Source organism: Ranitomeya variabilis, chromosome 8 (genome assembly GCF_051348905.1).
Source record: "Ranitomeya variabilis isolate aRanVar5 chromosome 8, aRanVar5.hap1, whole genome shotgun sequence".
NCBI classification, from domain to species: Eukaryota; Metazoa; Chordata; class Amphibia; order Anura; family Dendrobatidae; genus Ranitomeya; species Ranitomeya variabilis.
This window is the reverse complement of record NC_135239.1, coordinates 146,827,963-146,972,141: the sequence shown is the minus strand read 5'-3', so window position 1 is coordinate 146,972,141 and position 144,179 is coordinate 146,827,963. Positions and strand designations below refer to the sequence as shown.

Here is a 144,179-nt window from a genome sequence, read left to right as displayed (position 1 = left end):
TCCTCTGTGATCCCCTGCTGTAATGTCAGTATTGTCTTTTGCTTTCTCCCCTGCCCAGGAGATGTGGTATGCTCCGTACATGGTTAGGCACAATTTTTAAAATAATCTTTCGTTCGTGGGAAAACCAGCTTCCTCTGCCTGTAGACACGTCGCGCATCTGCCACCGGGATCAGCCGAATGAACACTGCGCCTGCGTGGAATTCGTGCAAGCACAGTAAATCAGACTGCGGCGGTCAGTGAATCACTCGTATGATCCTGGCCGCAGTGTGTTCTTAATGGTGTTCCGCTGGTGGTACAGCGCAAGAGGCTGCGTACGGCGTATACAGTGTGTGTGGTGTGTACGGCGTATTCAGTGTACGTGTGTGGTGCGGCGGTGTTCCACAGGTGGTACCTCGCAAGAGGCTGGTACCACCAGCTATTTCCCATTTAAACACCCATCACCTGGGTGTCCCAATATGGAGGTCGGTGATCTTCCGCCGCTTGGAATTCTGTGATCCGGACACATCTGGAAGGAGCAGGATGTGAAGACATTACAAGGTAAGTACTCAATTGGCTGGTCGTTGAGGAATATACTGGGACACTCCGGGTTAAAAAGTCCATTCGATTTATTAGTACACAGCATAAACCTCTCTTTAGGAACTTGGTAACACACAGCAACCTGTGCACCGTCCGGCAGCCATTCGGCTTCATAGAACCCAGGGTCCTCGCTGAGCCCCAGTATGCCTGTTACGGATTAGTGTCCGTTAACTGTCAGTCAGTGAAGTCCGCACAGGTGCCTAGATACTTCTTACTCTCTGAGGCATCCTTCCAACACGTCTCACTCTGGCTCACACTAGCCAGCACTGCCACCCCTGCACAAACACACAGCCTCCATCTTGGGTCTCTAGACACACACCCTTTGGGTGGGGTATGTAGGTGTCTGGGCAAACCCATCTCTCCAAGTCTCCTAGAAGCCTTCCCAATGTATAGTAAAAACCGCCCATTAACCGCTGGACCAGTCGCCATACCACAATATACATTGAGAAAGGATGTTTTACGTGAAACGTTGCCATGCCACAGGGCATTAAAGTTATCTTTTTTACATCTTTTTGTGCCGTTTCCCTTTTTGTTTACTGTCCGAAAGGCCATTGGAATGCTGGTCAGGGAAGCGTGCACGCTTTAAGGTATTTTTTCTGGTGCTGTTCCTCTATATATATATATACACTCACTGGCCACTTTATTAGGTACACCTGTCCAACTTCTTGTTAACACTTAATTTCTAATCAGCCAATCACATGGCGGCAACTCAGTGCATTTAGGCATGTAGACATGGTCAAGACAATCTCCTGCAGTTCAAACCGAGCATCAGTATGGGGAAGAAAGGTGATTTGAGTGCCTTTGAACGTGGCATGGTTGTTGGTGCCAGAAGGGCTGGTCTGAGTATTTCAGAAACTGCTGATCTACTGGGATTTTCACGCACAACCATCTCTAGGGTTTACAGAGAATGGTCCGAAAAAGAAAAAAAATCCAGTGAGCGGCAGTTCTGTGGGCGGAAATGCCTTGTTGATGCCAGAGGTCAGAGGAGAATGGGCAGACTGGTTCGAGCTGATAGAAAGGCAACAGTGACTCAAATCGCCACCTGTTACAACCAAGGTAGGCCTAAGAGCATCTCTGAACGCACAGTGCGTCAAACTTTGAGGCAGATGGGCTACAGCAGCAGAAGACCACACCGGGTACCACTCCTTTCAGCTAAGAACAGGAAACTGAGGCTACAATTTGTACAAGCTCATCGAAATTGGACAGTAGAAGATTGGAAAAATGTTGCTTGGTCTGATGAGTCTCGATTTCTGCTGCGACATTTGGATGGTAGGGTCAGAATTTGGCGTAAACAACATGAAAGCATGGATCCATCCTGCCTTGTATGGAGCATCTTTGGGATGTGCAGCCGACAAATCTGCGGCAACTGTGTGATGCCATCATGTCAATATGGACCAAAATCTCTGAGGAATGCTTCCAGCACCTTGTTGAATCTATGCCACGAAGAATTGAGGCAGTTCTGAAGGCAAAAGGGGGTCCAACCCGTTACTAGCATGGTGTACCTAATAAAGTGGCCGGTGAGTGTATATATATATATATATATATATATATATATATATATATATATATGTATGTATATGTATGTATGTATGTATGTATATATATATATATATATATATATATATATATACACATACATACATACATATATATATATATATATATATATATATAGACACACACACACACGACTTTTCCTTACTTTGAGCACTTGACTTTAATATCACTATTTCTGGCCATTGGTTATGACACATGTCCTACATTTATTATCAGGTTTCCCTTCCCAGCCCCATTTCTGATTTTTCTTCTCATGACCTTAGATCCAGGAGGGGTGAAGACTATTGGCTATGATGTCTACTATGCATTGCAAAGGATAGAATTAAAGGTGATCGTGCCCATCTAATTCTTTTATACACAGAGAAATAAGCTGCATAAAGTACATCATACAGAAGTAATTAGCAGTGTTGCTGTGAAAGCAGCACTAGGGTGAGACAATAGATTTACTGCATGCACAATTTCTCATGCTGGTCCCTCTCCCCACTCCATAGAAGTCTATTGACAGCAGCTGCAGTCTGAACTCTCCTGTGATCTGATGTCTTTACTTCTCATGATTTTGCAAGTAAATTATTTGAGAGTTCAATGCAGGAGGAAGAAGATGAGAAGTCTGATTGGTAAATAAATAAGCATTTTTCTTTAATATGATATGTTATAGGGTTTCTTATAATCACTTTCACAAGAGATTTTTTTATTTTTGAAAAGAAATGTAAAAACAAAAACTAGTAAACTACAATAGTAATATATTGCAATTTATGATGCCTGACAATGTTATACTGTATTCAATATATACTGCTAGGTTCATGCTACTGTCCTGAGAGCACGTGCAAATATTGTTTGTTTATCATTCTCGGCAACATACAAAGACGATTAGAAGTGATGCTTAGTTTAAACAGGTTTTTTTTCAATATATCCATCATAAGATGTCACAGCTATTTGTCTAAATTTTTTTTTACCTATGATGACTTTATAAAATTCTTCTAACACAAAAAACAATAACAATAAAAACAATATTAACACAAAAGTATACCACACGTAATACATGTGATCATGCAGGGAAAAGACTATGATCAATATAATAATTAGAGATGCGGAAATCTGCAGATAGTCGAATTCAGTAAATCTCTCAATTCAGGGCTGGCGTTTGGCCTTTAGAATTTTGGCTTCTCCAGGAAGTAGTGCTATGTGAGCATGGAGTCCACTACCGGTTTCTGTGCCCCAGTGGGGCTTGCGTACACCTGTGAAGCTAACAGGGTTCGCGTTTAGTGCCATTATCACTCTGCGGCTGTGTGCCTATAAACACAGCTCTGCTGCAGAGTTTCGTTCCCGTCGCTGTGTGCGATTGACACAGCCACGTGTTCCCAACGGAGTGACGTTTAACTCAGTGCGAGTCAGTTACGATCGCTGCTTGTTTCGTTATTGTTCTATTAGCTGCAGTATACCATCTCTGCACGGTGGACCCCGGGTGGCGAACGCACTTTATTATCATATTTTATCTAGTGTGTTCCGCCTACCCTAACAACATGTCTCCGAAGTTCCAAGCAAATTAGGAACATCTTTACACTTATATCACATCTGTGACATTATCCCATAATGCAAGTTTTTAATAAACTACCAAAAATTCATAAAAATCTAAATGCTACACCACGTTGATGGTGGTTGATGGCATCATCAACTGACTCGATCTTATCCCACCTAGCGATAGTTTTAGAGAAGGAAAGCACAACCTATTTGGTTCTGAGGGCCACACTGTCAGATTGAACCAACAATATGGGACAGCAGTAGTATTACTAAAGTATTCCTCCTGAGATATTTACTGCATATTAAAAATATGTGCCATAAATATGTAATAGCTGTTGGGCCCATTTATAAAGCTCCCACCTATCAGGCAAATAGAGGCACCCTTCTCTTGAGTGTGCAGTCCATAAAAGAAAACGCCATGCATTCAGCTCTCTACATTTTAAACTATTTAAAAACAGAACATTGAAATTAGAAAAGAAAAAAAACACCACTAGAACTTAGTATATTTTCTTATTTGAATTTTGCAAGATTTGACAATTTTTTTTAAATAAAATTTGATTTGCTGTCAAAGTTACTGCAATGCATCCAATTGCCATGAAAATACATATCTGACGCTCAGAAGTCTCCCAATTCCGTGTCCAACCCTTTTCAAGCTCTTAAATGAGTAACTGCCTGTGTAATTTCAAAGTGACCTTAATGCCTCTATGGCTATGGGTAACTGGTGGTAATCAACCTCCCATTTATTAACATATTGCACTTTTGAACTTTATATGATTTTTCAAAATAAAAATACACTCCCAAAAAGGACCCTATTTTGAGTGCAACCCCTTAACAACATATGACGTACTATGTATGTCATATACTGTTTCCCTATCTTTTATGCAGGTTCTTTCGTGACAGATGATGGCTGAATTATTTGTAGTTACACCATTCCAGCGAAGGGGTTCGCTGTGCTAACGGCTCATCGGCATTCCCGTAACGCAATCGTGGGACTCAAATGCTGAAGACCCCTGTGCCTGTCATGATGGTACTCCTGTGAAAGTCAGCCCACAACTGGTGTTCATAGGAGACTGTGATTTTTACGATATACAGCAACGCTGCGGTATTGCTGTATATCGCATAAGCGATCAGGTGATCGCAGGTTCAAGTCCTCCAAGGTGACTAACAAATATAGTGAACATTGAAATACATATATTAAAAAATACAGTGGGTGAAATAAGTATTTGATCCTTTGTTGATTTTGCAAGTTTGCCCACTGGCAAAGACATGAACAGTCTATAATTTTAAGGGTAGGTTAATTTGAACATTGAGAGATAGACTATCAAAAATAAAATCCAGAAAATCACATTGTATAAATGATATAAATGTATACAATACAAAACTGGGGGCTAAAAAATAATTTTTGTGGAAAAAAAAGAATTTCAGAGCTCTCACAACACATCTAGATAAGATCCTTAGGGGGTCTACTTTCCAAAATGGTGTCACTTGTGGGGGGTTTCAATGTATAGGCACATCAGTGGCTCTCCAAACGCAACATGATGTCCCATCTCAATTCCTGTTAATTTTGCAGTGAAAAGTCAAACGGCGCTCCTTCCCTTCCGAGCTCTCCCATGCGCCCAAACAGTGGTTTACCCCAACACATGGGGTATCAGTGTACTCAAGACAAATTGTACAACAACTTTTGGGGTCCAATTTCTTCTCTTACCCTTGGGAAAATAAAAAATTGGGGGTGAAAAGATAATTTTTGTGAAAAAATATGATTTTTTTATTTTTACGGTTCTGCATTATAAACTTCTGTGAAGCACTTGGTGGGTCAAAGTGCTCACCACACCTCTAGATAAGTTCCTTAGGGGGTCTACTTTCCAAAATGGTGTCACTTGTGGGGGGTTTCAATGTTTAGGCACATCAGTGGCTCTCCAAACGCAACATGGCGTCCCATCTCAATTCCTGCCAATTTTGCATTGAAAAGTCAAACGGCGCTCCTTCCCTTCCGAGCTCTGTCATGCACCCAAACAGTGGTTTACCCCCACATACGGGGTATCAGCGTACTCAGTACAAATTGCACAACAACGTTTGGGGTACAATTTCTTCTGGTACCCTTGGGAAAACAAAAAATTGGGGGCGAAAAGTTCACTTTTGTGAAAAAATATGATTTTTTATTTTTACGGTTCTGCATTATAAACGTCTGTGAAGCACTTGGTGGGTCAAAGTGCTCACCACACCTCTAGATAAGTTCCTTAGGGGGTCTACTTTCCAAAATGGTGTCACTTGTGGGGGGTTTCAATGTATAGGCACATCAGTGGCTCTCCAAACACAACATGATGTCCCATCTCAATTCCTGTTAATTTTGCAGTGAAAAGTCAAACGGCGCTCCTTCCCTTCCGAGCTCTCCCATGCGCCCAAACAGTGGTTTACCCCCACACATGGGGTATCAGTGTACTCAAGACAAATTGTACAACAACATTTGGGGTCCAATTTCTTCTCTTACCCTTGGGAAAATAAAAAATTGGGGGTGAAAACTTAATTTTTGTGAAAAAATATGATTTTTTATTTTTACGGTTCTGCATTATAAACTTCTGTGAAGCACGTGGTGGGTCAAAGTGCTCACCACACCTCTAGATAAGTTCCTTAGGGGGTCTACTTTCCAAAATGGTGTCACTTGTGGGGGGTTTCAATGTTTAGGCACATCAGTGGCTCTCCAAACGCAACATGGCGTCCCATCTCAATTCCAGTCAATTTTGCATTGAAAAGTCAAATGGCGCTCCTTCGCTTCCGAGCTCTGTCATGCGCCCAAACAGTGGTTTACCCCCAAATATGGGGTATCGGCGTAGTCAGGACAAATTGTACAACATCTTTTGGGGTCCATTTTCTCCTGTTACCCTTGGTAAAATAAAACAAATTGGAGCTGAAGTAAATTTTGTGTGAAAAAAGTTACCGTAAATGTTCATTTTTATTTAAACATTCCATAAATTCCTGTGAAACACCTGAAGGGTTAATAAACTTCTTGAATGTGGTTTTGAGTACCTTGAGGGGTGCAGTTTTTAGAATGGTGTCACACTTGGGTATTTTCTATCATATAGACCCCTCAAAATGACTTCAAATGAGATGTGGTCCCTAAAAAAAATGGTGTTGTAAAAATGAGAAATTGCTGGTTAACTTTTAACCCTTATAACTCCCTAACAAAAAAAAATTATGTTCCTAAATTGTGCTGATGTAAAGTAGACATGTGGGAAATGTTACTTAAGTATTTTGTGTGACAGATCACTGTGATTTAATTGCATAAAAATTCAAATTTGGAAAATTGCGAAATTTTCAAATGTTTCGCCAAATTTCCATTTTTTTCACAAATAAACGCAGGTAATATCAAAGAAATTTTACCACTATCATGAAGTACAATATGTAACGAGAAAACAATGTCAGAATCACCAGGATCTATTGAAGCGTTCCAGAGTTATAACCTCATAAAGGGACAGTGGTCAGAATTGTAAAAATTGGCCTGGTCATTAACGTGCAAACCACCCTTGGGGGTGAAGGGGTTAAGATTGTTTATTAATTTCTGGGTATCTGGTTTATTTTGTTTATTCTCTTGCAGATTGTTATATGAATAGCCTCTTCATGGACAGAGGTGTTATTGGTATCTCTGGTGGCATTAAGTTATCCAGTAATAGGGTGCAATAGGGACCACTAGGGCTAGCCGTTTGTGAGTGGAGGTGCCACATTGCGTCCAAGCTAAGGTGCCAAGCAGGGTATCCATAGGGCAAGATAGACCTTTTCCACGTGAAATTTATACCCTAAGGTGTATTATATTTGTAATTTCTTTTTTTATTAATCTAATAATATTGTAAACAAATTAAATAAATGATATAATTTAGTGACGTAATTTTTGATAAGCTTATGAAGAGTTTTGAGTACAGATTTTCCTCAAAGAATTACACTTCAGAAAACCTTCAGAGAAAAAAAACACATATGCATTTTTAGTGTTGCATGTGACTGTATCAATAAAGTTTTGTCCAAGCCAAAAACTAGGAAGTATAAAAAAACAAAGCAGCTTTATTTAAAAAATAACATGGTACTAAATTTACCTAATAGGTGAAGATATGCTGCCAAAAAATCTGCAACAGCAAATACTCATAGTGAGAACGCAGCCTAAAGGTACCTTCACACTAAACGATATCGCTAGCGATCCGTGACGTTGCAGCGTCCTGGCTAGCGATATCGTTTAGTTTGACACGCAGCAGCGATCAGGATCCTGCTGTGATATCGCTGGTCGTTGAACAAAGTTCAGAACTTTATTTGGTCGTCAGACCGGCGTGTATCGTTGTGTTTGACACCAAAAGCAACGATACCAGCGATGTTTTACACTGGTAACCAGGGTAAACATCGGGTTACTAAGCGCAGGGCCGCGCTTAGTAACCCGATGTTTACCCTGGTTACCAGTGTAAAATGTAAAAAAAACAAACAGTACATACTCACCTTCGCATCCCCCGGCGTCCGCTTCCCACACTGACTGAGCGCCGTAAAGTGAAAGTGAAAGTACAGCACAGCGGTGACGTCACCGCTCTGCTGTTAGGGCCGGCGCTCAGTCAGTGCAGGAAGCGGACGCCGGGGGACGCGAATGTAAGTATGTAGTGTTTGTTTTTTTTACATTTTACGCTGGTAACCAGGGTAAACATCAGGTTACTAAGCGCGGCCCTGCGCTTAGCAACCCGATGTTTACCCTGGTTACCCGGGGACCTCGGCATCATTGGTCGCTGGAGAGCGGTCTGTGTGACAGCTCTCCAGCGATCAAACAGCGACGCTGCAGCGATCAGCATCGTTGTCGCTATCGCTGCAGCGTCGCTTAATGTGAAGGTACCTTTAGGATACAGGATATAGCAACTGATTTTCTGTTTATTTGCATTTAGACTTATTCAGACACAAGCTGACTTTCTAAACTCATTCCCTTCAAAGTAAAAGTCACTGAAAATAGCACAAAAAGATGCTAGATAGTAAAAAATAAATTTTACTTAAATATCAACATGACTATGAACAGATTAAAAAATAATACAACTTAAATTGTAACAATTCTACGGTTCATATTTTATCATATTTTCGCGCTCATTATTAATTATATTTTAGGAAACATGTTTTTGCAGATTCTTTAAAAATAGCCTTACATTAAAATAAAATGTGCTTGGTCTTTGTACAAAGACAATGAAAAAATTATATTGAACTAATTATGCATATAACCTTTTAGCATTTTAAGTAACAGAGATTGAGTTATAAAAGGAAGATCTTGAAGATACAGTATAAAAAATGTGGTGATGTCACTGACTTTAAAATAAACAAGTATAAATCATTGACTATGCTTTTACAAGGCAATCTTAGACACAACCAGACTCTTTCCATATCGTTCATTTAAAATCTAATTAGGAGACTAGTAGACAAATATACAGGTATTACAGTATATCTGAGTACATGGGAGAAATATCTGTTGACAATCAGTTGAGACATTTGAATATTTTGCCAGATGGATGTTTTCAGAGAATGTAGCAAACTTTCTTGGTATGTTCAGTCCGCATTCAATCTGGCCCTGATTCAGAAAATAAAGGTTAACGATCGCATAGGTGACATCTGCAAAATCCAATTTCAGAAAAATATATCTACCCTGTGTATCTACAGCTCTGGCAAAAATTAAGAGACCACCACATCAAAACCCTGTCATGGGCAGCCCCATCTCCAGACCTGAACCCCATGGAAAACCTCTGGAATATAATCAAGAGGATGATGGGTAGTCACAAGCCATCAAACAAAGAAGAACTTCTTAAATGTTTGCACCAGAAGCAGTGTGAAAGACTGGTGGAAAGCATGCCAAGACGCATGACAGATGATTAAAAATCACGGTTATTCCACAATTGAAAAAAAAAATACAAAATGTATTGCTTGGAAATTTGGAGACATGTCAGAAGTTTATAAGTTTATAGACTAAAAGAACAATTTACGTTTTACTCAAAAATATACCTATAGAGAGAAAAATCAGGCAAACTGAACATTTTGAAGTGTTTTTTTAATTTTTGCCAGAGCTGTATGTCAGTGTATAAGATAGTAGGGAAAAAAGAAGAGTGGAAGGCAATAGATGCCTATCTGGCTTTGACAGAGTGGTTGGGACTATGGGTAATATTTATTTTCAAAAAATCAGAACTGTAACAGATTTAAACTGGGTCTTCTGGATAAACAGTACCAGGGATAATTCCTTATGAAAATTACGGGAGATTTGGCTTCTTTATTTTCGGGAACATAAACAAAACTTTCCATTTTGTACATACTAGCAGTGAAATGATTATTTAGGGGATAGTGCTTCTTACAGTTTGGCAGTAATCAGCAAAATGCGCCCTTTATTATGGAAGTAGGATGAGAAGGATTATGTTGAGTCTGCATGTTATTTGTTATACTGTAAGCAGCTTGTATGGTCTAAATGTGCTGCCATGGCCTGCAGCATCTCCAGACTTGTCCCTCATCAAGCCCATCTGGGCTTCAATAAAATGGTGCTGGAAACAGCGCATGTGCAGACTGATCTTTTGGCGGTCTCCATGAAATTACGTCTTTGGTAGTGCATGCACAGATTGAGATCTCGCCTCATCTTTGCTAAGACAGAGCTGGCAAAGAATTAAAATAAGAAAGACAGCAGAGGCAGTGGAGGGGTCATGCCAGAGTCAAAGACCCTACCCACGGTCCTGCTCCACAGGCCCGCCCCGATGCACGGAAATCAAAACTAAATTGATTTTATAAAAACCAGGCTACGGATTTCTTCGCTGAAAGTATGTGTTAAATCACTATACCAGTGCCATTATAGTTTAATATGTATAACTCTGATGACCGGTTCGCTTTAAGTAAGAGAAACAAAATAACATTGGCTTAAATTTGATACTCTATACTGGCTAACAGAAAGAAAAATATGGTCAATGCAAGGTTTCAAGGTAACTTAGGTATCTTGATCAGGCATGAGCATGTAGAGAGCAAACGTTAGAGCAATATAAATAGAAAAATCTGCTGGAATTGCAATTAATTATACTTTTGATTAATCATATAAAATGTCTTTTGCACACGATAAGGTCAGTCTTGGCTATGACTGACCTACTGAACTTAAATGTCAGGGCATCCTCCATGTTTAAATGGATCTGCTAATGCAGATTATAGTAGGACAGAAAGTTAATGTTGAGCACTAATTATTCAAACTCCTGTTTAATATTACCCAAACATTTATCAGAGTAGTGACAATGTGGATTACTAAGTTTTGAATCTGTATTCCCACATTAATAATGAAACTGGGTAGAAATATGAGACAAATTGTTAAGAAAAACTCCATATTTAGTACTTTTTAAGCAACATGAGGAAATAATGTAAAAAAAAAAATCTGTCTTTGAATTAATATGAATTGCTGTTAAGTATATCTGTCAAATACCTAATATAAACTATAGATGACATCATCAAAAATAAATCTGATAACTCCAATTTATTTAACAGTTATACAAGGGCAAGAGTTCTAACAGTGCTGAATATCGCGTCAATGCTTAACAATTTGTCTGGGTTTTCTACCAAGTTCTAATATGGCAGATCCATTTAAACACATGGCATCAACTTGAATTGTAATTTACTGGGTCAGTCATTCACCTGACTCACCTTCTAATGTTAACATGATTTATTAAAAGTTATATTTTGTTTCAATTCTAACATTAATTTCAGATCACATATCTCCTCTTCTAATTCCTTCCCATATAGTATATATTTTTCCTAGTCTGACCTTAGTGGTATATCCCGGTTCGGAAACTGACAAAATTAGCGGGTCAAAACATAAAACTCATTACTATGAGCTATAATAACAATAATAATAATAATAATAAAATCTGCTCAGGTCCTCCTCCTCTGTAACATACTGCCTGTAGGTTGGACTGCAAGTTCACTAGAACTACTATAAGAGAAGGTATAGGATGTTCAAAGATCTGGCTTTAGGCCCCTATGTTACTTTAGTTTCTACTGATGGCCTATGTTCACTTTTTTGTTTCAAACTCATTAATTTACCTTTTTCTTTTGATTTAAGGAAAAACAGATGTCAGTTTTATGCCATTCCAGTTTCTAATCCATGTTTCTACTGCAGTGTCATACAATTTAGATATTTGAACATATTCTATGTAAATTGATAATCCTGTTTCTTTCATATTAATACAATTCTGTGGCGCCCATGCAGAGCAGAACCCACAAAACATTTTTTTGCAAAATCATTTATCTAAATACTAGACAATTAAAAAATAAAAACACGAAAAAAGATATAGCCTTACCCAACACCAGGTCAGACAATTAAAAAACAAAAACACGAAAAAAGATATAGCCTTACCCAACACCAGGTCAGATTACCAATGCACTAGCAGGATGCAGGAGACCCCTATGATAAAGTCAGGGGCAGCACGGGTGCAAAATACTGATGGACCAACCACTCACAAACCTATCAACTCATGAAGCAGGTGGTTGCCTATTATTAACCCCTTAATAACCAGTCCACATTTTTGAAATCTAACCATTGTCATTTTATGTAGCAATAACTCTGGAATGCTTCAACATATCCCATTCATTTTGAGGCTGTTTGTTTCATGACAAATTTATGCTTTATGATAATGATAATTTCAGGTTGATATGTTTTATGTTTATTCATAAAAATATCAGACATTTGACAGAAATTTCAACAACCAGGCAACCCCCACATGTACTTATGCTGGCTAACAGATGTAAATCATTCAGCTGCGGCAAGAAAAACAATCTCCGAGCACTAAAAAATACTCAGAGGACCCCCGAGCATGCTCGAGAAATCTCGAGTAACGAGTATATTCGCTCATCACTAATAATTATCTCTTTAATCCAGATAGTCATACCACACAAAAACATTAATAAATAACATTTCCCTCATGTCTGCTTTACATCAGCACCATTTGTAAAATGTTGTTTTATTTTACTTAGTATTTTAAAAGGTTTAAAAATGTAGCTGTAATTTTAATTTTTTTCAAGGAAATTTACAAAACGTATTTTTTTAGGGACCGATCCAGTTTTGAAATGTCTTTGAGGGAGCTACAGCACATATTGGAAACCCCAACAGTGTTACCATTTTAAAAACAGCACCCCTCAACGTATTCCAAATTGCTTTCAGGTAGTGTATTAACCCTTCAGATGATGTTCAGTAGTCAATGCAAAGTGACATGACAGGAATGAAAAAATATGTTTTTACCCCCTGAATGTTTTTAACTTCTGAACGAGCTGCTATAGCTGGAAGACTTTAAGGTCATTATTTGGCCATGAATTGCCATCACAAACATCAGGACCACTCGATCAAGATTTCAGGTTGCCGATGGGGTTAACCAGGGAGCCCTCACACTCTGTTAATCATCTAGATTCTGTAGTCTCTATTTACAGCAGTATTTAAGAGGTTAAATGGCCATAGTCGGTGCCAACACTGATCATTGCTGATGCAGCAAGTTGTCAGCTATAGTGTACAGCCAACAGCTGCTGGATTATGACCTGTTGGATGCTCTTTTCTTATATCGCAGGTCAGTTTTAAGTCGTATTGGTGGTCATTATTAAAAATGGATACAGATGAGACTTGTATAGGGCACCAGTTACACAGGTATGTGTGATGCACAGTGTCTGGCTTACAGCCTATTACTGACATCCATACTATTAGATCAGGCAGGCTGGCCAGCACTATATAAGTACACCCTCCAAGGATAAACACTCCAATTCACCCAACCAACAATAAAGGGCCTGCCTGCATTCTGTATAAAAGTGGAGAAATGTGCAATAAGGCTACGTTCACATTTGCGGCCAGCGCCGCAGCGTCGGGCGCCGCATGCGTCATGCGCCCCTATATTTAACATGGGGGCGCATGGACATGCGGCGCACTTGCGTTTTGCGCCGCATGCGTCGCTGCGGCGCCCGCGTCGGGGCGCAGAGGACGCAGCAAGTTGCATTTTTGCTGCGTCCAAATTCAATGAAAAAAACGACGCATGCGGCGCAAAACGCAGCGTTGTGCATGCGTTTTGCTGCGTTTTTGTTTGCGTTGTGCGCTGCGGCGCCGACGCTGCGGCGCACAACGCAAATGTGAACGTAGCCTAAGTAACACTTCTGTGACAAAGTAAGGACACCCCATATAAATGTTTAGTTTTTTCAACATAAAAGAAATTGTAAAAAACATTAACATCACTGACTCCCAGGTCTCTGCTGAGAACAATGTTGTCAATGTATTACGCAACGTTTATGGACTGACAATGAAACATACAAAAACGAAGATAAAATGGATTTTTCAGGATAAAATGATAGAAAGCTTTCTTTCCTGTATTATGACTTACATATAATGCAAAATTAAAAAGAAAAAAAAAAAGATCCCAACCTCCTCCACTCTTTTAATAGCTGGGTCATCTGCCACCCTATTTCCCTGTCGCCTATAGCTACAGTAGATAATATACTAGAGGGGGAAATAAAACTAAACCCACCGGTAGGCACTGGTAAATTAAATTTTACTACCTTTTCTGAGCATGTGTAGTGTGACATAGTCAGACACATCCTGTTTAATTTATGAAGGATGGATACTGAAACTACCAAAGCCTATGTGGACAATGCAAGAACTGCCAAAAATTAGAAGTAAGAGGGACTCCGATGCACCCTGTATTAGACAAAGGGGTGTATTTTAAATAAAAAAATTCTGTTAAAATTGTTAGGTAGTGGGACTCCTAGACTCAATGCCTATGCAAGGGATGACAAAAAGTAGAAAGGACTGCAATACACCCTGTAAGACAAAAATTTTTAATGAGTGCAACATAATGACCCTCTAAAAATTTGGAGAAAGTGACGCATAATGACCTTGTAAAAAATTGGAGTGATGCATAATGACGTAGTTGCTGATTCTGCTTGCGAATGTGCAAAGGCAAGTGTAGGGCGTGAGGCATCCCCTCCTGTGTCCTGGACAGGAGATTGGCAAGCATTTAGCACAGGGGAAGAGGTAGTAGTGTCACCCGCAGACACTGATTGTGGACCTAGGCGTTCCACCCATCTAGTTGGGTGCTTCGATGACATGTGCCTGAGCATGCTGGTGGTGGTCAAACTCGTATTGGTCAGGCACCTGCTGATCTTGGTACGGCACAGTTTGCAAATGACCATTCATTATCCGCATCACATAGTAACATAGTAACATAGTTACATAGTTATTAAGGTTGAAGGAAGACTTTAAGTCCATCTAGTTCAACCCATAGCCTAACCTAACATGCCCTAACATGTTGATCCAGAGGAAGGCAAAAAAAAACCATGTGGCAAAGAGTAAGCTCCACATTGGGAGAAAAAAATTCCTTCCCAACTCCACATACAGGACTAGTTCCCTGCATCAACGCCCTATCAAGGAATCTAATATATAACATGTAACATTATACTTTTCCAGAAAGGTATCCAGTCCCCTCTTAAATTTAAGTAATAAATCACTCATTACAACATCATACGGCAGAGTTCCATAGTCTCACTGCTCTTACAGTAAAGAACCTGCGTCTGTTATTATGCTTAAACCTTCTTTCTTCCAGACGTAGAGGATGCCCCCTTGTCCCTGTCTCAGGTCTATGATTAAAAAGATCATCAGAAAGGTCTTTGTACTGTCCTCTCATATACTTATACATTAAAATAAGATCACCCCTTAGTCTTCGTTTTTCCAAACTAAATAGCCCCAAGTGTAATAACCTGTCTTGGTATTGCAGACCCCCCAGTCCTCTAATAACCTTGGTTGCTCTTCTCTGCACCCCCTCTAGTTCAGCTATGTCTTTCTTATACACCGGAGACCAGAACTGTACACAGTACTCTAAGTGTGGTCGAACTAGTGACTTGTATAGAGTTAAAATTATGTTCTCCTCATGAGCATCTATGCCTCTTTTAATGCATCCCATTATTTTATTTGCCTTTGTAGCAGCTGCCTGACACTGGCCACTAAATGTGAGTTTGTCGTCCACCCATACACCCAGGTCTTTTTCATTGACGGTTTTGCCCAGAGTTTTAGAATTAAGCACATAGTTATACATCTTATTACTTCTACCCAGGTGCATGACCTTACATTTATCCCCATTAAAGCTCATTTGCCATTTGTCAGCCCAAGCTTCTTAGTTTACATAAATCATCCTGTAATATAAAATTGTCCACCTCTGTATTGATTACCCTGCAGTTTAGTGTCAGCTACAAATATTGAAATTCTGCTCTGTATGCCCCCTACAAGGTCATTAATAAATATGTTAAAAAGAAGAGGGCCCAATACTGACCCCTGTGGTACCCCACTGCTAACCGCGACCCAGTCCGAGTGTGCTCCATTAATAACCACCCTTTGTTTCCTATCCCTGAGCCAGCTCTTAAACCAGTTACACATATTTTCCCCTATCCCCATTATTCTCATTTTATGTATTAACCTTTTGTGTGGCACCGTATCAAAAGCTTTTTAAAAGTCCATATACACTACGTCCACTGCGTTTCCTTGGTCCAGGAACGGTCCCTAGTAAACCCATGTTGATATTGGGTCATGAGGATATTCCTCTTCAGATACTACAACATAGCATCCCTTAGAATGCCCTCCAGTATTTTACCCACAGTAGAGGTTAAGCTTACTGGCATATAATTTCTGAGTTCAGCTTTTGTCCCCTTTTTGAATATTGGCACCACATTTGCTATACGCCAGTCCTGTGGTACAGACCCTGTTACTATGGAGTCTTTAACCACTTCACCCCGGAGCTTTTTCCGTTTTTTCGTTTTCGCTTTTCGCTCCCCTCCTTCCCAGAGCCATAACTTTTTTATTTTTCTGTCAATATGGCCATGTGAGGGCTTATTTTTTGCGGGATGAGATGTACTTTAGAATGACATCATTGGTTTTACCATGCCGTGTAACAGAAAACGGGAAAAAAAATCCAAGTGTGATGAAATTGCAAAAAAAGTGCAATATCACACTTGTTTTTTGTTTGACTTTTTGCTAGGTTCATCAAATGGTAAAACTGACCTGCCATTGTGATTCTCCAGGTCATTACGAGTTCATAGACACCTAACATGTCTAGGTTATTTTTTATCTAAGTGGTGAGAAAAAAATTCCAAAGTTTGCTTAAAAAATAAATAAATAAATTGCTCGATTTTCCGATACCCGTAGCGTCTTCAATTTTCGTGTTCTGGGGTCAGGTGAGGGCTTATGAGGGCTTATGCGCCAAGCTGGCGTTTTTAATGATACCATTTTGGTGCAGATACGTTCTTTTGATCGCCCATTATTGCATTTTAATGCAATGTTGCGGCGACCAAAAAAACGTAATTTTGGTGTTTTGATTTTTTTCTCGCTATGCCATTTAGCGATCAGGTTAATCCTTTGTTTTTATTGATAGATCGGGCGATTCTGAACGTGGCCATACCAAACATGTGTATGTTTGATTTTTTTATTGTTTTATTTTGATTGGGCGAAAGGGGGGTAATTTGAACTTTTATATTTTTTTTATATTTTTAAACACTTTTTTTTTTTTTTTTGGCATGCTTCAATAGCCTCCATAGGAGGCTAGAAGCATGCACTACGCGATCGGCTCTGCTACATAGAGGTGAAGTACAGATCACCTCTATGTAGCAGAAATGCAGGTGTACTTTGAACGCCGACCACAGGGTGGCGCTCAAAGCAATTGGCCATCAACAACCATAGAGGTCTCAAGGAGACCTCTGGTTGTTATGGCAATGCACCGATGACCCCCGATCATGTGACGGGGGTCAGCGGTGCGAGCGCTTCCGGCCGCGCGGCCGGGAGCACTAGGTAAATGCCGCTGTCAGCGTCTGAAGGCAGCATTTAACTAGTTAATGAGTGGATTGCGATTCTGCTCGCGCTCATTGCGCGCACATGTCAGCTATAGAAAACAGCTGACATGTCGTGGCTTTGAGGTGGGCTCACCGCCGGAGCCCACCTCAAAGCGGGGGATCTGCCAGCTGACATACTATTCCATCAGCTGGCAGAAAGGGGTTAAAGATTAAAAATAATGGTCTATCAATGACTGTACTTAATTCCTGCAGTACTCGGGGGTGTATCCCTTCCGGGCCTGGAGATTTGTAAATTTTTGTGATTTTTAGCTGTACTTCCTGCTGGGTTAAGCAGGTGACATTTAATGGGGAATTTTTGTTATCACAGATCATATTGTCTGCCATGGGATTTTCTTGTGTAAATACTGATGAAAAAAAGTAATTTAGCTTATTGGCTTTTTCCTCATCCTCATCCACCATTTCACCCAGACTAATTTTAAGGGGGCCAACACTATCATTTTTTAGTTTCTTACTATTTACGTGCCTGGACTGGGGAACACCTAACCCATGGCCTGGGAACTTGCCACGTGTGGGTGTACTAGGGAACAGTTGTCCGCCTTCTCCCTCTGGCCACTCTACTGCCTCTTCTTGCCTGTGGTGAGTGGTGTCCCGCGCCCCCTGCAAAGTGCAACAAGAAGCTAGATCTTAGAGATGAGAGGGTTTTTTGTGCTCTCGCAGCAGGCAGTTTCACCTGGCCCACGGCCTCTGCATCCACCATCAGCAGAACCACATGCCTTGCATATTTTAAATTAAGGTATATATGCCTTCAAGCTTTCTGGTATTATTAGGGAAAAGAAAATATGCAGCTCTGAAAAGGACTTTTTAGGTTGTTTTTAGGTTGCTTCAGCAGTATACCTATAGAAGAACTGTAAGGCATTAAACCCTTCCTATAAGCCTGTAATGCATCTAATCCAAAACTATCCCTTCTCCACCAACTATACCTACACTGAATGCAGGTAACAGCAATTCTACTAAAGAAAGGACAGTATGTAGCACTGAAAAGGACTTTTGTTTTAATAATGCAGCAGCGGTATACAAGTACTGCAATAACAATATTAAACACTGCCTATATACCTGCTCTAAAATGAGCTCTTCCCCCTTCAATAATAACTGTCATTGATCTGCTTCCAGAGGAGAGTATGCCAAGCATTGCTTCACCGGGTGTTATAGAAAAGACAAGATGACACGATGCGGACGGCAAATAACTGTATTGCCAGTAGCCAACATGGCTACTGTATTACTGTGTATGGCAGACAATTCTCACATGTTTATTGACTGTCTAACGGCCGCAAAACATATGGGGCAGGGACTCGTGCATGGTGCACAGATACTCCATATTGCACATGACTAAAATATACACATAGTCATACACATCTGGGAATTCTTTTATTCATCTCCGATTCCCCTTAGGGAGATGAAACATGCAAATAACAAATATAAGATAAGGTGATGTAGTCATTTTCATGCTGCTTTATTTAGTTTCCTTGAGCTATGGTGTGCATAACATTATCTCTGATTTTCCTTGGGAGTTGTGTACCTTATATCACCTTATCTTATATTTGTTCTTTGCATTTTTCATCTCCCTAAGGGGAATCAGAGATGAATAAAAGAACTCCCAGATGTGTGTGACTTTTCATGTATCCCGCATCTCTGTGTACATTTTAGTCATGTGCACTATGCACTTTATTCAGCACTAACATATTATCTACTTCACTGACTTGTTTATTTTACAGTACAGGTTGTGAAAAAACTCTTTTCAGGATGTGATATACTTTGCATTGTCATTTCCTGCGCAGGCGTACTGATCTGCCCTGTTGAGAGCAGAGTAAAGTACTGCAGTGTGCAGGCACCAGAAAAGGTCAGAGAGGCCCGGCACCTGTGTACTGCAGTACTTTACTCAGGGCAGATAAGTACTCCTGCGCAGGAGTGTGATGCTGGGGAGCGATGAAGAAGCAGGAGGGCGGCATCACAAGAAGATGGGAGACACCGGACCCGAACTTGCGACACCTATGGACCGGAGCACCCCCTGGGTGAGTATAATAAAACTTATTTTTCTTATCTTTCATGATGGACTGGGGGTTTATCTACAGCATTATAGAGTACTATAGATAAGCCCTGAAAGGCGGTGGCTGTATCTTTTATCTGCCAAAACTACTGACAGGTTCCCTTTAAAGTCCTCTTTTTGTGGATTTGCTGTTTAGTGATAGGACTAGCAAGCGTGAGGACTAGTGATGAGCGAATATACTCAGTACTCGAGATTTCCCAAGCACGCTCAGGTGTCCTCCGGGTATTTGTAAGTACTCGGAGATTTAGTTTTCAGCGCCGCAGCTGAATGATTTACATCAGTTAGCCAGATTGATTACATGTGGGGATTCCCTAGCAACCAGGCAACCCCCACATGTACTTATGCTGGCTAGCAGATGTAAATCTTTCAGCTGCGGCACAGAAAACTAAATCTCCGAGTACTTACAAATACTCGGAGGACACCCAAGCGTGCTCGGGAAATCTTGTTACCGAGTATACTACTCGCTGATCACTAGTGAGGACCCTTGACGTGGGTTACGAGCTTGCATAGCTTGGCCAAAATATCAATACCTCACATTTTTATATGTTTTCTGCACTTTATTTTTTAGGGTGCAGCTGGGCCCATTTGGTCTTGTAAACTGTGGTGTCTGTTCACATGGGATGCATTTGGATAGCGCTGGGCAGGCCGCCTGATTGAATAGTATGGGTGTCACTAATAGACTGCTAACCTGAATGCTGTGCATTACCTGTATGTGAACAGCACCACATACAAACCTCTATTGTGCATTGATATACTAAACAACCACCCCCTCCATGGACTGGTAGGCTGAGAGTGGTTTTCTCATCTGTATTTTTGCACCTGTGTTGCCGCCATCTTAACTACATGGGTCCACTGCATCCTGATGCATTTGTTTGGAGGCCTGGGCAGGTAAATATCACTGCCTTTTTTCTGCTGTTTTTTGTTCACACTTATGCAACCACATTATTTTAGTTTTATTTTTTTATTACTCCTCAAAATATTTTCAGTTTGTTTCTCAATGGATTTGTACAGATTACAGGTGACATTAAAAGGTGATAAAGTTGTAAAATAATTCTTCTTGCTATCATTTTTTACAAAACAAAACCTGGTGTGTATTCTTTTTGTATTTAGTTTAAGCTGACGACTAAAAAAATATATTTTTTAATTTCTTTCAATACTTCTTGTGATACACAATGCAAAAAATACCAACTTTAAGTCTAAATTTGAACAAATAAAGGCAGCATTATTTCATTTATGTACAAGTGAATTGTAAAGAGGTTCAAGGCTCGATGATGAAAATTTGTAAAAAAATGGTGGTATGAAGCAAATTTATGGATGAAGGATTATTACATGGGGAATTTGTGAACCTATAAAGAAAGTAAAATAAATGGAAATATATCACAGAGTGATGGCTGCAAAAAAGAATATCATAGAGATGAGCGAATCAGGAAAATTCAAAGTGATATGTTTTTAAACCCCCCAGAAATTAGATTCTAAGAATTTAGAATAGCTTCTCTGTCAATTTAATGTCCCATATTATGCTCTGGGGTCATTAAAAAAATAAATAAAAATATTTATATTCACCTTAATGCTCATCAGTCTGGTTCCTCCACTTCTAACCATCACACATACGGTCCCCGCCACATCTTCAGATCGCCACAAGGGTTCTGAGCATGCAGGCTGAAGGTAAATGCACACATCATGACATAGTGACCTTTCATGCACTTGCGCAGAATTCTCCTGGGCTCTCACCATAGCCAGAAGTCCTAGGAGGCTTAGGGTGAGAGGCCCTGGGATTTCATTGTGAACTGTGGCTATATGAAGATGCATTAAAGACCGGAAAGGTGAGACAGAGGGGCTGGACAGGTGAATATAAGGATTTTTTTATACATTTTAATGGCATTTTATGGTTCAGAAAAATAATGACCATCAGCTGCTATGTTGCTGAATCCATGCAGAAGCAGATTTTTGTAAAATTCGAGTAGAACTCAATTCCACTCAAATTTATTTGCTCATCTCTAATTATGAATAATAAATAAAAGAGATGCTTTAAAAAATCAAATAGGATAAAGTCTAAAGGTTAAAAAAAAAACAAAACTTAGGAACAAATATAAAATCCATTTATTACAATAAATTAGTTGATTGTATACTATATTTATTTAAAAGAGATACATTTTAAATACTGTTTGGAATTTAGGTCCATGTATTCTCGAGTTAGTGAAGAAAAATGAAGGGGTTAAAAAATTTGGAGAGGAAAGGTGTGATCAAAGGTTCATAGAAATTTAAATCTATTTTTTCTTAAAGAATAATAAAACATCACTGTTCTAAGAAACAAACTACAGTAACTATTATTTTTTTCTGCTTCAATATCTTTAATTGTTTACACATAATATCAGATTCAGGCCCCAATTCACCAAAGTAATGTTACCAGAATACTGACATAAATTGCTTTAAAAAGTCCCTACATTTTTGCGCAACTATTTTGAGACTTTTGATGTTTTCACACCAGTTTCTCCCACTTTCTTTCTTACACCAGAAATCCTACTCCTGTCAGGGACTCGAATACGACTTCTGACGAGGCACATGAAGGAGAATGCCACTTGTCATACGCTCCTGATTCATTAAGAGGCATGAGCATCTTAAATGGAGTCTGTCACCCCCTATTAATATGGGCATACAGATGATAGAAAAGTTACTCTAGTCCTACCTGTATACCTCATAGCTGCAGTCTTGTTGAAATTGTATTTTATTTCTGTTTGCTAATGATTTCTTCCAGTCTCCAGAGTGTGGAGTTAATAGCATACAGAAATAAAATATTATTTCTCAACAATAAGACCACAAATATAAGGCATACAGTTAGGACAGGTTTAGCAATTATATCACCTGTATGCCCATATAGGTCATATATGTCCCAGGGAGAGATAGATTCCCTGTAATGAATTAGGAGCCTCTGATTCCAACATGTTTATTGTTGAGGATTTTCTTACCATTTGAAACTCCAGTATCTATATTTACTTTGAGAATATCTTCTTTAACCCTTTCAAGATCTGACAGTTATTTTTCTTTTTCAACGTTTATGTTTTCCTCCTTTTCTTTCAAGGGCCATAACTTCTTTTTTTTATCGCTATACACATATGAGGACTTGTCTCTTTGTGGGACGATTTGTGGTTTTGAATGACACCATTCAAAGTGTTATATATATTCTTCCAAGATTTATTTTTTAAATTTTTACTTTATTTCGTAGTTTCCTTGGGACTTGAACTTGTGACCAAACTACTAAACCACTACAGTATTACACTATATTGTATAACTGACATAATTATATAATAAAATATGAAGGGTTAAACCACACGCCGAAAAAAATTCCAAGTCTATTAAGACAAAGAGGTGCATGTTATAACCAGGGAGTCCATCCCAGAGTACATTCCATCATAATAAGTCAAATGACAGCGCCTCAAACCCTTAGACAATTATATAGTAGATGTGTCTTTTTGGCTTTGATGAGATTGTATTTACTATTGTGTCTGTATCCTATTGGTGTTGTGTTAATTAGGGGGGTGGTATTTGCTGTATATAATGGTGGTTAGAAACACTCTGTACTATGCTTGAAAAAGGTCTTCGGACCGAAATGTCGCCCCAGGAGGCAGTATAAAATGTAAGACTTGCTTTTCACCATTGTTTGAGGTGCTGTCATTTGACTTATTATGATACTTATATAATAAATCGCAGACTGATGCTGTACCTCACAGAGAACTAAGCTGGCAACAACATGGGTGCCTTGAGCAGCTCCCCGGCTGCCATCATAACCCATTTGATCCTTATAATTTGATCACAGGAAAGGGGGGGGCGACAAGAAAAGCTGGCAAACCGGCTCTTTAAATGCAATTGTCAGTGATTGACAGTAATCTAAATGGTTAAATAGCAGCGATTGGAGCTACCTCCAGGTTCTGTGTAAGCCTACATTCTCATGATAAGTATTTGATGAGTTTTTGATGTTGCACATTTTCTGCAACATTTCTGCACCTATTATGTAAATGAGGTTATTTTGTTTGTTTTTTCATCTCTTTTTTTGGTATGTCATATTTTAAATAAAGCTGTTTTTTATACTTTCTGATAATTGGCTTTAATAAAACTTTATTGATATTGACACATGACTGTTACATGTACCTGCAGATTTTCTAATGCAATTCTATGGGAAAATCCACACATAAAACTCAACGTACTGGCAAGAGAAAATGACACATTGTGGATTTCAAATACGCACTGGAGGTCAGATTACATTGCATAAAAAATGCACATTAGGCATGAAATTATCATAAGTTCAATCCACTTGTCTGGAACTGAAAAAATACACAGCATCAAAAACTAACCATGTGAACTTAATCTTAGCTTCTGAACTTTCTCTGAATGCCCTAGACCTGTGACAAAAATGTACATTGTGGTTTGTTAAGGGGCTGTAATTTCCCAATACTGCTCAAATTGAGGTGTTACCACACTTTTTCCTTCCACTCAAATTTCCATTAACATGCTTGGATACAGCACTCTGAACAACCATCTTCTTTAGCAATGACCTTTTGTGGCTTATTCTCCTTGTGGAGTGTGTCAATGACTCCCTTCTGGATGTCTGTCAAGTCAGCAGTCTTCCCCATGATTGTGGAGCCTATGGAAACAGACTAAGGGGCCTTTTTAAATGCTTAGGAAGCCTTTTCAGGTTTTTTTTGTGAATTATTCTAATTTACTGAGATAATGACTTTTGGGTTTTCATTGGCTGTAAGCCACAATCATCAATATTAGCAGAAGTAAACACTTGAAATAGATCACTCTGTTTGTAATGACTGTATATAATATATGAGTTTCACTTTTTGTATTAAAGAACTGAAATAAATTAACTTTTTGATGGTATTCTAATTTTGTGAGAAGCACCTGTAAATCCAATGTTAGCTACACTTTCATCACATCTATGGCAATGTGAGCTTTGATTTTTTTTCTTTTTCATTCTTTCAGAGGTACAATAGAAATAATTTATTGAGAACAATTGTAATAGCAAATGTTCATTGTAAATTGACATGTATTTAATACATCTATGCTACAGTGGGGAAAAAAGTATTTAGTCAGCCACCAATTGTGCACGTTCTCCCACTTAAAAAGATGAGAGAGGCCTGTAATTGACATCATAGGTAGACCACAACTATGAGAGTCAAAGTGAGAAAACAAATCCAGAAAATCACCTTGTCCGATTTGTCAAGATTCATTTTGCAAATTATGGTGGAAAATAAGTATTTGTTCATTAACAAAAGTTCATCTCAATATTTTGTTATATATCCTTTGTTGGCAATGACAGAGGTCAAACGTTTTCTGTAAGTCTTCACAAGGATGGCACATACTGTTGTTGGTATGTTGGCCCTTTCCTCCATGCAGATCTCCTCTAGAGAAGTGATGTTTTGGGCCTGTCGCTGGGCAACATGGATTTTCAACTCCCTCCCTCATTTTGACTCTCATAGTTGAGGTCTACCTATGATGTCAATTACAGGCCTCTCTCATCTTTTTAAGTGGTAGAACTTGCACAATTGGTGGCTGACTAAATACTTTTTTCCCCACTGTATGTATGTTGACCCAGAATGTCACTGGGATTTTAACAGTATCTTTCTCGACCATTTCATCCAACTATTGCTAGCTGCCCTTTTCTTTTTTGTATAGTTTAGAAATTAAGGCCTTTGTACATTCCCGGCTCAACATAGCAATTGTTTGAGACATCACTATTGAAAAATACTCATCAGTGCTCATAAAATCAGCTGCAAAAAAAAAAGTTGACATCAGAAAATAATCTTATCATCCCTTCACAATGACCTTTGTGCATGCTCATTAAATGCTTCAGTGCAAAAGATCTACATGTGGATTTATAAAACAAAAAGAAAACTGAGCTTAAAAAGAAGCTCCACTGGCCAGTGTGAAAGTTACAAGATTTCTAATATTTATTTTAATAAAGATTTTCATATGGAAAAAAAAAACATTGCCATTATTAAAAATAAAAGCATTTAACACAGAATCCCAATTTAAATAATAAGCAATTTTCTGTTGACATATTAGTTTTAACTGAAACATTGTCAATATGCAGTTTGATGAAATTGTAATGTACTTTTGAACTGTACTTAAAGAGTAACTCATTTTCATTTTGTAAATTAATACTACACATGAAAATAAGAAACTTTGTAATATGTGTTATCACAAAACATTGCTTCTTTCACCTCCCCGATCTCTCACTTTTAATTAATGGGTAAAATCTGTCTTCAGTGAAGACAGATTTTCCCACAATGGAAATAGAAGATGCCAACTGATGCTTGTAAAATATTGTGGAGGAGGGAGAGGGTAGGTAGGATGAGGAGGAAAGGGCTAAAGGCAGACATAGACATTCTGCTACACATTCTCCTGAAATGACATTTACCATTCTCCATAGGTCTTTATGAGCACCAAGTTTCCTTTCTCAGTGATGGGAAAGTCTGCATTCACCAGATTTTACTGGCGAATTAAAAATACTGAGAGTGAAAACTTTTTGAGAAAGAAACAGAATACTCTAATAAGTTATATTATAAAGCTTCTTGTTTTCATGTGTACTATTGATTTATGAAAAATAAATTGAAACAGCGGTTACTCTTTAAAGGTTCACTTTCTGTGTAAAATGGTGGTTCTGCTGATAACTGGAGCAATTATGCATTGTGAAATGATACAGGGACAGAGGTACTGATTCCATTTTGCATGGTGTATGTATTGTACCCAAGTAATGAATTCAAGTGTATGAGCATTTTATCAACAAACACTGGGATACAGTTGTAAGGGTATGGTTATAATTTACAGGACCTATGTCAGTTGTGTTTACTATCTTGTGGGGATAATATTGTTATACAAGTTTAGAAAACTGTGCATTTGCATAACCTAGCCCCTGCATCTTTTAAAGCCTACTTGTATAGAGCTCTCCTATGTTAACACTACTTATTTATTCTACTGATGAACCTTATCCACTAGTAGCACTTTACACTAGCAAACTGCACTTTCTATTACTGTATTAGTGGCACTGATTTTTGTGCATTTAAGTATGGTGGTGGTTTCACCAGTTGACATATACTTTTGGTCCCCTCATATTTTTATTGCTATAATACTGAGCATCAACCTCCCTTTTTAGAGGTTTAAGCCCTGTCTTTTTTAATATTTATTTTATCATTGTCTTTTATTTTCTATAAATAAAAATGTACTTTTAAATGTATTATTTGTGAGTTCGAATCACTTCTTGTCTAGCTGTAACTAACCGCATTAGACCAGGTTGATGTATTTGGGTCTTAAATGTCTAACAATTACTGGCCTTTTTTGGACATATACGAATTACTATTATTATGCCTGTAAGACCCGGACTGGATTACGTAAGTGACCTTTCCCACTCAGGCTCTTTTGGTTGCTCCTATATCTTGGACCCAAAATCCAGTCAAATAAAGACTCTCTCAGTAACGTAGTGCTACTGATGCAGATTTTACATTACAGAGGCCAGCCAACTCAGCGACACATGACAGCCAACCACAACCTTACCACCTGCTTTCTTACATATCCCCCCTCAGCCCAAAGCTGAAGGGCTGGGCACCTTCTGTCATCAAATATTGTACCCTCGACAGAGCATCTGCATTTCCATGTAGCTTACCGGGTGTAATAATTATAGGGGATAACTCAGGAGACTCTTTGCATGGAACAAGACAACTACAGGACACAGTTTTATAAGTGGTAAAGTCTATATTATCACACGGTGATTCAAACAGGTGCAGAGAGAAACTCATGTCCACAACACTTGGTGCAAATATCAAATGCAGCTCAGCAGTCTATAGGAAACTTCAGAGGAAAATGCAATCACGCAGAAAGTCTATGAAGCCCAATTATTCTTGAGGATACTTGACACAAATAAGTCCTTGCTTAGTCCAAAACACAGATAGATATGCTATATGGCAGTTCAAATAATATCTTAGCTCAACCAGGGAGGTCTGGGTAATAGTCTCAGGTTCTTGCAGAGCAGAAACAGCTTACATGTCCAGCAAATGCAGATGGAAGTAAACACGAGCAGATTAAGGAGGATTATTGGAACTGGTGTATGCAGCAGGAACTCAGAGCAGAGTAGCAGGATAACCCCACAGGTTCACAGGAGAAGGTATATAGCCAGGGAGTCACCAGAGGTCAGGAGCTGGATGCAAGGCAGAATACTCTAGCACAGACTGAAGGCTGGGATGGAGTTTTATAGCAGGAAGACACAGTGCATATGAGACCAAAGACGCCATCTTAGAAAAGGGCAGTAATGCACAAAAAGGTAATAAAAAAATGTTCAGAGTCCTGACACCTGGTCTATGCTCTACAATTGAGTCATTTTTCTCACATGGGGAAAACATTCTACTCAAGTTGACTATTGGGTGTTCCTTCCCAATGATCTCCTTGGACAATGAAAGCTTGTAGTCCAACGCATCTGTCTGGCCTATGAACACTTTGGAGACATCCTTCGCTACCAACACTGTTTGCCTAGACAGTGAGTTTAGGACCCTGAAAAGGCCTCTTAGACTGCAGAGACAACTTAACCATAACTGATTTTGTGCCCTTTAGCAGATCGGTTAGAGTTGCAAGGGACAATGCCCTTATAATGGCCTTAAATTCCCAGTGATGCTCTGACCTGTTTTTTTCATGAGTGGATTATGCCAGCTCTTTATCGACCCCTTTGAAATGACCTCCCACCAAATTTTAGGAATCCTGTAGAGCTTTAAATTGACCCACACAAGCGTAAGGCTCAGTGAGTACCTTATACCTGCTGACACGAGCGAGACCTGGAAACTCTGAGAACATGTCCCTACATTGGTGTATCACTTTCTGATACTGATTTTTTGGGGGAAGGCGACAAGGTTTCTGCTCCTTTGACACACTCAATATTGGCTTCTAACTAGGCTAACAAGCAAAGTATTTTGAGCGGGTCCCTATCCTACCACAGTTTTAGTAGGATATGATATATCATAAAGGGGCTTCCTTTTACCTGATCAGTGTATTTACAGTTGACCGCTCACCTTTTCCACCACCTCACCACTTGGCAAGGTACTTGCTTTCCTTTTGTGTGCAACTAACACAAGTATCCAATTCCCACACTTTGGTCCCTTGATACCACAGATTATGACTGGCCAAACACGGAAAACTATCATTCACTCCCGGGGAACACCATTTAACACACATTTTCCAGATCACCTGTCACTATTAAGTCCCTGAGCTGGTCAATCCCAAAGTTGCCCTGGGACTCCTCGCGGTTAGGTATATTATTATTATTATTTATTTATATAGCACCATTAATTCCATTGTGCTGTACATGAGAAAGGGGTTACATACAGGGTTATAGATATCGTTTACAGTAACACACTGGTACAGAGGGGAGAAGACCCTGTCCTTGCGGACTTACATTCTATGGGATAGTGGGGAAGAGACAGAAGGTAGGGGAGAGGCGGCGGCGGCTCTGGCGGTGGTGAGGCGGCGGCTCGGTTATTGTAGGCTGTAGGCTTTCCTGAAGAGATGGGTTTTCAGGTTCCGTCTGAAGGATCCGAGGGTGGTGGATAATCGGACGTGTTGAGGCATGGAATTCCAGAGGATGGGGGATATTCGGGAGAAATCTTGGAGGCGATTGTGTGAGGAACGAATAAGTGTGGAGGAGAGTAGGAGGTCTTGGGATGAACGAAGATTATGCGAGGGAAGATATTGGGAGATTAGTTCAGAGATATAGGGAGGGGACAGGTTGTGGATGGCTTTGTAGATTAGTGTTAGTAGTTTGAACTGGATTCGTTGGGGAATTGGGAGCCAGTGGAGGGATTTGCAGAGGGGAGAAGCAGGGGAGTAGCGAGGTGGATTAGGCGGGCAGCAGAGTTGAGGACAGACTGGAGTGGTGCAAGAGAGTTAGCGGGGAGGCCACAGAGGAGGGTGTTGCAGTAATCGAGGCGGGAGATGATGAGAGCATGCACAAGAGTTTTGGTAGATTGTGGGCTGAGGAAGGAATGGATTCTGGCAATATTTTTGAGTTGGAGGCAACAGGAGGTGGCAAGAGCTTGGACGTGAGGTTTGAAGGACAGGGCAGAGTCAAGAGTTACCCCGAGGCAGCGGATTTCAGGAGCGGGAGAGAGCGTGATGCCGTTTACCATAATAGATAGATTGGGTAGGGGGGATACGTGAGGTGGGGGAAAGATGAATTCGGTTTTGTCTACATTGAGTTTTAGGAAGCGAGAGGTGAAGAAGGAGGATATGGCTGACAGACACTTCGGGATTCTGGACAGTAGGGAGGTGACATCTGGGCCAGAGAGGTAGATCTGAGTGTCGTCTGCATTACAGGTGGTACTGGAAGCCATGGGACTTTATGAGTTGTCCTAGGCCAAGGGTATAGATGGAAAAAAGTAGGGGTCCTAGGACAGAGCCTTGAGGGACTCCAACAGAGAGAGGGTGGGATGAGGAGGTAGTGTGGGAGTGGGAAACCCTAAATGTGCGGCTGGATAGGTATGAGGCAATCCAGGACAGGGCGAGGTCTTTGATGCCAAGGGAAGAATCTGTAGCAGTAGGCAGTGATCGACTGTGTCGAAAGCAGAGGACAGGTCAAGAAGGAGGAGGATGGAGAACTGTCTGTTAGCTTTGGCTGTGACTGTCATTAGTAATTTTTGTCAGGGCAGTTTCGGTGGAGTGGTGGGGGTGGAAGCCAGATTGGAGGTTGTCAAGGAGAGAGTTAGATGAGAGGTGGGAGGAAAGCTGACCATGGACATGCTGCTCAAGGAGTTTTGAAGCAAACGGGAGCAGTGATATGGGGCGATAGCTGGGCATAGCAGTTGGGTCAAGGTTAGTTTTTTTGAGGATGGGTGTGATGGTGGCATGTTAGAAGGTAGAGGGGAAGGTACCAGAAGAGAGCGATAGGTTGAAGAGATGGGTTAGGGCTGGAATAAGCGTGTTAGTGAGGTTGGGGAGCAGGTGGGAAGGGAAGGGATGGGGTCAAGTGCACAGGTGGTAAGGTGTGATTTGGAAAAGAGGCGAGTAAGCTCTCCTTTGGTGATGTTGGAGAGGGAGGTTATTAGGGAAGGGCAGAGGTCTGGTATATGGAGTGGTATATTGAGTGGTATATTGATTTAACAGGATGCTTCCTCATCCGCTTCTCTAGTCAGGAGAGTGAAAGGAAATTCATTAGTTACATCATGTGACTTTGTTACCATAGCAGACATCTGGCAGCATACCGGACTACTGGGTGATACAACTTTAGCTCATAAGTCCCAGATCAAAGGAAAATCTTGTTCCATAACAATAGCATGCAACAAGTCCTTGACAATTCTTACTTGGTGAGACACAAAACCACAGTCTGTACTTATGTTGACCTGGACAATGGGATAGTTCTTGTCATCTCCATGGATACACCTCACTTCTACCCTCTTCCCAGGGACTAGAAGATGCGGAAGTATAGCAGTTATTAAGGTAACCAAACTCCGAGTCCAGTTACAGTAACACCGTTCACTATAACTTGGCACAGCTAAGGTCCCTCACCAGGGTGAAGTATGGCACTGCACTCAGGATGTGCAACAAATTAGAAGCTTCTGCTTACGGAGCAGTCCATCAGCTCTGGGGTCATAAGACAATGGGCTCCTATATGACCTGGGCCATAACACCTCCAACAGAAAATGAAACCCTTTGAAACCAACTCTGGCCCCTCCTGAGACTTTGGGAGCTCCTCATATGTGGACCCCTTATTTTGGGTATCCCAGTAAGCTGACCTCAGACTCCCTTGATTACCCAGGGAGTTCTCCACAGCCTATCTTTTCATGAGGCTCACAAGGTTATTGGCATTTTGGGGGTTTCCTTGGTCAACCCAGGTTTGCACAGACTTAACTAGTGAGTAGATAAATCGGTTCACTGCCACTCTGCCAGAGAGCAGGTCTCAGGCTGCAGCAATTTTTGCACCATGTGTAATACGTCGAACATCTGAGACCTGAGAGGCTTGTCTCTTTGTAGCACCAGAGGTGCACCCATTGAGTTCTGATTGCAAAGGGTTACACTTAAACGTGCCGTAATCTCCACCTTCAACCCACTGAACTCCTTGGGATCCGGCAGGGCAAGGTCGTAGTACGCTTTTTGAAGTTCCCTAATAAGGTACAGTACGAGCAGTTTCTTCCTGTCTGCCACCCTCCCAAAGACAGTCAGAAATGCCTCAACATCGTCCTCCAGAGATATTTTCTGCAAGGCCTCAAACACTGTTTGCCTCACACCGGTTCAGTCACATTGACTTGTGCGATGTGCTGTCTCTCTTGCCCAGACAATTCTTGCTACTGCTGCTGCAGGTTGCCCAGGACCAATTGCTTAATAAGTTCCTTCATGCTTTCATATCAAGTTTGCAACACTGTAACTGTCTTTACACAGGACTTTCACACTTTCAAACACCAATTCTAGAGGTTTCTGCTCTCTGGTAGCCTCATAAATACACTCAGGCATATTGTGATTATTTCAAGACAGAATAAAGTTTATCGTCCTTCATAAATTTTACAACTCAAAATTAAAAATAGCCTTTATTCAGCACAAATCAATAACAAAACAGTCCTTTTTTCAGCAGAAATGAATAACAAAACAGTTCTTTCTCTGGGTTAGGCAAAGTAAATAAAAACAGCCTTACTAATTTGGTATTACAGCCACTTCTCAGTCTCTAGCATATAATGTCCACCATTAATGGTCTTTATCCAGCTTCAACACAACACACTCTGCTAAGCTAACCCGGCTGCCTGTTATTATGCCTGTAGGACCTGGACTAGAGTATCGGAGTCACCTTTCCCAACCAGGTTCTTCCAGTTGCTCCTAAATCCCACAGGCAAAAAACAGTCAAATATAAACCCTCTCCGTGATCTTGTGCTACTGGTACAGACATTACATTGCTGAGGCCAGTCACCTTGATGACAAATACCTCCCACTCAGTACTTAACCTTCTGCTTAAGTAAAACACCGAAGTTCTTGTTTTTTGATAAGTTCACACTCGAGCTGTCTCCTGAGCGCATAAAAAGGCCACCCCCTCCCAAAGAGGAGGAGCTGACCAATTACAGCAGCACCTTCCCCTTAATAACACATAGTGTGCCTAGAGCCAGAACACTTTGCAGACACAGAGTGCCAGTTATGACATAACCCTGACTCTGGGACAGCAAGACATCTCCCCTAATACACACTGTATTGCTGGATCTGGGATGGTTGGGAGGTTGGGAGATATGGTTGAAGTTTACCTCCAATGAAAAACTTCATTACTTTCAGATACTCATGTCAAGTACTTCTATGAAAGCCTTTCAAAGCCATTTGAGTTCCAGAACTTCTACTTAGGCCGGAGTCACAGTAGCGTATGCGAGAGCATCAGATGCGATATGCTAATGACCCTTGGCTCCTGCTCTGCTGCGAGTGAGAGCCAAGAGGATTGGAGCATAGCTGCGGAGGAGGCAGAGAAACTAATTTCTCTATCTCCTCCATTGCCGGCATTGTCGGATGATATCCGAGTGATGTTCGCTGTGTCACTCGTACCCATAGACTTATATTCACAATTTCACTTGCACGCAGAGGCGTAGCTAGGGTTTTGGTTCAGGGGGGGCGAAGCTTCTGAGTGGGCCCGTAACCAGGTAACCTTGATTATAAATGGGTAACGCGCTCTAATAGTGGAGGAGAACCTCAGCAGATGACCGCGCTATTATTGAAGATAATCTCTATATAAAGATCAACATGGATATTACCGCCATATGGTCAGTGGTAGATACCAGCCCTGCAGAACACGTAAGAGATCACAGCACAGTTACAGATATCTTACCGCTGATGTCCTTTATGATGGAATCGTTCACTTTTCACGTCTTTTCCATCTGGCCCAGACCGACATGACAACTTCTTCCAGCCAGGACTCGTCTGCAGAAATTACAGCAAAGACACGTTTCACTTCTAATATTCCAGCCCCAACACCATCTATTCCCAACCTGCACAAACTCCTCATCCTGCAGATACTCCAATACTGAGCCACTGCTGCCGTATGTGACCCTATTACTGCCCATGATACCCCAATACTGAGCTGCTGCTGCTGTATGTGTCCCTATTACTGCACCTGATACCCCAATACTGAGCCACTGCTGCCGTATGTGTCCCTATTACTGCACCTGCTGCGTGGTTCTCTGTACCCTCTAAAGTAATGCCGGGTGCAAGTGCCCTAGAAAACAGTGCCCACATTTTGCACCCTAGAAAGTAATATTACCCTGTGTGCCCCTTTTATAGTCACAATAACCTGAGTTCCCCTATAACAATAAGTGCCCATTTTACATTTAATAATGTTCTGAGTCGCCTCGCTGTACAGCTCCCCTATACACAGTATAATGCCCCCTAACTGTATAGTACCACCCACACAGTATACTGACCCCTTATTAACCTCCAAACTGTTTGATGGCTCCAACACTGTATGATGGCCCCCTCAATGTAATCCCTACACTGTATGATGCCCCTTCACTGTAATCCCCACACTGTATGATGGCCCCATAGATAACCTCCATATAGTATAATGTGCCAGATAGTCCTCAATATAGTACAAGGCAGCACCCCCATAGGCAGACCCTGTAGTATAAGACAGTATCCCTATAGGCAGACCCTGTAGTATAAAGCAGCACCCTCATTGGCAGACCCTGTAGTATAAGGCAGCATCCCTATCAGCAGACCCTGTAGTATAAGACAGTACCCCATAGGCAGACCCTGTAGTATAAGGCAGCACCCTTATTGGCAGACCCTGTAGTATAAGACAGTACCCCATAGGCAGACCTTGTAGTATAAGGCAGCACCCCATAGGCAGACCCTGTAGTATAAGGCAGCACCCCATAGGCAGACCCTATAGTATAAGACAGTACCCCCATAGGCAGACCCTGTAGTATTATGCAGCACCCCATAGGCAGATCCTGTATATAAGGCAGCACCCCCCATAGGCAGATCCTGTATATAAGGCAGCACCCCCAATAGGCAGATCCTGTATATAAGGCAGCTCCCCCCAATAGGCAGATCCTGTATATAAGGCAGCATCCCCATAGGCAGATCCTGTATATAAGGCAGCACCCCCCATAGGCAGATCCTATATATAAGGCAGCACCCCCCAATAGGCAGATCCTGTAAATAAGACAGCACCCCCAATAGGCAGATCCTGTATATAAGGCAGCACCCCCAATAGGCAGATCCTGCATATAAGGCAGCACCCCCCCCCCAATAGTTAATATTACAGTCATGAAGCACCAATATACTTTGTATAAATGAGTGGTAAATACCAACTCTCTCTAGGCTCTCCTCAGGTGCCCTTCTGGGACTACTCCAAACCAATACATAAACAAAAACACGGAGGAAAAAAGTCCACTTAAACATATTTAGAAACAATATTCAAAAGGTTTATTAAGTAATCAATCATGTACAAATGCAAATATGTAAAATACAAAACATGGGTGTATTGTCAATACAGCCATATAGCAGAAGACACATAAAGGAGAAAATGCGGCAATGACCAAGTCAGGGGGGAGCTCACAAATAAACCTTTTGGGTGGCAGCGTCAATTCGAAGTATAAAGAAAACGTATGACCAAATGCAATCACTATGTCTAACTCACATGGCTAAATAGCCCAAAGTACAAGATCATATCTTCATAAGTGCATATAGTTGCTGCTTACCCATTGTGGATCAGGTATGTCCTCCCCACCTCACTCGGTCCCCCCGGACGCGCGTTTCGCGTGGCTTTTTCAACAGGGTGTCACCCTGTTGGGCTATTTAGCCATGTGAGTTAGACATAGTGATTGCATTTGGTCATACGTTTTCTTTATACTTCGAATTGACGCTGCCACCCAAAAGGTTTATTTGTGAGCTCCCCCCCTGACTTGGTCATTGCCGCATTTTCTCCTTTATGTGTCTTCTGCTATATGGCTGTATTGACAATACACCCATGTTTTGTATTTTACATATTTGCATTTGTACATGATTGATTACTTAATAAACCTTTTGAATATTGTTTCTAAATATGTTTAAGTGGACTTTTTTCCTCCGTGTTTTTGTTTATGTACCCCCCCAATAGGCAGATCCTGTATATAAGGCAGTACCCCCCCATAGGCAGATCCTATAAACAATAAATACTCACCTCTCTTCCTCCTTGTTCCAGCGATGCTCCCACTCATCATCTGACAGCCGGCGCAGGGCAGTGATGTCATCGTGCCCGCTGTCAGTGTGGGGGATGATGGGAGAAGGAGCGCAGCGCAGCACTCCTTGCTTCATCAGTGCAGTGAGCTGTATCGGCTAGATGCCGATACAGCTCACCTTGCGATAACGGGCGGGGGCCCACTGCTGGCACCGGGCCCCCTGCCTGCTCAGGGGCCCCGTAGCGGCAGAGCACGGAGATTGATTCTCCCTGCTCTGCCGCAGAATGTAACTGCGCGCACCGATGCAGTTACAGTAGCATAGCTCCGGGTGGGCCCCCTCAGAGCGCGGGGCCCAGGGCAATGCCCCCCCGGTAGCTATGCTACTGCTCGCACGTATAATACGACCGAGAAAAAAAATGGTGATGGGAGCTGCCCCATGGATTAAAAGCGGTCCGAGTGCTATGCGATGTTTTGTCACAAAGCACTCGTCCGTATTCCTCGCCTGTGTGACTCTGGTCTTAAAGGAAGTTGCTAATCGTTTTCCGCCATGTGAAAGTGATACTGCAGAGCTGGCTGTCATATCCACTAAATATGCTAGATCACAATATACTTATCCATTACTCTCCAATCCCTCTCACACTGCAGAGAGGAAACGAGAGGCTGCGTGCTTTAATACTGTCAATGTCTCTGTTCACATTACAACGAGTTTCATAAGACTTAGGACTATTGCCAAACGTATACCTTAGAAGGATAGGCAACAGTAGCATATGTTGTTCATTTAAAAATAAATATACATAGACCATGATACACTTTTTGGTGGGATGCCTTTATAGTTATACTACATAAAATATTTAAAAGACTACTTCAATGTATCTTAAATAAATTACATTTCTAAACCAGAGATCAATGCAATAATAGAAAGGTTTGTGCAGCATGTAATCATTTCTGTCAAAACTGACTCTCCAGCTGCGTCTCACCAACTGGGAGGCAAGTCACAGTATGAGAAGCACTGGCATGGTGCACTCAATTTGAATTCTAGATTAGAAATTTGAATTTGCACATGGATGGATAGCTTTAGAGGTTTCTATTCTGATCCCTGGATGAATACTTTACCCAGCCCCCCACCTTTCATGTTGGGCTGCAGACACACTGTTCAAAAAATTGCACTATATGTGGCTCCTTCTCATTACATACTAAGCAGTAAATTTTGTATCAGACTTCACCGTAAAGAGGAAATAGGATTTTTGGGCTCTGAAGTTAAATTAGTATTTCCATCATAGACATTTATGGCATATCCATTATTTGCATGAAACTTGGGTGCTCCACCACTGGAACCAGCTTCTGTCTCCAGAACAGAGGTCCCCTGACCCTACTGGTGAGGTAGCCAATGGCTGGAGGTGGGTAATGAATGGAGAGGTATCTTTGTGCTCAGCTGTTTCCAGAACCCCTACAGAGATATGCAAATGAATAGTCTCATCTCCATTAATTCCTCACCTATCATCAGTTGTATTTTGCATCATCGCATAACCATGCAGAGTCGGCTTACAGTACAAATATACAATATTGTATAAATCACAAATTTTTTATATATATATATTTTTTTAAATCCTAAGGCCACAATAACATTTTTTTCATTTTCTTGTGTCAGTGCAGCACTGATAGTTGTAAACTACCTGCAATGCTTTTGCATGGCAATGGTTTATACCAGCGATCAGAGCTGTAAAAGTGAGAGTTCCATAATGGTACTAAGTAAAAAAAAAAAAATTGGCAAAATATTTGAAAACAAAAATCAGTAAATAAAATTATATTGTACTGATCAATTTCTATTTTTATATTTAAAAAACAGACAAAAAAAGTACACGTTTGGTGTCGCCGTGTCTAGAACGACCTACTCCATAAAACTGTCATATGTCTTAAACTCTTCAGTGAACGCTGTAAAAAAAAAAAAAAAAAAAAAAAAAAAAAAGAGGCAAAAAAAAACTATGCTTTTTCATCATACCACCAAACAAAAACTAGAATAAAATGCAATAACAAAGACAAATCTAAATATGTAAACAAAAATGGTATAGCTGAAAACGACATCTAGTCGCGCTAAAAACAAGCCACCATACAGCTCTATTAGCGTAAAAATAAAAACGTTATAGCTCTCAGAATAAAGCGATGCAAAAATAATTATTTGTTCTATAAAATAGTTGGTATTGTGTAAAAGCGGCAAAACATACCCTGGCAGAATTTTTACTTTCTTGGCCTTTTTTCAAAGAATATGAATGATAACACCAAAGTGTTTTCTCCACTCATGGTTAGTGGTTGGGTGAAGCCATTTATTGTCAAACTACTGTGCTCTTTTGTTTTAAATCATACTGACAATCTAAAACATCCAAATGACCCTGATCAAAAGTTCGCATACCCCATTTCTTAATACAGTGTATTGCCTCCTAGAACATCAATGACAGCTTGAAGTCTTTTGTGCTAGTTGTGGATGAGGTTCTTTATTTTCTCAGATGTAAAGCTGCCCACTTCTCTTAGCAAAAAAACTCCAGTTCCTCTAAATTTCTGGGCTATCTAGCATGAACTGCGTGCTTGAGATCTCCCCAGAGTGGCTCAATGATATTGAGGTCAGGAGACCGAGATGGCCACTCTGAAACAAAATTTTGGTGGTAAAAATGTAATAATTTTTTTTGTTATTGCCCAATGATATAAAATTCTGTAACCCTCCTGTGGTGTCAATATGATCACTGCACCCCTAGGTATATTCATTGAGAGGTGTCGTTTGTAAAATAGAGTCTCTTATGGGGGGTTCTGCTGTTCTGGCACCTGAGAGACTCTGCAAATGTCACATGGCACGCTCAGACCAGTCCAGCAAAATGTGAACTCCAATATGGCGCTTCTTCCTTTTTGATCTCTGCACTGTGCTTCAAAAGTAGTTTTCGACCACATATAGGGTATTGGCGTACTCTGGAGAAATTGCACACATTTTTGGGTCCACTTTCTTCTGCTATCCTTGTGAAAATAAAAATTTGGGGCTAAAATAACATTTTTGTGGGAAAATGTAGATTTTTTTTATTTTCATGCCTCAACATTATAAACTTCTGTGAAGCAGCTGGGGGTTCAAGGTGCTCACCACACATGTAGACACATTCTTTGACAGGTTCAGCTTCTAAAATAGTGTCACTTGTGGGAGTTTCCACTGTTTAAGTACATCATGGACTCTCCAAACAAGACATGACACTGGTAGACCATTCCATCAAAGTCTGCGTTCCAAAACGTCACTCCATTTCGGAGTCCAGCCTTGAGCCCAAACAGTAGTTTATTCCCACATATGGTGTATCAGCATACTCAGGAGCGATTGCACAACAAATTGTATGGTGCAATTTCTCATGTTACCCTTGTGAAAATGCAAAAATTTGGGGCTAAAATAAAATTTTTTGGGAAAATGTGATTTTTCTTTACTTCCATGGCTCAATATTCAATAAACTTCTGTGAAGCACCTAGGGCTTCAAGGTGTTCACCACACATCTAGGATGAGTTCCCTGAGGGCTCTAGATTCCAAAATTGTCTCACTTGTAGGGGGTTTCCACTGTTTAGGCACATCAGGGACTCTCCAAACGCGGAATAGCATTTGCTAATCCAGCAAATTTTGCGTTCAAGAAGTCAAAAGACGCTTCTTCCCTTCCAAGCCAAGCTGTGAGACCAAACAATCTTCTTCCCCCACATATGGGGTATTGAAGTACTCAGGAGAGATTGCACAACAAACTATATGGTGCAATTTCTCCTGTTACCCTTATGAAAAGAAAAAAAATGTTGGTCTGAAGTAACATTTTTGTGACAAAAAGTTAAATGTTCATTTTTTCCTTCCACATTCCAAAAATTCCTGTGAAGAACCTGAAGGGTAAATAAACTTCTTGAATGTGGTTATGAGCAGCTTGAGGGGTGCAGTTTTGAGAATGTTGTCACTTTTAGATATTTTCAGTCATATCGGCCCCTGAAAGTCACTTCAAATGTGATGTGGTCCCTAAAAAATGGTTTTGTAAATTTTGTTGGAAAAATTAGAAATTGCTGGTCAACTTTTAACCCTTACAACTTACTGAAAAAAAATATGGTTCAAAGATTGTACTGATGTAAAGTAGACATGCGGGAAATTTTGTGTGATATAACTGATTTAAGGGCATAAAAATAAAAGTTTGAAAATAGCTGTTTTTCACCAAATTTCCATTTCTTTCCCAAATAAACACGTCATATTGAAGAAATGTTACCGCTATCATGAAGTACAAATGTCACAAAAAAAAACAACTTAGAATCAGTGTCATCCATTGAAGTATTTCAGAGTTATTACCTCTTAAAGTGACACTGGTCAGAATTGTAAAAATTGGTCTGGGTTAATAGCCTGTTTTTGTTATCGAAAGCACATATCCTGGTCGATTCGCTGCTGAGAATGATGATTTTTTTTAAGCATGCCAAAAGATCATTTTACCTGAAGAACAAGCATGATGCTCGCTTATTGGGAGATTAGTAGTCATTTTACACTGCAGGATTATCAGGTAATAAGCATTCCAAGGAACGCTCGTTCCAAATAACCTTGCGATGTAAATGCACCATTAATACTTGGTATATTAAATTATCACTATACTGTTATTAAAATGGTTTAAATGGGGTTGTTCAGGCTTTGGACATTGTCTGCGGTCACTTGCTGTGACTGCAAGTACACAAATCGTGAACATGTGGTGATGTGACCACCCACTCACACTGGTAATACCATTAAATCATGACAGTATCCAAACAACACCTTTACTTATATGACTAGACTAGTAAAAATTAATATGAACACTTGAAAACTATTGTGATTTATTTTTATCTAAACTCTAAATCTATCTATACTTCTGTGTTAATCAATTTAATATAGCTTTATAGCTGATGGATCTTTAATTCTCTACTATAAGCAAAGATTTAATAGGAAAGTGTCATTAGATTCATGCTGCCCAAACCACGAGCAGCAATTTGAGCCTGGCTGTGTGATGGCAGCCAAGTATGTTTTACTGTGAAGCACTACAGTGTTTCAGAGTAAACATACTTATAAACGCCGACTTCTACATGCCCTATTTGAGGTGATTGATAGGTCTCTCCTTAAGAAAACACATGGGAAAAACCTTTCAATCAACTTGTGCTGGGCTAGAGAGAAGTTGGCAAGGGGCCATGACTAGTCAGGTCCCTCACTATGGTCCCTTAGTGTGATAAGCCAGGAACCATAAAAAAAGACCTGATTAGTCTGCACCTACCAAGCTTCCTTCTCCCTGCCCTGCTTTGCATGTTTGACAGGTTTCTTGCCATATTAAAAAAAACAAAGAATCAATAAAAAGCTGGAAGGAAAGTAAAAGCGCAATAGCGTCTTATCTGAGCATTAAGAGATACCACTAATCAGATTTTATTCACCAGATAGAGCACAAACACAGGCTCAATAGAAATATTAGCTGCTGCAGATCCACCTGTCTCCTCGTAACCAGCCAGAGTAAAAAAAAAAAGGGATAAAAAAGTGGATTAACTCCGTGCTGCTTGAAAGATAGAAGTCCAAATGGATATTCAGATGAAAAAGAGGCTTTATTCAACGCGTTTCGGAGAACTATGACTCCTTCATCAGGAAACCACAAAAGTATGCTATACTTCATATAATCCACCTTTTTATGCCATTTTTTAAAATAAAAATAAAGGCAGAACACAAAAGAGAACTCATTACTAAAATATATATATATATATTAGAAAAAAAGTAGAAAGGGGGAAACAGCACAGTAGACTTCCAGAAAAAAGTGATGTTTATTGCCCAAATGGCGTGGCGACGTTTCGGATACAATCCTTTCTCAAGGCTTGAGAAAGGATTGTATCCGAAACGTCGCCACGCCATTTGGGCAATAACCATCACTTTTTTCTGGAAGTCTACTGTGCTGTTTCCCCATTTTTTCTACTATTGCAAGGAGCCTTCTGAGATTGCTGGCTGGGGATGCGTGCACTTTGTTAAGGTACTGTGTTTGGTGCTGTTCCAATTTTTTAATCTATATTATATATCTACTATATAATTGTCTAAGGGGTACTTCCGTCTTTCTGTCTGTCTGTCACAAATATTCATTGGCCGCGGCCTCTGTCTGTCATGGAATCCAAGTCGCTGACTGGTCGTGGCAAAACGCCCACGATCATTGCCACGACCAATCAGCGATGCACACAGTCCGGAAGAAAATGGCCACTCCTTACTCCCCGCACTCAGTGCCCAGCGCCCGCATACACCCCTCCGGTCACCGCTCACACAGGGTTAATGCCGGCGGTAACGGACCGCGTTATGCCACGGGTAACGCACTCTGTAACCGCTGCTATTAACCCTGTGTGTCTCCAATTTTTTACTATTAATGCTGCCTATGCGGCATCAATAATAAAAAAATGTAATGTTAAAAATAATAAAAAAAAAAAAACCTGCTATACTCACACTCCGTAGTCTGCCGAGCCGCTCGCGCCGGCCGCCATCTTCTGTTCCCGACGATGCATTGCGCAATTACCCAGAAGACTTAAGGCCCCGTCTCACATAGCGAGATCGCTAGCGAGATCGCTGCTGAGTCACAAGTTTTGTGACGCAACAGCGACCTCAGTAGCGATCTCGCTATGTGTGACACGTATCAGCGACCCGGCCCCTGCTGTGAGATCGCTGGTCGTGTCGGAATGGCCTGGACCTTTTTTTGGTCGTTGAGGTCCCGCTGACATCACTGAATCGGTGTGTGTGACACGGATTCAGCGATGTCTTCACTGGTAACCAGGGTAAACATCGGGTTACTAAGCGCAGGGCCGCGCTTAGTAACCCGATGTTTACCCTGGTTACCATCGTAAATGTAAAAAAAAAAAACAGTACATACTCACATTCTGGTGTCCGTCAGGTCCCTTGCCGTCCGCTTCCTGCACTAACTGACTGCCGGCCGTAAAGTGAAAGCACAGCACAGCGGTGATGTCCACGCTCTGCTGTTAGGGCCGGCGCTCAGTCAGTGCAGGAAGCGAACGCCGGGGGACGCGAAGGTGAGTATGTAGTGTTTGTTATTTTACATTTTACACTGGTAACCAGGGTAAACATCGGGTTACTAAGCGCGGCCCTGCGCTTAGTAACCCGATGTTTACCCTGGTTACCCGGGGACCTCGGCATCGTTGGTCGCTGGAGAGCGGTCTGTGTGACAGCTCTCCAGCGACCACACAGCGACTAAACAGCGACGCTGCAGCAATCGGCATCGTTGTCTGTATCGCTGCAGCGTCGCTATGTGTGATGGGGCCTTTAGCGGTCTCACGAGACCGCTAAGTCATCTGGGTAATTTCGCAATGCATCCTGGGAACGGAAGATGGCGGCCGGAGCGAGCGGCTCGGCAGAGCTTCGGTGGATCCCAAGCGTCGGTACCCGCTTCCTGGATCCAGGCGCCAACAGAAGGTGAGTGAGTATTAAACTATTTTTAATTTTATTTTTTTTATTTTTTAACAGGGATATCATGCCCACATTGCTATATACGTGGGCTGTGCAATATACAACGTGGGCTGCGCAATATACTACGTGGGCTGCACAATATATAACGTGGGCTGCGCAATATATAACGTGGGCTGCGCAATACACTACGTGGGCTGCGCAATGTACTACGTGGGCTGCGCAATGTACTACGTGGGCTGCGCAATATACTACGTGGGCTGCGCAATATACTACGTGGAATGCGCAATGTACTATGTGGGCTGCGCAATATAATACGTGGGCTGCTCAATGTACTACGTGGGCTGCGCAATGTACTGCGTTGGCTGCGAAATGTACTGCATGGGCTGCGCAATGTACTGCATGGGCTGCGCAATATACTGCATGGGCTGCGCAATATACAACGTGGGCTGCGCAATATACTACGTGGCCTGTGCTATACACTACGCATACATATTCTAGAATACCCGATGCGTTAGAATCGGGCCACCATCTAGTGTGTATATATATATATATATATATATATATATATATATATATATATATATATATATATATTACATACATACATACACACACACACAGTACAGAGCAAAAGTTTGGACACACCTCATTTAAAGATTTTTCTGTATTTTCATGACTATGAAAATTGTAAATTCACACTGAAGGCATCAAAACTATGGATTAACATATGTGGAATTATATACTTAACAAAAAAGTGAAACTGAAAATGTGTCTTATTTTCTAGGTTCTTCAAAGTAGCCACCTTTTGCTTTGATGACTGCTTTGCACACTCTTAGCATTCTCTTGATGAGCTTCAAGAGGTAGTCACCGGAAATGGTTTTCACTTCACTGGTGTGCCCTGTCAGTTCTAATAAGTGGGATTTCTTGCCTTATAAATGGGGTTGGGACCATCAGTTGTGTTGTGCAGAAGTCTGGTGGAAACACAGCTGATAGTCCTACTGAATAGACTATTAGAATTTGTATTATGGCAAGAAAAAAGCAGCTAAGTAAAGAAAAGAAAGTGGCCATCCTTACTTTAAGAAATGAAGGTCAGTCAGTCCGAAAAATTGGGAGAACTTTGAAAGTGTCCCCAAGTGCAGTTGCAAAAACCATCAAGTGCTACAAAGAAACTGGCTCACATGAGGACCGCCCCAGGAAAGGAAGACCAAGAGTCACCTCTGCTTCTGAGGATAAGTTTATCTGAGTCACCAGCCTCAGAAATCGCAGGTTAACAGCATCTCAGATTTGAGACCAGGTCAATGCCACAGAGTTCTAGCAGCAGACACATCTCTACAACAACTGTTAAGAGGAGATTTTGTGCAGCAGGCCTTCATGGTAAAATAGCTGCTAGGAAACCACTGCTAAGGACAGGCAACAAGCAGAAGAGACTTGTTTGGGCTAAAGAACACAAGGAATGAACATTAGACCAGTGGAAATCATTGCTTTGGTCTGATGAGTCCAAATTTGAGATCTTTGGTTCCAACCACCATGTCTTTGTGCGACGCAGAAAAGGTGAACGGATGGGACTCTGCATGCCTGGTTCCCACCATGAAGCATGGAGGTGTGATGGTGTGGGGGTGCTTTGCTGGTGACACTGTTGGGGATTTATTCAAAATTGAAGGCAGAGTGAACTAGCATGGCTACCACAGCATCTTGCAGCGGCATGCTATTCCATCTGGTTTGCGTTTAATTGGACCATCATTTATTTTTCAACAGGACAATGACTCCAAACACACCTCCAGGCCGAGTAAGGGCTATTTGACCAAGAAGGAGAGTGATGGGGTGCTACGCCAGATGACCTGACTTCCACAGTCACCAGACCTGAACCCAATCGAGATGGTTTGTGGTGAGCTGGACCGCAGAGTGAAGGCAAAAGGGCCAATAAGTGCTAAGCAGCTCTGGGAACTCCTTCAAGATTGTTGGAAGACCATTCCCGCTGACTACCTCTTGAAGATCAAGAGAATGCCAAGAGTGTGCAAAGCAGTCATCAAAGCAAAAGGTGGTTACTTTGAAGAACCTAGAATATAAGACATTTTCAGTTTCACACTTTTTTGTTAAGTATATAATTCCAAGTATTAATTCATAGTTTTGATGCCTTCAGTGTGAATTTACAATTTTCATAGTCATGAAAATACAGAAAAATCTTTAAATGAGATGGTGTGTCCAAAATTTTGCTCTGTACTGTATATATCTATATATAATATATATGGCTCAAAAAGTAAAGGGAACACTAAAATACCACATTCCAGATATTACTGAAGTATTCCAGTAGCATATCTTTATTCATTACATAGTAGAATGCGTTGAGAACAATAAAACATACAAATGAGTAATGCAAATCAAAATTAATATTCCATGGAGGTCCGGGTTTGGAATGATACTCAAAATAAGTGGAAAATCAAATTACAGGCTGCTCCAACTTCAGTGGAAATGCCTCAAGACAAGGAAATGATGCTCAGTAGTGTATGTGGCCTCCACGTTCCTGTGTGACCTCCTTACAGCACCTGGGCATGGTCCTGATGAAGCGGTGGATGTTCTGTTCTCCTGAGTGATCTCCTCTCAGACCAGGATTAAAGCATCAGTCAACTCCTGGACAGTCTCTGGTTCAACGTGGTGTTGGTGGATGAAGCAAGACATGATGTCCCAGATGTGCTCGATTGGATTCATGTCTGGTGAATGGGCAGGCCAGTCCACAGCATCAAAGTCTTCATTATGCAGGAACTGCTGACACACTTCAGCCACATGAGGCTTAGCATTGTCATGCATCAGAAGCAACCCAGGGCCCAGTGCACCTGCATATATTCTTACAATGGGTCTCAGGATCTCATTCCGGTACCTAATGGCAGGCAAGGTACCTCTGGCTAGGCTAGCATATGGAGGCCTGTGTGGCCCTAAAAAAAATGCCTCTCCACACCATTAGTGACCCACTGCCAAACCAGTCATGCTGGAGCATGTTGAAGGCAGCATAACATTCTCCAAGGCATCTCCAGACTCTGTCAAGTCTGTCACTTGTGCTCAGCGTTTACCTGCTCTCATCTGTGAAGAGCACAGGACTCCAATGTCGAATCTGCTGATCTTGGTGTTCTCTGGAAAATGCCAATCTCCCTGCAGAGTGTGGAGCTGTAAGCACAACACCCACTTGAGGACGTCGGGCCCTCATATTACCCTCAAGGAGTCTGACAGTTTGAGCAGACACATGGATGTTAGTGGCCTGCTGGAGGTCATTTGCAGGGCTCTGGCACTGCTCCTCCTTGCACAAAGGAGGTAGTGGTCCTGCTGCTGGGTTGTTGCCCTCCTACAGGCCCTTCCCTGTCTCTTGGTGTACTGGCACCTGGTATCTGCTCCATGCTCTGGACACTGTGCTGAGACTCAGCTACCCTTCTTGCCACAGCTTGCATTGATGTGCCATCCTGGATGAGTTGCACTACCTGAGAAACTTCTCTGGGTTGTAGATACAGCCTCATGCTACTATACCTCTTGGGATGAGAACCATAGAATGAAAAAGTGACCAAAACAGCCAAAAAGGATTAGAACAGAAAAATGGTCTATGGTCACAATCTGCAGAACCACTCGTTTATAGTGGTTGTCATACTAATTGCCTATAATTTCTACCTGTTGTCTGAAAACAACATCTAAAAAAAACACGTTGGACCACTGAGAAACAGTCCAGTTCTTTTTCTCCTTGGCCCAGGTAAGACTCTTTTGGCGTTGTCTATTGGTCATGAGTGGCTTGACACAAGAATGCAACACTTGTAGTCCTGGATACTCTGTGTGTGGTGGCTCTTGAAGCAATGATTCCAGCAGCAGTCCACTCCTTGTGAATCTCCCCCTAATTTTTGAATGGCCTTTTCTTAACAGTCCTTTCAAAACTGTGGTTATCCCGGTTGCCTGTGCACCTTTTTCTACCACACTTTTTCCTTCCACTCAACTTTCCATTAATATGTTTGGATACAGCACTCTGAACAGCCAGCTTCTTTAGCAATGACCTTTTGTGGTGGCTTACCCTCCTTGAGGAGTGTGTCAATGACTGCCTTCTGGACATCTGTCAAGTCAGCAGTCTTCCCCATGATTGTGGAGCTTACTGAAAGAGACTAAGGGACCTTTTTAAATGCTTAGGAAACATTTGCATGTGTTTTTTGTTAATTATTCTTATTTACTGAGATAATGACTTTTGGATTTTCATTGGCTGTAAGCCATAACCATCAACATTAACAGAAATAAATACTTGCAATAGATTTTGTGAGAAGCACCTGCATATTTATAGTTAGAAATTAAGCATTACAGAAGTGACTCAGTGCTAAATTAAAAACTTTAAAAAAATTCCTTGTTTTAGTTATATAGATAATGCCATTTTTACATACTCGAGGTACCTATTTATACAAAACAACAGGAAGTGTAGTAATTTTAGTTGCAACCACTGAATTTACATCTCAGGAGCTATAGTGAAATCTGTTGGTTATGCAAAGAGTTCATTCATATGCAATTCTAGCAGTGAAAAGGTTGGCTGGCACTTAAAGGGAACTTGTCAGTGAGATCATCCCACCCAAAATGCATATATGGGCATGCAGATCTTTGAAAGCCAATTCTGCATATCTACCTTTTTATGTTTTTTATATTTTACATTTCCATGAAATCAGCATTGTATTTCATATGCAAATGAGGTGTTAAGTGCTCTGAAGGTGACAGAGCACTATCTGAACCTCTGTCTCTTAATGTTGTTTCCTCACCCAGCATCAGCCTCTGTAGCTTGGGAGACTAAAGGTACCGTTACACTAAGCGACGCTCCAGAGATACAGACAACGATCCGACCTAAACTAGATCGCTGGAGCGTCGCTGTTAGGTCGCTGTAGAGACGTCAAACACAGCAACTCCAGAACGATGCAGGAGCGATCCAGTGACGTAACGGCGACTCACTTATTGTTCACGCTCCATGTAAAAACATTGCAGGCATCGTTGCTTTTGCTGTCAAACATGACGATATACGCCGATCTAGTGACCAAATAAAGTTCCAGACTTCTAGCTCCGACCAGCGATATAACAGCAGGATCCAGATCGCTGCTGCGTGTCAAACACAACGAGATCGCTATCCAGGACGCTGCAACGTCACGGATCGTTGTCGTTCTCGTTGCAAAGTTGTTTAGTGTGAAGGTACCTTAAGGAGCAGTGCTCGGTCATGCCCAGAGCACATAATGCCTAAGTTGCGTATGAATTGAAACACTCATTTCTTGGGCATGCACCAACTGATAGAAGATATAAAGATGTCAATGGATTAAGCTTTCAAAGCCCTGCATGACTATTTGGTTTGGGGTGAGGGGGGTGGGATCTTACTGACATATTTTCTTTCAATGCTTTTTCCCCAGGTCACCACCCATAGGTCTCTGTACTTTTTGCTCCTATTCTGTTTGTGGAAATAACTCTGTGTGGAAACTTCCTGAAGAAGAAGCCATGAGCTTCGAAACGCATTGAATAAACCACCCGAACACCTTATAACTATATCTGGATCCATTATTTGTCGCAGCAGCGCAGATTTTATCCACATTCATCTATTATAACGTCTCTAAGAGGTCGCAGCGCCGACCTGTGCATCTGCAGCAGCTGACAAACTACACGCCTTTACTGTGTACCACCAGGTGAGCAGCTCTCTCATAATTGATTAGAAGCAATCCTGAGGATAAGACCCTATTTGCGCTTTTTTTGTCTCCTACTTTTCTATACTAGTTTGTGGAAATAAGACTGATCGTGCAGTCACACTAGGGTATAAATAATCAGTCACATGTTGATCCAGAAAACTAGGACGAGTGTCATGAGAGTGTCATGGGAACAGAATGCGATTTTTCTCACATAGCGTCCATATGATATCAGTATGACATGCATATGCAATGCGTTTTTAAGATCAGCTTTTACATACAGTAGTTCTCAGTCACTTAAAGCTAATTTTCAAACTAATAAAGCAATCTTATACAGATAAGAATAGATTGATTAAACAGATGTCCTGTAGATATTTAATGCCATAAGCCCACTACATATAATAATCCAGCACCCTTTAGTGCCTTTCATGTGGCACTAAAGGGTGTTTACCCTTATTTAACCTATTAAGTAAATTTTAAAAATGGTGTGGGGGTCTTTAAAAAAAAAAAAAAAGCAGACAGCTGTGAGCTGGTGTTATTATTCTAGGAAGAAGCCAATAACCATGGAGCTTCCCAGCCTATTAATATCAGCTCACAGCTGTCTGCTTTCACTCATCTGGTTATTAAAAAAGTAGGAGGACCCAAAGCCATTTGGTACATTTTTTATTTACTAGGTTAAATACAAGTAAAGAAAACTACACACACAAAGCACTGATTATATGTATCTCACTGACATTTCTATCTATTCTATTATTATGGTTCTGGCTGTGATTTTACTGTACTTGGCTGATGAAATGTCAGGTTTCCTTTGAGATGTGGGTGTAAAGAATCAGATGGCACAAAAATGGTCTGTGTGACATGCAATTTTTGAGGATCAATAAGGTATAATTTATTTTACATTAGTTTTTTATTTAATTTTGAAGAATTTGGTTAACCCATTTAATATAATTTTCAAACTTTTTTTAAAAAAACTTCAGTTTGACATACATATGGCTACAAGGAGACACATGTTCCCCTTACAAATCTTTGCTTTTGTGATCCCCTGGCCTTTTTTTCACTCTGTCACAGTGAATAAGCTGCTGTATTTTACACGATTGTGAAAGCTTTTACACAAAAATGTGGTATAAAAGCTTTGAAAAGTCACACAGTTTAGCACAACTCAGAGTTGCACCAAAATTTTTTTACTTTTACCAGTATTACACCAATTTCTTCCAGCTCCACTAAAATGAGCAGAGCTTGGGCAAGTGACTAGAGACCTGAGGGGTCGTGATGTCACAGATTTATCTAATTCATCATGAATTGTCCTGTTCCTACCTGGAGTGAGATTTCTAACATGGTGCATGCCACTTGTCTGATGCCCCAAATTAATCAAGAAGAATGCACCTCTTCATGAATCAGGAGCGCCTGACTCCACCACATCCCCTCATCAAGTCTGACAAGAAAAATGTCTGGTCTTAATGAATCGGTGCCTATGTGTTGGCAGTTTCAGGCAGAGACTTTCTAGAACAATAGTTTACTCCAACCCTACAACTACAGACAGCATTTGAGACCTCATACTGTACATGTAAAGGATCAACAACTAGCCATAAGTTTGGTTGTGATCAGTAGTCAGGGAGATAATCAAAGATCATTTTAACCCATTCTCGACCAGGCTGTATCACCTTTTTTTGGTTTTGCTTTCATATCACCTAATTCACAGAGCCTTAACTTTATTTTTCCTTTCACATAGCTGTATGAGGTCTTAGGGTATGTTTCCATGTTAAGGATTCGTTCAGGATTTGCTGTGGATTGGATGCTGCGTACATCCACAGCTTCCAAATGTTACAGCACAGTGGAGTGGATTTTATGAAATCCCATCTCCACTATGCGTGCAGGGCGGCATCCAGCGCCTCTGCGTAACCGAACATGCAGCTCGTCTTTCTAGACCGCATGTCTACACTGTGTTCCAAATTATTATGCAAATAATATTTCCTCCTATTTTCTCTAAATTACCTATCTGAATTGCAGTCATTGTTATTTTCCAGTCATCTACTATTATAGTATAATTGCAATGTTTTGGAAAAAAACTGCCTATGAAAACAGTATCTTTCAAAAATAAATAAACACTCAAAATGCATGTTCCAAATTATTATGCACAGCAGAGTTTTCAACCTTTTTTTTTTTATTTTGAACCAAAAAATGGTCAATTGTGAAGTTATAAGCATTATCAGCTTATTACAAAATGAAATCAAACAGTTTTCAAGTGAAAACTTTATTCTAGGTGATGTTACATTTGCACGTAGGACCCCTTGTTCAAAAGAAGCTTCTGAACTCTCTCGTCCATTGAATTTGTCAGTTTTTGGATGGTTTCTGCTTCAATTGCTTTGCATGGGGACAGAATACCCTCCCAGAGCTGTTGCTTAGATGTGAACTGCCTCCCGCCATCATAGACACTCCTTTTGATGATGCTCCAGAGGTTCTCAATGGGGTTGAGGTTAGGGGAAGATGGTGGCCACACCATAAGTTTGTCCTCTTTTATGCCCATAGCAGCCAGAGATGCAGATGTGTTTTTTGCAGCATGAGACGGTGCATTATCATGCATGAAAATGATCTTGCTGCAGAAAGCACGGTTCTTCCTCTTGAACCATGGCAGGAAGTGTTGTTTTAGAAACTCCACATAGATTATGTAGTTCATCTTTACCCCTTCAGGGATCATAAAGGGGCCGACAATCTCTCTCCCCATGATTCCAGCCCAAAACATTACTCCACCTCCTCCTTGTTGGCGCCTTAGCCGTGTTTTCATGGGGTGTCCATCCTCCACTCCATCCATCTGGACCATCGAGCGTTGCACGGCACTCATCGGTGAACAAAACCGTTTGGAAATCAGTCTTCATGTATCGTTTGGCCCACTGGAGCCGTTTCTGCTTGTTGCAGTGGATAGAGGTGGTCAACAGGATGGCTGACGCACAGCTGCAAACCTCTGAAGGACCCTGCATCTTGTTGTTCTGGGGACGTTGGAGGCACCAGCTGCTTCAAAAACTTGTCTGCTGCTATGACAAGGCATTTTTGCAGCTGCTCTTTTAACCTTACGCAATTGCCTGTTGGAAAGAGTCCTCAATTTTTCTGTATCAGCACGCACACGTGTGTGCTGGGAATCAGCTACATACTTCTTGATTGTGCGATGATCACGATGAAGTGTCTTGGCAATGTTGATTCTAGTCATGCCTTGACCTAAATACTTCACAATTTGTTGCTTCTCAGCAGCCGACACATCCTTTTTCTTTCCCATTTTGGCAAAAAATGTAGGCTGCTTACTAATGTGGAACAGCCTTCTTAAGTAGTTTTGCCTTTATTTGGACACACCTGCCAAACTAATTTGCACAGGTATCTGCAATTGCTTTCAGTGATATAAAGAGCCCTGACACACATCACCATCAATGAGTTTAAATGACAAACAAAAAAATTCTAACCTTATCACTCCTAAACTCTATGTGCATAATAATTTGGAACACAGTGTATTTATCTTGTGGAGACGCTCCGTCTCCGGAAGATAAACAACCCAGTCTATGAATACGATGCAGTGATTCTGGATGTGTTCAACACATCCACAATCATCGAGGGTACAACAGGGGGCAGCACTTTGGGTGCAGCAGGGTATCCGCTGCGTCCAAAGTGCAGAGATTACGCCCTGTGGAAACATAGCCTTATATTTTCTGAGACAAATTGTAGTGTTTACCAATGGAAAAAAAATAAGATCAGTGAAATTGTGCAAAAAAAAACAAAACACAATTCTGCAATAGTTTTTGGGTTTAGTTTTTATGGCATTCATTGTGTGGTAAAAAATAACCTGGTAGTAGGATTTTCCAGGTCAATAAAAAAGAAAAAACACTTAAAAATTTTTTTTGCTTGTGTTGCTATTTTCTGTGACAAGTAACATTTTAATTTTTAAATTAAGTTAATCGAGCTGTGTAAGGAGATTGTTGTTAGCATGGTGAGGGGAGACTTTATTTTTTAGTTTTTGTGGTGACCAAAAAAAATTAATTCTGGCACTTTGATTTTCTTTTCATGAAGTCATTTATCGTTCAGGTTAAATAATATTATATTTTAATAGTTCAAACGTTTACAGATGTGGAGATACCAAATGTTTTTTTTTTTAATTTCTTTACTTTTATCATTTTCAGCAGACCCTCAAATGTAATAACATCCCCTTGGCACCTCTCAATCATGTCAAAATTCACCCCGCCACCCGGGCTGTAGATTGACAGCAGCATTTAAGGAGTTAAAAGCAGCGGACGGAGCTCAGCTCCACGCGCTACTAGAGACAGATGAATTCTACAGCTATTACTTGCCAGCAAAAATGCAGGCTCAGCTTCTGAGCGTGCTCCAAAGACAGGGAGCTGACATATGATGCCAGATGTCAGAAGGAGTTAAATTATAGTCATAATTAAATGATGATTCTCATGGTGATCAAAGTGGGTCACCAAATTTTAAGATACAAAGTGCATACATTTTTTGTAGATATCTTAGACCTGACATGGTTGGTGTACTTACTTTAAAAACCCATGATAAAATGGCTATATTATCCTTTTTGCTGGGCATATTCAAATGATGAAGAATGAAGTCTTGTGTGCATAAGTAATGCTTACTTCAGCAGCTTGCTGATTAAAGCATACTTCTTTCCCAGTGCCCTATTCTTCATGTTCACCAATTGTGAGGTTTATTTTGTTGGATCGCACTCAGGCTGCAAATACGCTGGTTTGCCTACAATATGCTTTTGATGAGTTTTGTATGCAGCGCATTTTTGCTGCTCAAAAAATGCAGCATCTTAAAGCTCAGGCAAAATGGATGAGATTTATAGCAATCTCATGCCCACAGTGGGCTTTTTTTATCAGCTTAAACCGACCTGTGGTGAGACTTTCAACTCTGCAACACATACATTTCTCTTTTGAGTTTTATGTTGATTTTCCTGGTAAAATTGCATTAGATGCAGAAAATGGACAGGTTAAAAATGCACATGCAGTTTTAATGAAATTACACAGCAGAAACGCAGTAAAAACACATGTTATCCATACATGACTGTATTAGTCAAGTTTAATCAAAGTCAAATAACAGGAAGTATCCAGAAAAGCAGCTTTACTTAAAACATATATCAAAGGCGAAAAACAATGTAGCGTCAAAAAAGCTCTAAAAATGCATGTTAAAAAAACGAACTCATAAGTAACCAAATTTACATAACAGGTGCAGAAATGCTGAAGAAAATCTGCAACATCAAAAAGTCTCAACAACCTAAAACCCAACACGTGTGATAAATACGGTAGGGCAAATGAAGCGAGCCAACAAAATAAAATAATTTTATTGAAATATATCAAAACATACTATTTTAAAAGCAGAAAATACATAAAAGGGACGCTGAGCAAATGGAGAGTAGATAATACACTTGAAAAAATGGGGTAGAATAACAGCTCAATGACCCCCCAAAATATAATGACAAAACTCCCTACATAGTGCAGTACATAAGTATAAATACAAGAAAAAACATCCAAATAGTGGTGGTAGTCTCAGTGGGGGATAAGGAAGGGTTAAAGGATATCAAAATACACTATATATCCCATGGTGCAGTTAGCAATAAATAAACCCTAAAAATGAAGTGCACCTTTGCTCTATTAATTCTCTGTAGGACTGCTGAAGATGCCCCAGTGCAGACCTTGGATATCCTCGACAGTGCCCTATAGAATAAATGGAATGAAGGTGTGCATACTGAACCTACACTTCATTCAGATAGGGCTGTTCAGAGCCTAGCGATGGGGGCTAATGTATCACCTTGGTACACACCCGTTAAAGGAAAAACCATAAGAATGGGTTTCCTACTTTAACATTAGAGAAGCTATGTGCTTTCCGTTACTACAGATTTCCTGACATTGCAGCACCAAATGAGTGCCATCTCTGGGACTTCTTGGTCAGTAATTGAGTCCGCCACATTTTACCTCTATCTGGATCAGTAGGCGGGACTCACAGCCAAGCCCCTCCCACAGAGGTCACAATTAAAATCCGGCAGTTAGAAGTGCTGCTCCACAGAGCCCAACAGACATAAAGCTGAGGTATACATCTTGGCCCTAATAATATCCCGCAGAAATGTCATGTCTGAGCATACTTCCTGCACTGAGCCCCGTAGTACACACCAGCACCGCTCTGTTGCTATGCCAACAAATGGATTTGCTTCGTCCTTGTAAACAGCGGGGGGGGGGGGGGGGGGGGCTCTCTGAAACAGCACGAATCAGGGAAATAAAACTTTGCGAGTATGTAATGCTCCACGTAAAGTGTGTCTCCCCTCCACGTAAAGTGTGTCTCCTAGATTTTGGCTGGAATGACCTTTTAATGTTAAACATTTTTCTAAAACAAAATGTAAGAAAAAAGGAAAAAAAAATTTAACCAAAAATATTCCTGTCTTTACAGTGACCACTCTGTATTCACGATAAGTATGGCTTCCGTTTACCCTGGCATCAGGATTTCCCTTTTTACAGGAGCCATGAAGGATATGACGGAGCAGTTTTGATGTGAAACAATCAGTAATGACCTTTCTTCCTCCACTGACTTGCATTAGTTCCATCAGTTATCTCTGCTGAATACAATCCTGCAGTAAGCTAAGGCTACTTTCACACATCATTTTTTTTGTTTCAGGAACAATCTGGGCAATTTTTGAAAAAATAGATCTGTCGCAAATAGTGGAAAACTGATGCAACAGATCGATTTTTCTGCTGGACCCATTTTTCTTTTAACCCGGGGGGGAGGAGAGAGAGAGATTGTGCATGATTGTATGCAGAATGCATGGAAAACCGGATTCGGATTCGTCATTTCACATGTCAGTTTCATCCGTTTATCACTAGAAACGTCGCTGGGCATTTTTTCGCCGGACAGAAAAAAAGTTCCTATGAACATTTTCTCTGGCCGCCGGAAAACTAATTCTAGACGGATCCGGCAAAAAACGGATGAAACGTGAGGCCATCAGGCACAATCCGGCACTAATACAACTCTATGAGAAAAAAAAGAGATCCGGCGGAAAAAAAAATGATTCATTTTTTTCAAAACTCGCTGGATTGCGTCACGCTCATGCCCTGACTGGTGGGCATGAGCTCGGGGGGTTTGTGGCCCCACTGTGCCACAAACCAGACTACCCTGGAAGTTGCTATGACAGCTGCCTGGGTTTTCACTGGAGCCTCTGATGGTGAGGTCAGGCTTGTGCAGCAGGCAGCTGCCAGGAGCTACTCCAGGGCGGTGTCTGGCTGTGGCTGCTGATCCCACTTGGGAGACAGGAACACCAGGATTAGTGCGGGCATCAGGCAGGACTGGCAGAACAGCACGGCTGAAACTCAGACAAGTAGGCTGGCACGGCTGAGACACAGGGCTGGCAGAGACACGGCAGAGAACACAGGGCTGGCAGGCATGGCAGAGAACACAGGGCTAGCAGGCACAGCAGAGAACACAGGGCTGGTTGATGTGGTGTATGAAGGAACAGGTAGGGACCTGTTCACACTGGAGGTGCAGGAACGGCAAGATTGCCTTGCGCAGGCATGTACTACGGAGGACACAGCATGAACTTCAATCCAATATTGCGGCCAGCATGCAGCCAGCAGGTTAGGAAAGGGTGAATCAAACACCCGAAAACCCCGCCCATATGACCGCAAAAGTGTCCCGCCAAATTCAGGTGACAGGTTCCCTTTAACTATTGCACTCTCTGCCATGCACAAGTCAACAAGCTTCATGGAAATCAGCTGCACAATATGAAAGATAAAAGCTCTCATTGCAGGAAAATGACAGCAGATAGAAAATACAAGCCAATTGCAAACTTGCTTATGGTCATGCTGTCTGACTAAAGTATTTAGTAACTTTAAGAATACCCCTTAAAATCATTTAGTGTTAATGCCTAACCAATACTGGGTACAAAAAAACCTAACTATTCTTAGTAGCTATTCTACTGCCATTTAGTAATGTGCCCTTCAAACATCAATTGTTATAAATTATGTACTTCAATTTAAGAGATAAATATGGTAACCACATGACAAATATGCAGTTACTGTATGTTTACTTTTGGAAAATTTGTTTTCAACTTGACCACTTAAGGAGCGATTTTCTATTTTTGCACTTTTTTTCCCCTCCCCTTCCAAGAGCTGTACCATTCTTACTTTCCCACTAACAAAGCCATAGGAAGGGCTTGTTTTGTGTGGGACTAGTTGTACTTTTGGATAACATCATCCATTTTATCATACGCTCCACTAGAAACTGGTAAAAGAATTCCAAGTGAAGGAAAATTGTGAGAAAAGAAAAACGCAATTGCACAATATTTTTTTGCGCTTATTCTCCAGTAAAAATTGGCCTGGAAATATGACTGTCCAGTTCAGTATGACTACGACGATACCAAACGTTCATATTTTTTTCTTTTTAAGTGATGAAAAAAAAATTTAGAAATCTGTAAAAAAGAAATTTGCTCGAGTTGACAATTTCTAAAATCCATAACATTTGTATGTTTCAGTCAGTGGAGATCTTTGAGGGCTTATTATTAGCATAATGACCTGAAGTTTTTATTATTATTATTTTGTGGCAGATATGATGCTTTGATCGCTTTTTATTACATATTTTTTGTGGAATTGCAGCAACCAAAAGTCTGCAAATTACATTTTTTTTTTCTGTTAAAAGTTTTTCCAGATTGGGATAATTAATTTTATATTAGATAGATCAGACTTTTCTGTACATGTTGCGAACAAATGTGTATTTTTATATCTTGTTTTACATTTCTTTATTGTTTATTTTGTTAGCAGAGAAAAAGAGGGGATGATTCTAATTTTTATAACTTATTTTTTATAAACTTTTTTCTTTACATTATTTGTTATTGGGATTGTCTGACTGCTTCTACTATACACAATTCCATAGTACAGTTGTATAGAGTAAAAAATCACTGTTTTCCATCACGCCCAGCCACAGCTAGACATTACAGAAGTGATCACATAACAGGCACAGACAGGGGTGTTCAGTCAACCCTCGGCTGTCATAGCAATCCATTGTCTCTATGCAATAACTTACATTGTGGACAGCAGTGTACACCGCCTTCGTACCTTAGCAACCCTTGAATCTCCAGTATTAGATTAGATATACAGGGTAGACAGCAATGTGAGCAGTCTCTTCTTACCTCAGCACTGCTGGTATTTCCAGTATTAGATTAGACAGGGTGGACAGCAGTTTGAGCAGCCTCCTCTTACCTCAGCACTGCTGGTATTTCCAGTATTAGATCAGATAGGCAGGGTGGACAGCCTCCTCTTACCTCAGCACTCCTGGTATTTCCAGTATTAGATTAGATATACAGGGTGGACAGCAGTGTGAGCAGCCTCCTCTTACCTCAGCACTCCTGGTATTTCCAGTATTAGATTAGATAGACAGGATGGACAGCAGTGTGAGCAGCCTCCTCTTACCTCAGCACTCCGAGTATTTCAAGTATTAGATCAGATAGGCAGGGTGGACAGCAGCATGAGCAGTCTCTTCTTACCTCAGCACCACTGGTTTCTCCAGTATTAGATCAAATTATCCAATAAGAACACACGTTCCTACACATCGAGCTAATACTGCACAAGATCACCAGCTTTTGTCCTAAGGGTGATTTCACATTGTGCTCCGCCACCTGTTCAGTGACCCAGTCAGGGCTTACATCTGAACCCCTAGCAAAATGCGATTTGAATGTATGTGCCGACGGGGCCATAGACTATAATGGTGCTGACAGAGTGAGTGTGTGCTCTGCTGTGCATCATTTTTGAGTGTGCAGCACATTGCTGTATATCTGTTGGCGCACAGGTCCGAATCCCATTTATAAGGGCATTCAAATGTAAACCCTGACTGGGCCACTGAACGGGTGCCAGATCACAATGTGAAAGCAAGGCTTCTTTTACACTTACCGTGATTTTAGCGGCCCGTTTTTGCAGGCCTTTTTAGTGAGCCATATCGCCGTAATTTTCCCGGTCTGCTGCAAAAATCTTGTGAATCGCCGTTTTTCTGGATTATAATAGTAGGGAAAAAGTAGGGACAAAAAAAAGGAGTTCCACAATAACGGAATTCACAGTGCATTGCAAAAACAAGCTTCCGTTGGTTTTGCGGCCCCATTGAAAACAAGCCGTGAAATATATCGAGCAAGCTCGATATTTTTTCACGGCCGTAAATGTGACCCTCACGGCCTTACGGCGTACCTACGAATGTTTGCGGCCCCATAGAAATGAATTGGGGCCGCAAAAACGGGCCGAAAAAAACACGGCAAGTGTAAAACCAGCCTAAGACAAGTTTCTACCAGTATAAAATGATGGTGGTCAATTTCGAAGGTCTGTCCAAGCTGGGAAGAAAAGTTTGCATTCTTTCCATGTGACTACAGACTGTCGAATATTGACAGGGTGTGATGCAGGCACTTTCACGATTCACATGCAAGTGGGCAGTCCCGTGAGCACATGTATGTGATTTGTATACTTGTGGTCACCTGCAGACTATTATCACCCAGATTCTCTTCCTACCCTTGAGAGAAGCTGAACAGGACTAGTTGGGATATGATCACAAATATACAGATCACACACATTGTGGTCATGTGACCGCCCTCCCGCATGTGGAAGCGTGGAAGTGTGAGCGTCAATGATCCGGCAGTCTGTGGTCACACTGGATGACTGCACGCCACTCATTTCAGCCCCAACAGCCCCTTGAAAACATGGACTAGGTATGAGGGGACTACAAAGACTAGTCATGGAGGACGGCCCCGCTAGCCTCCTCCCACCCCGCTCACGACTGATGGGTTTCTTCCTACTTTTTCTTTATGTGGCAGTGTAGGGGGGTAAATAAAAAAGTCCAACTAGGGTGTATATGCATTACAGGGAGCGAAGTGTACTGCGCTGCACAATATGGCGGTGCTATTTAGAACACCTGTATTTTTTTTAATTGACAATTTCTGAGATCACATAAAAGTAATGGGCCATAAAAAAAAAATCACAAGTGACACAAGGACGCACTATATATATATATATATATATATATATATATATATATATGTATACAGTATATATACACGCACACGAGAGACTGAGGCGTGACACATTCTCTACAGCGATGCCCTTATAGGAAGCGCTACACCTTATGCTAGCTGGTGACCCCAATGTTGGTGAGCAGGCGTTTAGTAGGGCCACAGCAATACCTGGGGGCTTCCCACTACACAGCGCGGTGCCAGCAGCACAGCACGGTCTTCTCTGTGGCTCGTCCTGCCAGCTGCGAGGCCATGTGACGGGGCGGGGCCACCTACCTTGCTGCCCCTCAGCTCCCCTGCGCCCGTCGGCGCACACAACACTCGGCGCGGGATTGGCAGGCTGCAGAAATCGGCGGCTTGTTTACTGCCAATTGGCAGCGTTTTTTCAGGCAGTCATTTGCATAACGACGGCTCACGTGACGTTGGGTTTAGAAGTGGGAGGAGCGCTCGGCGTTCCAGTTTGAATGTCGGAGTCGGAGCTAGAGGCACCGAGGGAGAAGGAAGACTTGCGGGAAGGCGGCTCTGTGACCGTGCAGCGTCGAGACCGCTCCGTCCAGTTACCGCTCGCTCTCCCACAGGACTGAGCGCAGAACGTCTTCTGATTAAGGTAACCATGTTCGCTTTTCAGGTAGCCGTTTGTGACACGCTATGTCGCGATAGAAGAGCTCTGCTGTCGGGTTTTCTCGCAGGAACCCAAAATGGCGCCTTTGACTTGAAGAAAATGGTGCACAGCGCCCCCTCCCTTCACAGGAGGTGGGCGGAGCGTCCCTCGGATATCCTCGGACAGGCTGCGGCGCCGCTCAGTGTCGGTGCTGCCGGCGGTGCAGAGCTCCAGCGCCTTCTCCTCAGCCCGGAGCGCAGCGGCGACTGTCACTTGTGGCGGCGCCGCCTCATGGCTCTCACCTGCGCTCTAAAATCCGCCTGCGCTCTCCAAAATCCGCCGCCACTCTCCAGTAGGCTGAGTTATTTGTAATGTGTGTATGTAAAGATAGATTTATTTTATATTAGTAGTTAGATAATTTTATTTATATTTTACCTGAGAAACTAAACCTAACAAAGGTTTAGGAAATGACTGTTTTCCAGTGTTCCCATCCTGGTCCTTCCTGCTGCCGGGGTAATTCTGTGGAGCGCGTCGGTTCTTAATGCAAATGTCCCAAATTTGTGTATTCAAATTTTTTTTCTTTCATAAATACCATAATGCTTTAAGCCAGGCGTGTCCTCCGTGCCCAATGCTACCAATAAATCCAAATAATAAAGTGTAAAGTGTGAGCCCTTCGTAAAGAGCAGTGGCCGGCGCTGAGCGCTAGCGGGACTGTACCTGCGCGGGGGAGGGAGCCTCGGGCCGCTGCTCGGTGCCCGCTACTCGTGGTTTGGGGTTCCTGAACACTATCTCTTAATGAATAAATGTTATTTTAGTTGTTTGTTTCTTTTGAATATTCTCTAAGTTCCCGTTTTGGTGCTTCAGTATAATATCCATATAGCGCTCTATGTACCGGAGCACAAGAGAACAGAAATGGAGAATATCTTAAAACTGCTGACCAAAATAATTAACAGTTTCAGTACTGGGCATTTCTGAACTTTCTCTGATTCGATTCCAAAACGCGTGGTGGTGATGTTATAAATAAAGCTGTTCTTCGGTGTAAAATAACTTTTGACCATGAGATATATTTTAATGATTGTTTTTACCCATTTTATGTAGAGTTTTTTTGTTTCTTTCTTAGAGTATGTACAGTTTTCTAATTTCCAGCTTCAGAGCAGCTGACTTTTTCTAGACGAAGCTTCAGCAGTCTTTTTTCCGATGTGTCTTTGCCGTAATTTTTTGTGGTGGCTCTTCTGCTGGTATTTTTTCCTGTATCCTTTCAACTAAAGTAGTGCCCAATGAGTCCAGCATGCCACTACTTTTCACCTAGTTAAAGGGAATCTGTCAGTGGGATCATCCCTCCTAAGCCTTCTGCATAGACATGTAGGTCATAGGAAGCTGAATAAAATTATAACTTGATATCTGTGATCTGATGTCTTATTCCAAAAAAATCCATGTTTTTCTTATATGGAAATGACCTTTTCCCGGCTGAACCATAACTCTCCCTCCAGAGCTGATTTTACATGAAGGAGGAGTTACCAGTGTGATGGCCGCTCTCTGCTCTCCTGACCTCACTGCAGAGCTGTGTGTGGTTATACCTGACGGGTGCAGGTTCCTCTCAGCCTCCATCTCACAGACAGACAGGGCTGCAATATTGTTACAATGCAGCAGAGCTGTGAGAGCTGCAGCTGCTAACTTTGTTATAAAACATAGTTCAGTTCTGCTGTTCTGTTACATGTCTCAACTGCTAACACCTCGTTTTATTGAACGTCTGAGGCACATGCTCATGCAGATCAATGTCTGGCCCATAGTCTTTAACAGATCATTAACATGTTGCAAAACTTTTTGTAAATTCACGCAGGGTAAGATTGCGTATAAAGTATAGATTATAACAGATCATTAACATGTAAGAAAACATGGCTTTCTCAGAAATAAGAATCGGATCGCGGATATCAAAGTATCATTTTACTCAGCTTCCTATGACTTACATGGTCATGTAGACTGCTGAGGGAGGGTTGATCTAAAGGACAGATTTCCTTTATCTTTCCAAACCCTGAAGTGGTTAAAAGGAGTAGCAAAAGATTGTGTGCATAACAATGTTGTTTTATGTTAGTTTTTTTGCATGTGTGAAAAATAAGTTTGTGTGCACATACCCTTAAGCCCTATTCAGACGTCGGACTGGATTTCATCAGAATTCTATCAGTTTGGCCAGTCTTAGCGGTTGTTTTTTTCAGTATTGAGAAAAAAAGTTTCTCCCATCTATTAGCCAGTGAAAAACAGACAGCGTATGGATGGCATCAGTGTGCTGTCTGACTTTTTATTTATTTATTTTTTACATACACTAAAGATTTTGATCAGTTATCTTGCAGTATGTGTATGGAATGCCATACTTGACTCTCTAAGCATGATTATAGCTTCTGTTGACTTAGGACTAAATCGGCACCTGTACAGCGTTCTATTTTTTAATATTATTTTACACACACGGGCGCTCTCTTAATCATATATTTGTGCAAGTTTGGAAACTCATGGAATGTATCATCACCCATCCCCTGCAGACTGTGAGCCCTCGCGGGCAGGGTCCTCCCTCTTTATGTACCCGTATGCCTTGTTTTTTGCTCATGTTTAATGTATTTGTCTTTATTTGCCCCGTATTTCACATGTAAAGCGCCGTGGAATAAATGGCGCTATCAAAATCTATAATAATAATAAAATAATAACCCCACCCCATACGAAACTGTTCTATACCACTGGGATAGGAGCCTTGTCCTCCAAAAATCGATATAAAGAATGATACATGCTTTGCAAGGAGACTACAAAAGATTGGCTGTAAGAAGAATATTACAAGACTTTCCAATGCCAATTCAACATATTGGCCATGGGCACACTTGTGCAACCCTTACTAATTAGCCCAGTAGTCTGCTGATCACATGACTTTTTGTAAAACACTTACATGGTCAGTTCCGAAACCTTTTTTTGCCATGTCTGTTTTTTTTGGAAAGAGGTGATACTTGTTAAATTTTGCTCTGTAAATGTTGCAGATTTTATTCTTCACCAGTCTCTTGGTGACGGGTAATGTATAAATAAATGGAGACAAACACAATTATTCCTCTTCAAGAACTGTTCACCACAAATTCTTTCAAAACATGGAAAAACCATATGGGTCTGAAGGTTTTGCTACTGTACCGTCCTGTACGAACTGAAAGCGTTTACAAGGGAAGAAAGAAACAAGGACTCTACTCTTAAAAGACCAGATATGCATCTGCTGACTCATATAATTAGTACGCCACAGGTGGTGAGGCCATCATAAGTAGAAGAGACTCGTCCCTCACTGAACGGGCGGCTCAGTAGTTTTGGGGGTATTGGATCACGGCACTCCTAGTTTAGTAAGCTGACTGTGATTTCAAAACTGTTTTCTGAATTGGCAAAACCCAACTGGATCCTATCCCTTGGTACAACCAAATATTTAAATGCACTAATCTGGTCGCCTGACAGAATTTTACTACTTTAAATTGAAGAAGGAAGGAAACGTGAAATCCATGCATTTGTTCATGCCGTGAATGCACAACTTCTTGCTCTGTGGTCTGCGAAACCTCCAAACTGGTTGTGCATTTAAAGAGAACTGTCAATTGGTATTTGACCACTTATTCACCTGTATGTTATACAGCTGGGGTTTAGTGTTCCATATATGCCCATGTTAGAACTTTGTATTCTGCATTATGGCATAAAAGAGCTCTAGGGTAGGGTTACGTGGGGTGTCCCTGGGATTCTCGTCCATAAGCATGGTGGACTGTGCAGATGCAGTTAGGAGCTGGACACTTGCGTCATTGGATGCTGATGGCACAGTGGCCCAAAACCTACAGTGAAGTCCTGTGACCAGAACATAAGGGAGGAAACAATAGAATTGTTAAGGATACTAAATGTTACTTGCTCCAGTACTTAAGAGCTTAATTAAATGGTCCGCCCATCGTTCACCAAGTACACCTTTGTGCAGATGGCTAGACTATAGTTTTAAGTCTGTCCAATGGAAACCTAGAAGACAGAAACCAGAATCAGTTACTACAGGTATTGCTGGGAGTGGGTCAGGCTTTAAGTGCAATGGAAGAGTTGGGCTATGTGCACGTGTTGAGTATTTGCTGCACATTTTCTCCATAGGAAAAACACTACTTAAAATACGCATGTTCTTGGCACACTTTTACTTTTTTTTCCCCCATTCATTTTGAATGGGTCAAAATTGTTGCAAAATTGCTGAAAGAATTAACATGATGCAGACTTGAAAAAAAATATTTGGTTGTTCAAATTCAGAAGAAAAAGATAAGCAGCATGAAATCTCATTCACTTTGCGGCTACTGTAAAATGCTGCATTTGTTTTCCTCAGGGAAGGGTGGGGTGTGTGGTAGGAAGGCTGTTTGAACAAGCCCTTAAGCTAACAGTTTACACTGGGATTTTTAACAACTGCACGTTACAGGCAATTGGGACAATATTTTGTAAATATGTTGTAGAATCTGGAGAAAATGATGTAATGGCACCTGTACATTTGCTATAACTTTCTGTGGATAAGGTTGTACAAAGTGACCAAAATGCCGTGGCAGTCTGGTGACTGTTTAACAAATGATAATGTCTTTGTGAGGAGGAGCAATAACACATGGCCATTTCTATTGGCTGCACAGTTTTGAAGATGAAATAACTCTTCAACAACAGCAACAACTGAATTGTTTAACAATTAATTTGAAAACTACGTAAGCTTTTCAGCCTTACTCATATTGTTTTCATTAGGCCAGATTAACAGGAGTGTATTACAGCTAAAAATCCAGGCCTGATTGGTGCTTTTAGTTCATGTCGTTTGTCTTAGATTCCTATATGGGTGGTTTCACAAAGTTGTTTTTACTTTTGTCACTTGCTGTCGGATATTAGCTATAATTTGACTGGTAAGTATCAAACATTTCTTTACCCTTCTGCTTTGTGGGTCCTCTTAAATTTTTCGAAAGCACAACCTTCTATTGTGTTTTTTTTTTTTTTTTTTAACTTTTGGCACTTTCTTAGGGGTGACAAGTTTTGTTTTTTGCCAATGAATAATAAGATACTTTAAAAAAAAAAAAAATAATTCTAGATTTTTCAAATCTGCTTGTATGAAAGCAAAGGTTACAAAAATTTAATTATTTGTAATGTTCCTTTTTAAACATTTTCTCCTGTTTAATTTTTAACAACTAAAATATCGTCCGTGCACTTGTCCTGTGTAGCCCCTTATTGTACCGAATTTTGCGAATTAGATTACATTGCAACTTGCAGTTTGTAATCTCACAAAGCACTTTAGGATCCCATTGCTGTGACCTTGAAAGAAAACGGACTTGCTGCAGCCAGCCATGCCTCTTTATGCATGCAGTTAGATCTGCTGCAAGAACAGCACTGCAAGGGTGTCTGGGATCCTGGGAAGCCAAGCGCCTGCTAATGAAAAAACACTGGGGGAAGGGTGGCTGGAATGCAGGAGGTGGAGCTGTAATTTTCCAGTGAGTCACCTCACAAGGCACAAAAGAGCTGCTGTTCCAAGCACCAGATCCTCAGCCACAACCAGTAGAATTCAGCTGCAATAGATTTAGAGGCTTTTATTCATTTCCATAATCTGTCTTCTGCTGCAAGTTACATGACATCTGTTTTCCTACAAATCTTTCCCTAGATGTCAGAATTTCTTTTCTTCAGGTTGCCCATGCTACGCATACAAGAACATGCAAATTAAGTCATCAATCTTTTTGCTTTTTTTCCATTTTCTAAGTCAATAATTGTATATTGTTTTATAAATTTAGTGCAGCAAATGAAGAGTATTGGAAAAGTTGTCCATAGATGTGAAGATTTTGCACACAACAGGCAATTTTTTTTATTTGGTTTTCCAAATTATGTACAATTAATGCAAGGGTATGCAGCTGTTAGTCCCCTGCAAATTGTCAATTAAACCGCAATTGCCTACAGGGGTGTTACAGCCACTCTGTCTGGCCATACCCTAGAGGCATTAGAAACCTGAGGGCCTTTTACACGGGATGATTATCTAGAAAGTTTGCTCTCATCGGTGAGAATTTGCACATTTGTGGTTGATGGAATCTTTAATAATAGCGCGGTATCCCCATGTGTGAACAAGCATCTGCAAGTCATTAGCGGAGAAGATGGGAAGAAAAGCAATCGCAAAAAGATCGAAATTACTGACAACATTTTGGTTACATGGTATGTGCAGTGGATCACTGAAATGTTGATCACCATTTTTTTTATAAAAACTCAGGCTTTCTTTTTTTACATTAGTATTTGATTTTTTTTCACAAATGGCACCTTTTTCTTCCCAACATTTCTTAAACTTGAAAGTCCATACATGCATTTTCTTTTTTTTTTTTTTTGGATTTTAACTTGCAGGTTCAGAGAAGTCCAATATATAATTCACATACACTTGTTAACAATGATCAAATATATATATATATATATATATATATATATATATATATATATATATATATATATATATATATATATATATATATATATAATTTTTATTTTTTTTTTATTTTTTATTTTTACTTTTTTGCTATCAATTTGGTTGTCAAATCTCTTTAAAGGATTAGACAGAATTGAAGTTTTATTTTTCCAAAACTGCACGTTCCATACATTGCTGTTCACTACACCCCTCACTGCTCCAGCATCATCCATGTACATTCTCCTTGCAGGCAACAACCAAGTGCCACTTATATTACAGGCAGGATGCCATGTAATCTCAGTGGCATTTGTTCCTAGCATACTCTTTTGTTGTGACTCCATTACACATTACCGCACCTGGTGCAATGTGTAATTCTTTCAACCTCCTCTAAACATACTATTCACTATAGCACTACAATAAGAACATCAAATTCCAGCAAAGAAATGGTGCAGGGTAAGATTATCTTTATTACTGCCTTAAAAAAGTAAAAAATGCATAAGTGTGGGAACAAAAGACTAGGAGGTGGCCCGATCAGAGTAAGGAATAAATTAAATATATAATATGTACTAATTGTATAAGTGTCAGGCAACTGCTTGATCGCTTCAGCATTTTGGTAATGTAAGTTGTTTTTGTTTTGCTTTTTTATTTAAGCCATGAAAAGTTATATACCGTTACTACTTTCATTGTATATTTATATGTACCCTGACCACTTTTAGATTATATAGTTATACCTCCAATTGTTGAACTTATTGTATATGTAATTTGTTCCTTGCTCCGATCAGACCGCCTCCCATTCCTTCTTGTTCCTAGTATCTTTCTTGGTGTGCTTGTCTCCAGTGTCTGAATGTCATCAACAGCACAGCTCTTCATACTGTTCCCTCCACCTGCTGTTCCTTTTTGATGGTGCTGTAAACCGCCTTGTTCATTATTCCAGGACTTATGGTATCTGTGGAACTGAACCTGATTCCTGGCTTGATCTGGCTAGGTTTCATACTATGCCTGGTACTACTGGTTCTGATAATCAGGCCCTGGCTACTCTCCTGTCCTATAGCCACATTCTGCATGTTTTATGGCCATGATCTTGTTCCAACAGCCCGACCTCTGTTCAGTTCTGTTCCAAGCTCCATATCCTGTTTTAGTTCCTTTCCTGTCCTCTTTGCTGCATTCATCTACCAGCTGCTGACAGTTCTGTGGATTGTGATCAGAGTATCTCACTGTAACATGGTTCATAACCCCTTCTAAGGGTTAAGAGTAATGGGAGATCCGCTATGTTCCTTAGGCTAGCCAGCGCAAAACTGGTTGCAGCCCAAAGGATCTGTTATCCAGGTCACAAAGAAAATCACACCTCTGTTGTGGTGGTCCCATTTTTTTACCACTCAACAAGGGTTGTGGCCTATTTTGTTACCCCTTCCCCTCCTAAAGAGTAGGAGTTCAGGACATGACTGTCAGTGGAGTTAAGGATCCAATATATGTCCAATTTTTGGACTATCGATCCTTTTTAGTTCTCCAGGAGATAAGCTGCTATCTGACATGTCTGGTGGCAGCTCTCACTTACAGAACACAAGCGTTTGGTCGAACGATCACGGTGTATGTGAGAGCTAGCCGAGATGGCTGCTGGCTAAGCCATCGTTCATCCAACAGTCCATCTAATGTGTATGGCTTAGTCTACTGATGGCATGTTCACATGCAAATCTAAAGAGGTCCCAAATTTATCTAACCCGTGCTTTAATAAATTTGATACAAATATTATAAGACTGTATAAATTTGTATTATCTAAAACTTTTACTAAATCTACTCAATGGTTTCTCTCATGTGCAATAAACGCTCTTCCCACTAAAATCAATTAAAAATCGCCAGTAAATCTAAAACCTGGCAATGTCTTTGGCTCAGGTTGGGGAGGGAAACTTCAGTTTCTCAATTACGCTGGCTTTACATATATTTATTCTCGGTCACTTGAAAAAAAATCGTCCTTTTTATATACGGTGTGTGTGTGTGTGTGTGTGTGTGTGTGTGTGTGTGTGTGTATATATATATATATATATATATATATATATATATATATATAATTTTTACAGTATGCTGGATACATTTTTGGTCCGTGTCAGTTTTTACATTCCTTATTTTATCTGTTTTTCTCATGTAAAGAAGAAAAATAATCTTTGCTTCTCCTACCCATTAAATAGCAAAATACAGACCGCAAATGAATGACATCCATATGCAACAATTTTTTTTCCCAACTTGTCGTCAAAGTAGGACATGTATATCCAGGAAAAAACCAATCTGCTTACCAAAAATGGCATATGGAAAGACTCGTCCATTGTAATGGGTCTGTGATCTAGCTGCAAAAATAGCTGCGTGAAAGGGTCCTTTCATCTTTAGGAAAGTAGGATGATGTCTGATGGTGTTAGAATGAGCGCCTGAAGGACTAGCCCTCTTCTTGTCACCAACCCCCGCGTTGCAAATCACGTACCTGACATACAACTGTGTGTATTTCACATTCCCTACTCTGGGACCATTGGATACAAATATTTGGTGAGGTATGTGGATAGTGAAATCGAATGCCATCCAGAACTGTCAGAAAGTTGATTTATCTGGTAAGGGTATGTGCACACGTTGCGGATTCTCTGCGGATCCGCAACATTTTTTGAGGTGCAGAAACGCTGCAGATCCGCAATTGATTTACAGTACAATGTAAATCAATGAAAAAAAAAATGCTGTGCACACTTTGTGGAAAATCTGCTGCAGAAACGCTGCGGTTTAAAAGAAGTAGCATGTCATTTGCTTTTTGTGAATCTGCAGCGTTTTTGTACCCACTACATTATACAAAACCGCAGGGGTAAAAACCGCAGCAAAAACGCACAATAAAATGCTGCGGAACCGCACAAAAAACCGCAGGTGCGTTTTCTGCCAGGAGAGGCAGAATCCGCACCAGAAACTCCTAAGCCTAATCCGCAACGTGTGAACATAGCCTTAAAGTCTAGCAAGTTGTAAAAAAAAAAAGGGAATGTATTTAGTAATATATACTTTTTTTTTTTTTTTTTTTTTTCTAGTGGTATGTTTTAGAAGGAAATTTTCAATCAAATGTTTTCTTTAGTTCTTTTTGTTACTATTTTTTTTTTTTTGTTTTTAGTAAGAGGCCTTCTATGCATTCCCACATCAGCACTTGCTAATATGATTGCATGAGCTTTCTTGTGCTGCATGTTTACCCAAGTGCTACAATCCTCACAAAATCAGCATTTAATAAAGTGTAGGATTTCTTCTGTTTCTGGAATTTTCAGAATAGATCTGAATTTGCTTTTCAGGTTTGTTTGTTTTATTTTGTATATTCTCACAGGTCCTGTTTTTTATTTAGCTTTAGATTTTTATTGGCCAGTGTGAGGAACAGTGCTTACTCCTGCCTTGATCATGTCCTGTTTGTCTTTTTCTGCTAGAGATTAGTTTAGTCTGCTGGTGCTGCTGTGTGTGGTGTAGGAGGGGCCTCGCTGAACACATTTGCTGCAGTACTCTTAGTTGGCAAGCACAGAAAAGCAGTACAAAGAGTCCAGACCATAGTAACTACACGATCAGTCTCTCTTCTACAGCTTCTTCTTCTCTGCTATGTTTTTTCTTTTTGCTATTGGTTTTGCATTCTAGGTAGAAGGTTCTTGCATGGCAATGTGGATCAGTCTTTTTATTAATGTTAAATATAACATGACTGTATTTGTTTCTTGATATATATTTTTTGTAAGTTAAAGTGCAGTGTGTGTAGTACAGAGTACATGTGGGTTTGCATCTTGGCGGTGTGTCCAAAAAGTGAAGATTGCTTCGCGGGCATTGTTTTTCCAGGTAAGGCAGTTTATTTTGGTATTTTATTGTGAAATTGTGCAAGTACACATCTTTATGATAAAGTTGCTAAAGCTAATGACACTTTTTCTTAAAGCTGCAAGGTTGATGTCCAGACTGAGACTGAAGGTGATTAATGTATTTGGGGGAGTGGCAAACCTTTTGAATGAGGAGTAATTCTGCCAAAGCGCCACCCACAGGGGACCTGTGCTTCTGTGTGTATGAATAACTTAAATATATATACACTTAATTATTATAGAACATGTGTGTGTATATAGCATGTATGTGCTGTATTGGTAAAACTGCTAACATTAATTTGGCATCAGGTGGATTGATATCTTTGTAGTTACATGCAAACTGCCCTGTTTTTACCCCTTCATATTAAAGCTGTAAGACTTATGGTACAAAGAGTTATTGTTGCCTTAGTACCCTATTAACATGTTTTGGGCAAAGCATTTTCTAGTGTAGTGATTTAAGTAAAGTGTAATATTTGCAGTAATCAGGGCAATAACTTTCTATTTGTTTTCTCCTAATGTTTCTGTACTTACTATCTGTTGATGCTGCAGCACACTCTAGTGTTTATGTTCTGTATTGTTCCTTTCACTATTCTTTTCCTTGTTGGAATGGAAATGTAGGCTTATCTTCAAACTGATAACAATTTTTTTTCCTGGGTCTAATATCTTATGTTTTCACTTTTCTTTTTGTAAACAAAAGATGTTGTTTTTTTTTTTGTTGTGTTTTTTTGTTTTTTTCTCCCTTGCTCAGTTTGAATATTATTATTGGAACATAACCATACCTATTCTTTAAATAGATTCTTTTAAAGATTCACTCCATGCATGTTTATGCAACTAATATTAAAGTGATGAAATGTATTTAAAGGGAATGATGTTGATAGTAGATTTGATACCAAATTCCATATTTTTTAATATTCAAGCCACTGTTTAAGGCTACGTTCACATTTGCGTTGTGCGCCGCAGCGTCGGCGCCGCAGCGCACAACGCAAACAAAAACGCGGCAAAACGCACGCTAAAACGCTGCGTTTTTGCGCCGCATGCGTCCTTTTTGGCCGAAAGTTGGACGCAAAAAAAATGCAACTTGATGCGTTTCTTGCGTCCAACGCTTGCGGCCATGCGGCGCAAAACGCAGCACAACGCATGTCCATGCGCCCCCATGTTAAATATAGGGGTGCATGACGCATGCGGCGACGCTGTGGCGCCCGACGCTGCGGCGCTGACCGCAAATGTGAACGTAGCCTAACTCTTAAACTAGTGATGTCTGTATTAAGTTATGCCTCACTGCAATAATTTGGTCACTGAGGACATCATTGGGACGCTGGCTAATTGGTTTTTTAAGATTCGACCTATCAATGACCAAGGGTTGCATTTGCTTAACCTTTTTGAGATTCAGATTTCGGGGAGCAGGTGCTCCTTCCTTGCCTTCAAAAAAGGATGGATGGTATTGTACTGATGGCATTTACATTCATGATTATTTGCCAAAAACTGCAAGATTCTGGAAGCTCAATGCCTGATGCTTGCAATAGGCATTAGTATTTGGATTTCTAATCTTGTGGATAGTCAAAGATGAAATGAAAAGCAAGCTGATGAGGATGATTGCAGTCAGCAAAAGTCGGCTGTACATTTTTGCAAGCCATAAGAATAATTTCTATAGCACCAACATATCTTGCAGCACTTTATAATTTCGAGGGTATGTGTATAAGCAATATCATACATTACAGAGTAACACAATTTCCAGTTCATTAATAAACAAATGAGGTCCTGCTAGCGAGTTTAGTCTATAAGGAAATGGAGGTGGATCAAAATGTAAAATGTGCTTGATGTTTAGGGCCTGTGCACACGTTGCAGATTTATCGCAATACCTGAAGGGCTTCCTGATGATTGCAAAGAGAATGATAATCCTGAAGTTCATGCACATGTTGCTTATTTGTGACTTGCAGATCTAAATCTAAGCGGGGAAAATCTGCACCAAAAAAATGCATGTAAAAAACACACCTATTTTAATCTTCGTGTTTCTTGCTAAGAGATGTAGAATTTTCTGCAACAAATACCTAACATATTGTCCACATAACCTTATAGTCTAGCCATGTTTATATTATATGTATATACAAGTAGAGCTGCATGAAGCCATCATGATCCAGTCCAGTCTCTGTATATGTACAGATACAAAGTCCTACTGCGAGATCAATTAACCATCTCCCCTGACATTTGCTTTTAAAGTGTACCTGTCGCTTCATGTGAACTTGCAGAATGTCTCTGCCTGGACCTGCTTCCCTCCACCCACCCCCATAGACTCTCATAAACTGCAACTGCTATCTGTCTTCACTGAAGACAGATTTTTATTGTTGCATTGAGAAGGAAGATCAGTCCGGGAGGAGAGAGAATCATATATATTACAAAGTTTCTTATTCTCCTGTATACAATGAATTTATGAAAACATTTAACTGACAGTTCTGTTTAAAGGGAATCTGTCACCCATTTTTTTGTGATATAATGTAAAAATATCAATCAATTTAGTGTCACATACACATTATAGCAATAGTTTTGATACCCGCTGACTCCCCACCTTTGACACCTGCGGTGTATTTAAATCTCGGTCCGGTCTGGTCTGATGGGCGGGACTTATTCTATCTTGCCCCCCCCTCCTGTCTTGCTCTACACATTTCTTTCTGGTCATTTCTGCATTCATGTAGAGTTGCCGCGCGCGTGCATTGAAATGGCCTCGTGCGTGCCCAGTATGCTTTGCCCAACTGTGGGCAAAGCATTAAAATCAGTATTGCGCATGCGCCGGCATTTTTCATTACATTCTATGCCCTGGAAGTCTTGCGATGCAAATTGTGTGTTCCTGGACGCCGGAGTTTCAATTTCATAAGCTTTCGGTGTTATGTGCAAGGCTTTACAAAGGTTACCAGCATCCAGGAACGCACACTTTGCATCGCAAGACTTCTGGGGCATAGAACGTAATGAAAAATGCCGGAGCATGCGCAATACTGATTTTATGCTTTGCCCACACGCGAGAGGCCATTTCAATACGCACGCGTGGCAACTCTACAGGATATGTGATATTCACAGATCACAATACGTACAGCAAGCTGAGGAGGGGGGAGAATAAGCCCCGCCCATCGGACCGGGCCAAGGAGATTTACATACACCACAGGAATTGAATGATCTTTTTACATCATATCACAAAAATGGGTGACCGCTTCCCCTTAAAGGGAATCTATCATCAGAAAAATATCTATTATCATGTTTGAGTCACGTTTTTGTGTTGCATGTACAGTACAGACCAAAAGTTTGGACACACCTCATTTAAAGATTTTTCTGTATTTTCATGACTATGCAAATTGTACATTCACACTGAAGGCATCAAAACTATGAATTAACACATATGGAATTATATACTTAACAAAAAAGTGTGAAACAACTCAAATTATAAGTTCTTCAAAGTAACCACCTTTTGCTTTGACTGCTTTGCACATTCTTGGCATTCTCTTGATGAGCCGGGAATGGTTTTCACTTCACAGGTGTGCCCTGTCAGGTTTAATAAGTGGGATTTCTTGCCTTTATAAATGGGGTTGGGACCATCAGTTGTGCAGAAGTCTGGTGGATACACAGCTGATAGTCCTACTGAATAGACTGTTAGCTGCTTTTTTTCTTGCCATAATGCAAATTCTAAGTAAAGAAAAACGAGTGGCCATCATTACTTTAAGAACTGAAGGTAGGTCAGTCCGAAAAAATGGGCAAACTTTGAAAGTGTCCCCAAGTGCAGTGGCAAAAACCATCAAGCGCTGCAAAGAAACTGGCTCACATGAGGACCACCCCAGGAAAGGAAGACCAAGAGTCACCTCTGCTTCTGAGGATAAGTTTATCCGAGTCACCAGCCTCAGAAATCGCAGGTTAACAGCAGCTCAGATTAGAGAGCAGGTCAATGCCAAATAGAGTTCTAGCAGCAGACACATCTCTACAACAAGTGTTAAGAGGAGACTTTGTGCAGCAGGCTTTTATGGTAAAATAGCTGCTAGGAAACTACTGCTAAGGACAGGCAACACGCAGAAGAGACTTGTTTGGAAATCTGTGCTTTGGTCTGATGAGTCCAAATTTGAGATCTTTGGTTCCAAGCACCGTGTCTTTGTGCGACACAGAAAAGGTGAACAGATGGACTCTACATGTCTGGTTCCCACCGTGAAGCATGGAGGAGGTGTGGGGGTGCTTTGCTGGTGACTCTGTTGGTGATTTATTCAAAATTTGAAGGCATACTGAACCAGCATGGCTACTACAGCATCTTGCAGCGGCATGCTATTCCGTCCGGTTTGCCTTTAGTTGGACCATTATTTATTTTTCAACAGGACAATGACCCCAAACACACCTCCAGGCTGTGCAAGGGCTATTTGACCAAGAAGGAGAGTGATGGGGTGCTACGCCAGATGACCTGGCCTCCAGTCACCAGACCTGAACCCAATCGAGATAGTTTGGGGTGAGCTGGACCGCAGAGTGAAGGCAAAAGGGCCAACAAGTGCTAAGCTTCTCTGGGAACTCCTTCATGATTGTTTGAAGACCATTCTCTGTGACTACCTGTAGAAGCTCATCAAGAGAATGCCAAGAGTGTGGAAAGCAGTCATCAAAGCAAAAGGTGGCTACTTTGAAGAACCTAGAATATAAGACATATTTTCAGTTGTTTCACACTTTCTTGTTAAGTATATAATTCCACATGTGTTAATTCATAGTTTTGATGCCTTCAGTGTGAATGTACAATTTTCATACTCATGAAAATACAGAAAAATCTTTAAATGAGAGAGTGTGTCCAAACTTTTGGTCTGTACTGTATATTCACAATGAACCTTGCACACGCTCATCATATACCGTTGACAAATAATGGAGTTTAACCATTGTGGCCATGTAAAGGTGTTGTTTCCTAATCTAGGAAATCGGTCTAAAAATAATTCCCAACGTCCTGTATAAAAATCGCAAGACTTCCATAATTTTTATTTTAGCAGGTTGGGATTTCTAAAAAAAAAATAAAATGTATGCAAAACCCTTATTTAACCCCTTTCTGCCATTGGACGTACTATTCCGTCCATGTGGGGTGGGCCTTATTTCCCACGGACGGAATAGTACGTCCAGCGCGATCAGCCGCGCTCACGGGGGGGGGGGGGGTGGCTGACTATCGGTCACGGACCGCCCCTGGCACATTAACCCCCGGCACACTGCGATCAAACATGATCACAGTGTTCCGGCGGTATAGGGAAGCATCGCGCAGGGAGGGGGCTCCCTGCGTGCTTCCCTGAGACCCCCGGAGCAGCGCGATGTTATCGCATTGCTGCGATGGTCTCTTACCTCCTCCCTGCAGCAGGCCCAGATCCACTATAACATGATTCCCCCCCTGGGGCAATGTTTATAGTGTAAAAAAAAAAATATATATTTACATGTGTAAAATAAAAAAAAATTCCCCCCCCCCCCCCCAAAAAAAAAAAAAAAAAATAAAAATATATATATATATATATTATTTCCTATAAATACATTTCTTTATCTAAATAATAAAAAACAGTAAAAGTACACATTTAGTATCGCCGCGTCCGTAACGACCCGACCTATAAAACTGTCCCACTAGTTAACCCCTTCAGTGAACACCGTAAAAAAAGCCAAAAAACAACGCTTTATTATCATACCGCCAAACAAAAAGTGGAATAACACGTGATCAAAAAGACGGATATAAATAACCATGGTACCGCTGAAAACGTCATCTTGTCCCGCAAAAAACGAGCCGCCATACGGCATCAAAGAAAAAATAGTTATAGTCCTCAGAATAAAGCGATGCAAAAATAATAATTTTTTCTATAAAATAATTTTTATCGTATAAAAGCACTAAAACATAAAAAAATGATATAAATGAGGTATCGCTGTAATCGTACTGTCCCGAAGAATAAAACTGCTTTATCCATTTTACCAAACGTGGAACGGTATAAACGCCTCCCCCAAAAGAAATTCATGAATAGCTGGTTTTTGGTCATTCTGCCTCACAAAAATCGGAATAAAAAGCGATCACAAAATGTCATGTGCCCGAAAATGTTACCAATAAAAACGTCAACTCGTCCCGCAAAAAACAAGACCTCACATGACTCTGTGGACCAAAATATGGAAAAATTATAGCTCTCAAAATGTGGCAACGCAAGAAATATTTTATGCAATAAAAAGCGTCTTTCAGTGTGACGGCTGCCAATCATAAAAATCCGCTAAAAAAACCCGCAATAAAAGTAAATCAAACCCCCCTTCATCACCCCCCTTAGTTAGCAAAAAATTACAAAAATGTATTTATTTCCATTTTCCCATTGGGGCTAGGGTTAAGGCTACAGTTAGGGTTGGGGCTAAAGTTAGGGTTAGGGTTTGGATTACATTTACGGTTGGGAATAGGGTTGGGATTAGGGTTAGGGGTGTGGTTAGGGTTACCGTTGGGATTAGGGTCAGGGATGTGTTTGGATTAGGGTTTTGTTATAATTAGGGGGTTTCCACTGTTTAGGCACATAATGGGCTCTCCAAACGCGACGTGGCGTCCGATCTCAATTCCAGCCCCAATTCTGCGTTGAAAAAGTAAAACAGTGCTCCTTCCCTTCCGAGCTCTCCTGTGCGCCCAAACAGGGGTTTACCCCAACATATGGGGTATCGGCGTACTCAGGACACATTGGACAACAACTTTTGGTGTCCAATTTCTCCTGCTACCCTTGGGAAAATACAAAAACTGGGGGCTAAAAAATAATTTTTGTGGAAAAAAAAAATAATAATAATTTTCACAGCTCTGCGTTATAAACTGTAGTGAAACACTTGGGGGTTCAAAGCTCTCACCACACATCTAGATAAGTTCCTTAGGGGGTCTACTTTCCAAAATGGTGTCACTTGTGGGGGGTTTCAATGTTTAGGCACATCAGGGGCTCTCCAAACGCAACATGGCGTCCCATCTCAATTCCAGTCAATTTTGCATTGAAAAGTCAAATGGCGCTCCTTCCCTTCCGAGCTCTCCCATGCACCCAAACAGTGGTTTCCCCCACATATTAGGTATCGGCGTACTCAGGAGAAAATGGAACCCAAAAGTTGTTGTACAATTTGTCCTGTTACCCTTGGTAAAATAAAACAAATTGGAGCTGAAATAAATTTTTTGTGTAAAAAAAAAAAAAAAAAAAAAAAAAAAAAAAAAAAAAAAAAAAAATTAAATGTTCATTTTTATTTAAACATTCCAAAAATTCCTGTAACACCTGAAGGGTTAATAAACTTCTTGAATGTGGTTTTGAGCACCTTGAGGGGTGCAGTTTTTAGAATGGTGTCACACTTGGGTATTTTCTATCATATAGACCCCTCAAAATGACTTCAAATGAGATGTGGTCCCTAAAAAAAAAAAAAAAAAATGGTGTTGTAAAAATGAGAAATTGCTGGTCAACTTTTAACCCTTATAACTCCCTAACGAAAACAAATTTTGGTTCCAAAATTGTGCTGATGTAAAGTAGACATGTGGGAAATGTTACTTATTAAGTATTTTGTGTGACATATCTCTGTCATTTAATTGAATAAAGATTCAAAGTTGGAAAATTGCGAAATTTTCAAAATTTTCGCCAAATTTCTGTTTTTTTCACAAATAAACGCAGGTAATATCAAAGAAATTGTACCACTATCATGAAGTACAATATGTCTGGAGAAAACAATGTCAGAATCGCCAGGATCTGTTGAAGCGTTCCAGAGTTATAAACTCATAAAGGGACAGTGGTCAGAATTGTAAAAATTGGCCTGGTCATTAACGTGCAAACCACCCTTGGGGGTATAGGGGTTAAATAATTTTTGGGCAATGGCTACTTCTTTTTAACCTTGCATGCCTACCTGCACATGTATGTTTGCTACATTGGCAACTAGTGGTACCTCATAGTGGCAGATCTTGGCTTTTTCAGGCATTTTTTGCTTGCAAAGGTAGGAGGCCCAGAATGTAAGCTGATTCTGTTCTGCTGAGCTGGCTGATGAAGGTGTCATCAATGTGTACAAATTGTGATAGTCCATTTACATTGGGTGCCCTGATTAGGAGTTGGGATGCTTTCCTCCAGCTGTTAAGAAGCAACCTACTCAATTATTGTCAGTTTTGGTCATTGTGACTTGACATTTTACTTTTTTCCTTTGCTACCGAATGAGAACTATAATTTATTTACCTATCTGTCTGAAGGTGTTTTTTTTTTTTTTTTTCCAATGATATTAGTATACAATCGTCTTGCAATGTGCTTGCATTGTGCCAGGGCCTAAAGTATGCTGTAATCTTTAGAGTGTTGTCTGCCGCACACTTACTATATGGACAGCTGTATTGGGACACCTTCACATTACTCCTATAGGCGCTTTTATGACATTGACTATGAAGAACCAAACTTTACAGTTGCACGATTCCAGTAGGTAAAATTCTCCAATCCTCCATCGGATGCCAGATAAGTGTGATTGGTCACTCAACAGAACACCTCTCAACTGCTCCAGAGTCCAATGGTGGTATCTGACGCTTGGTGATGTAAGATTTACAGTAACTGCTCAGCCATGGAAACCCTTGTCATGAAGCTCCTGGTGCACAAGTTTTTGTGCTAATCTTGATGCTAGAGGAAGTTTGGACTCTGCAGTTACGAGTCAGCAAAGCAAAGACAACTTTTATCCTCTCAGTCGGTCATCTTTACCCGATGTGTCATTTCGTGGACGAGTTGCTGTAGTTCCTAAAACATTTTTCCTTTCAATAATGCCACTCTGTTGATCATGGGATGTTAGGGAAGACATTTCCTGAGCTGGCTTGTTATAATGCTGACATCCTATTGCAGGACCACAATCGTATTTAGATTGCTCTTCAGAACGACTTTCATTCTCAAACGTTGTAAAGGCAGACTGTATGGCTGGAGGCTGGATTTTACACGTGTCATTGGGACTGAATGGAAAAACTTGATTTTTAATGTCTAAAGAGGTGCATGCCAATACTTTTTTCTATGTAGTGTATATGGTACGTATAGCTAAGGATAGTGCCTGTCAGACACCTGAAACTACATGTCTTTGGGAGGAGCAATCAATCTGGCAATAAAGTTCTAGACCTCAATAAACCAAGCCCAGGCCCCATAGACATAAATTGTAAATCTCCTCATTAAACATCTCCTTTCGTTCTCAGAGCACTAAATTTGTCAGAAATTTAAGAAAAAATGCTTCCCATTTTTTTTTAACCTTTTGATTTATCTTTTTATATGGTCATTTTTATCCTTTTCCTGTGGTCTCAAGTTTAAGTTTCTTTATGGTTTTTTGCTTGGATGCTTTTTTTTAAGCATAAAATATAAAATATGACTTTAAATAATGCCTATGTATGTATTACAGTAGATCCCTAGGGATGATGTCACCCAGTTCTAGATAATAATGGGATCCTAAATCCAATCTCCCGTACAATTTTTGGCTTGAGGCTTAAAAAAATGTGCAGAATTCATAAATGCCAATTAAATTTGTTTATATCTACTAGTATGTAGTAGTATGAAAGCTATGAAAAAATGTCTGCAACACGGATTCTTGCAAGCAAATAACCTGATCAGGAGCACAGTGTGTTTAGATGTGGAGCTGGTCAACTTTGTACCACTTTTGTAGTGAGGAAAGTCCTGCAGGAACCTTAAATTATGATTAGTGTTACATGATGAAGAAGCTATTTAAAAGGGAATGTGTCATCAGATAATTGTTTAAATCAGCCTTTTGTGTTTAAAATTGCCAAAAATAAAAAAAGCATGTATTTCATATTGCATTATAATCTTAAAAATTAAAACTACTAAACTTTCAACTTTCACACTGGCCACTGGGGCTATCTTAGGCTTATACTTGCTGCATTGTAGGAAGCGTTTAGAGCAGTTTCTTTATTAGTCATTGTAATCCTGCCTCTGCTGATAACCTCTATACACAGCTGATCACACAGGGTCCACCAAGCACAATAAGCGATGTCACAGCTGACACTGCTTCCCTTTCTTCACAATGACCTTTGCACAATGTGGTTAATGTTCATGTGAATTTTGAGGCACCAGAGAGTTGATCTAAAAAAGGCCTAGTGGCCAGTATGTAAATTGCAGCATTTCTAATTTTGTTTAAAAAAATAAAAAATAATAAAAATAATAATAAAAAAAAGGGAAAAGATAGCTTTGAAAAAAATTAACACAAATACCTGATTTAACAATAGATAATGTTTCTGATGGCTCACTCTTTTAGGCTGTTACAATTGTACACGTGTGTCTGTCAGATGGTGTATGCCTTGGAAGGGGATTTTATAGACATTTTCACTTATACCGGTGTGGTTGCTGATTTTGTTTTCTTAATGTATGTAACATCAAGTTTTGATTTGACCAAGTGCTTTGATACCCATCCCAGATCACATAAGTGCTCCAGGAGTCCAACCTTCATGGGGCCAGTGCCTTGCCCTTTGTGGACAGCTGCATGGGTGATAGTTTGATCTGCACGGAGACCTCATCCATGCACTGTATGACCCTAACCTGGTGCATTTGCCACTTATGGGCTGGGACTGACCTCTAAGTACTTGCTAGCTAAAAAATAAAAATATGTATTTTTATCAATTCTTGTGGCCCAACAGGGTTGCTTGGCAATATCTCCTCCCTGGTGCCGTGGATGGCTTAGTAAGCACAGTCTGCCATACTCCCTTTTAGCCTTGCAGAAGGGGCCTGTGCAGTGGCCAGATGAGCAGAGGTCCTAGCACAATGGCACGCCTGCTGCTCTGGTTCCGTCTGAGCATGCCTGCCTCTTGGGCTCCTGCCTGTATTCAGCACCGTGCCATCACTTTACAGCTGTAGGTTATACGGTCATCGTATTACTGGTGACTTGGTATACTGCATTTCTGTCCTGTGCTGTCTGTGTACCTATAGCCCCACCAATACTTTTTCTGATGTGTCGGTAATGTAAACAAACTGCATCATGTGCATCATTTACTTAAAGGCATTTTCTTCTGAAGCTTCACTGGTAAAATAAATTACTCTAGTTATAATTCACTCTCCATCTGTAAATGGCTACATGATATTAAGCCATGTAAAATGTGTTGCAAATGTTCTTTGTAATTTTCCCAAATCCTGCCACAATCTGCTTCCATTTCCACATCCTGGTCAGACCTGGTACATGACATTTTCCCAGTCTCCCTGTTACTAGGCAGATTTCTCCATCCCCTCCTCCTCTGTGCAGTCAGCTGTCTGCTGCCTATCCGGATTGGTTTGCATAATGTGAAGTATAAAAACCAATGGTTGCTGCTATGCAAATTGTGCACTCATTCATCTGACATCAGACAGAGCTGGTGTGGTTATTTGCCGGGAGAGCTGATCTTTGACGGCACCATGGCTGCAGGGGGCTCCCTTTCCGGTATGCTTTTTTTATATATGTTTTTATAACCTCATTTAAATCCTTTGCTGTTTTTTTTTTCATCAGGGGACTGAGATGTTGATGGAATAGAGCAGGCTCCTGTCTGCAGTTTTCATTCATAGCAAATTTACAAGGCCTTATTTGAAATTTGCGTTAAGGCACACTTATTGCTCAAAATTTGTAGCATGTGGCAGTACATAGGTGTTTTTGTGACTTTAAAACTGGTCTTTTGTAGCAAATGCAATAACGCCATGAGCCTAATGCATCATTAATATATTTGGTAATGTTTTGGTGTAGGGTTACAATGTGACACACCTTCCCGCTAGTTTTCCAGCTCAGAAGAAACCACTTTCATGTATCCAATGATACCACAGACGTGAGCAGTATGGCTGGTAAACTATAGTACAGGAAAACTCGTACAATTAAACTGACTTATTGCAAGACTTTGTGCTGTGATTATAGAAGGAAAAAATCTGTAGGCAGCAATTATTTGACACCTCTCCATTTTTGGTAATGTTCTGCCAAGAAAATTTTCAGTGGATTTATGAAAATCTTCACGATAAAGCTTTGCAAGTGCAGGATTCTGTAAGTTCTCTTGATCATTGGGACAGACTTGAAATTTTTGCTTTACAAGCATCTACAATGATACCCGGGTCAGTCACAGATCTTCCTGCTAAATGATGACCCCTCCTACGCATCCAAACTCCCAATCAAATCTTACTTGTTACATAAGCTGGCAAACAACTTCATTGGTCACATGGCAAATCTACTGATTTAACAGGTGTAAGTGTTAAGTAGTTTTCAAGCTATTTGCCCTTTTAATGCTTGTAACCACATACTTGGTTATTTATGCCATGGGCCAATATCAATATTGTGACAAGTGCTGAACTATGTGATGGCCATAAAATTCAGTTTGTATTCATGTGGCGAAATGAGCTGATGGCCGTGGACCTGATCTGAATAATCACAACTACTTGGGCCTCTTTTACCTCCTATTCTGTTTTTCAACTTTGAGGACAAAAGGCAGAACAAAAAACAGCAATTTTCGTGTTGTGAATTTTTTACGCTTTGCAATATTTACTGTATGGGTATGGGTTTATATTTTCATTGGATTTTTACAAATGCATCAATTCAAAATATTATTTTTTCACATTTTATTTTTCGTTGTTTACCAGGGTGATTTCAAATTTATTTATTTTATTTTCTTCCCCATCATCCAGCGGGGCACTTTGAACTTGTGATAATTTCACCTCTTGTACTACATACTAGTATTGCAGTGTACCATAAAGATCAGTCTCTATGAAGCTGATTGGCTGGACTTAATAGGCTAAATTAACACGGCATTCACTGGGCCTTCAGCAGGCCCGAGCTGCCATAGCAGCTGATCGCACACAGTCGTATAGCGGGGAGCCATTGGGCATCTGAGGAAATGCCAGGGCTGTGTCTGTACGTAGATGCTGTTGTCAGTGATTAACAGCAGCATTTAAGGGGTTAACAGGTGATTTGCTGCTGTTAGAGGCAGATGCCGGCTATTTAACAGCCCAGTAGGCATCTGCCCTGTGTGGTGTGAGCTCAGCTCCTGAACTGGCTACACACCGACTCCATGGCATATGTCAGTGGTGGAGGGGTTAAAAAAATCACAAACCAAGAAATAAAACATGTAAACCGTAGCATAACTTTCTTACGTTTTGGGTATTGGGTTCATAAAGTCCACCTTGATCTTTAATAAAGTTGTATTAAAATCCTACAGAGCACATTTGTTCAGATTTCTTCCATTTCATGCGAATATGGTAGAGAAGGATAGGACTTGGTTGGTCTATGACTAACTGGTGGAGGGAAGCTGGTGCAGCCACTTGCCTTACAGCCAGAAACAGGCGTTAAAGATATGTGAGCAGAACGAGAAGCCATTGATGCAGATTAAATCACATTCAGACTAGAGGATTTTTTTTATACAGGACTGTAGTCTTGTTTGATGTGACCATATATAGGTTTGTGCCAGATTTAAAAAATCCATATAATTGGAATAATCCTCAAGTAAAATGAGCTTTCCAGATTTTTTTTTTTATCTTATGTGGAAATCTGGTGTTTATTTTCCTCTTTTGAATTCTTAAGATCTAATCCACGTCAAATAAATGTATGTAACACGTGATAATTTGCTGCTAAATTAGTAGTGAAATATACGTCTCACTTGTGGAATTAACTTTACTGCTTTATGCACTGTTTTTGTAAATGTATCTAGTTAAATGTCTATTTAATACGTGTTCACAGTGTTATTTTTTTAAAGGTTCTACTAATTCAGGAATAGTGGATTTTTTTGTGTTATTCTGGTGGTTGGAATGAAATAAATGTGCCAGACTAGTTGAGGGGGAAAAAAGGGATTTAGGCCAAGGAGCAGGCGGGTAAAATCCAAACATTACCACCTGGCCTGGGGCCCTATTCATCTTGTCTAGGTAAGAACCTGCCAAATATGGGCTCTCTAATTACCTGTCCACTGCAGGATATTATTTTTTTTCGGTGGTTCTTTACCGTGACTCGCCCATTAGCACACCAGCACCTTTTAGCTTCACAGGATGCATGGGATCTCTGCAATATTGATGTATTGGTGAGTAGTCTCTCCATGGGTTCTGTTTCTTGAATGGTGTCATGTCACATTCTAAAAAATATATATTTTTTAAACAATTCTAATAAAAATTGAAACTTTTTTTAATTTCATCCACTGGTGTACTCCTTATTCTCCTATATCTCTCCACTTCCTTGGAGTTGGTGTGTATTTTCCTTGTGGGTAGACCACCATTGTGTGGCACTACCCTGCATATAACATGCAACTGAGGTTTGTGTTTGCAAAAATCCAACATGTTCAGTCTTCCCACCGGAGGGATTCTGGAACAATTGTGCTGTCCCCATACTTATTTTATTGAACTCCTGGACAGCAAACTTACTGTAATTGAGTTTTGAAGTTTGTTTGATCATAGCCATGTGGTGAACTGTGGTTTTTATAATATAACTTTTAGCTGTTGTTATTGCCAATAGTGTGGTTGCACCAGCATTATGTAACTTTTTTTATACTGGCCTTTTTTTTTTTTTTTTTTTTTTATAAATACAGGGAACCTATAATCTATCATGCTGACCACATCGTCGTCTGTTACAGGCTTGTAGTTTTTCTCTGAACCGAGCAGGCTAGTCTCCAATGACTAGTCCTAATTATCAATTTTTTTAGTACGAGTGCCATGTGTGGTTATCATGGATGGCACTCATACATATGATATTCTGTGGGGCTGTGATCCTTGGAACAGATCGGAGAAGTGTGCAATTTTGATCTGTGTTGGATCAAAATCTGCTGTTCAAGTCTGTGGGTCCATGAAAGAAATAGGACCGCATTCAGATGACATCAAAGTTCGATTCGATTTTTACCGACTGACAGAATGGAGACGGTCAACAAACTTTTTGTTGTTTGTTTTTTTTTTTTTCTCCACGTCCCAGAAAAACTGTTGCCATTCTGATCTGGATAACAGAACAGTTTTTTCAGGTGTGGAGAAAACTGTCATGTGACCCTACCCTTAGAGTAACGCATAAATGGCTGGAATAATCCAGCCACTAATTCATGCTGCCCATAATTTCGACAACATGAATCCGCTGTCAGGTTCCCTTTTAAGAGATGTCCTCTGGTACAGCCTTCAAAGGATCAGTATTGACCTTGATGCAGTTGTATCCCTGAAATGAGCTAATTGCTATTGGAGTTACTTCATGTGGGTTTTTTCTTTTTTTTTATAATTACATTGTGCCACTTCTGTTATGTCTCAGACATTATTGAATGTATTGCCGATTTAAGTCATTATTCCTCTTGTCAGAGGGCAGTATACCTACACAGGTGTATGACTGTGTAGGGAAATGCTCTGTGCTTTCTTTTTTGTAATTTGTGCTTGAATTTTAGACCTATGCTCAATGTCAAATTCTTGTTTTAAAGGTTTGAGATGGAAACTGCGGAGGAACCTCAAAAGAAAGTGTTTAAAGCCCGCAAAACAATGAAAGCAAGTGACCGCCATCAGTTGGAAGCTGTACACAAAGCAAAAGTGCTTAAATCTCCGGAGGTGAAGCTAGTTAATGGAATCCATGAAAATGGCAATTCAGATATGAATTATACCCGCAATGATAAAGTACTCATGGAGGACTCAAAGAATCTAAATGGCATTCTAGATATTAATTGTGATGCTCTTGAAATTCCTGTTGTGAAGCTTTCTGACCTAAGAGACAGTTTAAAACACATTGACCAAACCAGTGACCTAAAGCTGTCGCTTGATCTAGGACTTACTAAAAGTACTGTATGTCAGGGAGATGGTAATACAGTTGGGCCCGTAGAGGCGACTATCCAAACTGACACCACCCAACAAGAGCAGGATGAAATTATTCCTCACAAAGGAGTAGAACAAATCGATTCCAATGAACTGCTTGAGGAGAATGCCTCCTGCGAGCCTGAAAGTCCAGAGGAGCAGACCCAGTCAGACATTCCCAGTGAGGAGGAAAATTGCATGGTTTCAGAGGACACAAGTAAGCCGGAAGATGAAAATCCTGTGGAGGACTCCCTGATCAGAGAATTGGAAAATGAAGATATGGACATTATTTCAGAGACTCCTATTGATGATTCAGGGAATGTAATAGAAGAGAGTAATATTACTAAAGAGCCTCTTGAACCAGAGACTGTAGATTCTGGTAATGATGTAGAAAAGGATGATCTCTCAGCTGAGGAGCAAGAAAATGAAGCTATCATTGATGAATTACACAGTGAATTACAGAATACTGAGGAAACGGACACAAATACTGAAGAGCAGGAAAGTACAGAGCTTGTAAAGGAGTCACATGATGATGATGATGTTTCACCAGGTATGAATGTGGAAGAAAATGGGTCCCCTTTGGCGGATAAAAGGGAAACTTCAGAGTCCATGGTAGAACAAAACAATTTTGGGGATGAGGCTATATCAAGTAGCATGGAGGTGGACCATAACGTGCAAAATATAGAGCCAATATCTCCATTACCTGCAGAAGCTCTAATTGATAAGGCTCCATCAGAGGCACAGATGGGGCCTGAGTTAGAAAATGCAGAAGAAATGGAAACTGATGACATTATACCTATTCTAGAAAAGCTTAAACCGGTAGAAGATAAATGTTTTTCAGAGGGCACATCAGATTTTGAAACTGTCCCTGATAAAGAAGAAAAAGCAGAAAGTATTACAGCTTCTCCAACAAAGATTGATACTAGTGAGACTCTGCCCAGTGAAGCCTTTTTAGTGCTTTCAGACGAAGAAGAACCCTGTGGTGAAAGCACCCCACTGAAAGAGAGCATGTTAACTGATCAAGGTAACTTTCTTATTCATGAACTCAATTCAGCACTTCTATCATTGCTTTACAACGCATTGTCTAAAGAGGGGAAAAAAAGCCCTAAATGTTCAAAAATAAATACTACTCACTTTATCCAACCACTGCCGATCTAGCTTTGATGGTTTGTTTGGCCCTGATGGTCTATTCCTTTCAAACTTTCCGTCAGTTGTCTGCTTCAGCCTATCCGTGGCCTCAGTGGTTGTGTGTTGTACTACTGGTACCACCGCTAAGCACAGTGCCATGAAGCCGTTACATGCTAGCAGCTTGTAACCAAGGAGCTTTCATTGCGGGATTGGCATGGGATAGAGGTTTTTATTTTAGAATTTGTAGCATTTTTTTAAACTTTCGCATTTCATTTTTTTAAAATCTGGAAATGGCAACCCTTTTTATGGCGAAGTCTTCTACAATAGTTTTTTCATTACTTTTCGTTAATCTCCATATATGTACTACCCCTTGAAAAGTAATTTTTTTTTTTTTTTTAAAGAAAGAAATTGATTTAACAGTTGTGATCACTTTCTTCAAAACTGCTTATTAGGGCTAGACAGATTTTTGACAAATAACTATTCTGTAGAAGAAGCCACGCTTTCCTGGAAAGGATCGCAGATCATGTGTCCTCACACTTTAAAAATTTCCCACATAACCAAATTTAAAGGTGTATTGTGGGGTCACATGCTTTGCTTTTTTTTGCTTCTTCAATTTCCCGTGTCTCTGGTGGAGAAAACAGTATATCGCACTATTTCCCACATGGCCCTGATCTGGGGATCACTGGGAATCCCATTGTCATGTCTTTAGAGATCAGCAAGTTATTCCCTATCCATATGATATAACTTTGATTTCAGGGAATGACTCTTTAACCTAAACTAAATTATCTACCTGAATGCTGCTGATCAACTGCATTGTTATTTCATATTGGAAATATTTCATCTACTACCATTTCATCTATTTACTGAACTTACTATTATTTCATCTACTGCTTTCATTTGGTTGGGTCTGGGTGATCTGGATGCTTTTTTTTTTTTTCTCCTAATAAAATGCAACGTTTTCTACCTTGTCCTGATTATAGAAACCTAAAAGTAGAATGGAGCCGAGACATGGTTGGCATAATTAAAATGTCAAAATATCGGTACAAAGTAGGTGTTCAAAAAAAAAAAAAAAATACCTTTATTAACAAGTATGGTAAGTGTTGACACTGAAGGCACTTACAAAAATGACAAATTCATAAAGGTATTAAACAGAAATAATCTGGTATGATGGAGACACAGGTGTGGTAGCACCTTCAGTTCATATGCTATTATTTGTTAATAAAGGTATTTATTTTTATAACACCTACTTTGTCCTGATATTTGAATTACCCGTATGTTTCAGACTATAAGGCGCATCAGACCATAAGACGCACCTAGGTTTTAAAGGAGGAAATTAGGGGGAAAAAAAGGCAAAAAATGTCAATTCTGTACTTTATATCCCTTATCCTGGTGTGCATGGCCCCCTCATCCCTATCCTGGTGTGCATAGCCCCCATCTCGTCCTAGTATGATTGTCCCCATTCCCATTCTGGTGTGCATGGCCCCATCAGAAAACATTTAAAAAAAAACAAAAAAAAAACATACCTACTCGGCGCTCTGGGCATGGAAAGAGGTGAATATTCATTTCTCTTAAGTAGCGGCACATGTGACCGACTGCAGCAGGAGGAAGGCTCCGGCTGACACTGCTCGCTACTGAAGCACATTGAATACTCATTGCTCTCTGCGCACACAGTCCCGGCGTGCAGAGCGGTGAGTATTCCGGCAGCTGTGCTCTGCTTGTGAGCAGCGCATGACGTTCCTGCCATACGCTGCATACAAGCATAAAGCAGCTGCTGGCAGCAGAGCAGGACGCTGCAAGGGAGTACAGAAAGGTAAGTGTGTTTTTTTTTTTTTTTTGTTTTTTTTTCCCCTTTATTAAATGTTTTGTGTGGGGGCCAATCATAAGGATGGGGCATGCATACCGGGGTGCGGGCCAATAATACCAAGATACTATAATTAAAGAGAAATTATTATTCATTGGCCTCCATGGGTGTGGAATGCAGTGAATATTCATTTCTTTTTAGAAACAGGCACAGGAGTAAGCCGCAGCCGCCAGGCTCCTACCTCTGTGACCCGCTACTCCGCCAATGCCTCTCCCCCACCTCCCCATCACTGCCACAGCCGGTACATCCGGACAATGACGCATCCCCATTTTCTTCCACATTTTTGGAGGAAAAAAGTGCGTCTTATAGTCTGAAAAATACAGTATGTAACCAGTGTCTCTGTTCCATTCTTTTTTTTTTTTTTTGGTTTCTCTAGTTCCACCGAGTGGTTCTTCCACTAATCATTGGGTTCAATGGGAAAATAAGTGTCTTCATTTTAGCTTAAAACAATAGTTTTGGGTTTTTTTTGTTGCAGATGAGGTTAAAGAAGTTATTGCAGAGTCAAAGGAAAAACCTGCTGATGAACACACAGGGCCAGAAACTAAGGATGAATCACAAGCAGAGAAAAGTAAGATTATCGGATTACTTGTTACTGGAAAACTTTTTAGAAATTGGTTTTATGGTAGAGATCACGTCTCACAATTAAGGGATGTCCAGAAGAAGTTGATGTTTACATTTTTTTTTTTTTTTTAAGTTTGTAGTGCTTAAGCCCTCTTTAGTACCTATCCTCTGCTGCTGAAAGGATTGTCATAGGATTCACTAATTATTTTCTTAAAATATTTTCTTAGAAAGTATTCATTTAAGAACCCCTCTTCTCTGATCATGTGACAGAAGTGGCCAGCATAACCTTTGTATTTCGCAGTCAGCCAACCCCCTTTACACACTGCTCTGGAGCAGCTATAGGAAGATCTGGGCACTTGAGCTGACCAAACGATATTGGTGTGTCATATCGTTCACTATTTCAAGCTTATTTAAAGAAGCGCCACAGCAATTATTTTTACACACAATGCTTGCTCACCATCAATATTCTCACTAATTTAATTTTCAATCCCAATTCCGCAACATCTATGCATCTCTCTCCGGTCTTCATTATATAAAGTTGTTTAGTGATCCCCAGTCTGACAACCAGTCCAGTACATGCTCTGTGTAGACGGGAAGTCGGTGTCTGAGTTCTGTGAAATACAGGATGACTTAGTCAAATATCAACTCTCCTAGCATCTTTCTCTTGCCACCAAACTGTGCTCACATTATCCTTCTGCATGTCTTATCATTTTGTCTTTAATTTATTTTTTTTTTAGGCTATGTGCACACGTCAGGATTTCTTGCAGAAATTTCCTGAAGAAAACCAGACATTTTCTGCAAGAAATCCACATGCGTTTTTTTCACGTTTTTGCAAGTTTTTTTTCCGGAGCTTTCCCAATGCATTATATAGAGGGGGAAAAAAGCGAAAAAAAGCAAAATTAATGAACATGCTGCGTTTTTTACTCCAAAGACATACTGATTGGGGCTCACAATCTAAATTCCCTTTGTTTACATTGCTGATATTGTCTGCAAAGCGCTGTGGAATATGATGGTGCTTTATAAATGAGTAATATAAATACTAAAGGGAGAGCTAAGAGTAGTGGACAATCCCCTTTAACCCCTTAAGCCCGTATGACGTACTATCCCGTCGAGGTGGGGTGGGCCTTAATTCCCGGTGACGGGATAGTACGTCATACGCGATCGGCCGCGCTCACGGGGGGAGCGCGGCCGATCGCGGCCGGGTGTCGGCTGCACATCGCAGCTGACATCCGGCACTATGTGCCAGGAGCAGTCACGGACCGCCCCCGGCACATTAACCCCCGGCACACCGCGATCAAACATGATCGCGGTGTACCGGCGGTACAGGGAAGCATCGCGCAGGGAGGGGGCTCCCTGCGGGCTTCCCTGAGACGATCGGTACAAGGTGATGTACTCACCTCGTACCGAACGTCTTCTCCCTGCAGGCCCCGGATCCAAAATGGCCGAGGGGCTGTATCCGGGTCCTGCAGGGAGCACTTCCGGGTCGGAGCAGGCTGCAGATGAAAGCTGCAGCCTGCTCCGATGAAAGTATGATCGCGGATCTGATAGAGTGCTGTGCACACTACCAGATCTGCGATCTGTGATGTCCCCCCCTGGGACAAAGTAAAAAAGTAAAAAAAAAAATTTCCACATGTGTAAAAAAAAAAAAAAAAAAAAAAAAATTCCTAAATAAATAATAATAAAAAAAAAAATATTATTCCCATAAATACATTTCTTTATCTAAAAAAAACAAACAAAAACAATAAAAGTACACATATTTAGTATCGCCGCGTCCGTAACGACCCAACCTATAAAACTGGCCCACTAGTTAACCCCTTCAGTAAACACCGTAAGAAAAAAAAAAAAAAAAACGAGGCAAAAAACAACGCTTTATTACCATACCGCCGAACAAAAAGTGGAATAACACGCGATCAAAAAGACGGATATAAATAACCATGGTACCACTGAAAACGTCATATTGTCCCGCAAAAAACGAGCCGCCATACAGCATCATCAGCAAAAAAATTAAAAAGTTATAGTCCTCAGAATAAAGCGATGCCAAAATAATTATTTTTTCTATAAAATAGTTTTTATCGTATAAAAGCGTCAAAACATAAAAAAATGATATAAATGAGGTATCGCTGTAATCGTACTGACCCGAAGAATAAAACTGCTTTATCAATTTTACCAAACGCGGAACGGTATAAACGCCTCCCCCAAAAGAAATTCATGAATAGCTGGTTTTTGGTCTTTCTGCCTCACAAAAATCGGAATAAAAAGCGATCAAAAACTGTCACGTGTCCGAAAATGTTACCAATAAAAACGTCAACTCGTCCCGCAAAAAACAAGACCTCACATGACTCTGTGGACCAAAATGTGGAAAAATTATAGGTCTCAAAATGTGGAGACGCAAAAACTTTTTTGCTATAAAAAGCGTCTTTTAGTCTGGTTTCACACTTGCGTTTTTATCTGCATGCGTTTTTTAAAAAAACCGCATGTGTGAAAAAATGCATGTAAACGCGGTAAAACGCATGCGTTTTTATAGAAAAACACAAGAAAACAAGAAAAAAACAAAAAACCCTAACCCTACCCCTAACCCTACCCCTAACCTGAAATACGTGGCACTGAAATACGTGGCACTGAAATATACGTTTATATACGTATATACGTATATAAGTGCCACGATATTTCAGTGGCCACGTATTTAAGTGCCACGTATTTAAGTGCCACGTATTTAAGTGCCACGTATTTAAGTGCCACGTATTTAAGTGCCACGTATTTAAGTGCCACGTATTTAAGTGCCACGTATTTCAGTGCCACGTATTTCAGTGCCACGCATTTCAGTGCCACGCATTTCAGTGCCACGCATTTCAGTGCCACGTATTTCAGTGCCACGTATTTCAGTGCCACGTATTTCAGTGCCACGTATTTCAGTGCCACGTATTTCAGTGCCACGTATTTCAGTGCCACGTATTTCAGTGCCACGTATTTCAGTGCCACGTATTTCAGTGCCACGTATTTCAGTGCCACGTATTTCAGTGCCACGTATTTCAGTGCCACGTATTTACGTGCCACGTATTTACGTGCCACGTATTTACGTGCCACGTATTTACGTGCCACGTATTTACGTGCCACGTATTTACGTGCCACGTATTTACGTGCCACGTATTTACGTGCCACGTATTTTTCAGTGCCTGAAATACGTGGCACTGAAATACGTGGCACTGAAATTCGTGGCACTGAAATATCGTGGCACTGAAATATCGTGGCACTGAAGTATTTACGTGCCACGTATTTTTCAGTGCCTGAAATACGTGGCACTGAAATACGTGGCACTGAAATACGTGGCTCTTAAATACGTGGCTCTTAAATACGTGGCACTTAAATACGTGGCACTTATATACGTGGCACTTATGACTGTCAGAAAATGTTCAGTAAACGGTTAGGGGTGAGGTTAGGGGTAGGGTTTCAGGTAGAATTGGGGAGCTTCCACTGTTCAGGCACATCAGGGGCTCTCCAAACGCGACATGGCGTCCAATCTCAATTCCAGCCAATTCTGCGTTGAAAAAGTAAAACAGTGCTCCTTCCCTTCCGAGCTCTCCCGTGCGTCCAAAAAGGGGTTTACCCCAACATATGGGGTATCAGCGTACTAGGGACAAATTGAACAACAACTTCTGGGGTCCAAGTTCTCTTGTTATCCTTGGGAAAATAAAAATTTGGGGGGCTAAAAATCATTTTTGTGGGAAAAAAAATATGTTTTATTTTCACGGCTCTGCGTTGTAAACTGTAGTGAAACACTTGGGGGTTCAAAGTTCTCACAACACATCTAGATAAGTTCCTTGGGAGGTCTAGTTTCCAATATGGGGTCACTTGTGGGGGGTTTGTACTGTTTGGGTACATCAGGGGCTCTGCAAATGCAACGTGACGCCTGCAGACCAATCCATTTAAGTCTGCATTCCAAATGGCGCTCCTTCCCTTCCGAGCTCTGTCATGCGCCCAAACAGTGGTTCCCCCCCACATAGGGGGTATCAGCGTACTCAGGACAAATTGGACAACAACTTTTAGGGTCCAATTTATCCTGATACCCTTGTGAAAATACAAAACTGGGGGCTAAATTTCATTTTTGTGAAAAAAAAAAAAAAATAATATTTTCACGGCTCTGCGTTATAAACTGTAGTGAAACACTTGGGGGTTCAAAGTTCTCACAACACATCTAGATAAGTTCCTTGGGGGGTCTAGTTTCCAATATGGGGTCACTTGTGGGGGGTTTGTACTGTTTGGGTACATCAGGGGCTCTGCAAATGCAACGTGACGCCTGTAGACCAATCCATTTAAGTCTGCATTCCAAATGGCGCTCCTTCACTTCCGAGCTCTGTCATGCGCCCAAACAGTGGTTCCCCCCCACATAGGGGGTATCAGCGTACTCAGGACAAATTGGACAACAACTTTTATGGTCCAATTTATCCTGATACCCTTGTGAAAATACAAAACTTGGGGGCTAAAAAATCATTTTTGTGAAAAAAAAAAATATTTTTATTTTCACGGCTCTGCGTTATAAACTGTAGTGAAACACTTGGGGGTTCAAAGCTCTCAAAACACATCTAGATAAGTTCCTTAGGGGGTCTACTTTCCAAAATGGTGTCACTTGTGGGGGGGTTTAATGTTTAGGCACATCAGGGGCTCTCCAAACGCAACATGGCATCCCATCTTAATTACAGTCAATTTTGCATTGAAAAGTAAAATAGCGCTTCTTCCCTTCTGAGCTCTGCTATGCACCCAAACAATGGTTTACACCCACATATGGGGTATCGTCGTACTCAGGACAAATTGCACAACAACTTTTGTGGTCTAATTTCTTCTCTTACCCTTGGGGAAATAAAAAAATGGGGGTGAAAAGATCATTTTTGTGAAAAAATATGATTTTTTATTTTTACGGCTCTGCATTATAAACTTCTGTGAAGCACTTGTTGGGTCAAAGTGCTCAACACACATCTAGATAAGTTCCTTAAGGGGTCTACTTTCCAAAATGGTGTCACTCGTGGGGGGTTTCAATGTTTAGGCACATTAGGGGCTCTCCAAACGCAACATGGCGTCCCATCTCAATTCCAGTCAATTTTGCATTGAAAAGTCAAATGGCGCTCCTTCCCTTCTGAGCTCTGCCCTGCGCCCAAACAATGGTTTACACCCACATATGGGGTATCAGTGTACTCAGGACAAATTGCACAACAATTTTTGGGGTCCAATTTCTTCTCTTACCCTTGGGAAAATAAAAAATTGGGGGTGAAAAGATCATTTTTGTGAAAAAATATGATTTTTTATTTTTACGGCTCTGCATTATAAACTTCTGTAAAGCACTTGTTGGGTCAAAATGCTCACCACACATCTAGATAAGTTCCTTAGGGGGTCTACTTTCCAAAATGGTGTCACTTGTTAGGGGTTTCAATGTTTAGGCACATCAAGGGCTCTCTAAATGCAACATGGCGTCCCATCTCAATTCCAGTCAATTTTGCATTGAAAAGTCAAATGGCGCTCCTTCCCTTCCGAGCTCTGCCCTGCGCCCAAACAATGGTTTACACCCACATATGGGGTATCAGCGTACTCAGGACAAATTGCACAACAATTTTTGGGGTCCAATTTCTTCTCTCACCCTTGGGAAAATAAAAAATTGGGGGTGAAAAGATCATTTTTGTGAAAAAATATGATTTTTTATTTTTACGGCTTTGCATTATAAACTTCTGTAAAGCACTTGTTGGGTCAAAGTGCTCACCACACATCTAGATAAGTTCCTTAGGGGGTCTACTTTCCAAAATGGTGTCACTTGTTAGGGGTTTCAATGTTTAGGCACATCAGGGGCTCTCCAAATGCAACATGGCGTCCCATCTCAATTCCAGTCAATTTTGCATTGAAAAGTCAAATGGCGCTCCTTTGCTTCCAAGCTCTGCCATGCGCCCAAACTGTGGTTTACCCCCACATATGGGGTATCAGCGTACTCAGGACAAATTGTACAACAACTTTTGGGGTCTATTTTCTCCTGTTACCCTTGGTAAAATAAAACAAATTGGAGCTGAAATAAATTTTGTGTGAAAAAAAGTTAAATGTTCATTTTTATTTAAACATTCCAAAAATTCCTGTGAAACACCTGAAGGGTTAATAAACTTCTTGAAAGTGGTTTTGAGTACCTTGAGGGGTGCAGTTTTTAGAATGGTGTCACACTTGGGTATTTTCTATCATATAGACCCGTCAAAATGACTTCAAATGAGATGTGGTCCCTAAAAAAAAATGGTGTTGTAAAAATGAGAAATTGCTGGTCAACTTTTAACCCTTATAACTCCGTCACAAAAAAAAATTTTGGTTCCAAAATTGTGCTGATGTAAAGTAGACATGTGGAAAATGTTATTTATTAAGTATTTTGTGTGACATATGTCTGTGATTTAAGGGCATAAAAATTCAAAGTTGGAAAATTGCGAAATTTTCCAAATTTTCGCCAAATATTCGTTTTTTTCACAAATAAACGCAAGTTATATCGAACAAATTTTACCACTAACATGAAGTACAATATGTCACGAGAAAACAATGTCAGAATCGCCAAGATCCGTTGAAGCGTTCCAGAGTTATAACCTCATAAAGGGACAGTGGTCAGAATTGTAAAAATTGGCCTGGTCATTAACGTGCAAACCACCCTCGGGGCTTAAGGGGTTAAAGAGCTTGTCTGGTGAAAGCAAGTTTACACTTGCTCAAAGAAGTTGCCCTATTCTGATCTACAGAATGAGGAGCTTTTATCCCTGTTGGAATGGCATGGCACTCCTGCTATTAAACCTGCCACTCCCAGTTTGCAGCAGAATAAAAGTTCCCCAAAAATTCTCTGTTGTGCTGATCAATGCAGGTCCCAGTGACCGGATGCCTACAATCAGTAACTGGTAAGAATTGTTTTCTCCAGACAACCCCTTTTAAGCAGTGAAAGATTTTACATATTTGCCATAACTTTAATTGAGAAACACCCTCTTTCAGGATGACACATGACAAACTGTCATGTATGCTGGTTTGTTTGACACGTTTTTCACCTGAATGTGAATGCAAGGAGTTGTATGACACATGCATGCAGGGGCACACATACTGACTCTTGGCATGGACCTGGGTAATTACTAGTGATGATCGAATGTGTTTGGATAAGGTGTTATAAGAGCATGCTCGTGCATGTTTGTTAGACAATCCCTGCATGTGTTGCAGCTGTCTACCAGCCGTGAGACATGCAGTCTCGAGGACTCAACATATTTTTCGAGCACGCTGAATACTCTATTAGTACACGAGCATGCTCAGATAACAACTTATCGGAGCATGTTTGCTCATCACTAGTAATTAACATGTTTCTTCTGAAACCACGTTTTGTATTCATTTTTCCTTTGTCTGAACAGGTGAACTTTCCCAGCGGAAACGTTCTAAATCTGAAGATTTGGACAGCCAAAGCTCAAAAAGAAGGCGGTTTGAAGGTGAAGAGTACGAGGCAGAACTAAAGGTTAAAATTACAGCAGGCAATGATCTGAATGAGAAGCTGCAGAAGGTACAGTAATCAAGTATAATGTATCATTCTGGCACTTAAATAAACAATAAAGTAGAACAGGAAAAGATCAAAATGTTATATATTTATATAAAACTACACTTTTATTATATATACACTTTTTTTTTTTTTATTTGGATTTCTGTTTTGGTGATACTGTTTGTAATAATATGTATATACACAAATAATTACAAACAGTATCTTCAAAACTGAAATCTTATTCCAAAAAGCGTAAGTAGGACCCTGTGCCTCCATACCTGAGTGTTTAATGTAGTTGAACGTATTATCTATACAGCCCTTGTGTTACTGAATTTTGTTCTAGAGCAATTAAACACATGATGGTTTAAAACCTTTAAGCATCAGCACTTTATGTATTTATATATGAATTGGATACCCTCCCTGCCCTTATATAACATGTGGTGCATGTTTGTATTTATCAGAGTCCCTGTTCTATTTTGACTTTGGAAACCTATTTTTATTTTTTTTTTCTTATCCTAAATTGTTTGCCTTGAATTGTTTTTAATTAAAGTTCACGTATATTATTCTTGGACTGTACTCCATATTTCTTGGTAATGATATTCTATTTTAATGTGGCTTAATAAGAAACTCAAAGAATCTCTATAGTGAGGCAATTCATGTAGGTGAAACTTTAGGAGCATGACTCATTTTAAAGCCCTCATTTTAAAATAAAAAGAACACATCCGCCTCCCGGTAGATATCGCTGAAACGATGCAGGTAAAGGAGGTGAATATCTGTTTTTATTTTACACTAAGGAATACAGCATATAGGTTAGCGATGTTACGCTGATGAAAATATCTGGGTTGAAGAAATCCGTCTTGTGGTTGTTTAATCGGTTTGCAGTTTTGAGTTAAACTTGAAAACTTGGACAAAACAGCGCTTGTACAGTATCATCGATTGCCCAAAGGCCGCCTTGAAGCGCAAGCATCTCAGTAACGCAAAACTGCAAACAAAGACTAAACAACAACCACAAGACTGAGTTCTTCAACCCAGGTATCATTTTAATCAGTATAACAGCGGCAACCTGACAGTGTAGTTTACTGAGCAAAATCCTGACAAGTTCACTTTAAAGATTCTCTTGAAATACAGACCAATAAATGCTTATAATGTGTACTCTGTATACATGGATTTCTGCACCCACATATTGTTAAAGTCCATTTTGTTCACTCGTAGGTAATACAGAAAATGTTTGAAGAGAAGCTTGGTGCCTTACAGTGTTTAGACTTTGACAAAGCAATAGCTGAACTGAAATCAAGGGTGGAGAAAATTGAATGCAAGAAACATGAGACTTCTCTGCATTCCATGCAGGTAAATTTTGTTTTGTTTTGTTTTTTTTAAGTACGGTCTGCTCGCTATTTAGTATTAGTACCCTTCCTACATTGTATTGTGTACAGGTTTTGCTCACCCGCTTACCGTCACTTTACTGCCTATTGACGTTTTCCATTTTGATGTCAATAGGCATACTATAACTTCCACTGTCATCACAAAATATATTTCCTCTCTGCCAGCACCTTCCTGACAAAACCAGTGCTGATTTATTTGCTTTTCAGACTTGTGAACACCATGAATAATGTCTGCGACTGCCTGGCATGTCGGGTGTACGTTTAATATATGTGTGTGATGCCAGCACCACCTCCTATCCTCTGTGCGCCATATTCACCCTGCCATCTCTGATTGTCCTGTGTGTCGGACATTTGGGGCCACTAGCACTCCAATCCCCAGCCCCCTTTCCATGCTTCCTGTCATTATACTATATATCAGGCCTGTATATGAATTGTCACATAATACTCGGGTAGACCCTCATCCTCCCTGCTGTTAGCCAGTATGGTGAGTGCCATAAATAAATATAAATATTAAGTTGCATGTAATCTAAAAATGTATTACTAGAATCATGCTGACCTGCCGTATATAGTTACATAGTTATTAAGGTTGAAGGAAGACTTTTAAGTCCATCTAGTTCAACCCATAGCCTAACCTAACATGCCCTAACATGTTAATCCAGAGGAAGGCAAAAAAACCCATGTGGCAAAGAGTAAGCTCCACATTAGGGAAAATTCCTTCCCGACTCCACATACGGCAATCAGACAGGTATATACCCTGTAATATTATACTTTTCTAGAAAGGCATCCAGTTCCCTCTTAAATTTAAGTAATGAATCACTCATTACAACATCATACGGCAGAGAGTTCTAGTCTCATTGCTCTTACAGTAAAGAATCCGCGTCTGTTATTATGCTTAAACCTTTTTTCCTCCAGACGTAGAGGATGCCCCCTTGTCCCTGTCTCAGGTCTATGATTAAAAAGATCATCAGAAAGGTCTTTGTACTGTCCCCTCATATATTTATACATTAAAATAAGATCACCCCTTAGGCTACTTTCACACTAGCGTCGGGAACAACCCGTCGCTGTGCGTCGGGCCGCCGTTCCCGACGCTAGCGTGGTCTCCGCCGCACAACGGGGGCAGCGGATGCATTTTTCCCACGCATCCGCTGCCCCATTGTGATGTGCGGGGAGGTGGGGGCGGAGTTCCGGCCGCGCATGCGCGGTCGGAAAAAGCGGACCGTCGGGAGCAAAAAACGTTACATGTAACGTTTTTTTCTCCCGACGGTCCGCTACCACACGCCCAAGCGTCGCAAAACGGACGCGACGTTTTGCAATGCGTCGCAAATGCGTCGCTAATGTTAGTCTATGACGAAAAAACGTATCCAGCAAGAACTTTTGCTGGATGCGTATTTTCGGCAAAACTACGCATTTGCGACGTATTGCAGTTAACGCTAGTGTGAAACTAGCCTTAGTCTTCAGTTTTCCAAACTAAATAGCCCCAAGTAATAACCTATCTTGGTATTGCAGACACCCCAGTCCTCTTAATAACCTTGGTCGCTCTTCTCTGCACCCGCTCTAGTTCAGCTATGTCTTTCTCATACACCGGAAACCAGAACTGTGCACAGTATTCGAAGTGTGTATAGGATAAACAGGTCGTTATGCCCTGATGTACTCCATACAGCTTATACATTTATTGAAATGCCTGTAAGCCCCTGAATAATACTACTACTATGACTTATTATACTTCTAGATCAATACTGTAAGGATACTTTAGCGATATTGGATTTTTCTTGAGTGCTTTTTGGGCTCTTAAGTTTCTATTGCCATGTCCAATAGCCAAATTGTAATCCTTACTTTTTCTGCGCTTTGCAGTGTGTCCAAACAGCAGTTTATGATCACATGTGGGGTCATTTTCTCCCATTACTCCTTGTGAATATGAGAACTTTCAGGATCAAACATTCTAGTGAAAAACAATTTTTTTTTTTATTTTTTTTTTTTGCATACCACTTTGTGCCGATTCCTGTGAGCCGTCTGCAGGGTTAACAAACTCCCTGAATGTGGTTTTGAATATTTTGAGGGGCTTCTATATTCCACCCCCTCAAAAATTAACATATCTAAAAAAAAACAAATAACTGCACCCCTAAAGTTCAATTCAAAAGCGAATTTAATTTGTGCCACGAAACACTGTATTTCCTTAAAATGTTAAAATATGAAAATTTGCTGCTAAGTTTTAAACATAATAACCAATCTATAGCATAATTGGGGAAAGAAAAGATGCTGAAGTAATGTAGACATATTGTACATTAGAAACTATTTGGTGTGGTATGACTTAATGTTTTAAGGGCATAAACTTTGAAAATTGTTAATTTTTCTAAACGTTCAGCAAATTTCATATATTTTCATAATTTGCCACAACATATTGATTTAAGTTTACCAGTTGTATAAAGTGCGATATGTCCAGTAAAAAAATCACTGGATATGTAGAAGCAGTCCAGAGTTCTTGCCATATAAAGTGGCACACGTCTGATTTGAAAAATGAGACATTGTCTGGCAGGTCAATCCAAGTGTGACTGGAAGGGGTTACTTTTTTTTTATTTTATTTTATTTAGGCTAAAATTACTCGTTTAACCAAACGGTTTGGAGCTGCTAAGGAGGACTTAAAGAAGAGATCTGAAGTAAGATTCCTTATCCTATCACCACTATATGCTGTTGCATGTTGAGGACCAGAAAGCTTCAAATAAGTGTTTTTAGTAAATGCTTGCATGCCCTGTGAAATGGCAATTCTCAATAATTTTTCTCCTAATTCTCCATTGCGCCATTCTTTTTGTTATTCTTTCGAAATATTTCTAGATAAATTGACAGATATCGGGTGTTTCCCTACAGTGTGACACCATTTGAAGACAAAATCCAGATTCTAGCTTATATAGGCACAACGTTTTTAAATCCTTTTTAAAAATGTGAAGTGAAAGGTGTGTAATAATCTTATAGGGGGTGTTGTCGGGATTTTATACCCCAAACTAATGCATGTAGAAGTGGGTAGGCACCCCACTTACAGCTCTCCTGCATCTCTCACTATTCCCCGCCTGCTGATGGCCTTCTGTTTGACTGACTGACTGACTAACAGGTCTGTGAAGCAGAAAGCAGTCAGTGAGAGGCAGGGAACAGGGAGAGAAGCAGGAGAGCGGACAGTGCAGGGCCCACCTGCTGCACTTTTGGTTTATTAGAATGCAAAAATCAACTAATGGTAGTAAACACATTCTGAAAGCCAGTGATTCCACCATTGCATGAACAAGTGTTTGTTCTTTTGACTGGTACTATACATTATTAAATGGATGTTGGACCTGATTTGGCTGATGTGTTTAGTTTCAAAATCCATGTCAGAATGGCTGTAATATCCTGATAATATGGGTGACTATCTTATCCGTCTAGTTAAAGAATGAGATGGCTCAGAAGTCTGAGTTCAGTCTCTACACCCAGCCTGACTGACAGCTGCAGCCTGTACTGAGCAGTGTGAGATCTCAGGAGTGGGGATGAGAGACACTGAGGAGCTGTCAATCAGGCTAAAGGGGCAGAGATTGAATTTTATCTTTCAAAAAAATATACAGACAGTTTAACATGAATTTTCAAAGTCCGCATACCAGACTCATCGGATCTATTTAACAATTTCAGGACAACAGTTGATCAAATTTTAGCAAGTGACCAAGATGAACTTTAATCTGATACTAAACATGTGTTGAATAACCCCCTTTTTTCCCCTCTAAAAAGCAACCAGCAGTCCAACCGCCTTCATCTGCAGTAAATGATTCTGCTCCAAACCCTAATATGGTGAATATCAGGTGAGATTAAAGACTTGGTTTTCCTGTTCTACTTTGTAGGTAATTGTTGTAATTTACACTGAGGCTGCATTGCCTTGTCTGTGCACAAACTTCAAGTCACTGGCCAACTGTGGGTCTCCTGAGCCAAACTAACAGGGTCATAGGCTTATAGGAGGCTGTTGGTTAGTCAGAGCTGCAGTCAGTCTGGGCATTGTTTTCCTTATAGACCTGGCGTTTGCCAAACTCCAGTCCTCACAGCATCCAACACGTCATGTTTCCAGGATTTCCTTAGCATTGAACAGGTGATGGAATTATTATTTAGGCATCAGAAACTGCCACATGTTCTCTCACCTGTGTGATGCTAAGGAAATCCTGAAAATCTGATGTGTTGGGGTCGTGATGACGGGGTTTGGGGAACACCAGACTAAGTAATGTGGAAATCTGATTAGGGACTTAACATTACTCAAATGTATGGCTTAAATTCTAAGTTGGGTGAATAATAATACATCTTGGTGGTAACCAGTTACATTGGAGATGCCGAGGTGCTTAAAGTAGTACTCCTCTCATCAAAGTTTTTATCCTCTTAATATTTTGCAATCATCATATTACATGGCATTGTGTACTTACAATTACTCATTTTGCATTTCTACCCAGATAATTCTTCTTTTCCATTAGGTCGATGACATCACATCTACTATATAATTGTCTAAGGGTCACTTCTGTCTGTCTGTCCTTCTGTCTTTCTTTCTGTCACGGATATTCATTGGTCGCGGCCTCTGTCTGTCATGGAATCCAAGTCGCTGATTGGTCTCGCCAGCTGCCTGTCATGGCTGCCGCGACCAATCAGCGACGGCCACAGTCCGATTAGTCCCTCCCTACTCCCTGCAGTCAGTGCCCGGCGCCCGCTCCATACTCCCCGCAGTCACCGCTCACACAGGGTTAATGCCAGCGGTAACGGACCGCGTTATGCCGCGGGTAACTCACTCCGTTGCCGCCGCTATTACCAATGTGTGACCAAGTTTTTACTATTGATGCTGCCAATACAGCGTCAATAGTAAAAACATCTAATGTTAAAAATAATTTTAAAAAATAAATAAAAAAAATCATTATATACTCACTTTCCACCGCCTTTCCCGCTCCTCGTGACGCACCGGTGACCGGTCCATGCAAGCGGCAGGTTTCGGTGCTAAGGATGGTCTGCGAGAAGGACCTGCCATGACGTCACGGTCACGTGACCGCGACGTCATCACAAGTCCTGCGCGAGAAGGACCTGCCATGACGTCACGTGACCGCGACTTCATCACACCCTGGGACCGGAAACTGCCGCCTGCACCCCACACAGGCGACAGAAATACAACGCGCCTTCGGAAGGTGAGTATATGTTTATTTTTTATTTTTTTAACCTGTGACATACGTAGCTGGGCAATATACTGCGTGACTGCCCAATATACTATGTGGCTGGGCAATATACTACGTCGCTCTGTGCCGTATACTACGTGGCTGGGCAATATACTACGTGGCTGGGCAATATACTGCGTCGCTCTGTGCCGTATACTACGTGGCTGGGCAATATACTACGTCGCTCTGTGCCGTATACTACGTGGCTGGGCAATATACTACGTGGCTGGGCAATATACTATGTGGCTGGGCAATATACTACGTCGACATACATATTCTAGAATACCCGATGCGTTAGAATCGGGCCACCATCAAGTGATTTAATAACAGATTAGCTGAATCCTTCTGAGCTCTATGTAGAAACAGGAGGTCTGTTTCCTTGCATGAGTCACTGCGAATGTCCCTGGCAGACAGAGGCAGGAGCAGCTGGGTCAGGAGGTGAAGGGGGAATGATTCATGCAGGGAAAAGAGACTTCATGTTTATACATAGAACAGGGAAAGGAAGAATTAACTGGGTAGAAAGGCAAAATGAGCAATTGTAAGTACACTGTGCTATATAATATGACTGCAATATATTAAGAGGATAAGTTTTCATGGCAGTGTTTCTTTAATAGGCTATTCCCATCTTGCACATTTATGGCGCATTCATAAGAGCAGTAGCAATTGTCATGGATGGTGCAAAAGTACCTCAGCAAGATGAGTTTTCTGCTATTTCATCACAAACTGGACACGGAACTAAAAAGAAATAATAAACCTTTCATGTGATTTATCTGAGAGCAGACTGGAGGGAGGGAGCTTAAATCTTTTATATAGATAATAATAATAATCTTTATATAGCGCCAACATATTCCGCAGCGCTTTACAGTTTAAGATGTAAATAATATGGAAAAGGAGTGCCACCAAGATGTACTCCAATCCTAGGAGAGTCCTGCACAGGGGTGAAATCTTTCCATGTGTGTCTTACTAGCAGCTATTGTAGAGCACTGCTGCAGGCAATGGAATAAATAGACTGCCTCTGTTTCAGCTGACCTTTCTTTCTTGTTCGCCAAAGTCCGGTGCTGTCATTTGTTACACTGGTTACCTGACTTACAATTCATGTCAAGTGTTCTTTTTAATGCTGGACAGCCGCACATCTCCACTCTTCTCTCCGATCACCTTCCCATGCACTTTACTCAGCCAGTGACCTAAGTAACTCATCCTCTTGTTTCACGAGCCATACCCGGTCTGTGGAGCATGTCTTATTTATTGATACCAAAGGGTAAACAGAAGTGAGCACCTCCTATCCAATACTTCTATAGCTGACATTCTGAATATCTCTTCACATTGACAACAATTGTTCTACATTTTCGATTAAGAATTTCTATAGTCTAAATGTTAATGTTTTACAGAAATGTTGGCACAGTGAGGCAAATGTTGGAAACAAAGCGAAATGTGGCAGACACGGCTCCCGTTAGTATCCAGACGACATCTGCTCCAGGTATGGCATATTGTGGTTACTGAATTAAATGTGTCACTATTTTATGAATAAATGGAAGCCTCATGCTTGTGTTCTTTTGTTGTTTTTTTTTTTTAATAAAGCTCCAGCTTCTACTCAAAGCTCTTCTAGTGTAGCACTTCGCACATCAAACACCACACAGATGCCTGTAAACCAGTCTCCTCTCAATAATATGCTCCAAAGCCGGCAACCACCTGACTGGAAATTGATTCAGCAAAAAAGTAAGTTCAATGTGTACAAAATGTAAAATGTCTTTTTTGCAGAATTAAGCTTGATAAAAAAAATTCTGCTTATTTTTCCTTTTTAAATGAGTTTTGTTATTTCTGATACTCCTTTTTCTGCGTTAAAAGGGTTGTCCATCTTCATCTCCGCTGCTGTTAAATTAATAGGAGTTGAAATGCAAGTACCCAGAAGCAGCCATTAATCCATGTACGACATGCTGCCGATCCACTTTTATGTAATTGTTCACATCTGGACACTGCCAGAGCTGTTGACCACTTATCAGTGGTGGTGCCGTTTGTCGGATACACACCAATTGGATAATGACCTATCCTCATAATGTCACCAGTATCAAAGTAATGAACAACCCCTTCAATGCTCACAAGTTGCGGTTAATATTAATGCAATTCTCTGTTTGTTTTTGCAGTTAATGCTTCCACTATTGGAGCTTCTCAAAATACTCAGAGCAGTCAGTCAAAATCTATAACACCTGTTACGTCTGCCCCAGTTATAACACCGGTCCTTTCTGCTCCTACTACTGCAACAGTTGTTGGAAACAGCCAGGTGTCAACCAGCAACACCCAGCCAGTGTCTGTCTCTCTTCAGTCCTTGCCTGTCATCCTCCACGTTCCACAGCTCCTACAAGGTGCAACAGGGACATTGGTGACTAATCAGCAATCTGGCAATGTTGAATTTATCCCGGTCCAAAACCAGTCCACAGTCAATAGTCTTGCAAAAACGCCAGTGTCTTTACCTGTAAATAAATCGATGAACAGCCCTTCAATGACCAGCTCAGGCATACAGAGAAATTCTTCAGCTAGTACTGTTAATTCCCCAATGACTGTGCAGGCTATGCCCATGTCACATTCAGTTGCTTTATCCTCGAGGCAATCTCTTCCAAATGTTGCAACTACTGGGATGTACAATCAAGCAAGTAATCGAAATACGACACAACTAAAATCAACAGCGCCTACATTCAACAGCTCCTCCACAACTGAAGCTCCTTCTGTAAGCAGATCAGGTGAGCAGATCTAGGCACTTCTGTTACTTTGAAGTTTCGATGGACAAGTCCAATATGATAGTAGAAATTGGGCTGGGTTTCTTTCTTTTATTTTTTTTTACTTAGCCTATTTTTTTAATCTAGATACTGGTGTGCCTAATGCATCCCATTTCTTAATGTGTGTATTGGAGGTAGCAGGATAGGCATAAAGTATTCAATTGTTAACTTGATATATTGCATTCAATTCACAGATTTGCAGATTAACCGGACAACGATGACTACTACTACTACAATGACTGCAGCAGAGACTGCTTCCAACAAGCGCAGCTCAGCTGACGGTAGTGCAGTGGTATGTTCACGGTTTTCCTTTTGTTACTAGATTAATGGAACCTTTCTTATGGCACTTACTATTATGTATTACCGTATATACTCATGTATAAGCTGAGTTTTTCAGCACATTTTTTGTGCTGAAAATGCTCCCTTGGCTTATACACGAGTCATTGTCCCAGAAGCCGGGGGGAGCAGCGGGTCTCAGGAGGCTGCAGCTGTAACTGTGCCCGCTGCTACAGAGAAATGAATATTCACTGCACTGGCAATGAATATTCATTTCTCTTATAGCGCGCACTGTTACAGCTGCAGCTGCTGGCTTCCAGCAGCTGTAAAAAAACAAACAAAAAAACCCCAAAACCTCCTACTTGCCTTCCTTGCGCGCCCTCGCAGCACCTGTTTTGGCTTCCAGCAGCACGTGTCCCCGGTGAGTGGAGAGAGGTGAATATTCATTACCTTAATGAGCGGAGACACGTGATCGCTTGGCCGCAGGAGCTTTTGGAAGCCAGAACACGATGCTACGAGGGCGCGCAGGGACGGTAAGTAGGAGTTGTTTTTTTTATGTTTTGTTTTGTCTTAATATTTTATTGTTTTCTCATGGGAGCCATGCATACCAGGACAGAGATGAGGAGCCATGCAGACAAGGATAGGGACGAGGGGACAATGCATACCCGGCTTAGACTCGAGTCAATATGTTTCCCAGTTTTTCGTGGCCAAATTAGGTGCCTCAGCTTATCCTGGGGTCTACTTATACACGAGTATATACGGTACATGCTCTCAATGGATGGAGGAGCATGTGATTTGACCTGTCCATAGTTTCTCCATGTTCTTAGAGCAGGCTGGTACACAGGTCTGGTCACGTGGACCATTGTCTGCCATTATGAACATGAGCTGTGCAGTCTATTAACTAACAAGTACTGGAGGAGATCCTGTAATACTTCTAAATCAGCTAGTAAATAAACCCTTTATTTGTATAGAAAATCTCCACAGTTTCACAACCTTAATAAAATATTAGCTGCAATAAATAAGTGGGTCTCTGCACCCTGTTCAAAATATGCCTGTAATAAAGAAGAAAAAGAAAAAAAAGTATGCTCTTTAATTCTCAAAGTATCAAATAGCACAGGGTTAACGTAAACACCACAAATCTAAATCCCTATATCTCAATCCATTCCAACCAAAAATTGCCTTGGAAAATCACAAATTTCCACAACATTGTAACCATGTAAACTCACTGAAGGCAAGAACCTGACACTAAGGCTATGTGCACACTTTGCGGGTGATCTCTGCGGGTTCTCCCGCAGCGGATTTGATAAATCTGCAGGGCAAAACCACTGCGGTTATCCGTGCAGATTTATCGCCGTTTGTTCCGCGGTTTCCGCTGCGGGTTTCCGCCTATACTATTGATGCTGCATATGCAGCAATATGCAGCATCAATAGTAATGTTCAAATAAAAAAAAAAAGTTTATATACTCGCCCTCTGACGTCCCGATCTCCTCGGCGCTGCACCCGGCGGTCCGGTTCCAAAGATGATGTGCGAGAAGGACCCTTCATGACGTCACGGTCATGTGACCGCGACGTCACGGTCATGTGACCGCGATGTCACCGCAGGTCCTGTTCACACAGCAACTCTGACCGGCCGGCCGCGTGCAGCGCTGAGAGGTGAGTATAACATGATTTTTTATTTTAATCCTTTTTTTTACACACAAATATGGTTCCCAGGGCCTGGAGGAGAGTCTCCTCTCCTCCACCCCGGGTACCACCCGCACATTATCCGCTTACTTCCCGCAACGTGGACACAGACCCATGCGGGAAGTAAGTGGATCAATGCATTCCTATGGGTGCAGAATCGCAGCGATTCTGCACAAAGAAGTGACATGCTGCGGAATGTAAACTGCTGCGTTTCTGCGTGGTTTTTCCCGCAGCATGTGCACAGAGGTTTGCGGTTTCCATAGGTGTAAATGTAAACGCAATGGAAACTGCAGCGGACCCGCAGCGGCATAATCGCGGCGATTCCACGGTAAAAAACGCAAAGTGTGAACATGGCCTAAAACTGTCGTATAAGCAAAAATGACAAGATCTCTCTTGCAGAACTAACTGGATCCCAGAGCTGATCTTGGTTATTGTTCTTTGTATGGTGCGTTTGCAAAATAAATTCAGAAAAGTGAAGTCTGATTCTTGAGTCTCACCAGCAGCGCTTGCTTAGTATGGAAAGTCCCGTTTGCAAAGCCGTTCCTCCGGCCAAGAGCACAGTTGACGTGCAGAAACTAACATGAGTCCCAATACGACACAATAACTCCAAGACCACCTGTGTGATATTTGCTTATACAGCATTTTCAGTATTTGCTGTCATTACCACTACTGTTTACTTTCCTTTCTGTGTTGTAGTAAAACGTGGCAATTTTTGGATTGTATGGTTTAGATACACATATTTAAAATGGCGGTGTATTTTTTTGTTACTTTATCAAAAGAGATAGATATATACCTGTGTGTGTATGTATATGTATATGTATATATATATATATATATATATATATATATATATATATATAATATTTTTTTCTTTTTACATAAAAGCTACACACAATTTTCTCCCTTCTCACCTCTGCAGTCTTCCCAATTCTATCTTTATAAACCCACCCCTCTTTCAATCCAATACAACAAAGGGGGAAAAACAGTTCTGTGAAATGAGGTGGAAGAATCTAGATGACAGTGTGAAATCACTGTGTTAGTCTTCAAGATATCTAAATATCAAAATAATATATTGATGAATTCCAGTGATTAGGTATAAGTTTGTATCCTTTTGTTTTTAATATGTCTCAGTTTTCCCAACCTGTCTAATAAACAGTTTGTCAGCTACTCGGACATCCCCTTCTCAAACAGTATGTTTGCCCAGAGTAAAAGAACACTTATACACTTAGGCCATGTGCACACGTTCAGGATTGTTAGCGTTTTTTTCACGTTTTTTCGCTATAAAAACGTGATAAAAACGCGAAAAAAACCGCTTACATAAGCCTCCTATTATTTACAAGGTATTCCGCATTTTTGGTGCAAATGTTGCGATTTTTTCCGCGAAAAAATCGCATAGCGGAAAAAAAAGCAACATGTTCATTAAAAATGCGGAATTGCAGGGATTCCGCACACCTAGGGGTCCATTGATCTGCTTACTTCCCGCACGGGGCTGTGCACACCATGCGGGAAGTAAGCAGATTATATGCGGTTGGTACCCAGGGTGGAGGAGAGGAGACTCTCCTCCACGCACTGGGCACCATATAAGTGGTCAAAAAATAAGAAATAAAATAATAAACAGTCCTATACTCACCCTCGATGTCTTGCCGCCTCCTCGCACGCTGCCGTTCGGTTTCTGTACCTGGTGTGCGCTGAAGGACCTCGCCGAATGACGTCACTGTCCTGTGATTGGTCGTGAGCGGTCATGTGACCGCTCACGTGACCGTGACGTCACGGGAGGTCCTGTGCGCACAGACCAGCTATACGGAACGGACGCCGGTGAGATGTCTGGGTGAGTATAAGCATTTTTTTATTTTTTTTATTATTTTTAAACATTCTATCTTTTACTATAGATGCTGCATAGGCAGCATCTATAGTAAAAAGTTGGTCACACTTGTCAAACGCTATGTTTGACAAGTGTGACCAACCTGTCAGTCAGTTTTCCAAGCGATGCTACAGATCGCAGGGAAAACTTTAGCATTCTGCAAGCTAATTACGCTTGCAGAATGCTAAAAAAACGCGAAAAAAACGGAAAAAAAACGCAAAAAAAAAAATGCGGATTTCTTGCAGAAAATTTCCGGTTTTCTTCAGGAATTTTCTGCAAGAAATCCGCAACGTGTGCACATACCCTTATAGTTGCCCTCCCAGGGCTCACATCACATTGTCACGCATTCCCTGCAACCAAAAAGCTCTGGCTTCACTCTCCCCACCTTTGGATGAATCGAACATCAAGAGAAAGTCATATCTGCGGCAGGCTGCTCATTTCCTCCTGATGTTTCAGATTAACTCTGGGGTTTGGATGCTTGAATCCCTTTCCACCAGCTGTTGGCTTCTGGGGCATTTGGAGGTATATAAACATTTCTCCTGTAGGAACTTCATCTCAGGTTATCAAGAGTAGTTTAGGGTTAAAAGAAAATAACAGTTGCATAAAATTTCCTGAATTATTATCTTTCAATTTCATAGGTAAAGTGTTTGATATTTTGAGTAGCTCAATTGTATGTGGAGTATAAATTTTTAACATTTTTTTTTTTTTTTTCCCTTCAGGCTGGTAAAGCTAGTGTTATTGATCTTACACTGGATGATGAAGATGCTGAAATGTCAACTCGTGGTAAGTATTTCCACATTTTTGTCCATGCCTACAAATACTCCTGAAAAGGAATAAAGGAACAAAAAGTGCAATGGAGTCTTATCTAGACAGTGAATATTCTCCTCCACACTGCCTATCCTGCTCACCTGATGGGGTTGTGTACATAATGACTGAAAGAGGCTTAAGCTGCTGCAGGCCCACAAGGAAGGAATCAAATGTGCTGGAATGGTATGGGTTCACCTGCGCTGCCGTCAATAGAGAAGACAGGGATCCAAAAATTAATTGCTGCGGTTTATTGGTCAATGCATTTCAAAGTTTCAAACTTCTTCATTAGGGCAACCATTGATTACCATGGTCTTGTCCTGATGAAGAAGTTTGAAACTTTGAAACACGTTGACCAATAAACTGCAGCAATTGATCTTTGGATCAATTGCTGCGGAATATGTTGGCGCTATATAAAGATGATGATTATTACTATTATTGGATTCCTGTCTTATCTATTGACGGCCACGCAGGTGAACCCATACCATTCCAACACCTTTGACTACAAATACTGCTGGAGATTTCCGAGGATTCCCCAGAATTCTGGCTTAGTTTGCTGAGACCTCTAACGTCTTGATCTGGATTCATTGGGTCTTGGATACTTTTTCTGACTCAAGGAAAGGTTGTGTGATTTAGCTAAATGTGACCTGAAATCTGAGGCACTGCACAAAACTGTGCCAAAACTAGTATTTTCTAATGAAAATTTGTATTCTGTCTAAAACTTTAAGGCTAGGTTTACACTGCGTTAGCAGCAGCCTGTTCAGCACATACGCTAACGGGCTGCTGTTAGTGCGATGTAACGTCGGCACTTGCATTATCGCAGGTAGAGCATCTGCTAGCTCTATCTGCGCTAGCAGTGACGGACCCAGAAATGCTGCAGCCCGCGTCCCTGGGTCCGTCACTCAATGACAGCACATGGCTAGCACATGCCCATTGTGGGCGTGCACTAGCGATGCGTCAGACATTGCATTCAATGGCGGCGTTAACGGACTACGTTACACTGCGTTATGCCACGGTGTAACGTAGTCCGTCTAACGGACGCCAGGAACGCAATGTGAACCCAGCCTAACAGATGTGATATATTTGCATTATTGTCTTATGAAAATAAAACTTATATTGAATATTACATATGAAAACTAAAATTATTTTGTTTTTAAATAAGATTCAAGAAGGACTAACCCCTCATCTGTACCTGCAACTGTTCAGTCATCACAACCAGTGGGTCGCCAATCACAGCCTGTGCAGACAAACACTGTGCAGACCTCGCCTGCACCTGCTGGTCTTCCTCCTCAGGCCACTATACATGTTTTACCCACAGGTAAGAGAAAATGTCCATGTCATCACAGTACCTGTGCTCCTTTTTGCATAAAAAGAAAAATGCCAAGCTTCTGGACTCCAATAGTTGTGGTCAATCCCGCTTCAGCTTTATTATTTGCCTTTTTGTTACATTAGCCTTACATGTTATGCTACATTCCCATGATGAGCTTTTAGTGAGTTTTTGATGCTGGATATTTTTGCTGCTTGAAAATCGTAGCGTCTTACAGTTCCAGCAAATCTCATGCCCTTTCTTTTCTTTTTTTTTTTTTTTTTTTTAAGTCAGTGTAAACTGACCCACAGTGTGTGTTTTCAAATATTCAGCGTTCCAATTTCTCTTTATGGTACGCTGAACTTTATGTGCATTTCTCCATAGACTTACATTAAATACAGAAAATCCTCAGGTAAAAATGCACACGCGATTTTTGGTGCCTTTCAGCTCTGGAAACTCATCCGACACTTGTAATCTTCACCTAAGTATCAAAGTTTTCTCAAAGCCAAATATCAGGAAGTATCAAAAACAAAGCCGCTTTATTTAAAGCATGAGTAATCAGAAAAAAAACATGCAATACAAACGCAAGTTTACCTAATTTACCGTATTTCCCCGTAAATAGGGCGCCCCCCTGAAATTAAGGCATGCTAGGGGGAGCACTGTGCCTGCTAATATAAGTGTCCCCCAAAAAAAAAAATAAAAAATAAGGCACACCTTGTTCTGTGCATGGGGCATGCAGTTGTCTCGCTCCCGCAGTCCGGTGCTCTCCGGTGCCTGCCACTGGAGCCGCGCTGTTCGCAGGAGTTAATCACAGCCTCGGAGCTGTGTGCCAATCTCTGCCCATGAGCCCTGCGCCAATCACAGCGCAGGAACCATGGGCCAGCTGACATCATCCATAGCCTCTGATTGTTCCTGGGCTGTGATTGGCCCAGGGCTCCTGCACCACCAAAGCACTGAAAGCAGCACCGCGGCGGAAACCAGTAAGAAAGTGAGTGTGTGTCTGTGTATGGGGGTGTGTGTCTGTGTAAGGCTACTTTCACACTAGCGTTTTTTTGCATACGTCGCAATGCGTCGTTTTGGTGAAAAAACGCATCCTGCAAAGTCGTCTGCAGGATGCGTTTTTTCCCCATAGACTAACATTAGCGACGCATTGCGACGTATTGACACAAGTCGCAACCGTCGTGTTGTGGCGGACCGCCGGCAAGGAAAAACGTTACATGTAACGTTTTTTGTGCCGACGGTCCGCCATTTCCGACCGCGCATGCGCGGCCGGAACTCCGCCCCCACCTCCCCGCACCTCACAATGGGGCAGCGGATGCGTGGAAAAACACTGCCCCCGTTGTGCGGCGCTTGCACAGTATGCGTCGGGCCGACGCAGCGCGACGGCCCCGTACCAACGCTAGTGTGAAAGTAGCCTAAGGGTGTGTGTTTACGGTACACACATGGGAGGCTGCAGTGGGATACTGTGATAATGGGAGGCTGCAGTGGGATACCGGGATGATGGGAGGCTGCAATACTGTACTGTAGAATGATGGTGGCTGTAATGGAATGATGGGGGTGCTGTATTGGGGACTGTAAAGGGATGATGAGGGCTGCAATGGGATGATGTGACTATTTTGGGCTGCAAAATGATGATAGGGCTGCTACTGTAAAGGAACTGCTGTGGGTGATTGTTACGGTAGCGTTACAGTGTCCAGAAAGTGTGTGGGAGCCATTTTAGAGCCCTTATGTTTTGTGGCCCTGTGTGGGAGTCGGGCAATTACAGTACCGTACCATGGTGTGTTTCTTTGATTTGTTGTCTGCTTTTCTGCTGAACGGTCTACCGTAAAGTACCGTACTGTAAAAAATACCGTAAACAATGGTGATACGGTATATATTTACCCCTAGACATGAGCGCTAAAAGAAAGAGCTATTCCGTCGAGTACAAAAAAGGAATCGTAGAAGAATCTTGGGGCAAAAATCTTACTGAATTCTGCAAAGAGAAAATGTTGAGTGTCCGATTGGTCCAAAAATGGCGAGCAGATTAATAATAATAATAATCTTTATTTTTATATAGCGCTAACATATTCCGCAGCGCTTTACGGTAACCTCAGTTAACAAGTGGACAGTGGAAATGCTAAAAAGGTCAAGGTTGGATCTGGTCGGCAACCATTATATTCTGAGCTGGAAGACCTGATCTGTGAGTGGGTGGCTGACAGGAGAGCAAAGACATTGGTTGTGACTAGGGCTCAGATTCAAGAATTTGCTCTTGCAATGGCACCACAGTTTGAAATTGCCCCTGAAGAATTCAAGGCATCACAACACTGGCTGGATAACCTTCCTTCAACGAAGTGAACGGTCTTTGAGAAGATCCACAACACTCTTTAGGCTGGAAGATGCTGAAATTATTAAACACGTATTTGCTTTCAAGACCTTTGTTGATGACGCTGACTTTTCTAAATACAATCTTTCCAACATGATTGCCATGGATGAAACTGCAGTGTTTATGGGCCAAGCATCTCAAACAACAATTGAACAACGAGGTGCCTCCTCAGTGTACGTTCCTTCCACTGCTTATGAAAGTGCACGTGTTACCTGTATTTTGGCGATGCGTCTGGATGGCACAAAAGTCCCACCTTTACTCATTTCAAAGGGCAAGAAAGACCAGATTGAATGTGGTTCAGGCATTTATATTCCTGAAACTGAAAAAGCCTGGGCCACACAAGCAGTTATAAGGAAGTGGGTCGATTTAATGCTGCTGCTTGTTATGCAAGGGAGCCAAAGAGGAATGCTGATCTGGGATGCAGCCAGCACACATCGTGCCAAAGACATGAAGAACTTCCTTCATGAGAGAAAAATAGATCAAATAATGATTCCTGCAGGAATGGCGGCTTATCTCCAGTCTCTTGATATCGTCATTAACAAGCCATTCAAGGACAATTTGCGTGTGGAAATCAATGACTACATTGAAAATAGAATAGAGAGAAATCAACGTGGAAACTGTGTGAAACCTAAACTGCCAGAGATTGTGACTTGGGTGAAGAATTCATGGGAGAAAATCACTGACACTTGCATTGCAAATGCACTACGAGCAGGCTACCTTGCCAAGAAGTGCTCATTTAAGGACCGTGCTATTGCTAGACATGAGAGATATGGGCCAATGATTCTGAAAGAAATGGAGTCACAAATTCCACAGGAACTTCAGAGTTTAGATTGTTATGATGATGTTCCAGAAGATATGGTTGTCACTGAAGAAATCTTGTTTTGTGTTATTAAATATTGAGATCACTAAATGAACCATTGTTCGTTGTTTTACATGTTGTACATGGAAATACTGTAATTATACGGTAGTAACAAGAAATTCTTGATACGATTCACAGTTTATTTGATTCTACTGTTTTGTAAGGACTACTGTTCAGCATACGCTGCTCTGTTATTAAATGTTTGTTTGTTTTTTTGTTGTTTTTTTTTAAAAAGTCAATTATTTTTTTTGAGAAAATAAGACACCACCCGAAAATAAGACATGGTGCAACTTTCGGAGCAAACATTAATATAAGACGGTGTCTTATTTTCGGGGAAACAGGGTAATTTGATGCTGCAGAATTTCTGCACCTATTGAAGCTCATCATGGGAGTGTAGCGTTAAGGTTTTGTATAGAAGACAATCTCCAGGTTTTGGAGAAGCATGTATAGGCAGAACCACTTAATGTTCAGAGGATGGGCAAAAGTAGGAATATTTATAAAAACCGCCAGCTTCCTTGCACTTTTTCCAAAAGGATTTTGCCAAATAGTTTTCCTATTTATTTACAGAGCTTAGCACATCTTGTTTTTAAGCAATTATAGAAATATCTTGCATGACTAAGTTTATTTATTTTTACTCTTAGATCGTGCTATTAATTCCACAGCTCTTTACAGACATCATTATCACTGTCCCCACTGAGGCTTTCATTCTAAGGCTATGTGCACACGTTGCGGATTAGGCTTAGGAATTTCTGGTGCGGATTCTTTCTCTCCTGGCAGAAAACGCTCCTGCGTTTTTTTGTGCATTTTTGCTGCGGTTTTCTTGTGGATTTGCTGCGTTTTTTACCTCTGCGGTTTTCTGTAATGGAATGGGTACAAAAGCTCTGCAGATTCACAAAAAAGAAGTGACATGCTACTTCTTTTAAACCGCAGCGCATTTTCCGCAAAGTGTGCACAGCATTTTTTTTTTCTCATTGATTTATATTGTACTTTAAATCAATTGCGGATCTGCAGCGTTTCTGCACCTCAAAAAACGCTGCGGATCCGCAGAGAATCCGCAACGTGTGCACATACCCTAAATGCTCTGTCAGCATGCCTTTTTGGCATGTGGGAGGAAACCTTCTCAAACACGGGGAGAACATGCAAGCTCTCTGATTATATTGGGTTATGTGGTGACATAATGTTATTGCCTGTCCCAGGTATAGGTGTCAACTTATAGATTGGTCGGATCCAGTGACTGATCAGCACAACTGGGCACTTTTATCCCCACTAGAATAGGGCCGCAGTACGTATGCCCAACTGCCACATCATGAAAACTGCCAGAAAAAGTAGAATACGGTGCTTGGCAGTCCCTTAAAAATAGAATGTCAGTCGGGTATGCACACTGTCGCTCCATTCCTATGGGAATAACCGAGCCCCGTTATGGCAATCCATGAGGGTCCCAGCAACCGGACCCCCATCCACTTTAAGGCATCCTTTTAATCCTGTATTTATTTCTTCTTAATTATCATCGAGCAGCTTATTTCACTGTATATAAAAGTTGTAACACAAATCTTTAAGTCAAAATTGCTTTGTTTGTTTGTTTGTTTTTTTTTAATATATAAATTGGTCAAATAAAAAAATGTATTTCAATGTTTTATAACTGCAAGGTGTACACAGATGTGTAATGATTTGTATACCTGTATGAATGCTAGTATATAATAGTTTACATATTAATGACCAGATTTATAAAATTTAATGGCCCATTAATTGCTTCCTCTTTAGCGCAGACAACAGTCAATATAACACAACGGCCAGGGACTCAGGCTGTACCAAGAGCCGCAGCTCCTCGAGCACCAAGCAATCCACACATGGTTTACACTACAACTGCGCTCCCCACTGTACCTGTGCAGACCCCTGTGCGCAACACCGCCATGCAAAACCAAAATCTGCGACAGATCAGTCCTCAGACAGGAGGTAAGGAAATGCTGGACATGCTTTCACTGTAAATATCTTAACATGTTCACATCTTGGCTTTCTTTTAAACTTTGTATGGATGTTGTAAACCATTAACCCTTTTGTGACTGAAGCTTTTCTAAAACAGCAGAGCAGAATTTCAAGTTTGGAATACTACATTCTAAGGCCTCGATACATGTCCAAAAATACTTTTTTTTTGCGTTTTTTTTTTTTTCTCTGCAGGTGTCCACACCAAAATGCACAATTGCAATCTGTTTTGACTACTTTGCTTTTACGTGAGGTGTGGGTTTTTTGTGTGTGCCTTTCTGTGCAGAATTAAACCGTTTTGTTCAGATTCAGTGTAGAAACCTATATGAAAAAAAAAATGCAGTTGTGTAGCATCTTCAAACGCTTAGTGGGTGTGAGTTTTCATGAAATCACATCCACTTTCCTTGAATTGTTAAATGCTGATTTTCTGTACACAAAAAAAAACTAAAAAGAATTTATGCTACATGAGAACATGGTCTGTTTTTTCATTAGTGGAATATATCAATTTAGTCAGTCAAATTTAGGGGAAATTGTCTTCTACCCCATGATGCTTCTCTTACTATATTGTGCATATTGATGTCGTGTGTGCATATATATGTGGTGCTGTAAAAGCCATTATACACGCCTGAAATCTGTTCTGTCATTGTGAACTCTTGAACACAGCTTCACATTGGGGCAGATTTTCAGTACTGTAATTCTTACAGTACATATAGCTGACAGTCGTGGCATATACCATTATGATAAACTAGATGGCAGCCCGATTCTAAAGAATCGGGAGTCTAGAATCCATATATACTTTATTTATTCAAATGTAAGAATAATACAATTAATAAATAATAGTAAGAAAGAACAAAAAATGGCTGCACTCACCAGCTCTTGACAGTACGGCACATTTCTGATTGGTCGCTCGCGGCAGGCGGCAACCAATCAGAAAAGTGCCGTGCACCACGAAGGCATATATCTTTGTCCACCCTGAGCGGGTGTAGGACGCTGGTGACGTCACTTATCTCCGGACATTATCTCCGGACAAAGCCACGGAAGTTGGCACAAATTGCCGGAAGTAGTATTCTAGGCAATTATATATTAGATTTTAATGTTATCAGTGTTTACCTTTGAACGTTTATATTGTATTGTCCTGTCACCAGCCATGTGTACGATTATCGGCCGAAAGCCTCTCTGGAACCAATAATCACCCCATGTAAAGGTATCTTTATAAGTTAAAGATTCAGAATACTATGACTTTTATCATATCCTGAACAGTCAAGTTTTTTATGAACCGTTAAGGTTTTCTGGTTGAAGTAAAAAAAACTGAGTGTTTACAGTTTGAAACCATAAAATGTTGAAAAATTATGTCATTCTTGAGTATATCACTCAATGGTGCTCATAAACGTGTCAAATTTGATCTATAATATACTTTAATATACGTTACTTTAATCTTTAATATACTTAAGAACAGGGCCCCAGACATCACACAGGGGGTCTGAAACACCGCACAGTGGTCCAAAATATCGCTGTGCTCTGCCTGGGGCCCCATATGCTGCCTGGGGCCCCTGTGCTCTGCCTGGGGCCCCATATACTGCCTGGGGCCCCATATACTGCCTGGGGCCCCTGTGCTCTGCCTGGGGCCCCTGTGCTCTGCCTGGGGCCCCATGTTCTGCCTGGGGCCACTGTGCTCTGCCTGGGGCCCCATATGCTGCCTGGGGCCCCTGTGCTCTGCCTGGGGCCCCTGTGCTCTGCCTGGGGCCCCATGTTCTGCCTGGGGCCCCTGTGCTCTGCCTGGGGCCACTGTGCTCTGCCTGGGGCCCCATATGCTGCCTGGGGCCCCTGTGCTCTGCCTGGGGCCCCATAGGCTGCCTGGGGCCCCTGTGCTCTACCTGGGACCACTGTGCTCTGCCTGGGGCCCCATATGCTGCCTGGGGCCCCTGTGCTCTGCCTGGGGCCCCTGTGCTCTGCCTGGGACCCCATGTTCTGCCTGGGGCCCCTGTGCTCTGCCTGGGGCCCCATATGCTGCCTGGGGCCCCTGTGCTCTGCCTGGGGCCCCATAGGCTGCCTGGGGCCCCTGTGCTCTGCCTGGGGCCCCATAGGCTGCCTGGGGCCCCTGTGCTCTGCCTGGGGCCCCTGTGCTCTGCCTGGGGCCCCATGTTCTGCCTGGGGCCCCTGTGCTCTGCCTGGGGCCCCATATGCTGCCTGGGGCCCCTGTGCTCTGCCTGGGGCCCCATAGGCTGCCTGGGGCCCCTGTGCTCTGCCTGGGGCCCCATAGGCTGCCTGGGGCCCCTGTGCTCTACCTGGGACCACTGTGCTCTGCCTGGGGCCCCATATGCTGCCTGGGGCCCCTGTGCTCTGCCTGGGGCCCCTGTGCTCTGCCTGGGACCCCATGTTCTGCCTGGGGCCCCTGTGCTCTGCCTGGGGCCCCATATGCTGCCTGGGGCCCCTGTGCTCTGCCTGGGGCCCCATAGGCTGCCTGGGGCCCCTGTGCTCTGCCTGGGGCCCCATAGGCTGCCTGGGGCCCCTGTGCTCTGCCTGGGGCCCCTGTGCTCTGCCTGGGGCCCCATGTTCTGCCTGGGGCCCCTGTGCTCTGCCTGGGGCCCCATATGCTGCCTGTGGCCCCTGTGCTCTGCCTGGGGCCCCATAGGCTGCCTGGGGCCCCTGTGCTCTGCCTGGGGCCCCATAGGCTGCCTGGGGCCCCTGTGCTCTACCTGGGACCACTGTGCTCTGCCTGGGGCCCCATATGCTGCCTGGGGCCCCTGTGCTCTGCCTGGGGCCCCTGTGCTCTGCCTGGGGCCCCTGTGCTCTGCCTGGGGCCCCATATGCTGCCTGGGGCCCCTGTGCTCTGCCTGGGGCCCCTGTGCTCTGCCTGGGGCCCCATGTTCTGCCTGGGGCCCCTGTGCTCTGCCTGGGGCCCCATGTTCTGCCTGGGGCCCCTGTGCTCTGCCTGGGGCCCCTGTGTTCTGCCTGGGGCCCCGTGTTCTGCCTGGGGCCCCTGTGCTCTGCCTGGGGCCCCATGTTCTGCCTGGGGCCCTGTGCTCTGCCTGGGGCCCCATATGCTGCCTGGGGCCCCTGTGCTCTGCCTGGGGCCACTGTGCTCTGCCTGGGGCCCCATAGGCTGCCTGGGGCCCCTGTGCTCTGCCTGGGACCCCATAGGCTGCCTGGGGCCCCTGTGCTCTGCCTGGGACCACTGTGCTCTGCCTGGGGCCCCATATGCTGCCTGGGGCCACTGTGCTTTGCCTGGGGCCACTGTGCTCTGCCTGGGGCCCCATATGCTGCCTGGGGCCCCTGTGCTCTGCCTGGGTGTAGGACACTGGTGACGTCACTTATCTCCGGACATTAGCTCCGGACATTAGCTCCGGACATTAGCTCCGGACAAAGCCACGGAAGTTGGCACAAATTGCAGGAAGTAGTATTCTAGGCAATTATATATTAGATGGGCATTTCCTGAAGGAAATACATGGTGCTTGAACAGCGCTACCAGCTTTACAGCAGCACTTTTCACACACGGGACTGGGGGGCGCGCTTACTTTTGCACCCGGGGCCGGGGGCGCGCTTACTTTTGCACCCGGGGGCGCACTTACTTTTGCACCCGGAGGCGCACTTACTTTTGCACCCGGAGGCGCACTTACTTTTGCACCCGGGGGCGCACTTACTTTTGCACCCGGGGGCGCACTTACTTTTGCACCCGGGGGCGCACTTACTTTTGCACCCGGGGGCGCACTTACTTTTGCACCCGGGGGTGCACTTACTTTTGCACCCGGGGGCGCACTTACTTTTGCACCCGGGGGCGCACTTACTTTTGCACCCGGGGGCGCACTTACTTTTGCACCCGGGGGCGCACTTACTTTTGCACCCGGGGGCGCACTTACTTTTGGGGCCGCACTTACTTTTGGTGGGCGGGGCTCCTCGGCCTCCGATTTGGTGGGCGGGGCCCCTCGGCCTCCGATTTGGTGGGCGGGGCCCCTCGGCCTCCGATTTGGTGGGCGGGGACCGGCCTCCGATTTGGTGGGCGGGGACCCTCGGCCTCCGATTTGGTGGGCGGGGACCCTCGGCCTCCGCTTTGGTGGGCGGGGACCCTCGGCCTCCGCTTTGGTGGGCGGGGACCCTCGGCCTCCGCTTTGGTTGGCGTGGCCCCTCAGCCTCCGATTTGGTTGGCGGGGCCCCTCGGCCTCCGATTTGGTGTGTGCTCTGCCTGGGGCCCCTGTGCTCTGCCTGGGGCCACTGTGCTCTGCCTGGGTGTAGGACACTGGTGACGTCACTTATCTCCGGACATTAGCTCCGGACAAAGCCACGGAAGTTGGCACAAATTGCAGGAAGTAGTATTCTAGGCAATTATATATTAGATCTGCCGCATTTTGTTTGATAGTTTACAAATGTCTGTGCAGGCTTTCAGCAACCATCAGCTTGGTTTACTTTTGAGCCTCAGAAGATTTTTAGAGTAAAACATTTCACATTTATTCATGTTCCATTTCCAGCAAAGTTTAAGTGGGTGAAAGACAAACTATCTAGCATGCCATGTCCCCTTTTAGCAAACCCACACCACTAGCCTAGCAAAACACAGAAAATGTCTAAAACAAATAATCTTTGTTGTAAATTGTGCTAGAATTGTGGCATATTATTCTATGATAAATCTCTCCCATTGAGTGCGCTGTGTACCTGAATGCACCAGCCACCACCATTAGTCTAATGATTGGAGGCATGCAGAGAGGAAAAAATCTGCATCTTCTGGGCATTATGGTGTCTGCATACATGAGCTGCCACCATTAGAATAGCAGAATATCTGGAAATAAGGTCATCAGGAAAAAACTGAGAACAAAACCACCTCACACCTCTTTAAACCCCAAGTTGCTGAGCTTCTAGTACAGAGCTAATGTTTTGTTTTTTAACCCTGTAAAATGGAAAGGTTTTATTGGTTCTTTCCTGTTTAGCAGAAGTATAATTACTAGTGATGAGCTCATGTACTCTGCTCGGGTGACCTCTGAGTATTTGTTAGTGTTCGGAGATTTAGTTTTCATCTCAGCAGCTGAATGATTTACAGCTACTAGACAGCTTGATTACATGTGGGGATTCCCTAGCAACGAGGCAACAACCCCCACATGTACTCAGCCTGGCTAATAGCTGTAAATCATTCAGCTGAGGTGATGGAAACTTAATCTCAGAACACTAACAAATACTCGGAGGTCACCCGAGCAACGAGGACACTCGCTCATCACTAATAATTACACCTATGCGCACAAATGAATATCCCTCTTTTTAACAATAGTATAGGATTATACTAATGATTTGGACGCAAAGACTGCATGATTGCCCAGTGTGAAACATTCAGTATTGCTGTATAAAGCAGACAGTTTCTATTTGAAGTGTATCATGCTGCTTTAGTGCGATCATTCTTCCCCATATTTTTAAAACATCTGTGTCTTTTGTTCTAGCTGTTATACCATGTTGTAGTCCTAAAGTCCTGTTGGACAAGAAGTAAGAAATCAGACAATACAAAGGAGAAACCCTAATTTCTCTTTCTTTTTGAACTGTTTAGGATCATCAGTACGAATGCCACAAACTCCTACATACGTAGTAAATAATGGGATTCCTATAGGTTCTGCTGGACCACAGCTCACAGTTCATCATCGGCCTCCACAAGTAAGTACCAGCTCACGCTTTAATTAGCTGCAGGTAAAGAAGTTTTGATGGAGATGGGTTCCCTTTAATGTTAAAGTGATAATCTGATGGTAAATAGCAGATAAATCATGTTAGGCTGTTTTTTTGAAAGCAAGGTTTTAGGAGGAAGCATGGAGAATATAACCATTTTCTCCCTAACATCAACTATTACGGTGGTGCAGGGAGTGCTTAGTCACCGCTCACTACACAGTGTACATGGCTATAATTTCTCCCTTGCACTTTGACAGGCTGCTCTACGCTCAGCAGGCTGTCAGTTCTGGGGAGTGTTTATTACCTTGGAGACTGGACATTAGCAGATCCCAGAAGAATATACAGTATTTTTCGGATTATAAGATGCTCTTTTTTTTTTTGGGGGGGGGGGGGGGGGGAATGGGGGTGCATGTTATAATCCAAATTGTAGCTGCTGTGAAGCGGGATCCCAAGTTTGCAGCTCCCGGAAGCTTCTGGCGGCAGCAGTAGGTGGGCTGCAGGCCCCAGGCTGGTACGACGAGGTGTTCAGCGGCACTGGAGCTCCGCTGACATTTTTTGGGAGCCATGTGCTTTCCAAACACTTCTATGCAGTGGACTCCGGGAAAATGGCTGCCGGAGCAGGGCCATGTTCAAATTAAGATTTCTGCAGTGAGATCTCAATTGTAAATGTGCCTCCTTTGGCGGCTATTTTCCCGGAGTCTAGCTCATTAGAAAGTATGGAAGGTGCGGGGCTCCGAGCTGTCACAAAATGTCGAGTCCCCTGCACCACTGTACATCTAGTCGTTGCAGCCTGGCACTCGCAGCCATAGCCCGACTCCTCCTGCTATCACCAGACACCCCTTCCTAGCAGCCTGGAGCCCGTAGCATCTCCTGCCTCCGCAAGCCGCGACCCTTCCACCTGGGACTCCGCTCCACCACTGCTGCCCTTCAGGTAAGCCATTGCAAAAGTGGATTATAACACTCACCATTTTATTTAGAAAAAAACATTTTTTTTCCCTATTTTCCTCCCCAAATTTGGGGGTGCGTCTTGTAATCCACAAAACACGATAACTTAATTTTCAGTCATGGTAAAATTCAGTCATGTTATGAAAGCCATAAATTTTACACTTCTCTTTAGAAAGTTATGTTAAGGCTTGATTTTTACGTAAAAAGCTAATAGTATAAAATATATATATATCTATATATAATTTTATTTCATTTTTTTTTTGGTGCCGTATTGTAACACTTTTTTTTTTATTTTCCTTTCTTCAAACGCCGTTTTAAATATTAAAAAACAAAACAAAAAAAAAAGGAAAAATTCAGTCCTACAATTAGATCCTTCTTGTAGGCTCAAACTGCTGGGATTGGTGATCTCTCCAATCGTAACATTTTAAGCAGGAACCTCACTATGTACATCAGCCGGGTTCCTACACCTGATCACACCAGTACAGGGCTGTACCGCTCCTATCACCATGATGCATATCGCTTATATTTATCCATCATTAGCACTTGTAAATGTCAGAGTCTTAATGGATTACAAATCAAGTAAGCTTGGTAATATTGACAATCTCATTAAACTTGTGGTATGTATTATGCTACAGGTGCAGAATCCATTCCTAAATTTGATATGCTTTTATCCTGCGTATAAATTCCTCAGGTTTGTACAAGTGCCTCCCTCAGCTCATAGTGCAGTGGCCAGTAACAAAATGCGTAGCCATTTGTTAATCTAGTATGGATGACAAATATACCTGCCGTGCGTGTTTCTTCTCTCTTCACTTAATTCCCTATTTATCTTGGGTTTCAACTAGGACACCATAAAATGAAAGCACCCTATATATCATATAAACGATCTGCTCACCTTTACCAATTGTGCTTACTTCAACACGATACAGTCATGGCCGAAGGTGTTGCCACCCTTTGAAATTGTTCCAGAAATAAGAATTTCTTCCAGAAAATTATTGCAATTACACATGGTTTGTTATACACATGTTCATTTTTTTTGTGGGTTTTGGAACAATACCAAAACATTGAGGGGAAAAAAGCAAACAAATTGGACCTAATTTCACACACAACCCACACCCAAAAATGCGCTTTATAATATTGATGGCTTTCAACAAATTTGGTTGCACACCCTTATAAATAATATATATAATAAATAACTGCAATAAACCACTTCCTATAACAATCAACAAGCTTCTTCCGCCTCTCAACTGGAAATTTGGACTATTTTGCAAACCTCTCCAGGTCTCTCATATTTCAAGGGTGCCTTCTCCCAACAGCAATTTTAAGATCTCTCTGCAGTGGGACTTAGATCCGGACTTATTGCTGGCCTCTTTTGAACTCTCCAGCGCTTTGTTTCCATCCATTTCTGGGTGCTTCTTGAAGTATGTTTGGAGTCATTGTTCTGCTGGAAGACACCTATGACTCGGGAGGCAAAATCTGCTTTCTGGGAACTAACTTGCGACCCAAAATCCTTTTGGTAATTTGCAGATTTCATGATGCCTTGCACAATCAAGGCACCCAGTGCTAAAGGTAGCAAAACATCTTTGAACCTCCACCATATTTGACTATAGGTACTGTTCTTTTCTTTGTAGCCCTCATTCCATTTTTAGTAAATAGAATGATATGCTTTACCAAAAAGCTCTATCTTGGTCTCATCTGTCCATAAGACTTTCCCAGAAGGATTTTGGCTTTCATACAGTTTGGCCATCTGTAGTGTAGCTTTTTTATATCTGAATCAGCAGTGGGGTCCTCCTGTTTTTCCTGCCATGGCGTTTCATTTCATTCAAATGTGGACGGATAGTGCACTCTGACAATACAGCCTGAACATGCAGGATAGCTTGAATTTCTTTGGAACTTGATTAAGGCTGCTTATCCACCATCCAGACTATCCCGCGTTGCAACCTTTTATTAAGTTTTTTTCTCTGCCGTCCGTGTCCAAGGAGATAAGCTACATTTCCATGGGTTGTAACATTCTTGATTATGTTGTGCACTGTGGACAAAAAAAACCCATCAAGATCTCTGGACATGGACTTGTGACCTTGAACAAGCATCGCATGCTTGAAACAAAGATGTTTAGCTACAATTTTGAAAAGGTGCCAACAATTTTGTATGGCCCATTTTGGGGGTTGTGTGGAACTATTTCCAAATTGCTTTTTTTTCCCATTTTTTGTTGTGGTGTTCCACAATAATTTTCTGGAGCAATTTCAAGGATGCCAACACTTTCTGCCATGGTGGTACCTACTTATTATGTTCAGCAGCTTTCTGTTTACTTCAGCCTCCTTTTTTGTAGAGGGGGTTATCTCCAGCTAAAGAAATGATTTGAGGAACAGGACCGTGTTCCAGGTTATGACTTGGCTTCCAATTTCTCTAGATCCATATCTAATCTAATCTAATCTTGACTTGGCATTAGATCAAATATAAGACATGAAAGTTGCTAGTGTATTAGTGCCAGAGTTATTGTGAAGTCCATTTCTTGATGGATGAGAGATAAAAGGGACTCTAAACGATAAGGCGTCTGGTTTTAATGTTATGGCTGTTTGATACATAATATTAACCCCTTCCCGACCCATGACACCACGTAGGCGTCATGAAAACCCGTGCCAATCCGACCCATGACGCCTATGTGGCGTCATGGAATGATCGTGTCCCTGCAGAGTGGGTGAAAGGGTTAACTCCGATTTCACCCGATCTGCAGGGAGAGGGGGAGTGGTACTTCAGCCCAGGGGGGGGTGGCTTCACCCCCCCCCCCCCCCCCCGTGGCTACGATCGCTCTGATTGGCTGTTGAAAGTGAAACTGCCAATCAGAACGATTTGTAATATTTCACCTAAAAAACTGGTGAAATATTACAATCCAGCCATGGCCGATGCTGCAATATTATCGGCCATGGCTGGAAATACTGAAGTGACCCCCCCCAAGCCACCGATCTGTCACGTAGTCCCCTCCGACCTGTGCTCCGATGCCCCCCCCGTGCCCCGATCTCCCCCCCCCTTATACTTACCGAGGCTCCCGGTGCCCGTCCGCCTCCTCCATGGGCGCCGCCATCTTCCAAAATGGCGGGCGCATGCTCAGTGCGCCCGCCGAATCTGCCGGCCGGCAGATTCATTACAAAGTACATTTTGATCGCTGTGGTAGGTTCTATCACAGCGATCAAAATAAAAAAAATAATAAATAAACCCCCCCCTTTATCACCCCCATAGGTAGGGACAAGAATAAAATAAAGAAAATATTTTTTTTTTCTTTTTCCACTAGGGTTAGGGTTAGAACTAGGGTTAGAACTAGGGGTAGGGTTAGGGTTACGGGTAGGGTTAGGGTTATGGCATGTGCACACAGTGCGGATTTGGCTGCGGATCCGCAGCGGATTGGCCGCGGATCCGCAGCGGATTGGCCGCTGCGAATTCGTAGCAGTTTTCCATCAGGTTTACAGTACCATGTACACCTATGGAAAACCAAATACGCTGTGCCCATGGTGCGGAAAATTCCGTGCAGAAACGCTGCGTTGTATTTTCCACAGCATGTCAATTCTTTGTGCGGATTCCGCAGCGTTTTACACCTGTTCCTCAATAGGAATCCGCAGGTGAAATCCGCACAAAAAAACACTGGAAATCTGCTGTAAATCCGCAGGTAAAACGCAGTGCCTTTTACCTGCAGATTTTTCAAAAATCGTGCGGAAAAATCTCACACGAATCCGCAACGTGGGCACATAGCCTTATGGTTGGAATTAGGGCTAGGGTTGGAAATAGGGTTAAGATTAGGCTTGTGGTTAGGGTTACGGATAGGGTTAGGGGTGTGTTGGGGTTACAGTTGTGGTTAGGGTTGGGATTAGGGTTAGGGTTGGGATTAGGGTTGGAATTAGGGTTACGAGTGTGTTGCGGTTAGGGTTGTGGTTAGGGGTGTGTTGGGGTTAGGGTTGTGATTAGGGTTATGGCTACAGTTGGGATTAGGATTAGGGGTGTGTTGGGGTTAGTGTTGAAGTTAGAATTGAGGGGTTTCCACTGTTTAGGCACATCAGGGGTCTCCAAACGCAACATGGCGCCACCATTGATTCCAGCCAATCTTGCGTTCAAAAAGTCAAATGGTGCTCCCTCCCTTCCAAGCCCCGACGTGCGCCCAAACAGTGGTTTACCCCCACATTTGGGGTACCAGCGTACTCAGGACAAACTGGGCAACAACTGTTGGGGTCCAATTTCTCCTGTTACCCTTGCAAAAATAAAAAATTACTTGCTCAAACATAATTTTTGAGGAAAGAACAATTATTTTTTATTTTCACGGCTCTGCGTTATAAACTTCTGTGAAGCACTTGGGAGTTCAAAGTGCTCACCACACATCTAGATAAGTTCCTTCGGGGGTCTAGTTTCCAAAATGGGGTCACTTGTGGGGTGTTTCTACTGTTTAGGCACATCAGGGGCTCTGCAAATGCAACGTGATGCCCGCAGACCATTCCATCAAAGTCTGCATTCCAAAACGTCACTACTTCCCTTCCGAGCCCCGGCATGTGCCCAAACAGTGGTTTACCCCCATATATGGGGTATCAGCGTACTCAGGAGAAACTGGACAACAACTTTTGGGTCCAATTTCTTCTGTTACTCTTGCAAAAATAAAAAATTCTGGGCTAAAAAAAATATTTTTGAGGAAAGGAAACACATTTATTATTTTCACGGCTCTGCGTTATAAACTTCTGTGAAGCACTTGGGGGTTGAACGTGCTCACCACACATCTAGATAAGTTCCTTGGGGGGTCTAGTTTACAAAATGGGGTCACTTGTGGGGGGTTTCTACTGTTTAGGCATATCTGGGGCTCTGCAAACGTAACATGATGCCCGCAGACCATTCCATCAAAGTCTGCATTCCAAAACGTCACTACTTCCCTTCCGAGCCCCGGCATGTGCCCAAACAGTGGTTTACCCCCACATATGGGGTATCAGCGTACTCGGGAGAAACTGGACAACAACTTTTGGGGTCCAATTTCTCCTGTTACCCTTGGGAAAATAAAAAATTGTGGGCTAAAAAAATCATTTTTGAGAAAAGAAAAATTATTTTTTATTTTCATGGCTCTGCGTTATAAACTTCTGTGAAGCACTTGGGGGTTCAAAGTGCTCACCACACATCTAGATTAGTTCCTTGGGAGGTCTAGTTTCCAAAATGGGGTCACTTGTGCGGGAACTCCAATGTTTAGGCACACAGGGGCTCTCCAAACGCGACATGGTGTCCGCTAATGATTGGAGCTAATTTTCCATTCAAAAAGCCAAATGGCGTGCCTTCCCTTCCGAGCCCTGCCGTGCGCCCAAACAGTGGTTTACCCCCACATATGGGGTATCATCGTACTCAGGACAAACTGGACAACAACATTTGGGGTCCAATTTCTCCTATTACCCTTGGGAAAATAAAAAATTCTGGACTAAAAATCCTTTTTGAGGAAAGAAAAATTATTTTTTATTTTCACGGCTCTGCGTTATAAACTTCTGTGAAGCACCTGGGGGTTATAAGTGCTCACTATGCATCTAGATAAGTTCCTTGGGGGGTCTAGTTTCCAAAATGGGGTCACTTGTAGGGGATCTCCAATGTTTAGGCACACAGGGGCTCTCCAAACGCGACATGGTGTCCGCTAACGATTGGAGCTAATTTTCTATTCAAAAAGTCAAATGGCGCTCCTTCCCTTCGAGCCTTACCATGTGCCCAAACAGTGGTTTACCCCCACATATGAGGTATCGGTGTACTCAGGAGAAATTGCCCAACAAAATTTAGGATCCATTTTATCCTGTTGCCCATGTGAAAATGAAAAAATTGAGGCTAAAATAATTTTTTTGTGAAAAAAAAAAGTACTTTTTTATTTTTACGGATCAATTTGTGAAGCACCTGGGGGTTTAAAGTGCTCACTATGCTTCTAGATAAGTTCCTTGGGGGGTCTAGTTTCCAAAATGGGGTCACTTGTGGGGGAGCTCCAATGTTTAGGCACACGGGGGCTCTCCAAACGCGACATGGTGTCCGCTAAAGATTGGAGCCAATTTTTCATTCAAAAAGTCAAATGGCGCTCCTTCCCTTCCGAGCCCTGCCGTGCGCCCAAACAGTGGTTTACCCCCACATATGAGGTATCAGCGTACTCAGGACAAATTGGACAACAACGTCCGTGGTCCAGTTTCTCCTTTTACCCTTGGGAAAATAAAAAAATTGTTGCTAAAAGATCATTTTTGTGACTAAAAAGTTAAATGTTCATTTTTTACTTCCATGTTGCTTCTGCTGCTGTGAAACACCTGAAGGGTTAATAAACTTCTTGAATGTGGTTTTGAGCACCTTGAGGGGTGCAGTTTTTAGAATGGTGTCACTTTTGGGTATTTTCAGCCATATAGAACCCTCAAAATGACTTCAAATGTGAGGTGGTCCCTAAAAAAAAAAATGGTTTTGTAAATTTTGTTGTAAAAATGAGAAATCACTGGTCAAATTTTAACCCTTATAACTTCCTAGCAAAAAAAAAATTTGTTTCCAAAATTGTGCTGATGTAAAGTAGACAGGTGGGAAACGTTATTTATTAAACCAGAGAGTTATGTGACACAAAATAGTTAACAGAATAAAAATTCAAAATGTGAAAATTGTCACGAAATATGTCACGAAAAAACAATCTCAGAATCGCTAGGATCCGTTGAAGCGTTCCTGAGTTATTACCTCATAAAGGGACACTGGTCAGAATTGCAAAAAACGGCAAGGTCATTAAGGCCAAAATAGGCTGGGTCATGAAGGGGTTAAAAAATATGAACCTGTATATTTTATTATCTAGCAGTGCTAAAAATTATTTGTAAACAATCATTTTAAAAGCCTCTGAACATCATAATTTTATTTCCTTAGGAACCTACAAGGCCAATCCACCCAGCACCACTTCCTGAAGCTCCTCAACCCCAACGCCTTCCTCCTGAAGCTGCCTCAACTTCTCCACCTCAAAAACCTCACCTGAAATTAGCCAGAGTACAAAGCCAAAATGGAATTGTCCTATCCTGGAGTGTATTGGAGGTGGATCGTACCTGTGCCATTGTCGATAGCTACCATCTATACGCTTATCATGAAGACCCTACTGCAACATCTTCATCACAGTGGAAAAAAATTGGGGAAGTGAAAGCATTACCTCTTCCGATGGCATGTACTCTTACACAGTTTGTTTCTGGCAGCAAGTACTATTTTGCTGTCCGGGCAAAAGACGTTTATGGCCGCTTTGGGCCTTTTTGTGATCCACAGTCAACAGATGTTATCTCCACTCAGAGCAGTTAAAAGAAAACTTGAGGAAGCTTCCTACTACTTCCTATTAGAAAAGATCTCCTGCATGAAATCTATTATTTTAGATGACCTACTGGAATTTCGTAATGGAGACCATGTACAGCACTTGACTCTTGTCACAAATTAGCTTGCGTTTCTGCCAGGAACTTCTGAAATGTCTTAGTTAAGACCATTCTTCTGCAGAATGTGAATTGATTTATATTTGTTTCTCTGACTACACTAACCTTGAAAGTTTTCATATCAGTAGGCCAAAAACCAAGTCACAAGGCTGAACTATAGTTAGACAAGCAGCTCATGTAAAGACTGAGGTGCAAGAGGAACTACTGACAGAGGACATATAATTGGTTATATAATTTTCATAAAAATTGGAATGTCTTGCTTTGATACTTGGCAATGCTTAGCTCTTAAAGGTGACAAGTATTACATAGAAAATCCAGTGTTTGTGTTTTATTCATACACAAAGACAACACATGTATTTAATCCCCCTGGCTGGGGATGTGATACCAAGCAATTGTTTCTGACACATAATAAGGATGAACAAGCTAATGTGTTTTTTTTTTTGTTTGTTTTTTTTCTTTTTGTGAACTGTTTTTTTTTATTTTGTGCCTTAACTTGAAAAGGAACTGTGTTTCAGTATTTGGCCTCTACTTTTCCCTTTTTCATGGTCTATTACATTCTCCCATGCCCCAATGCCAAAGAGCAGTTGTTTTAAATCTCAAAATGTTTAAATTTTTTTTCCCTTTTTGTGTCTGCTGCTTTTTTTTTTTTTTCTATTCCATTCTTCTAAATAAAAAGAAACAAATAGTTGAACTTTGCAGGCTGTTCTGTCTTGCACACAAGTTCTCTATCTACAGTTTACATTGTCGCTGTGATTGAATATGTTTTTAAAAAATAAATGGAGCATTCAGTTGTATTGGTTGGCGCACATCTATCAATTCTACAACTTGATTGTGTCTCCTTAAACAAAATTTTATTATTTTATAAATTGCATGAATTGTACAGTATATCCTCGCTGTTTTTGTGAGGATAGGTATTTTTGTATTGGTGTAGATTTTCTCCATCTACGTTACTCAGAATTTGAATACAAGTGTTGTTAGTTCTGAAAACTCAGATGGTGTCTTTGTATGTGCAGTGCAAATCCTATTGCATATTTGTTAATTGTGCTTTTATCTATTTAAAGGGAATCTGTCACCAGGTTGTATCACTGAAGCATAAATAGACCTGATGCAATGTAGTTCAACCAACCACACCCCCACCACTGACTGGCAACTTTCTGCCTATGCAGTGTGTATCAAAAAGTTGCCAGTCAGTAGTGTTGGCTGGATTATACAGAGCTCAGCTTTCGGAGAACGGCTAAATCTGCAGCAGATAAAATTGGTTTTTAATCGGGGTTTATGCCCTTACATCGTGCTGCTGTCAGCTGGGGTACCTGGTGATCTATTTCTTTTAAGTACAATGGTTATTGCAGTTGCACACAATCAATCAGGACTGAGCTTTTTCAGTATTGGCAAGAAACTTGAAACTTACAATTCTAAAGCTGGTAAATTCTTCCTCTAAATTGTAAACTTTACACTCCCAATTCTTGATGTAAAAATCCTTAATTCTAAGCAGGTAAGCATTGGTTATCAGGTTGAAATTCTCTGCTTGAAAGAGATATTGTTACATTGTATGTAAATAAATATTTTTACAAATGTCAAGGTCTTTGGTATGCTGGTTTTTGATACTTTGTTGAACCATCTTGGATATTATAAATGAATTAAGGCATTTATAAGTTCTGTGACGATCATGGGAAATGCCGCTGGAATAATTCATTTAGTGGCAATGATAAATGTATAAATGATAAGACTGGCACTGCCAAATTAGAAAACTGGTAAGAGTAGCCATCTGTATACGGTACATTACAGATAAAGTTACTCTGTAGTGCTATTGCATGTAAATATGAAATATGAATTGCATTGCTGCTCTAGATAATAGGAACAAATGGAGATGCTTGGCACATAATTGGCCCATTCATGCATGCCCAGCAGTTAACGACAAGGTGATCTCCGGTTTTGCTGGGAACCTATCTAGTGTGAAAACCTTTCTAAGGCTAAAGCCTAAATTTATGGGTAGGTAGGATTCTGCTGCTATTAAATACACCATAGACTGGAGGGTGGAGTGGTCAGTCAGAGAGCTAATATAGAAATAACAAGACACTGACTGACATTTCCAAATCAGGAAATTGGTGCACACATGTGCGAACTAAGAGAAGTCATCTGTATACAGAACAGATAAACAAAGTGGCACTCTGTGGTGCTAAACCATGTAAATATGAAATATTAGCATTACTGCTCTAGACTGAAAGAAAAATTGGCCAAATTATGTGCCAAGTATCTCGATTTTTTTTTTTTTGTATTATCTAGAGCAGTATTGCTATTCAATATTTTTCATATTTACATGTGTTGGCACTACAGAGTGCAACTTAATTTATCTATAATGATAAATATATGCCAGTCAATGGCTGTTTTCTAATGCCAGATTAATATCCTCTGAAAGGGAATCTTTCGGCATGATTTCAACCACCCCTTGTTCCCCTTCCCCAAAACTGTTAAATAAGACTGGCAATACATTTTCATTGCCAGTCCGTTTTTCGATTAATGAGAAATAAACGTTTTACTTGATATGCAAATGAGGCTGGAGTGCTATTGTAGATCTGAAGATCTGTCATCCAGCTCTATTCCACACCCAACGTGCCTCTTCCCCACCCAATTCCTGTTTGACTGACTGCTCCCTTTGCCTGAAGTCACACAGCGTGTGTATGTGTGTGTTTGGTGTTAAATCCTGCTAACAGATTCCCTTTAAAGCCTAATGCGTTGTCCAAGTAGGCAAGGCTGTGGAGTCGGTGACCCAAAGGTTTTATATATATATATATATATATATATATATATATATATATATATATATATATATATATATATATATATATATATATATATATATATATATATATATATATATATATATATATTACATTTTTCTTAACATTCCGACTCCTTAGTAATAACAGGTGCAATAGTGAAATTGTAACATCACTATCTTTTTTTTTTTTTTTTTTTTTTTTTTTCCTAATAGGGAAATGAGTGATAACATTATAAATGAAATGGGAATTATTTAGGCAAGCTTAGAATATTGAGAATTTAGTCAAATATCCAGTATTACTAGAGAATATAGGTTTGGGGTGCCAGCTAATAGCTACTAGATTTTTGAAAGGGGATTTATTAGTGTGTTTATAAGTACATGGATAGGTTTTCACAAACTAAGAAACAAAGTTACGAAGACAGGGAAAAGGTAGCATGAGAGGGTAGTTTAAGACCAGAATTGCCAAACTCTGTATTATGTATATATCTGCAACACACTGAAGCATAGTCAATACCTTGTCCATCCTTGTAACACCTCAACACATTATCGTTCAATCATGTTGTTATTTTTCAGTGCTCCAGGAACATACAGGTAACTGATACTGTAATTCCCCTGAAGGTGGCATCCCTGGGTCCAAAATGGATTAAGATGGTCAAAGGTCATTTTGGAATACAGTTGCAGTGGTAATCCTCTTCATATAGGTGGTGTCCATTCATTTTGGAAAAGTCTTTGACAGTCCTGAGACCAAGTGGCCATTCTATATACTTGTACATACAAGATGCATCAGCACACTGTGATTAATAACTACATGAACTCTATTGTTCATATTTTTGCAAATTGTAAACCTAAGTAAACACTATTGTCCTACCAACCATATGCCACATCAGCCTTCTTCCAGTACTGCCCCCAATACGTGCAGGCTTCCATCGGTGTACAGCACAAAGTGCTGACAAAGGGCAGCGTAGGCCAAGATTGGAGCATTCGTCAGCGCCAATGCCTGACACTCTTCCTCTTGTTGTGGGCCCCACTGGATTGGCTGACGTTTGGCTCCTCCGGACATCCCGCGCAGTAGTTCGTTAAGCAATACCAAAATCTTGGCAAAATCTTTTATGACCCTGCCGTTCTATCCAGCTAGCCCTAGGAATTCTCTCAGGTGGGTATGAGTGGGCCACTTCTGTAATGCTACCACCATCTCTGTGGTGGGGTGAACTCCCGCACTAGATACAGTGTGTCCCAGTTACTCAATTTCCGCTTTAACAAGTGCCACTTTCAGGGCTTGACTTTTAACCCGTGTCTTTGAAGCTGCTCCAGTACTTGTTCCAGCTGGTTAAGTTGATCTTCAAACTTGGCAGAATAAATGATTGTCGTCTAGGTATAAAAGTGACTTTGAAGTTCAGATCTCCCAAGAATCTTTCCATCAAATCCTGAAAGGTTTCTGATGCATTTGTATGTCCGAATGGCATGGGGAGGAGAAAGGTGGTCTTCTGGCAATCTTCCACAGCCACCAGGACTTGCCAGTACCCGCTAACAAAATTTTTAAGGGAATAAAATATATATATATTCAAATCCAGACTATATTTAAAAATGGATGCTTTGCTAGATTCTAGAATCCTGTAGCTTTAATGTTCTCTGATACATCATTTGTCATACGACTTCTAAGCTCATAATTGACATCAAGTTACAAATGAACTATGAGATGGTTGTACAACCCACCCAGCTTATATTGCCTCTGTCATAAACCAAAGATCCATACAATACATGCAAAGACAGATGTCAGCTTGACCTAGCAATAACCATTAGGGTATGTGCACACATTGCGGATTTGGCTGCAGATCCGCAGCAGTTTTCCATGCGGTGTACAGTACCATGTAAACCTATGGAAAACCAAATCCGCTGTGCACATGCAGAAAATTCAGCGCAGAAACGCAGCGATTTAATTTCCGCAGCATGTCAATTCTTTGCGGATTCCACAGCGTTTTACAACTATTCCTTTATAGGAATCCGCAGGTAAAACGTAGGTAATTTTACCTGCGGATTCTGCAGAATCCACGCGGAAAAATCCGCAATGGAATCTGCAACGTGTGCACATACCCTTAAGGTACCTTCACACTAAACGATATCGCTAGCGATCCGTGACGTTGCAGCGTCCTGGATAGCGATATCGTTGTGTTTGACAGGCAGCAGCGATCAGGATCCTGCTGTGATATCGCTGGTCGTTGCTGAAAGTTCAGAACTTTATTTGGTCGTCAGATCGGCGTGTATCGTCATGTTTGACAGCCAAAGCAACGATGCCAGTGATGTTTTACAGTGGTAACCAGGGTAAATATCGGGTTACTAAGCGCAGGGCCGCGCTTAGTAACCCGATGTTTACCCTGGTTACCATTGTAAAAGTAAAAAAAACAAACCGTACATACTCACCCTCTGATGTCTGTCACACGTCCCTTGCCGTCTGTTTCCCGCACTGACTGTAATTGCCGGCCGTAAAGTGAAGGCAGAGCACAGCGGTGACGGCTGTGCTGTACTTTACGGCCGGCAATCACAGTCAGTGCAGGAAGCAGACGGCAAGGGACGTGTGACAGACAGCAGAAGGTGAGTATGTACGGTTTGTTTTTTTTACTTTTACAATGGTAACCAGGGTAATCATCGGGTTACTAAGCGCGGCCATGCGCTTAGTAACCCGATGTTTACCCTGGTTACCCGGGGACCTCGGCATCGTTGGTCGCTGGAGAGCGGTCTGTGTGACAGCTCTCCAGCGACCACACACCGATGCTGCAGCGATCGGCATCGTTGTCGATATCGCTGCAGCGTCGCTTAGTGTGAAGGTACCTTAAGAGTAATAATCCTATAGTAATAAAGATAACGACCTGGAACGTGTAATCAGCAATAACTGCAAAAATTTCCAATAATTATTAGTTGAAAAACAAGCGATGTAATGTGCTGAGATCACCTGATTTCCCCCCCCCTCCTATAAAAGACTCTACTTTTTGATTTAATAAAATCAGAATTAATTTGGGACACGAGTTACTCTTGCCCTGTGATTTCTCCGGCTGTAAATCTCACATACAATTTGACAGCGGACAATTAAGATGAGAGCACGCGCATCTCGTTTGCCCTAACATTTGGTGCCCAATGTGGGGCTAGGATGAAAGTTCAGACCTGACCAGCTGCGAAGAAGACCTTCAATCTTAAGCCTGAGTCACACATAACGATATCGTTAACGATATCGTTGCAATGTCACACTTTTGGTGACGTAGCAAAGATCCCGCTACGATCTCGTTATGTGTGACAGCGACCAACGATCAGGCCCCTGCTGGGAGATTGTTGGTCGATGGGAATGATCAGGACTAGGGTTGAGCGAAACGGGTCATTCATTTTCATAAGTCGCCGACTTTTGGCAAAGTCGGCGTCTCATGAAACCCGACCCGATCCCTGTGCAGGGTCGGCCATGCGGTACGCGATCTTGGCGCCAAAGTCGCGTTTCGCATGACGCGTTTAGCGCCATTTTTTCAGCCAATGAATGAGCGTGGGCAGAGTGATGACATGGGTCTTAGGGGAGTGAACGCCTATCGTCATATTATCGCTTGTGCGCAGTAGGGATTTGGAATGTGCAATACGAAATTTTCTGTGCTGGGACGGAGAGAGAGAGAGAGAGAGAGAGAGAGAAAAAAAAAATTTCCTTCATTGGGTTTCGTGTTTCGGCCGAAACCCGACTTTTCACGGTGGTCGGCCGATTTCACTCGACTCGACTTTTAAGACAGTCGGGTTTGACAAAACCCGACTCGACCCTAAAAAACTAAAGGTCGCTCAACCCTAATCAGGACCTTTTTTTGGTCGCTGATCACGCGCTGTCATTGCTGGAACGGCGTGTGACGCCGATCCAGCGATGTGTTCACTTGTAACTAGGGTAAATATCAGGTTACTAAGCGCAGGGCCGCACTTAGTAACCCGATATTTACCCTGGTTACCATTGTAAAAGTTAAAAAAAAAACAGTACATACTCACATTCTGATGTCTCACGTCCCCCGGCGTCCACAGTGTAAAAACTGCTTTTGGCAAGAGCGCTGCTAATATGCACGCGCTAATAAAACAAACCCAAGAAGAAAAATAACCATTTAAAGTTCACCCGCATTGCTCACAACCTCAGTGGGGGAGCATAGAGGCAGGGGGGAACACAATTAATTGAAAAAAGGACACTCCTACTGCATAATGAACCAAAAAGAATTGGAGTACATGTCCAGAAAAATATACCAAATTTTATTAAATTACACAGATGACAAGGCAAACATAACACAACACTTAAAGACATGAGTATATAAATTTAAATGAGGTGGGTAGCACAGACCAAACAACCGGTGCTGTCCGTTGCCAACGCCGTATATGTACAAAAAATCACATGCATAATGCAAAATATATAAAAGGGCACAGAGTCCAAGGGAAATATGTTGGGTCGTATAGAAAAAACACCGTGCAGCCCTGTACACAGGCTAGCACCCAAATAGCTATATATTCAAACCCGTCCCCATCCTCTTACCACAGTATTGGCATCAGACCTGGACAGCACCGTTGCCCCAACGGGCGTTTCGCGTCAGCTTCGTCAGGGGGCGGTGCTGTCAAGTGTCTGGCGCTGCTATTTATCATGCCCCCAATCTAGAGCGCTCCGGTCCACCTGTAGCGGCGCATGTTCAGGCGTCATTCAGCCAGGAACCGCATCGCGGGCGGCATCCAAGATGGCGCCGCGGTCCAGAGCGCCGTCGCGCTGACGTCATTGAACCGCAAGCGTCATCAATTGGCGCCGCCCATAATGCCCCGGGACCAAAACAACGACGAGCATGCGCACAGTGGACCCAGCTGAGTAGATTTCATCTATCAAACCGCTACTCGCGATCGCACATTCTACCAAAAAGAGACCATTAAGTGGAAACAGGGAGCAAGAAAGATAAAACGGTAAAATATTATTAGACATCTGATAAAAGACAAGGACTCAAAAATCGCCATTCTTATTACTACTGCGCTCAAAAAATATTATAAAGGAGAGAAAATTCATATATTTAAAAAAAAAAATACAATTAAAAAACCTAATATATAAATATTATTTAATTATGTGCATATAAAGGGCCATATACAGCCAATCTTAAAAAAGTTAATAACTATATATAAAACCAACAGGCAATGTGAAGGCGGCTCATCCCACCATATAGAAAAAAATATATATAGATATAGTGGAAAAAAGGGAAAAATGTGAAAGGAATATAGAAAAAAACACAATGAATTACTTATTCAATCACAAAAATTCGTGCAATAAATACCATGAATACAAAAAAACAGCTACAATATAACATATTATAACTATACAAACCTATAAAAATAATAAAAGGGTAACAATTATTACCAAAAAACTTTTTTTTATACAGTCATCTCAGAAAGTGTTAATAAAAGTGCAAATTAGTGACAAGAGAACACACTGAAATTATCATTTTAATCCCCCCCCCCCTCTTTTTTTCTTTTTTCTCTCCTCTTTTGTTCCGGATGTTTAAAGAAATGGAGCACCACAAGCGAACAAAAACCCCCAATCCAGTCAGTCCGTGTCCAATCACCCATCGATGTCCATTCCAAATAGGGGAAACGACAATTAGGAGCGCCATGAAGGAAAAGAGGGTAACTAAATATAAATAATAATAAATATACTACAGTTAAAAACCAATAAAGACACACAACAACACTTAATTAAAAAGGAGAAATCAGAGAAATTTATTTTCTCCAGAGACAGGGCACTGCCATGGGGCGGCCTGTGCGCCGTCCTACGCAAATTTATTTCTTGGTTATTGGGAGCGTGAGTTATTTCAGGGTGGCGCACAGTCCGCCCCCAAAATTTTGGGGTGGTTCAGATATATAGATGACGTCCTGTTTATATGGCATGGCCCTGTCCTGGAACTACAGACTTTTATGTCAGGATTGAACAACAATGACTCCAACATTAGGCTCACCTATACTTTTCATGACAGTGAGATTTCTTTTTTAGATATAACATTAAAGGTGCAAGAAAATGGATATATCTACACGGATATGTACCGGAAAAAGACATCCGTTAATGCACTGTTGCATTCAACCTCGTCCCATCCACCCTCCACAATTAAGGCCATCCCCATAGGACAGTTCCTTTGGGCTCGAAGGATATGTGCCTCTGACACCTTGTTTGAGAGGCAGGCTGTGGACCTTGGGGAGCGTTTCCGACAGCGTGGATATAGTGGTCGGACAATTAAGAAGGGATATCTGAGGGCAAAAAGGTCTAGTAGGAATGACCTTCTCGCTGTGAGAAGTAAGACGCAGAGAAATGCTGTGGATGACCAACTCCTTTTTAATTAAGTGTTGTTGTGTGTCTTTATTGGTTTTCAACTGTTGTATATTTATTATTATTTATATTTAGTTACCCTCTTTTCCTTCATGGCGCTCCTAATTGTCGTTTCCCCTATTTGGAATGGACATCGATGGGTGATTGGACACGGACTGACTGGATTGGGGGTTTTTGTTCGCTTGTGGCGCTCCATTTCTTTAAACATCCGGAACAAAAGAGGAGAGAAAAAAGAAAAAAAGAGGGGGGGGGGGATTAAAATGATAATTTCAGTGTGTTCTCTTGTCACTAATTTGCACTTTTATTAACACTTTCTGAGATGACTGTATAAAAAAAGTTTTTTGGTAATAATTGTTACCCTTTTATTATTTTTATTTTTATAGGTTTGTATAGTTATAATATGTTATATTGTAGCTGTTTTTTTGTATTCATGGTATTTATTGCACGAATTTTTGTGATTGAATAAGTAATTGTTTTTGTGCACTCACAATTCATTGTGTTTTTTTCTATATTCCTTTCACATTTTTCCCTTTTTTTCACTATATCTATATATATATATATTTTTCTATATGGTGGGATGAGCCGCCTTCACATTGCCTGTTGGTTTTATATATAGTTATTAACTTTTTTAAGATTGGCTGTATATGGCCCTTTATATGCACATAATTAAATAATATTTATATATTAGGTTTTTTAATTGTATTTTTTTTTTAAATATATGAATTTTCTCTCCTTTATAATATTTTTTGAGCGCAGTAGTAATAAGAATGGCGATTTTTGAGTCCTTGTCTTTTATCAGATGTCTAATAATATTTTACCATTTTATCTTTCTTGCTCCCTGTTTCCACTTAATGGTCTCTTTTTGGTAGAATGTGCGATCGCGAGTAGCGGTTTGATAGATGAAATCTACTCAGTTGGGTCCACTGTGCGCATGTTCGTCGTTGTTTTGGTCCCGGGGCATTATGGGCGGTGCCAATTGATGACGCTTGCGGTTCAATGACGTCAGCGCGACGGCGCTCTGGACCGCGGCGCCATCTTGGATGCCGCCCGTGATGCGGTTCCTGGCTGAATGACGCCTGAACATGCGCCGCTACAGGTGGACCGGAGCGCTCTAGATTGGGGGCATGATAAATAGCAGCGCCAGACACTTGACAGCACCGCCCCCTGACGAAGCTGACGCGAAACGCGCGTTGGGGCAACGGTGCTGTCCAGGTCTGATGCCAATACTGTGGTAAGAGGATGGGGACGGGTTTGAATATATAGCTATTTGGGTGCTAGCCTGTGTACAGGGCTGCACGGTGTTTTTTCTATACGACCCAACATATTTCCCTTGGACTCTGTGCCCTTTTATATATTTTGCATTATGCATGTGATTTTTTGTACATATACGGCGTTGGCAACGGACAGCACCGGTTGTTTGGTCTGTGCTACCCACCTCATTTGAATTTATATACTCATGTCTTTAAGTGTTGTGTTATTTTTGCCTTGTCATCTGTGTAATTTAATAAAATTTGGTATATTTTTCTGGACATGTACTCCAATTCTTTCTAATATGCACGCGCTGCTGCTGAGAGCTTCCCTGCACTGACTGTCAGCGCCGGCCGTAAAGCAGAGCACAGCAGTGACGTCACCGCTGTTACTGCCTGCGCTGACACATTCAGTGCAGGGAAGCTCTCGCCGAAAGCAGTTTTAACCCTGTGGACGCCGGCGGGGGGACGTGACAGACATCAGAATGTGAGTATGTAGTGTTTTTTTTTTTTTTACTTTTACAATGGTAACCAGGGTAAATATCAGGTTACTAAGCGCGGCCCTGCACTTAGTAACCCGATGTTTACCCTGGTTACCCGGGTGCCGCTGGGGAACTTCGGCATCGTTGAAGACCGTTTCAACGATGCCGAAGTCGTTCCCCTGATCGTTGGTCGCTCGAGAGAGCTGTCTGTGTGACAGCTCTCCAGCGACCACACAACGACTTACCAACGATCACGGCCAGGTCGTATCGCTGGTCGTGATCGTTGGTAAGTCGTTTAGTGTAACGGTACCTTTAGACCGGACCACTCGAGGGTGGAGAGTGCACCTCCTACTAAGTAAGAAAATCATTAATCTTGCCTAAAACCCTCCAGTGTCTCGTGCTGAGATAAGTCAGTTGGCTGTCAGACTCAGACATAGTGACCGCTCTGATAAGTCCTAGCACCAAAATCCCACCATGGTCACAGTTTCCTTAAGGGTATGTGCACACGTCAGGATTTCTTGCAGAAATTTCCTGAAGAAAACCGGAAATTTTCTGCAAGAAATCCGCATTTTTTTTTGCGTTTTTTTCGCGTTTTTTTTTTTAGCATTTTGCAAGCGAAATTAGCTTGCAGAATGCTAAAGTTTTCCAAGCGATCTGTAGCATCGCTTGGAAAACTGACTGACAGGTTGGTCACACTTGTCAAACATACTGTTTGACAAGTGTGACCAACTTTTTACTATAGGTGCTGCTTATGCAGCATCAATAGTAAAAGAGAGAATGTTTAAAAATAATAGAAAAAATAAAAAAAATGGTTATACTCACCTGCAGACAGACGATCTCCTCAGCGGCGTCCGTTCCTATAGATGGTGTGTGTGTGTGCAGGACCTTCGATGACGTCGCGGTCACGTGAGCAGTCATGCGACCAATCACAAGACCGCGACGTCATCGCAGGTCCTTCACCACACCATCTATAGGAACGGAAGCGGCAGCGTGCACCTGAGAGGCGGGAAGACTGCGGGGGCCATCGAAGGTGAGTATATCACTATTTTTTATTTTAATTCTTTTTTTTTTTTTACCAATTATAATACTAAAAGGTAATTTTAAGGACCACAGGGAAAGAAAAATTTGGGAATACAAACTAATGAATATGTTTAATTCCTTGAAACTAGGACTCAATTTAACACCTGGATTTATGAGTCACTACATGGATACAATTCAAGCCTCCACCAGACGGACTCCAGATAACTAATAACATTATTCCCACTGCCTCTCCATTTGTAAGAAAATGCCTAATTTGATTTCCTTGGCTTATCTATGGACTCATCATCACACTTCCCACCTCCTAACAAATGTCCTCC

At 41.4% G+C, this 144,179-nt stretch overlaps 1 protein-coding gene across 4 annotated transcripts; it reads left to right on the top strand.

Annotated features, from left to right (window-relative positions):
- Positions 1 to 60,169: 60,169 nt before the first annotated feature.
- Positions 60,170 to 133,542, top strand: ATF7IP (activating transcription factor 7 interacting protein). Of its 4 annotated transcripts, none has more exons than XM_077278431.1 (16): positions 60,170 to 60,464; positions 86,068 to 87,455; positions 89,896 to 89,988; positions 97,373 to 97,518; positions 98,707 to 98,841; positions 101,465 to 101,530; positions 102,621 to 102,691; positions 105,457 to 105,545; positions 105,647 to 105,784; positions 106,210 to 106,803; positions 107,034 to 107,131; positions 111,379 to 111,442; positions 112,626 to 112,781; positions 117,752 to 117,943; positions 123,492 to 123,595; positions 131,423 to 133,542. In XM_077278431.1, the coding sequence occupies exons 2-16, from the start codon at positions 86,075 to 86,077 to the stop codon at positions 131,837 to 131,839; spliced, it is 3,744 nt and encodes a 1,247-aa protein (XP_077134546.1). In that variant the 5' UTR covers positions 60,170 to 60,464; positions 86,068 to 86,074; the 3' UTR covers positions 131,840 to 133,542. The 4 variants fall into 4 exon arrangements, with proteins under 4 accessions (XP_077134546.1, XP_077134549.1, XP_077134547.1 ...); XM_077278434.1 differs by having other exon boundaries at positions 60,288 to 60,464; positions 102,624 to 102,691; XM_077278432.1 differs by lacking the exon at positions 60,170 to 60,464 and adding an exon at positions 70,418 to 70,713.
- Positions 133,543 to 144,179: the final 10,637 nt, after the last annotated feature.

Excerpts from the sequence above, each read along its gene's own strand:
- ATF7IP (XM_077278431.1), top strand. The coding sequence starts at position 86,075 with ATGGAAACTGCGGAGGAACCTCAAAAGAAAGTGTTTAAAGCCCGCAAA. Across the intron at positions 107,132-111,378 it reads CAGCTGACGGTAGTGCAGTG|GCTGGTAAAGCTAGTGTTAT; the intron begins GTATGTTCACGG and ends TTTTCCCTTCAG. Across the intron at positions 112,782-117,751 it reads TATACATGTTTTACCCACAG|CGCAGACAACAGTCAATATA; the intron begins GTAAGAGAAAAT and ends CTTCCTCTTTAG.